Source organism: Eulemur rufifrons, chromosome 13, assembly GCF_041146395.1.
Source record: "Eulemur rufifrons isolate Redbay chromosome 13, OSU_ERuf_1, whole genome shotgun sequence".
NCBI lineage: Eukaryota > Metazoa > Chordata > Mammalia > Primates > Lemuridae > Eulemur > Eulemur rufifrons.
In genome coordinates, this window is record NC_090995.1 from 754896 (window position 1) to 899074 (window position 144179).

The 144179-nt window shown below is 39.5% G+C and overlaps 3 protein-coding genes across 5 annotated transcripts in view; all 3 read left to right on the plus strand.

Moving 5' to 3' along the window:
• The first annotated feature begins 2178 nt into the window (after positions 1 to 2178).
• On the plus strand, positions 2179 to 24233 carry BDH2 (3-hydroxybutyrate dehydrogenase 2). 3 transcript variants are annotated; one of them, XM_069485458.1, is made up of 10 exons: positions 2179 to 2273; positions 5042 to 5133; positions 6024 to 6102; positions 9596 to 9692; positions 11179 to 11287; positions 16555 to 16615; positions 17642 to 17755; positions 20552 to 20610; positions 21172 to 21264; positions 23937 to 24233. In XM_069485458.1, exons 2-10 carry the CDS (start codon positions 5062 to 5064, stop codon positions 23988 to 23990), a joined length of 738 nt encoding a protein of 245 aa, XP_069341559.1. In that variant the 5' UTR covers positions 2179 to 2273; positions 5042 to 5061; the 3' UTR covers positions 23991 to 24233. The 3 variants fall into 3 exon arrangements, with proteins under 3 accessions (XP_069341559.1, XP_069341562.1, XP_069341561.1); XM_069485460.1 differs by lacking the exon at positions 2179 to 2273 and adding an exon at positions 3832 to 3978; XM_069485461.1 differs by lacking the exon at positions 5042 to 5133 and having other exon boundaries at positions 2181 to 2273.
• A 4017-nt stretch (positions 24234 to 28250) lies between these two features.
• SLC9B2 (solute carrier family 9 member B2) lies at positions 28251 to 82061 on the plus strand. The gene is made up of 12 exons (XM_069485462.1): positions 28251 to 28372; positions 43020 to 43151; positions 44541 to 44721; positions 53295 to 53465; positions 57944 to 58086; positions 58986 to 59113; positions 60866 to 61041; positions 64160 to 64266; positions 66429 to 66578; positions 75167 to 75275; positions 78297 to 78433; positions 80724 to 82061. Exons 2-12 carry the CDS (start codon positions 43062 to 43064, stop codon positions 80943 to 80945), a joined length of 1614 nt encoding a protein of 537 aa, XP_069341563.1. The 5' UTR covers positions 28251 to 28372; positions 43020 to 43061; the 3' UTR covers positions 80946 to 82061.
• A 4633-nt stretch (positions 82062 to 86694) lies between these two features.
• Positions 86695 to 144179, plus strand: part of SLC9B1 (solute carrier family 9 member B1) — a 72435-nt gene continuing 14950 nt past the window's right edge. The window contains exons 1-6 of the mRNA XM_069485463.1: positions 86695 to 86738; positions 105952 to 106021; positions 109532 to 109676; positions 128878 to 129048; positions 131074 to 131216; positions 132669 to 132796. Of these exons, the coding sequence (XP_069341564.1) occupies positions 105953 to 106021; positions 109532 to 109676; positions 128878 to 129048; positions 131074 to 131216; positions 132669 to 132796 (656 nt within the window). The 5' untranslated portion in view covers positions 86695 to 86738; position 105952. The remainder of the gene's footprint in view (positions 86739 to 105951; positions 106022 to 109531; positions 109677 to 128877; positions 129049 to 131073; positions 131217 to 132668; positions 132797 to 144179) is intronic.

A 144179-nucleotide genomic window follows, 5' to 3' on the forward strand; every position in this document is an offset into this window, starting at 1 on the left:
TGTCAGGAATCACTTAGCTCCAAGTAACAAAAAACCTGAAAAACAGTGGCCTAAACAAGTTTACTTCCCTACATAAGAAGCCCAGAGGAGTTAGTCCAGGGCCGTGGCCTTGCAGCTGTCTCCCAGGAAACACTTCCTTCTCTTGCTCTGCTCTGTCCTTACAGTGTACTTCTGACCTCAGACCAGGTCACAAAGTGGTGGCTCTGTCCCAAAGTGTCATGTTGTCAAGGGAAAAAAAGCCAAACTCTGTAGAATAATTTTAAAGAGATTTATTCTGAGCCAAATTTGAGGACCATGACCCGGAGCCACGCCCAAGAGGCCTTGAGCAGGTGGACTCGCTGTGGCTGGCTCACGGTTTGGTTTTATACATCTCAGGGAGACAGGGGTTACAGGTAAAGTCATCAATCAATACGTGGGAGGCATACACTGGTTTGGCCCGAAAAGATGGGCCATCTGGAAGCGGCCGGGGGGGGGGGGGGGCGGGGGGGGGGTCTTACAGGTTATAGGTGGGTTTAAAGATTCTTTGGCTGGTAATTGGTTAAAGAGGTGAAGCTTTGTCTAAATGCTTGGAATGTTTTAACATAGTTGCTGTTTATCAGAGATAAGCTACCACCAGACATACATTTGTTGTGTAAATTGAGGACCTGCAGGTTTGTCTTTCAAACCCTTAGGCCTGTTAATGGGTTACAAAGGATGTCCCCAAGTAGGGAGGGGGCATGATAAGGCCCGTGTGACCTCCTTCCTCCTGGCAGGCAATTTAGTTTTAGGATATTCCTGTGGCCATGAGGGGTCCATTTAGTCAGCCGGTGGGGGGGGGGGGAAGGGGGGTGAGCCTTAAAATTTTATTTTAGTTCACAATGTCATATCCGCATTCAGAGCAAAAAGAAAGCAAGGAAAAAAAGCCAAAAGCCTTTCAGAGAGAGCTCACCTTTTTATTTAAGAAGGAAGCCCTCCCTCCTCAGAAAATTCAACCTGTTTCATTGGCCAGATCTGTGCTACTTGGGGGCACCCCAGAGCAAAGGAGGCTAGGAATTTGAGAGTTGTTTTCTAGCCTTGATAATGAAAAGGGGAAGGGGAAAGTGAGTAAATCAATTTATATAGTACCTGTACAAATAACCTACACAGTACTCTGCTCAATTACATTAAGCAAAGTACATGTAAAGCCAGGCTCCCAGCGAACAAATTTCAATGACCTCTCTACAATCCTCTCCCTTAACTAACTACATGACTTTTGAATTGTTTCCCCAAAATGATAGATTTTCTGCAAGACAAAGAAGCTGAGATTCCGAGGGCCTCAGGGCAGACTCCCTGAGGTCAAGATTCACCATCCCTCACGCAATGCACGTAGCCTCGCCTTTAAAAGCCCATAATCTCCACTTAGTCGAGAGGCAGAGAGACAGGTTTGAGACAGCTTCTCCCATTCTCCCGGCAAGACATCTGTCCTATTAAAGATTCCTTTCTTCCTTGACAGTCCTCATCTCAATAATTAAATCTTTGTGTGACAAGCAACTAGACCTAGACTGAAACCCTCTTGTGGTTGCAACAAGAGTTACTAGCCTAGCCTAGAGGGCTCACAAGATCTAGCTCTTTCTTTTTGGCCTTATAGCTCTGTGCCATTCAGCCAAACATGGTTTTTTGCTATTACCCAACATGTTCTTCCCCTTCCAGCCTCCACACTTTTCATTCGAACTCCCCGGTCCTACCCTTAGCATAGTCAGGCTGCCTGCGCTTTGTTACTAAACCTGCATCGGTGTTAGAACAGGCTAAGCATAACTAAACAGCATCAAAACTTCACTTTAAACACAAGTGAATTTTTATTTCCCTTCCTCAAAACAATCTAGGTCAAACACCAGGAAGTCTCCAGAATCCAGTGTGCTAGGTTACTTCTACCTTGTTGCTCTGCTATCTTCCACATGCAGTTTCCAGCTCATAAAATCATGACTGCCCCAGAACACCACATAGTAGGCACAAACAAACGACAGAGACTTGGGCTGAAGGACAGGATTTCCGCATCCTAAATTAAGCTGTATTAATGAAAGCGCTTTTCCACTTTCACCTTCTTGTTGGAGTTAACAGTTCTGCCCCAGCTCCACTAGATGGCAGCACGTACACCCATAAAGTGTACAGACGGTGCGACTTGGAGAGAAGCTGAGCCTTAAGCTCGGAAGGAGCCTGAACTACAAATCCCAGCTTGCACCATTAAGCGCCTGATTTCTGCACAAAGGTCTGAAGTTTGGAGGATCCTGAGGACGCCTTGCACTCCCTGCTTTAAAGTAAGATATCTTAATCGTTTTTAAATGAAACTTTGGACTGGAGAGAGGGGGAGGCTTAATTTTTAGATGTTGCTTTGTTATGAACTTTGCCTATATCAGGATTAACCTTAGTAGTTAGATCAGGATAAACTTGGGTTTTTAACGAGTTTGAAACTCTGGCATATTTATAAGTTTTTCACCAAAGAAAAGAGGATTTTTACAGTATCTAAGTAAACATTTTTCTTCTTGTCTCATGAAAACATTTGGAGTTCCCGAACATGCTCTGTTTGTGTCTCTGCTAATTAAAAATTAACGTGCTGATTACAGTATTTAGACTAGGAACGCCATGGATTTATTGAGTTGCCTCGTTTTACCATTTCAAGTCGCTTGCACCCATTTTTCCAAAAAAAAAAAAAAAATTCGTTTTAGTTTGAGAATGCAGTTTATCTGATGTTAAGGCTTTCGCCCTAAAATCTGGTCCCAGAAAGACAGAGCCCAGCTAAGTTCAGAGTGAGCACAAAGGTTGCTTTGTGCTTCAGGAAGTGCTTCTTTGGGGGTCAAAGATTCCTCGCTAAACCGTTGCCACCTGCCTCTACAGTTCCACACGTCCAACATCACATGACAGTGTTGTAAAATAACAGCTTTTTCATACCGCGTGTTCAGGATTGGGGGAGGGTAAAGATGATTGGAGTCTTTTTCTAAAGTATATATTGAATTTCTCTCAACTCTTTTTATGTTTAAAGTGAAATTTTATCTCTTGTAAGAAGGGGGAAAAAAACCCACTCCAATTTCATTGCCTCAGAGTAGGTCAGGCGCCGTAAAAGCCCGGCTTGTCCACCGCCGGACAGATGCGAACATCTTGGGAGCATCTGTGAGTTGTGGGCTGGTCCCCGGAGCCAGTCTCAGGGCGCGGTGGCGTTAGTCTGGTCCTCCGAGACACAGATTCCCAGGGAGGGTGAAAAGGCGCGGATTTTCTTAGGGGAAACGGTGTGTGAGAGAGAACGGGGCGGGAGCTAGGTACGGTTGTGAGAGCCCTAAGACCTCGCGGCACCCCCGCTGGCGAGGGAGGACGAGCAGGAAGTCGGAGTGCGCGGAACCGTCCGAGACCGCGGCGCCCCCGGGCGAGCTCCTCTGGGCGGCCCGCGCTCGGCAGCGACGCAGCCTCCGAGTCTCCCGCCGCGGGCCGGCCTCGGCGAGCATGCGCACTCCAGTGCTGGCGCGAAGCGGCGTCGGGGGCTCCGAGTCTCCTGCCGCGGGCCGGCCTCGGCGAGCATGCGCACTCCAGTGCTGGCGCAGAGCGGCGCCGGGGGATCCGAGTCTCCCGCCGCGGGCCGGCCTCGGCGAGCATGCGCACTCCAGTGCTGGCGCGGGGCAGCGCTGGAGAAGGTGGCCTCGGGGCAGACTCCACGGCGGCAGCTACATTTGATCCTGTCACGCCCTTTGCATGGCTTCAGTCCCGGTTGTCTAGAGGAGTAACTAGCCCTTCGATATGTGGACCTTGGACCAAAGTGTGCAGCCTTAAAAAAAAAAAAAAAGGAAGAAGAGGAAAGAAAAAAAGAAAGACAAGCCGGGCGGGGGAGTCGGGGCGCAGCGGCTCACACCTGTCATTCCAGCGCTTTGGGAGGCGGGAGGCGCCCTTGAACCCGAGTTCGAGGTTGCATTGAGCTATGAGGACGCCACTGCACTCCAGCCTGGGCGACAGCGCGAGACCCTGTCTCATTGAAATGTAGGTCAGACTTTCTGGGGGGGGCTTCTTCCTTTTTGAATAGAAAGGTGACCGTCTCTGAAAGGCTTTTGGCTTTTCGGTTTTGCTCCTCCCTTTTTGTGTAGAATACAGATGTGACGCCTTGGGACAGAGCAGCCACCTTGTGAGCTGGTATAAGGTCAGAGGCACACATCAAGGACGGAGCTGAACAAGAAAAGGAACCTGTGTCCTTGAAGACCGCCTCATTTGGTGTCATTTTACTCTGCCCCAGCCCCAGCCGCATCACTAGCCATTCCTCTCCCCCTGTGATCTACAATTCAGGCACTGACCAATTATCTTATGCACATCAAATTTCCCCCGTGTCAAGAGTTTCTCGATCTCCCCCTTTTGGAAATTACTGATTATGTTTTGTTAAAGTGTTACTACGGCATGTTTAAACTTTAAAAGAGGATCAGCAGCATTGTTCACATAGCAAAAGAGTGAGGAAGTCTGAGTTTAGTTCTGGCTCTGCCATTGACTGGCTTTACGACCTTGGGCAGGTCCAAGAAGTTTCCTCAACTGTAAAACGAGGGTATTGGACATGATTTGATTTCCATCCCTTTTGTTCAATGAATCGCTGAAGCCATCTGTGAAATCTTTTCAAGGGACAAGAAGAACCATAAGGGATTGATAGTGCAAACCTCAACAAAAGTTGCCAGAAGGTTAATCAAGACGCAGCCCAGAGTAGTGAGGACACAGGCAATGCCATAGCAACGTGGGGGGTGGGCAGTGGGGAGGACGGTGGTGGCAGTGAGCACTGTCGCAGCGTCAGAGGCTACCCTCTCTGGGTACCGAAGGAAGCAAAAGGCGAGCTGAAGTCCAATGCCTGTCGTGCCAGTCCTCACTTTAGTGCGTTATGCTTAGTGTTTTTGATATTCAGTGCTAGGTATCTAGAGCACTCTTTCTTGGAGAATGATGGGACTACTTGCACAGAGGTGCTGTCTTCAAGTTCTTAAAGGAGCACATTGAACTGTTCTTTCTAAATGTTACTGGGTGCACAGCACCATGTGCTACAGTGCAACCCATTGAAGTCACATGTCTTTAGATTAAACTGCAGGTTCCACTATGGGTCGACTTGATGGGAAAGTCATTATCCTGACTGCTGCTGCTCAGGGGATTGGGCGAGCAGCTGCCTTAGTAAGTTACTATCTTTGTTGTTTGCTTATTAACTTTTGAGGTATTGAATTATGTGGGTTTATGCCATAGTTATTTAATTCTAGTCTACTTGTTTTCTTTTTTTACTTTTTTGCTTCTGTTGTGTTAAGTTATGAAATAAACAAATAAATCGCTACTCCTGACCCCAGATAGATGAAGGGATGAATACCTCACACGTTTATTATGTGACATCAATAATAACCTTTGACTCTGAGAAACTTATTTTTCTGCCTCAGTTTCTCTGCATCATTACAAATTTACTGCAGGGGCCTTACAGGGTGCATAGTGTTCTGAAATCATGTCAGTTGAGATACAGGATGCCAGAGTTTTGAGTCGGTCAGATTACCTTTGTCTCCTGGTTTATATCAACTTTTCCCACATTATGCCTCCCACCTGAGCTCATGATGCAGCTTAAGTATAATAGAACGGTACAGCTTGACATTTACGAAAGCACTAGTATGCTCTTAGGAGGAAAAGTATTGAAATAACCCATTTTTCTCTTACTATTTGGAGTTTAGTCACCTGCTTAGAGATGCATATCATCTTTCATCATAGAATAGCAGTATTTTGAGAGGTGTAAAAAACAGAATTATGGCTTTTAAAAAATACAATTTTGGTTGATATTATTTAAAGGGACAAAATCAGATGACAAGCACAATGTATGTCATGTTGTTCTAATTAATGACAAAAAGAAATAAAAATAGTAACAATGGGACAGGAATGACACTAAATAGTTTGAAATTCCACCTATTTTATAGGGACAAAAATACAATGGAAATAAGATAAAGGAGAAAAGGGCTAAATGACTTTCTGTTCATGAGAGCAGTTTAATCAAGTAAACAAAAGATTTATCTGTACTTTGTGTCTACCAGGCTTTTGCAAGAGAAGGTGCCAAAGTCATAGCCACAGATATCAATGAGTCCAAACTCCAGGAACTGGAAAAGTACCCGGGTAAGCAACTTAGCAACTTGAACTTGGGATTCAGAACCTGCAAGGTATTATAAAGCAATGATACTCACGTGTTGGAAGAAATGTCCTTAGCTACTTAGCTCACATGTTGGAAGAAACATCCTTAGCTACTTAGCTCCGTTGGCCTTCTCTTTATATTCTAAATCTCTGATATCAAATCTATATTCTGTGAACCTACACACAAAAATATAATGAATTTATTTATTTATTTTGGGCTAGAGTGCCATGGCATCAGCCTAGCTGACAGCAACCTCAAACTCCTAGGCTCAAGCAATCCTCCTGCCTCAGCCTCCCAAGTAGCTGGGACTACAGGCATGCGCCACCATGCCCGGCTAATTTTTTCTGTGTGTATTTTTAGTTGTCCATATAATTTCTTTTTATTTTTAGTAGAGACGGGGTCTTGCTCTTGCTCAAGCTGGTCTAAAACTCCTGAGCTCAAACGATCCACCTGCCTCAGCCTCCCAGAGTGCTAGGATACAGGCGTGAGCCACCACGCCTGGCCTAATGAATTGTATAAAAAAATTTGAAGGCCGGGCGCGGTGGCTCACGCCTGTAATCCTAGCACTCTGGGAGGCCGAGGTGGGCGGATCGTTTGAGCTCAGGAGTTCGAGACCAGCCTGAGCAAGAGCGAGACCCCATCTCTACTAAAAATAGAAAGAAATTATATGGACAGCTAAAAATATATATAGAAAAAAAATTAGCCGGGCATGGTGGTGCATGCCTGTAGTCCCAGCTACTCGGGAGGCTGAGACAGGAGGATCCCTTGAGCTCAGGAGTTTGAGGTTGCTGTGAGCTAGGCTGACGCCACGGCACTCACTCTAGCCTGGGCAACAGAGTGAGACTCTGTCTCAAAAAAAAAAAAAAAAAAAAAAAAATTTGAAGATGTATACTTAAATTTTTTATTTAGCCAACATGTTGAGGGATTCAGTTCCTAGTTACAAAGTTACATGTGAAAATTTAACAATTGTTTTGTTAACTTTTGGTAACAACTTTTCACTTCTGTTCCTTCCTCCTCTAGTCCAATAGTAATATGATGTGAGCCACATGTGTAATTTTAAGTGTTCTAGTAGCCACATTAAACAAGTGAAAAGAAACAAGGTAAAATTAATTTTAATAATATATTTTGTTTAATCTATCTAAAATATCATTTCAACATGTACTCAATATAAATAATTATTAAGAGAATATCTTGGCCAGGCACAGTGGCTCACGCCTGTAATCCTAGCACTCTGGGAGGCCGAGGCAGGTGGATTGCTCGAGGTCAGGAGTTCGAGACCAGCCTGAGCAAGATTGAGACCCTGTCTCTACTAAAAATAGAAAGAAATTATCTGGCCAACTAAAATATATATAGAAAAAATTAGCCGGGCATGGTGGCATGTGCCTGTAGTCCCAGCTACTTGGGAGGCTGAGGCAGGAGGATCGTTTGAGCCCAGGAGTTTGAGGTTGCTGTGAGCTAGGCTGACGCCACAGCACTCTAGCCCGGGTGACAGAGTGAGACTCTGTCTCAAAAAGAAAAAGAAAAAGAGAGAGAATATCTTATATTCTCTTTTATACTAATCTTTTTATGTAAACTGTTAGAACTTTATTACAAGCTTCCATCATTAATTTTCTCTTCTTTTCAGCTACATTGAGTTATAATTGACAAATAAAAATTGCATATATTCAAGGTATACAACATAATGTTTTGATATACATTGTGAAATGGTTTTCACAGTCAAGCTAATTAACACATCCATCACTTCATATAGTTACCTTTGTGTGTGTGTGTATGGTGAGAATACTTAACAGCTACTCTCTTAGCAAACTGCAAGTATATAATACATTATTATTAACTCCAGTCAATATGCTGTAGTTAATATTAATAATTTAGTAACTAGTACAGCTGTACATATAGGGTCTTCCGAACTTACTCATCTTATAACTGCAAGATTGTACCTTTGACCAATATCTCAACATTTTCATACTAAATCTTTAAAATCCATGTGTATTAATGCTTACAGCACATTTCAGTTCAGACTAGCTGTATTTCAAGTGTTTGATAGCCACAGGTGTTTAGTAGCTACACACTGGAGACAGCTCAGCCCTAAAATCACACATATTGATGAGAAACCCTGAATTACCCAAATTATGTAGGTGTGCACCGCCACTTTCTGCACCACCCTGACCCTAACTTCAGCATCAAAGGACTTCAGTTACAGTTACCCTGACAGAAATCAGAACAGAGAACCCATTTGAAAGATCACTGTTCCAGCCAAATGGAGCAGGTTACATAATCAAGCACAACTTAGTCCCTTGAATTAGTTAACTGAATTAGAATATGTTAAATTCTAATCCCAGCAAGTCAAAGTAAAGCTGCTGTACTGGGAAAGCTCAAAGGTAAAAAGGTATTTCTGGGCCGGGCGCGGTGGCTCACGCCTGTAATCCCAGCACTCTGGGAGGCCAAGGTGGGCGGATCGTTTGAGCTCAGGAGTTCGAGACCAGCCTGAGCAAGAGCGAGACCCCATCTCTACTAAAAATAGAAAGAAATTATATGGACAGCTAAAAATATATATAGAAAAAATTAGCCGGGCATGGTGGTGCATGCCTGTAGTCCCAGCTACTCGGGAAGCTGAGACAGGAGGATCCCTTGAGCTCAGGAGTTTGAGGTTGCTGTGAGCTAGGCTGACGCCACGGCACTCACTCTAGCCTGGGCAACAGAGTGAGACTCTGTCTCAAAAAATAAAAAAAAGAAAAAAAGGTGTTTCTGAAACAAAATTTCAGTCTTCCCTTTCTGTGTTTATTAATCTTCCCTTTCAATATCCAAAAAGTCAATAAACCATATATTTTTTTAAAATGCTGCTTTTACTAGAGAATGTTCAGGTTTTTTAGTAACTAGTACAGTGTGAATCTCTCAACTTGTGTCTAGCCTGCATGTGTTCCATCCCTTGTTCTGACCCCCTCGTTTCTTCTTGCGATTTAACTTTAATCCAGAAATACGTGCTGATACCTTTGACTAACAGAGTCATTTCTAATAAATAATGGAAATGGCATAAAGGTGAAGCTCCCACAGCCCTTGCCCTCCCCCGCCCCTCAGACAGAATTCAGATGACTGTACAGGTACCCGCAACTCCATCTCTGGGCAAAAGCGTAGGCCAAGATGGGCCCACTTTCAGTTGGCACTGCCGGCTTGCTGAGAAATATCTGTAGACAGTCACACTTCACTGTAAAGTCATTACTCGGAAAGGCCCCTTATTCCTCAGCTGACAAAATGGAGAGGAAGAGGGATGGTGTGTTATCGGGGGATCAGGATGGGACTTTAAGTTTATAATGAGATTCTGCAGATTCTTAAGGCCCTAGTAATTAGGTCAACAGTCCTATGAAGCCTACCTGGATAGATGCTGCAGTCTTCACGTTTCAGACTTTAGAACAGCCAATCTTCAAAGCCAAACGTTTTTTATGCTTATAGGTAAATAGTGTCTTCCGTTTTATTTTTCAGGTATTCAGATTCGGGTCCTCGATGTCACAAAGAAGAAACAAATTGATGAGTTTGCCAATGAAGTTGAGAGACTTGATGTTCTCTTTAATGTTGCTGGGTAATTTGTAACTTTTCTATTTTACTTTCCTCGTAGAAAGTTTTCTATGACTTTTATTACAAGAATTTTGATAGAGGCCGGGCGTGGTGGCTCATGCCTGTAATCTTAGCATTCTGGGAGGCCGAGGTAGGTGGATCGTTTGAGCTCAGGAGTTCGAGACCAGCTTGAGCAAGAGTGAGATCCCGTCTCTACTAAAAATAGAAAGAAATTATATAGACAGCTAAAAATATATATATATAGAAAAATTAGCCGGGCATGATGGTGCATGCCTGTAGTCCCAGCTACTCGGGAGGCTGAGGCAGGAGGATCGCTTGAGCCCAGGAGTTTGAGGTTGCTGTGAGCTAGACTGATGCCTGAGCAACAGAGTGAGACTCTGTCTCAAAGAAAAAAAAAAAGAATTGAAAAAAAAAAGAATTTTGATAATATGGTAAAATTATTCACTGTGAACCATGATATATTCCTTGGGAAGTATGGCTAGAATCAGACAGCATTTTTATCACACATGAGATTCAGCAGGTAAGACAGCTATAGAGGTTGGAATGATCTGGGGCAGTTGAGGTCTACTCAAGACAACTGGTCCTGATACAAAGCTGTATCATGTGTCACAATGTACAGAAATTAAATTAAAGCAATAATTTCTGATGATCTATTTTATAAATAATCTGCCCATCCTCATATAAGAATACACCCAAAGACATTTAAAAAATAGTTAGCAAAGTTAGTTTTTGAGCAACTATTAAATTTTCAGCAGTGTAGGGGATGTAGAAATATAGTATGTGGTGCCTGCTGTCAGGAAACTGGCATTTTGGTTGAACTGGAAGAACTGTGGGACATGGGAATCACAGGCAACAATATTTTATAATTAATTATATAATTCATTTAGTCCAGAGGACCAAATCAATAGGGTTCCAGTGTTTAGGAAGCTTCCTTCAGGAAGTGTGACTTAAAAGAATGAAGGTCATTTCAAGGGTTTGTTTTGTGGAGCCTTAACATCTCTTATGTAGCATACTAACATCTTCAGGTGTGTCAGAACTACATAGTAGCAATTTTTCTTCACTGCACTGGGATGTTGACACTTGTTTTCCCTGCAGTTTTGATTTCCCTTCAGAATGCTAATGCCGTTGCCACCCCAGGGCACTGTTGCTCTTGAAATAGGAGTCAAATAAGGCAGCTGTCCTGTCCTCATTTATTTGCATGTTTTTAAGGGCATTGAGGTTTCCACCGCAGTTGATCGAGAGCTCATTATGTTTGATGACCCCAAATTCTTGCCTTCTTGTCAAAGAAGGATGTTATTTTCAGATGACATGTTCTACCTTAAGTTGTTGGGATTCTTACTAACCTAATGTACTAAGTAATACTATGTTTGAATTGTTTCAAGTCTTGATAAGCCAGACAATGGATTAAATCAATAAATGACAATAGAAATGATGAGCAAATGGAAATTTGTAATGGCAATTTTCCCCCCACTGTTTAATGGCATCTCCAGTTTTGTGCATCATGGAACTGTCCTGGACTGTGAGGAGAAAGACTGGGACTTCTCGATGAATCTCAACGTCCGCAGCATGTACCTGATGATCAAGGCATTCCTTCCTAAGGTAGGGCGGCCGCCGCAGCTGGGATGAGCACTACATTAGGTCTCCCTCCATACTGGGCACCCAGAAAGGGTCCCCACGGGTGCTAACATGATCACTAACATGCATGGAACATTTATATCAAGGCATTTAACATAAATTAATTCACTTAACCTTCCAGTTCATCCATTCAAGGAATACACACGCACACACACACACGTATAATTTTTTTTTTTTTTTTTTGAGACAGAGTCTCACTCTGTCGCCCAGGCTGGATTGCAGTGGCATTATCATAGCTCACTGAAGCCTCAACCTCCTGGGCCCTTGGGATCCTCCCGCCTCAGCCTCCCGAGTAGCTGGGACTACAGGTACCTGCCACCATGCCCGGCTAATTTTTCTTATTTTTTGTAGACATGGAGTTCACTGTGTCACTGAGGCTGGGCTGGAACTCCTGGGCTCAAGTGATCCTCCTGCCTTGACCTCCCAAAGTTCTGGGATTACTGGCGTGAGCCACCATGCCCAGCATTCAGGGAATATTAATTAAGCACTTTCTAGGTGCCAGGCTCCATTTGAGGCAAAGAAGACACATTAGTGAACTAAACAAAGTCCCTTTGATGAAGGAGGTCCCCTTATTGGGAATGAGAGAGGATAATAAGTAAATAGACACATAATACATGGGCTGGTTATAAGTACTATGAAGAAAAAGAAACTAGGGTATCAGTGAGGCCCTCCGGGGCCTTGCTGGATAAGGTGAAATTTTCATAGCGATTCCAACGAAGTGAGGGAGCTGATCATTCTGGGGACAGGGTTCCAGGCAAAGGGACCAGTGAGGAAGCATGTGGGACTGGAATGATCCTATGAGGTAGGTACTGTTTTATCACCCACCGTGCAGAAGATGGAACTGAGGGGTTAAGTAACTTGCCCAAGGCCACACAAGTAGCAAGTGGTGAGAATCGATTCGAAGCCTGGAAGTTCAGCCCCTGCGTGGGCTCACACTCCCTGCGTGGGCAGACCCCGTTGCTTTTCTTTGCCCTGAAGCTTCTCCATTTGCTCCTGTTTTTAGCTGAGCCACGGAGGTCCTGGACAGGTGAGAGACGGTGTGTGCTAAAGAGAGCATTCCTTCTGGGCCTGCTTCTCTTGAATTCTCAAACCTTCACACAACTCATCAGTTGCTTTTGATTTTAGTTTACAAACAAGCATTAAGTGCCTTTTGGTATAAAGCACTATACAAGCCGCTGTGGGAGGTATAAATATGAGAAACGTACTTGAGGAATGTCAATGACTTTGAGCTTATAGGCCAGTAGTGGCAGACAGCCCAGGCTCAGACGTTTGAAGGGGCTGACTGAGCACAGAACGAGCCCAGCTCAGAGTTGTAACCTGCACCTTCGTGAAATGCAGAAGAGCCATTTTCCCTCCCTTCCCAGCCGGGTTAGAGCCTGCCGGTGCTGAGCGCTGTCCAGCCCAGGGCAGGAGGAAATGGCACAGCAGGGCTCGTACTTTGCTGAATACTCAACCTAATGTCAAGAAGGATCGAGATGAACATTAAGAGGAAAATTAGAGACATTGACTTAGTAATGAAGGAATTTTTTTTTTTCAGATCTACCTGTTTAGTGCCCAGAAGGGATCTTTGGGTGGTTCCACAAAATGTTGAACTAGCAAATTTTTAAAAATCACACATTGCCTTTTTTTGCCTATTTGGAGTTTATGAGAGTCTGTATTATTTGGAACTTGAATATATTTTTTGGAAACAGCTCTTTAGCATAGGGTGTGGTGGTGGAGCAGAGGCCATGGTATAGGGGGAGCTTGGGTCACCGTGGGTGAGACTGTTGCACACGTCCCAGTGTCATTTACAAAACCAGTGTGGTTTATGTCTGAAGCACTTTACAAATACTAGTTAAGGAAGTAGGGGTGGGGTACAGTGGAGTGAAATTTAAACTTATAAGCAAATATTACCTTTTAAAATATATAAATAAAAACTTACAAATTAGTGAGTTTGCCCATGATTTAAAACATCTTAACAATGATCTATTTTGAACATGCATCTGTAAAAAAAAAAATCCCAAGAGATACTAATGACTGGGATGTGGAATCAGAAGGTTTCAGTCCCACTTGTTTAAAGTTACCTGACCGAGTTGACTCCTGCTCCCAGACACAGTCACCAGACGTCCTTAGGCACAATCTGAGCTCTGTCCCTAATTGGCCATGTGACCCGGGAGTTGGCACTTGCACCCTCAGTGTCTATTTCTTCTATCTAAAAATGAGGGTGACAGAATACACAATCACTTCCAGCCCTGATGTCTAAGGTCCTCTGTGTCATTAGCTATGACGCACATATACCAGGTTAGAACTTTCCAGGGGAAGCCAGGATTTGGAGTCCAGACAGATCTGAAAGGTCAGGTGGTCAGAACATACGAACACTTGTAGGAAATTTTTGTTCATGGATAGATACAACGGAAAAGCATTCCAAGACTACAAGATCAGCGAAAAGATGGAGAAAAAGTTGAAAATACTGTAAGAAGTTAATGTAGAATCCGAGGTCCACTACAAGGGAAAATTCCTTAGGGCAAAGAATTGGGGATGTCTTTGTTGTTTGGGTTTGTTTATTTGTTTGCTTGCTTTGCCCCCCCCCACCCCCCTTGCTGTATCTTAAAAGAGTCCCCAACGCACAGAGGTGCTCAGCAAACATTTGAATGAATGAATGAATTAAGGTTGTCAATCCAGATGGAAGTCAAGCATTGAACCATCGGAGACCCAACTTGCCAGCGTCTGCCAATGTCAGCAGCTGAGCTCTGGCCCGTGGGGACTGGAAGGCTGGGTCAGAGTAAGATTAACTGGATACAGCTGGAAGGACTCTTAGGGGGTCTCTCTAGCCCCCTGGGAGATCAGTCCTATACGACATCGCTATGTACCAGGCACTTCACTTTACTTGCCAGAGAGTGCTGCGGTGTGGGCAGGCAGGAAGAGCGTCACGCCGTGACGGCAGGGCCGGAGCTGGGGCTGGGAAGGCAGCGTGGAAGGAGACAGGGACTGTGGGCTGCAGAGGCCACAGAGGGACCTGGGTGAATGGCCAGTGTAGGGGCAGAGCCAGCGTCTCCTGGGTGGCTGTATTCAAAGGTTTGGGCTCAGGAATTACTGCATTTCAGAAGACTGGAGACTGAATGTACTTGGTAGCCCATCCTTATGTGTTCAATTGCGATATGTATATTTCATATGTATGAAAAATGGGTTACGCATTTGCTAAATTGGATAAGACAGAACAATTGTAAGACTTGGTTTTCAACACCATTATACTTTACCAACCTTCCTGATGTTTTTTATGAGGACCCCATTTCAGTATGGTCCCCTTTATTATGTAGAAAAACACAGTTGAGTTACATTTTTTTTTCTCCTGCTTTTTCTTTCTTGACATGGTTGGGTCATGTCAACCTCTCCTTGTATCCACTCAGTGCATTCAGCACAATGCCTTGGGGTTAGACTCTCTTCTTAGCTACAGTTGGTAGCTAAATATGAAGACAGAACGTGAGAAGAATACCGGAAGGAAATCTATCACCTTGGCCACCCCAGCCCTGGGTCCATCGATCCTCCACCTTCCCCTGTCCTACACCTCTTTTTCTGAAAGCTGCTGAAGAAACTCACCCCAACAGAACTTTTTTTTTTTTTCTCTCTAATCCTTGACACTGGCTGTTGAGACTCCTTCCCTGTAGAAACCCTTTCTTATGCTTGATTTTCTGAACACATAACACATACACATCCTGGCTTTCCTTCTCCTGGTTTCTGGTTTCTGGTCCTGCATTTCCCCCACCGGTTGTTTTAGCCCCTCGCTGCTCCCTCACACTCCGGCATCTCCTAGCTTGCTCTTTGTGGTCCTCTGCCCAGGCAGTGAGAATTTACTGCCCAATAGCCAGGAATTCTCTCAGCTTCTGTTTCTTCCTCCAGAACATTCACGGTGCCTGTGCCCTGGCATGTATTTATATTATCTTGAAAACATACTTACACGTTATAATTGACAAAGGGCGAGTTCATCTGAAGACTTTGTAATTCACAGTAGCTTTTTCATTATGTATTTCTTTAGATCTGGGGCAGGGCCTAGCGATCTGCATTTTCAACTAGCACCTCAGGAGATCCTGGTCCCTCGAAACTCACTGACTGCCTGCGGTGTATGCTGTCTAGGAGGACAGAACAGCCCAAAGACCCTCCTCTTAATAAAGTCACCTGTCAGTGGGGAATTCTGCAGGAGGTGTTCTTAGGGAACAGTGCTGTAAATGGGCGAGGCTGGCCCGCGGTGCGGGAACCGTCTCCCGGGTCCTGTCCGTCCTGCCTCCACCGTCTCCCCCCCCCGACACCCACGGACACCCCTGCTTTCATCGTGCCTTCTCCGAACCCGGCACCGGCTTCCCCTGGTCTCTGCATGGCACCAGAGTAATCTTGGTAATCCCCAAATCTGAGCATGTCATTCCTCTGCTTTAAACCCTTCAACGTCACTGCATTGCCTTCAGGGTAACACCTGAGCTCCTAAATGTAGCCTCTCTTGACCCCTGCAGCCTCCTTCCTCCTCGCCTGCCTTCCAGCCCGACCCATCCCCCCCCTCGGTTCCTGATGGAGCTTTTATGCATGTGGGACCCTCTCCTTGAAACACCCTTTATTTTTCTGACTAGGACTCTAGTTTTCAAAAGTCAGCCCACATACTTCCCTCTCAGGAGGTCCCCTCTGCGTGTCCCCCAACCTGAATTGGCCTCTTCTTGCCCCACCCTCCAGTTAGATCCTGGGGGGTGGGGCGCTGTTAGCGCTGGGTGCTGGTTGTCCCAGCCGCTGCATTCAGGCTGGCTGCTGCCTAAAGGTGGGGACTGTGGTGTTTATCTTTGGATCTCCTGGACCCAGCACGGGACCTGGCCATAGTAGGTATTCGCTAAATGCGTGTTGGATGGAGGAATAGTTTCCCAGCATCAGGAACACACAGTAACGGTTAACATTCTTTCACGTTTCATTTAGCTCACTCAGAGTTCATTCTTGGTCTTGCCAATGTCCTTGTGTCACAAGAAGGTGGCAATCCTCCTGGGAAATCTAACGCATGTATGCGCACACATGCCATCAGTTCCCAGCCATGGTTGGTGAGGGCTGTGGCTTCACTGCTAAGACTGCTTAACTGGGCATAATATTAGTAACTAATAAGACGGTTAAATTGGTTCTGCAAACCATAAGTAAATGCACATCTTTCAAAGAGGTAGCATTTTTAGCCTGCAAAGTGGATTTTTTTTTTTTTTTTTTTTTTTGCATTTGTTTTGTTTTGGCAGATGCTTGCTCAGAAATCTGGCAATATTATCAACATGTCCTCTGTGGCGTCCAGCATCAAAGGTAGGTCTGTCTCTCTTTGAGGACCGTGATGCTTATACGCACGTGCCAGTAACAGCTCTGGGTTTTGGGAACAAGCAGAGCAGAGATCATTAAAGCCACACATAATTTCAAACCTGCTTTTTAAAAAATTAGTATTAAGTCCCTTAGCCATTAGACCTTTCACTTTAAATGTGAGCCTTTGATAAAATTAAATAAAAATTTGGGGTTTTTTTGTTTTTTTTTTTTGGCCATCTGTAATGCCTTCTAGTGGATATGAAAATGACCATTGAACTAGAGAAGTAAACATGTGTCATGTAATTAGTTAAAAATAATGTATTATGCACCCACCATGTGCCCCTACCCCCAAAAGAATTCACAGTCCAAAAGAGGGGAGCAAGGCAGGCAAACGTCTTCTTCCGCAGCGTGATGGTGTCGTAACTTAGGTTTATACAAAGAGCTGTCACCACAGGGAAAGTACCTCTGCCTGTGGGTTTCTGGAACACTTCACTGAGACACTTGATCTGGTCCATGAGTGAGAAATACAGCTGAAAAACCAGGATAGCAGTGCAAAGTGTAGATAATGTCACAGTCTGGCACGGATGGATTTGTGAGTTTGAAATGAAATAGCTACTGCTGAGGTAACAGTTCTCATTGCAACGATATACACGTTAAGCATGCATAAGAGAGGAGTGTAGGAAGTGCCTGGGCCTCTTGTTTTATTGTTTTGTTTTGTTCTTAATTCTTACTTTATTTTAGCATCTGCCTAGGGATTATACCAACTGAGGATGAAAAATTGAGACTACCGGTGTAAACTAAATGCAAGCATTTCAACACCCAGCTCTCAATGAAGTTGTGCCTATATTGATACTATTTTCCTAGATCCCGAAACTGGCCCTACTAAAGGAGAAAACCTATCAATTTGTTTAAAAGGGGAGGAAACTGGGAGGAAGCCTGAAATGGCTACTGGGGAAACTTGCTTGTGTTCACTTTCTAACGGACGCTATGGTTTTGATTCCTTCAATTGTCGAACCGTGCCCTCACCCTCAGGCGTCGTGAACAGATGCGTGTACAGCACAACCAAGGCAGCTGTGATTGGCCTCACAAAGTCCGTGGCTGCAGATTTCATCCAGCAGGGCATCCGGTGCAACTGTGTGTGCCCAGGTGAGTTAGGCAGTGTCGGGCTGTGAACTTGTCCCTTCTGACGTCAGGTTTGCCACTGGGAAAGATCTCTACCTAAGCTTGTTTACCACATTTTATTGCATTTCTGCCACTGGGAAATGTTCAAAAGAAAAAGGATCTGGGCTTATTAAGATTTAACAGTCCAGCTGTAAGTTGGGAAGGAAATCCTGAGTCCTTGGGCATGAGCCACAGATGCAAAGGTTTGCTACTCGTGTATGTGGGACAATTCGGAATCAAGTAGCTAAGAGACATGATTGGCCCGGGCGCGGTGTTTTGGAAGCAGACCAGGGATGACCTCGTTAGGGGGAAGAGGGAGAGTAGACCATGCCCACAGGACAGCGGGGAGAAAGCAAGGGGAGCTTCCCAGAACACAGGAGTTACTAGAGTCATGTAAACCACCTGGGGTGGCCCATAAATACAAAGGAGGCATGGACCTTCCTTTATGCTTTAAAAAGAGGGTCAGCAAACTATGGCCTGTGGGCCAAATGTGGGCCACCATCTGTTTTGTAAATAAAGTTTTATTGAGACACAGTCACACTCAATTTGCTATGCATTGTCTTGGGCCATTTTCATGCTGCCCTGGCAGAGTTGAATAGTTACAGCAGATCAAATGGCTCTCAAAGCCAAAACTATTTGCCATCTGGCTCCTTACCAAAAAAGTGTGCTGATTCCTCATAGAAAGGAAAGAAGAAAAGCAGAACTTTCCTTTTCTTAATAACTGTAGGAGTGTCTATTAAATAGATGTGCCCTTTTACCTGGTTCCATCAATGTAAAATGAATATAGGGTGCCTGGTAAGGATTACTAATGTCCTCTGAAAAGAAATTAGATAGTGCATGTCCAGGATCAAGGTTTCCCTCAGTAGTTCACAACTGCTGTTGTGGGTTGTGGAGGAGAAGTATTTCAGAATTACCTGTGGGACCTTTCCAAACATGAAGGACGTGCCAGAGTGTAGGGAAAGAGTTGGTGGAAAGAATTGCGTCGTTTAGAAAGTCCCGCAGGAGATGGGACTGAATCTCAGGTTGAAAACCACTGACTTAAAGGGGGAAAACTCAATATCCTGCAACCTACAGAATTTCAGTGATTGAGATGTTCTATTTTTCTCGGACTAGAAATATTAAACATAGGTAACACTAAGAAAAAGAAGAATACAGGAGAGAGAGTTTCACTGGGTTTTCATGTATACCCTGGTGATACTTGAGTGTAGCTCTTCTTGGTGCCATTTACCTAGTGGAATAAATGGCAAAATGATTTGGAAAATGTGGTGGTTTCAGCAGCTGAGCTTATCAGAAGATTGGAAAATATGTTAGCAAACTCTACGGGACAAGGAACTAGCTATGACTCACCGAGCCAGTCACCAAGGAAAACTTGCGGAGGAATGAGTGAGTCTGGGACGCTGTTGCCGACTGTATAGTCAGGCATCTCCAACCAGACTTCTCTAGACTGTGGCCCGGGATGTCAGCCTGTGCTGTGGACACAGCAGGGCCCAGGGACAGTGGAGCTCATCGAAAGCACGGGCTTGCTCTACAGTTTTCATTTAATGGACATCAGTACCAGCCATGTGTAATATGTGTTGTTCATTTGCCTCACTGGGAGAAACTGTTAAAACTGAGGAGAGTGTACGTGAAAGCTTAAAGTGCACATTGTTGGTAATATTTTGGACCTTAAGGAGGCTGTTGATGAAGGAAGTGAGGAAAATATCACTAGAAACTGGATGAAAAGGAATCTTTGTTATGTAGTTTCGGGGAGTTTATCAACACTGTTGCCTGCAGTAATGGGAAGACAGAGAATGTTCCTGATGAGTTTGTGATCTAGCCAAGGCAATTTGCACCTGGCTGATAGAAAAACGTGAGAAGAGAGAGATAACCTAAAGAAAGGGCTCCAAAATGGGGTCAGGATGTCTGATTTTGAAGATTCATAGCCTCTCCAAAAAAATGACTGATGCTAAAATTAGGAAATTTCTGAGTAAAGATCAAATCTATAACACACTCAGGAGCATGGTCTAAAGATGAAACTGAGGGTATGGCTGTGTTAATAAAATCATTCAGTCTGAGAAAAGGACCTCGAAAGAGAATGTACAGGTTATATAACTCAACAAAAATTTCTGGGGAACTTGCTCTAGAGGAATGAGAAATAAATGGGATTTTAAAATTTTTTAACCTTATTTTTCTTTTTTAAAGTAACCTAACTTAAAAAAATTTTTTTATTAGAAACTTGAAACAGTGGTTAAAAATAGGAATTTGAAATCGATGAAAACAGGCAAGAGGTGATGAGGAAAATTTAGAGGCACAGAAATTACAGAGGACTATGGCAGCTATGGAGTTGTCCCCAAAGGTCCCCACAGTGAACTTGACAGCAGAGAATGGTTTTGACACCTTGGAGGCGGACTGGACCCTTGTACTGGGAAAGTGCTTGCATGATTTTATCTCTACCTCAGGGCTGCGAGGATTAGCTGAGATAATACATGTAAAAGTGCTGAAAATCCATAAAGCATCAGATGCTTTATGATATGCAATGCAATGTGACTAAAATGTATGTCCTTGAGAATGCTGGGTGATTCGAACAATCCTAGTCTGTGGGCTTAAAAATCACAACAATGTTATTCAAGAAGTTATAAGCCTATCCAATAAGAGGTCAGGCAGAGGTGAAATTATCATTTAAGTCAAGGAGAAGGATTTCACTGATTGTTGTTATAAAGAAAGGACATTTGAAGTTTAATTATCCATTTCTTTTTCAGTCTAAGTAAGTAGCTAAGCTGAATGTGTCCCCCTTCGATTTAGGAACGGTTGACACCCCATCTCTGCAAGAAAGAATACAAGCCAGAGGAAATCCTGAAGAGGTATATATAGCTTCTTAAATGTGTTTAAACTTTTTGGTTAAAAAATGCCCTCTTCCTTACTATGGTAGACAAATTCATAGAGACAGAAAGTAGGATGGTGGTTGCCGGGGGTTAGCGGGGAGGGGGACGTAGGGAGTTCTTGCTTAGTGGGTGTAGAGTTTCAGTTTTGCAAAGTGAAAAGAATTCTGAAATGGGTGGTGGTGATGGTGGCACAACAATATAACGTACTTAAACACTCTTGAACTGTGCACTTAAAATGGTTATTATGGTCAATTTTATGTTATGTGTATTTTACCACAACTTTTCAAAATGAAAAAAAAAAAATGCCCTCATCTTGAATTAATCAACTTTCCGATCTGTCGCAATGTCTGTGGGTTTTAGTATAACACGAATAGTGTGAGTATCTTGAGTCAAACTATTTTGAGTCACCATAACCCCGTTTGATGGTCTGTCAAGGCAACAAGCCGGTGGTTCCTCTTGCTTTGGACCCCTTGACGGAGACACAGGTGAGCACGCACGGCAGCTCACATCATTCATGTTTGCTGTGGTCTCTGATCACAGGCGCTGAAGGATTTCATGAAGAGACAAAAGACGGGAAGATTTGCAACTGCAGAAGAAGTAGCCATGCTCTGTGTGTATCTGGCTTCTGATGAAGTAAGCACTGTTCTTCCCAAGGAGTTCATTATCCTCAATCACGTTTGGCTACTATTTGCTCATCCGAATAATTTCGTTTTAGAGAGTTTATGGCATATACGTGCTACGATGCCGCATTTATAAACTAGGGATAAGTTCTGATTCAGTTTGCTCATGGAAAGGCCACTTTGATCCGAGCCATGGACTCTTCCTCATTCAGCTTCACGTGTCACAAATCTTGTAGCAGACAACATGGAGAACTGAAAAAATTAAAGTTCTCAATTTTCCAAGAGACAGTTACTTTAAAAATTACCACTAGGAAACCCTGATTAAATGTAAGTCAAACAAATGCACCTCCGGGATTATGAGAGCTTCAGGTGAGATGGGGAGGGGTTAGGCAGATTTAATTGTGTCCAGGGAACACAGAATTGGCATGTGGTGTCTTTCGTTTTCCCAGTGACTTGTTTGGGAGAATTCCACCGGCTCCTTTTTTTCTATTAATTCTTGTTTGTCATCACGTATGGAAATTCCCAGCTCCGTCTCTTCCACTTTGCATTGTTTAGTAACCAGTTTCTTCCTTAACGGCTATTGTACGTTTTAAGTGGCATACAGCTGAAAGCAGAAACTGTTTGTAAGGTACAGAGCACAAGAACACGGTCCTCTGTGTTAGGTCTTGAGTTCTACATAAACAGGGAACTGTAATGTATGACAAGAGAGAAGGAAAGGGAAGTAGGTGAGAGTGAGAAGGTATCATACTCATCAGTTATCTCCTCTTTTTGGCAACTTTGTACACACCCGGTGACTATGACAAATACATTAACAAGAGTTGTTAATAGCTGGGGATATTACTAGATAATTATTAATGGAGAAGCACATTAGCCTTTATGGTTTCTCTGAATCCATATCTTCAGAAGAGCTCATTCGATTTTGGGGTACTGCTAATAAGCTAGATTACCCTTGTTTCGCCAGAGCTTAGGTTACCAAATATTTGGAAATGATCTGGCTTGAAATGTGCAACAAAAGGACCTTTGGATTTTCAGAGGAAACAAGGAGTCCGTCTGTGTCACAGCTTGTTTTTTAGAAGAACTTGGGGGAATTGGGATTATTTCTTTGGTAAAGTGACAAATAACCCCCTAGTTTATCTACCGTATATTATCAGCTTTTATATACTGAACTTTTAAAGTTTCTGTACTCATATTATGATGTCTTTCCTTCCTGCCTCTTCAATGGTTTTAGGTTTTAGATGAATTTAGAACTAAGGGCCGGGCGCGGTGGCTCACACCTGTAATCCTACCACTCTGGGAGGCCGAGGCGGGAGGATCGCTCGAGGTCAGGAGTTCAAGACCAGCTCTGAGCAAGAGCGAGACCTCGTCTCTACTAAAAATAGAAAGAAATTATCTGGCCAACTAAAAATATATATAGAAAAAATTAGCCAGGCATGGTGGCGCATGCCTGTAGTCCCAGCTACTCGGGAGGCTGAGGCAGTAGGATCGCTTAAGCCCAGGAGTTTGAGGTTGCTGTGAGCGAGGCTGACGCCATGGCACTCACTCTGGCCCGGGCAACAGAGTGAGACTGTCTCAAAAAAAAAAAAAGAACTAAGAACACAAATTTGAGTCTTTATAATCCTAGTTAAAATATTTTTAAACTTCTACCAAAAGGATCAGCTGTAATTCTTTGACAAATAACAAATCTGTGGGAATAAAATAGTACTTATTTTCTTAAATCCTTTAGTAATTTTATACACATTTGGATGTCTGAAACAGTATAGAATATTTTTTCATAGCTTAATAGATTATAATTATTATTCATGTAAATTTTAAAAACAGATTTAGTATGCTTCAGCTCCTAGAATTACCCATGTATATTGATCAACTAAATATAAGATATCTTTTTAAAAAATAATCTGTTTGGTCATTAACACGACCACTTTATGATGACACACTCATGTTCAAAGTTTAATAGTGGCATAAAACTCAACTAGTTTTGAATAGTTTTTTTTTTGAGACAGAGTCTCACTCTGTTGCCCAGGCTAGAGTGAGTGCCGTGGCGTCAGCTTAGCTCACAGCAACCTCAAACTCCTGGGCTCAAGCGATCCTCCTGTCTCAGCCTCCCGAGTAGCTGGGACTACAGGCATGCGCCACCATGCCCGGCTAATTTTTTCTATATATATTTTTAGCTGTCCATATAATTTCTTTCTATTTTTAGTAGAGGTGGGGTCTCGCTCTTGCTCAGGCTGGTCTCGAACTCCTGAGCTCAAACGATCCGCCCACCTCGGCCTCCCAGAGTGCTAGGATTACAGGCGTGAGCCACCGCGCCCGGCCTTTGAATAGTTTTGAGTTTCAAACCGAAAATGTGCTATTTTAGCCTATACTTTTATCCTAATTTGGGGAATGGCTGTACATCACTGCTCCTGAATTTTGTGATTCTGAGACCAAACCTGACGGATGCTGCTTAGAATGTGACACATGCTCAGGCACCAGCCAGAGGCCATTTAGTTCTGAGTCACAAGCACACTCAGCAGTTCTAAATCATCCAAACTTCAATTTGGATTTTTCTAAATTGAGTTTTTAAGTGAGGTTTCCTGTGAGCACAAGAGAAAATTGTTTAGTTATCCTAGTTACAGGAAAATTTAGAAAACACAGCCCGTGTCAAACCTGGTTAATTGCTCTGTCTCCTTGTGTGTATCACGGCAGTCTGCCTACGTGACCGGAAACCCTGTCATCATTGATGGAGGCTGGAGCTTGTGATTTCAGCAACTCCTCGGTGGGAAGGAAGGCGGGCCTTTCCTCTCCACGGTGAACCTGGTTATGAAGCAAACTCACCAACCATCTCTTTCTTATTAATGACATGTTAATGAAAACAAGCCCTTTTTGATGCTGTCACTGTTCTTAAGAGTCTGATTCTTTAAATATATTTACCTCTTTGTAATCTGTTCTGAAATCATTGTAAGTAAATGAAATAAAAAATATTGAACTCATTGCAAGAGTATAGTTTTGAAAATAAACCTCAATTTGTAAGCATCTGTCTTAGTGAGTTTGGGCTGCTGTAACAAATGACCATAGACTGGCTGGCTTAAACATCAAACGTTTTTTTTGTCACAGTCTGGAGGCTGGGAAGCATAAGATCAAGGGGCCGGCAGATACAGTATTTGGTGAGGGCCCACCCACTTCCTGGTTTGCAGATGGTCGGCTTGCTATGTCCTCGCAAAGCAAGAGCAGAGAGAGAGAAAGCAAGCTCTCGTGTATCTTTTTATAAGGGCACTAAACCCATTCATGAGGGCTCCTAATTCCCAAAGGTCCTACCTCCTAACACCATCACATTGGGTGTTAGGGTTTCGACATGTGAATTTGGTGGGGTGGGGTTGGAATATACAAACATTCAGTCCATGGCAGCACATAAAATTAAAATGTGAATATGAAGAAAAAAAGAATTTTTTAAGGAAAAAGAGTCATTTCTATTTTATTATTATTATTTTATTTTTTTTTTTTTGAGACAGAGTCTCGCTCAGTTGCCCAGGCTAGAGTGAGTGCCGTGGCATCAGCCTAGCTCACAGCAACCTCAAACTCCTGGGCTTAAGCAATCCTGCCTCAGCCTCCCGAGTAGCTGCCACCATGCCCGCCTAATTTTTCTATATATATTTTTAGCTGTCCATATAATTTCTTTCTGTTTTTAGTAGAGACGGGGTCTCGCTCTTGCTCAGGCTGGTCTCAAACTCCTGAGCTCAAATGATCCGCCAACTCGGCCTCCCAGAGTGCTAGGATTACAGGCGTGAGCCACCGCGCCCAGCCTATTCTGTTTTTTAATCAAATATTTTTGTACAATTCTGCAGTGTTCTGTATGTGGATCCTAATTTTAAAATTTTATACCATCAAAAATGAAAACCAAAGGTAGGAAGGAGTTTGGCTTCATTAACTTAGTGTAAAAGGAGTTTAGATTCAAAACTATTATTGATCTGTTATGTAAAATAAAAATAATCCAGTGGGTTATACTTACTGGATGTCATCCCTTATTAATTAAATACTAGTTTCTTAGTCTAACTAAACAATCTTTATTAAAATAAGCAATGATATTTGACATGGGCCTAAGAAATAGGTAACTAACTGACAGCATTGTCAATGTGAGGGATTTTTTTAGATTAAGTACAGATTTCTTCACGCAATTCCAGGATAAGAGATAAGAGTACATGAAATTTGGAAATAGTCTCTGGATAAATAAATATAAATGAATTATATAACAGGAAACTAATGAAATTAAGGAAAAAAATTTCAAGAAAAAGGGTAAGTAAATTTATGGATGCTAATTAGAATTAGCATTGGCTGCAATAACTTACATTGGTAAGGAGAAGTTTTTTAAATTTTTAAGGGTTTTATGTTTGTTTTTTTTTTGTTGCAACCTCAAAAGACCAAATGGTATGATGTACATGGAGAAATTCAATAAATAAGTTAGGCATGGTGGCTCACGTCTATAATCCTAGCACTTTGGGAGGCTGAGGCGGGAGGATCACTTGAGGCCAGGAGTTGGAGACCAGTCTGAGCAACATAGCGAGACCTATTCTTATAAAAAATAGAAAAATTAGATGGGCGTGGTGGCTCGCACCTGTAGTCCCAGCTACTCAGGAGGCTGAGGCAGGAAGATCGCGTCAGCCTAGGAATTTGAGGTTGCAATGAGCTATGATGATGTCACTGCACTCTACCCCAGGCAATAGAGTGAGCACTTGGCTCAAAAAAAAAAAAAAAGAAAGAAAGAAACTCAATAAACAAGCAGTTATTCTTAGCCTTTTTTTCCTAGAACCTTAACATTAACAAGGACAATTTTGAAATGGACAATGAAGTGTGAACTAAAATAAAGTTTTAAGGCTCACCCCCTCCCCCCACTGGCTGACTAAATGGACCCCCTCGTGGCCACAGGAATATCCTAAAACTAAATTGCCTGCCAGGAGGAAGGAGGTCACACATGCCTTATCATGCCCCTCCCTTCTTGGGGACATCCTTTGTAACCCATTAACAGGCCTAAGGGTATGCAAGACAAACCTGCAAGTCCTCAATTTATGACACAAGTATATGTCCGGTGGCTCATCTCTGAAAAACAGCAACTATGTTAAAACATTCCAAGCCTTTAGACAAAGCTTCATGTCTTTGACCAATTACGAGTCAAAGAATTTTCAAACCCACCTATAACCTGTAAGCCCGGCTTCAGAGATGGCCTGCCTTTTGGGGCCAAAGCAATGTATGCCTCCCACGTATTGATTGATGACTTTACCTGTAACCCCTGTCTCCCTGAGATGTATAAAACCAGACTGTAACCCAGCCACAGCGAGTCCACCTGCTCAAGGCCTCTTGGGCGTGGCTCCAGGTCATGGTCCTCAAATTTGGCTCAGAGTAATCTTTAAAATTATTTTACAGAGTTCGGCTTTTTTTCTGTTGACAGAAGGATAATGTTTCATATCTGAGGAAGAATATCACGCAGTTGATTCTGAAGGTGAGTTAAAATTCACAGCAAAGGATACTTTGACTAGCATTCTGGAAGATTCCATTGATTATAAAATTTGCTCTGGCGTTCTGGACCAGGTTTTCCACTACTGGATCATGGATAGCTTCATTTGTGATATAGACCAAGTCACCCAACTTATCTTGGATTTTAATTTTCTGGTTTATGAAATTAGGGAGTTGGGCTGAATGACGGGTTTCTTAACACTGAAGCTTGAAAGTCTATTATGACATACTTTATGCTGTGAGCAGATATACGTGTATTTGTACAGCTATGAACAAATGAATTTCAAATAAACACACAGTGAATTCTACAAAATGGATTCTAACAATAGCAAATGCTCTGAGTCTTCTCAGAGCCAACCATAGACTGTAAAACTTTATAAACATAAGCAATAAAAGCAAAGTAGAACCTAAACCAAAAAAAAAAAAAAAAAAAAAAAATCAATGTTCTCCAAAGTCATGTTAATCAAATCAGGTGATGCATCATGAAGATCATATGGCTGAAAGAAAAGGAAAAAGATATTTCATTCCTGTGGTAAGAGGAAGCTGGATGTCCCCAGAAATTTTTGCAAGCTTTAGGAGAGGAAAAGTTTGGTTCGGGAAAATAAACAGTTTAGATGCTCTGCAGCAGAGTGTTGGCTGGAACCTAGGTTCAGCACAGGGGGGCCTGAGAGACGAGCATGAGCGGTTTCTGTCTGGCGGAGAAGCCTATTTGAGGCCAATACTTCCTGCCTGAAGAGCGGTGATTAAATGTGGCACTTGGTTAAAGGAGTGAAAACCAGGTAAGGCGCCCGCCCGCACACACAGAGGGGGACACAGGAAAGGAAGGCGCAGAAATGGAAGTGAAAATTAAAGCAGTCAAACTGTTGATGGAAGGTGTGGGATCGAAGGCAACACAGCAAGGGAGCCACGTGTTACAGAAACGGCCAAAGGGGGATGAACGAGTCTCATTGCGCCGGTCACCCTGCGCCGGTCACCCGGGGAAAGAAGGCCGCCCTCCCGCCGCACTTGCGACGCGGTGGGCGCGCACAGTCCGGGGCTGCTCTGGGGACCCGCACGGCGGGGCCGCGCGCCGCCCCCCGAGGAGCCTGCGCGGCTTCCCGCGCCCCGGCTCGTGGCGACGGCGACAGGCCCGGCGCGGGCCCGCGCTCGCCGGGGAAACGCGCTCGTCCTGGCGCCTGGGGTCCACGGAGCCGCTCGGAGAGAACAAGCACCGGGAATGCCGCACGGCGCCGCTCCGAGGTCCCGGGGACTGTGCCCGTGGTGGGCCCGGCGCCACCGGCCGCGGGAAGCCCTGCGCCACCCACCCCCGCACCCCGCGTCCCGCCGCCGCCGCCCGACCCGAAAGCCGCGGGGAGCGCACGGGCCGCCACGGCGCGCGGGGACCGGCCCGGGCCCGCTCCGGCGCCTCCCGCGGCTCCCGCGGCGCCTGCGGGGCCGGACCTCCCGCGGCGGGGCCGCCGGGCGGGTGTGCGCGCAAGGCGGGGCCGCGACACCCGGCGCCGCCGCTCCCGCCGGTTATCTGTGACCGCCGCAGCCTTCGTGCTCCGCCTGCCTTTCCGCCCGTGTCCCGATCGCCGCGACCGAGCGCAGCCGACCCCGCCGGGACCGCCCGCCGCGAGGCCCGGGAGACGCCGAGGGTAAATAAAGCAGCGCCCGCGGCGGGAATCTTGGAGGCCGGGGGGGCCGGAGACGCAGAGCGGGGACCCAGCCCTTTCTGTTTGTGCAGAGTGTGTGTGTGTGTGTGCGTGTGTGCGTGTGTGTGTGTGCGTGTGTGCGTGTGTGTGTGCGTGTGTGTATGCTGTCGTCAGATGCTGGGCTGAATAATGCCTGCTTGCTTGTGCTTCAGTTCTCAAGCCAGCCCCAGGGGTTTGCTTTTGTGGGCTCTGGGAGCAGGAGAGGCCCTGAGACTCTTCAGACCCTGCTGACCCGAGAATATGCCACCTGCGGAGAGCGCACGGCGAGGCTGTGGCCCTTTTACTCACCAGGATCAGCTTATCTCAGCCTCGCTATCTCACTCTAGACTCGGGTGTGATTTGCTGCCGATCAGCAGCAGGAAGCCGCTCTTTCCTCTACCCTCCTGGCAAGAAATCAGCCTGTTTCCACTGGGAGGCTGAAACCTCTTCCCCGGCCCCCATATAAGGGGCCTCCCCTCCACAGTTGGTGCCGCTGCACGTGAAATTCTCATTTACTTTCTCTCAAAGTCAAGAATGAAACATTTCCATTAAGCAAATGCCCGTGTGTCTTCTTTGTGCCAAGCTGCCATGGGGACAGGAGATACGAATATGAATTAAATACAGTTTCTATCATACAGGAGTTCAGGATCCAGTGGGCCAGAGTTACACCTAAACAAGTGCAATAATTAGGTAGTGTGATTCATGCTGTACTAATACTGTGAGCACAGTGACTGAACCGCGTAGTCTATTTTCTAAGATAATTGAAGGTCTTTGGAATTGTAATCCTGTTGACTACACGTTGCCTTTTTTTTTTTTTTTTTTTTGGACTTCTGTAGAAGGTATTACAGAATAAGTTGAAAACAGTCAGTGATCTGGGTCTTAGTCCTGGGCTGAATGTGGAAGTTGGCACTCACATCTATTCCTGCCTGTTTCTAGTGTGTCTTCTTGTACAGCAGAAATTGGAAAGCTATAAACATTTTCCAGACTCCCTTCCAGCTAGAGTTTTGGATGTAAAATTAGGGTCTGGCAAGTAGGTGACTTCCCTGAGGCTTCAGAGGCAGGGTGAGGCAGAGGCTGTCCTCCTGGCTTTTTGGCTGTTTTGCGCGGGAGATGCCGTTGTCTAGTCTCCAGAACCGTGTGTGCTGGGTGGTGCTCAGCAGCAGGGACAGCCAGCCCCAGCGCTGCTGTGTTGAGTTACCAGCCCTGTGGCTGTCGGGAGGCAGTTGAAGGAGGTGGTGAACATATTCTGCGTTCGCTGCCTAAACAGTTTCTAGGTCCCAGCTACAGTGACCTATGGTATTCTTGAACTCCATAGGTCCTGCCTGTGGAGCTTCCTGATTGTGGCAAAAATCGTACATTCCTTGATGGTTCAGTGGCTAGTGTTCTAGAAGTCATTCCTGGGGGCTCAGCCTCCGCCCTCTACTTCTAGCCCTTGAACAATCTCGTGGGCACTTAATTCCCTGTATAAAATCTCTTTCTGCTTAAAATACCTGGAATGGTTTCTGTTTCTGCATTGACTCTGATTAATGTGCTTTTAAGTGGCCTCTAAGAGTTACCTAAACCTAATGTCTTCAGTTGCTTTAGTTGGGAAATGAAACCATGAGATTAGATCCGGAGATCTATGGGAATTTGAATGCCTTTAATCGGGGGAGGCTCTCTCCACTTGCCACAGGTCCCACATTGCCCATTGCCTGCCTGGCCCCTGAAGGCATTTATTACCTGGAGACTAGATCTGGAAAGTCTCTTGCTTTACAAGGATAATGTGAAACATTTCTTCATTTAGAAATATTTACAAAATATTTTCTGTAACATGAGATTGTCAACCTATGATTTATTAGTCCCAGTGATGATCTGTATGCTGCTTTCTCTTAGGTACAATACAAACTTCAGTGATAGAACATATTTTTCCTCTGGGGGAAGGGGTTTATACCTTTGTCACACAAAGCCTGAACACACAGTATGTGAGAAAATGGAGCTGTCTGTATATGCACTTGTATAATGAGGGCGTGTTCCCGGTATTTTATAGGCGTGTGTCAAACATGTTGAGGCTAGGTGCAATGGCTCACACCTGTAATCCTGGCACTCTGGGAGGCTGAGGCGGGAGGATCGCTTGAGCTCACGAGTTCAAGACCAGCCTAAGCAAGAGTGAGACCCGTCTCTACCAAAAATAGAAAAAATTAGCCGGATAGAAAAAAAAAAAAAATTAGCCGGGCATGGTGGCCTGTAGTCCCAGCTACTTGGAAGTCTGAGACAGGAGAATCACTTGAGCTCAGGAGTTGGAGGTTGCTGTGAGCTAAGCTGATGCCACGGCGCTCTAGCCTGGGCAACAGAATGAGACTCTGTCTCAAAAAAAAAAAAAACTTAAGAAAGCTACAATTATGATAAATTCTAGAATTTTTAACAGCCTTATAAAAATTATTAAGTATGTTTTATCAGCCTTATAAGTATGTTTTAACAGCCTTATAAAATTATTAAGTATGTTTTATCAACATAATAAAATTACCTTTTTAAAGAAATTAATTTTTAATTTGCTTTTCTGTACCTTATATGACAGACTGAAGAGTTTGAATTTCCTAGTGTCCCTGACCTCTGCTCTGCAATGTGGCACATGCATGGTGCCTTTCTCAAAGAGTGTCTTATAAAAGGAAAGTAAAGGAGTAGGGGTGCTATGTTGGGACGCCATGGTGCACTTGGCACTGTCTTAAGATTTGGGGGACACAGGCATTGTTGCCATTCTGCAGATGAAGAAACTTGTCCCAAATGTCCCAACTAGGAGGCAACGGCTCAAGGATTTACACTGGTTTTCATCTCTGTTTTCCTCCCATTGTGCCACTTCTTGCATGTTATGCTTTAGTTAATACAAATGTGCGTAGAATTCCCTGTATGGACCTTCCTTTTCACACCTTATTCTTGGCTTATGTGGGGGTTTTGGTTTTGCATGGAATGGTCTTCTCTAGTTTCTTTACAAGTATAATTCATGTTTCAGATGTTGATCACAGCATCATCTGACCCCAGCCACACAGGGCAATGTGTCCGCCACTCCTGTTTAACTCTGCGCCTACACTTCTCACATCATAATTAAATTAAGACAATACTAGCTGCTGTAACAGACAAAGTCCAAAACCTCAGTAAGTAAACACTGCACAAGCTTATTTCTTATTCATGTAGAGTCCAATGAGGTATTCGGTTGGTGGCCTTCTACTTAGTGATTCAGGAACCCAAACTCCTTTTGTATTATGGCTTTGCCATCCCCTAAGACTCTGAAGTCCTTAGTTTCCAGGCAATAGACAGAAAAAGAGAGCATATATGGGGGATTACATGAGGGGTTTCTCATGGACAAGGACCAGAAATGACATTCATTGTTTATGCCCACATCCCATTGGCCAGACCTCAGTCGCGTGCCACACTGACCTACGAGGAGGACTGGGGAGTGTCACCCACGGGCCTGGGAAGCAGAGGACACTAGTTTGGCGAACATATACTTTCTCTGTCCCTCCCTTGAAAGACAGAGACTGCATCTTAGTCATCTTTGTATCTCTTGTCCCTTAGACACCGCAGAAACCCAGCATGAGTTCAGTACATTTCACTGATTGCTAAGGGATGGGGTTGCTATTTCATGTATCTAAAATTGAAACCTGCCATAATTTATTATAATTGCTTAGGAATTTTCTAGCATTCTCTGACTAGATTGCAAGCTCTGAGCATAGGAACTATGTAAGACTGTTCACTTCTGAATCTCCAGCACAAGGACTAGAACATAGCAAGAACTTAGTAGGTGTTTATTAAATGAATGAATGAATCCGCAGAGAAAAGAGGGAGAGAGTTTGTCTGTGTGGAGTTAGGTAATACTAACTGAGAAGGTTCGATTTTGAGTGACTACTATTATTAATAATAGAGTTTCACCAAGTGGAAAAAGCGAAAAATGAAACCCCAGGCAGCGTTGATAGTGGTGCTTTGTTATTGTCGTTGTTTTGTTTGTTTCATGAGTAGAAATTTAGAAAACAATCAAATGTTTATGAGTCCGAGTTCAATTATTACAATCGAACTTTGGGGGATAGAGGAGGAGAAATATGTAATCTTTTAATTTATATAATTTCTGTTGACTAAAAGAATGGCAACGAAAACCTCAGCACTAATATTTAGCTTCTAAAATGTTATTTTCTGGACATTTTTGAGAAATTCCAACACAGCAGCACTGTTCTGATTGTTCGTTCTCTGTGAAGATTGTGCACCGTGTCGAGAAGCTAGAGAGAGAGAAGGCAAAGCTTCCTCATCAGAGCTGCTTCTGCATCAAAATCACCTGTTACATTGGTTAGGATGCTTTTGGCTGCAAAGAACAGGATATTCAGCCAAAAGTCCCTTCAAAAATACAAATTTACTTTCTCCTACAACAAGATGTCTGCAGGTAAGTGAGTCGAGGGTTTGTTCGATAGTTCAGTGATAGCAGGGCTGTAGGTTGCTTTCTGTGATTAGCTGATTTGAACTTTTCTTCATAGGTGAATGACAGCTGCTAGGATTGTTCTGAGAAGTGCAGTCCACAAGCGCAAGTCCTCTCCCCACCACACATACATGGGCATTTGAAGACAGACGAGGGGAGGTTTTTCCTCCTGCCTCTCTGTCTTTTTATTAGGAAGGAAAATCTTACCCAGTGGCCCCCAGTAGCCTTGCTGACAAATTCCACTGGCAAGAATTGAAGCACGCTCATCCCCAAACCAACAGGTGGCAAAGAGGCATGGTGTGACAGAGAATGGTTTAGACCAATCATAATTTATCCCTAGGGCTGGGGAAGGGACCCACTGGCAGACCTGAACAAATGGCATTTAGGTAGGCAGTAAGTCATGTCTGCCACACACGGGGGCAATTCCATCTCTGGAGATCCTGATTTTAGTAGGCCTAGAAAAAATATTGTAAACTTTCAATAAGTACATTTGCCCTCAGTGGGCAGAGAGACTAGAAAGGAGCGAAGCAAGTACTGGGTCCCTTCTCAGGGATGATTTCCTTTTATTCATACCTCATCATATAGTGTTTTACTTCATGGTGAGTCAACGAAATCACTAGATCAGTTAACCAAATAAAATAGCAGCTGTTTGGTAACTTGGCCCATGCAGTTGACACGGCTAACACTCTCAGATAAGGTAGTTCTCATTCAGGGAAATAGTCTTGGTCATTTCAGGAATTTAATTCTGACAAAAAGTTGTAAGCCCTGCTCTGCAGCCTGATGGGAATTCCTCACTGCTGCGTGGGGCTCCTTTTAGGAGATGAGCATTTGATCAGAATTGATAAGCAGACTCCAGAAACTAGAATGTTCTATATGTTCAGTATTTTCGGCATGAGACTGAAAGCTTATACTTTCAACACATGAAAGGTTGAACAGCAAAGGCAGGAGATTGTCATTATCACCTTGTAGAATAGTTAATGAACAATCACGGTGATGCTTTTTCAAAGGCACGAATACAGCATGTAGAGCACTCCAGCGACGTGTTGGTTCATTTGTGCCGCTACCACAAAATACCACAAACTGAATAATTTGTAAGTCATAGAAATGTATTTCTCACCATTCTGGAGGTCGGAAAGTCCAAGATCAAGGTGCCAGCAGATGTGATGTCTGCTCTTTGCTTGCAGAATGGCACCTTGCTTCAGCCTCCCATGGAGGAAGGGTTGAAGGCTGTGTCCTCACATGGACCGGAAAGAGCGAGAGAGCCTAGGCTGCTCCTTTCAACTTCTTTTATAAGGGCCCTAATCCCCTGCATGAAGGTGGAGCACTGGTGACTTAATTTTGCCATTTGAAACAGGCCACATTCTTTTTCTCATAAGGGTTGTGTATCAGTTTAAATAATGCACTACCTTGATTGAGAAGTAGAGAAAAATCTATCGTTTCTGTGTGTAGGCCCGAACTAACGCCTTCTCTTAGGGGTGGGGAACCTGTGGCCTTCATCACTTCCCAAAAGGCCTTACCTCTTGAGACCCTCACCTTGAGGGTTAAGTTCTAACATAGGCATTTTGGAGGGACACAAGCATTCAAACCATAGCAAGCAGTATGCGTAAATTCTTAGTAAGATTACCCCGTTAAATGTCAGTCTGTCCGTATTACAGACGACAAATAACAAGCATTAACAGTCTTTATCCACGCAATGATCTTTTAGCTGTAATTGACAGGAAAGCAATAAGCATGTTTTACTTGACCAAGACGCTGTGGACATGTGCAAATTGACAGTTCTTTCGTTTCCTCTGGAATATTACAGAAAGCATTTAAAAACATTTAGATCAGTAAGATCACCTGAAAAAGAGAAGGCTGATTTAACGAGTATCTACCTGTGTGTGAAAGCATATTTACAGAAGTGTTTCCGGGAACGGGGTTGAATTGACCAGGGCTCTTGCAGTTCCACCGTCATCTGTTCCGTCTGTAGGATTTAAGGATAAGGTTTCATTTGATGAACGATATTTGGCTTTCAAATATCTGAAAACTACTACTGTAGATGATTCTAGGCAGTTCTCCATCTTTTTCAAAAACCGCAAAAACAAAAAATGACCTCAAATTGTGGCAGGTAGAATTAAGTTACCTCAAATCAAATCACTACAATGTACCTATGAAAAATATTACCAAGGAAACCTAGATCATTTCATTTCCCTAAAGCTTTAAGAACTGCATAGATTATTTTTAAATGTATTTAAAATTGCATAAGAAAATCTTTTTTTTTTTTGAGACAGAGTCTCGCTCTGTTGCCCGGGCTAGAGTGCCGTGGTGTCAGCCTAGCTCACAGCATCCTCAAACTCCTGGGCTCAAGCGATCCTTCTGTCTCAGCCTCCCGAGGAGCTGGGACTACAGGCATGTGCCACCATGCCTGGCTAATTTTTTTCTATATACATTTTTAGCTGTCCAGATAATTTCTTTGTATTTTTAGTAGAGACGAGGTCTCGCTCTTGCTCAGGCTGGTTTCGAACTCCTGACCTCGAGCGTTCCTCCTGCCTCGGCCTCCCAGAGTGCTAGGATTACAGGCATGAGCCACTATGCGCGGCCAGAAAAAAAATCTTATGAAATCTTAACAATATAGAAAATAAAAATGAGAGTCCAACCACTGCAATTCCATTTCCCTTCCCAAAGGCAACTACTGGTAACAAACTTTCTGTTCTGTTTACTTACATACAGAAAACCACTCATATTCTTGATCTGTTAAGTATAGTTTTCTCTCAAGTGTGGAGGAAAGATTAAGGAAATTTTTTTTCAAGTTCACAGCTCTATAATTTTGGTGGTATATGTCCCTAATACTGGAAAATAAAGTTCAAATTAAGCCAACATAGTTTCTAAGTATGTGAATCAGTCTCGTAGGAAATTCTAAACGTTGGGTATGCTGAAGAGGAGCGTGAATGGTCTACAGCCTTTGCATATGTTTTTAGAAAACACCCGGCCTGCTGGCCTATGAGTGGGCATTGCCAGCAGTCATAACAGCCAAGTCCCTTAGCTTAGGTCAAACCTCACTCTTCTACCGAAATCTGTGTTTGAGCTATACGTCTTTGATTAAATTCATGTTATTTACTGAATTCATGAGATCTACAAAATTTTGCCATTTGAAACAGGCCACTTTTTTCTTCTAATAAGGGTTGTGTATCAGTTTAAATAATACATTATCTTGGACACTGTTCCAGCTGCCGCCTAGACTCCGAGCTCCATCCCAGCCCCAGCGAAGACGTCCCAGCCAAGGCCCCCAGCCACGGCCCTGCAGAAAATCTTTGCCCGGGAAATGCTGGACCGCGGGGGCTTCCCCACCGCGGAGGTGGCTCTGCGCACAGCCAAGGGCCGACTTCCGGCAGCCGTGCCCAGTGGCACTGTCCCCAGGTGGCACTGTCCCCAGGTATCCGTGAAGCTCTGGCACTACGAGATGGAGACAAATCCCGCTACCTGGGGGAGGCGTCCTGCAGGCCGGGGACACCGCAGCAAGACTCCAGGCCCCGCTCTGCTGGCGAAGAAACTGAGCGTCGTGGATCAAGAAAAAGTTGACAGATTTAGGATTGGGCTGGATGGAACCGAGAGTAAGTCCAAGGTTGGGGCCAGCGCCATCGCGGGCGTGTCCTTGGCCGTGGGTAGGGCAGGAGCGGCTGAGAAGGGGATCGCACTGTACCCACACGTCGCGGGTCTCGCGGGGACCCTGACCTCGCGTTCCCGGCGCCCGTGGGTGCAGCTGCCCAGCGGGGTCTCGCCCTGACCTCGCGTTCCCGGCGCCCGTGGGTGCAGCTGCCCGGCGGGGTCTCGCCCTGACCTCGCGTTCCCGGCGCCCGTGGGTGCAGCTGCCCAGCGGGGTCTCGCCCTGACCTCGCGTTCCCGGCGCCCGTGGGTGCAGCTGCCCAGCGGGGTCTCGCCCTGACCTCGCTTCCCGGTGCCCGTGGGTGCAGCTGCCCGGCCGGGTCTCGCCCTGACCTCGGTTCCCGGCGCCCGTGGGTGCAGCTGCCCGGCCGGGTCTCACCCTGACCTCGCTTCCCGGCGCCCGTGGGTGCAGCTGCCCGGCCGGGTCTCGCCCTGATCTCGGTTCCCGGCGCCCGTGGGTGCAGCTGCCCAGCCGGGTCTCGCCCTGACCTCGCGTTCCCGGCGCCCGTGGGTGCAGCTGCCCAGCGGGGTCTCGCCCTGACCTCGCGTTCCCGGCGCCCGTGGGTGCAGCTGCCCGGCCGGGTCTCGCCCTGACCTCGCGTTCCCGGCGCCCGTGGGTGCAGCTGCCCGGCCGGGTCTCGCCCTGACCTCGCGTTCTCGGCGCCTGTGGGTGCAGCTGCCCGGCCGGGTCTCGCCCTGACCTCGCGTTCCCGGCGCCCGTGGGTGCAGCTGCCCAGCCGGGTCTCACCCTGACCTCGCGTTCCCGGCGCCCGTGGGTGCAGCTGCCCAGCCGGGTCTCGCCCTGACCTCGCGTTCCCGGCGCCCGTGGGTGCAGCTGCCCGGCCGGGTCTCGCCCTGACCTCGCGTTCCCGGCGCCCGTGGGTGCAGCTGCCCAGCCGGGTCTCGTCCTGACCTCGCTTCCCGGTGCCCGTGGGTGCAGCTGCCCGGCCGGGTCTCGCCCTGACCTCGCGTTCCCGGCGCCCGTGGGTGCAGCTGCCCGGCCGGGTCTCGCCCTGACCTCGCTTCCCGGTGCCCGTGGGTGCAGCTGCCCAGCCGGGTCTCGCCCTGACCTCGCGTTCCCGGCGCCCGTGGGTGCAGCTGCCCGGCCGGGTCTCGCCCTGACCGAGCCGCGCCGGCGGGGGTGCTCAAGCAGCCCCGGGAAATGCGCCTTCCAGACCCAGCTCCAAAGAGGCCGAAATTCAGCCTCTCCTGCTGTGGTCCAGCCCCTCCCCCTCCCCCACAGTCCAAACCTCCCCTTGAGCCTCCGAGTGCTCCTGCCCTTGCCCTGTACCCGGTCCCTTTGCATTCCAATCCCAGGCCCGACAACTGCAACCTCAGTCGCCCCTGCACCGCACCCCCAAATCAGATTGAGAACTTCTTCACCGCAGGCATCTCAGCATCTCTTTGTACCTTCCTGAGTCCTTACTAAACTAATGCCTTCTTAAAATAAATAGTTAAGGCATTATCTTGATTGAGAAGCAGAAAAAAATCTATCGTTTCTGTGTAAAGGCACGAACTAAAGCCTTCCTGTAGGGCTGGGGACCTATGGCCTTAAGGCCAAGTGTGGCCTTCTGGGTCCTTAAGTGCAGCCTTTTGACTGAATCCAAATTTTACAAAACAACTCCTTTTATTAAAAGGGGTGCAGTAGAGAAAGATGAAGCTTTTCTTGCCTCCTTTGGTGCTTAAAAAAGAACAATCTTGAAATCAGAAAGCTGCCGGTTCCACCAATGTTATGCAACCTAAATGGATTAATGATTTTTTTTCTTATAATAAACTCCATAACATTTGCAACAATAGAGAGAGTAAAGCTAAAGGTGATGTAAGGTAGAAAATAAAAATACTCATATTTGCTTTTGTAATGTGTTTTCAAACTTACAGTTGAATATAAGCATATTTGAATGGGATTTTGAACAAAGTATTGTAGCAGAAACTGTGAAAAATATGTAGTGATTTGGTAGAAATGACATGAAATCAAAGACATAAATTAAAGAACTATCTTATTTCACAAATTTTTATACAGTTTTACTATGAAGCTTGGCCGATATTGGTTGTATTAGAAGAGCTATTAATATTTAGCTTCTCTAGGCTTTACTTTTTTCATTTGAATATTAAAGAGATAGGACTAGGTAAATTCTAAAGGCCTTCCCAAATTTTATTCCATTAATCTATGATTCCTAGTTACTTAGAAATCAGCTCGTTTCTCTGTATTTCCCCCACTTTTCAATTTTTCCATCCCAGACACCCCACATCTCAGATAAATTCTTAATAGCTGTCTTGAACCTTCCCCGGTATCAAAGAAGTAGTTTAGTGTTTGGATTTTAAAAGACTGCCATGAATACAATGAAAAAATAATTAATGTACATTACCTACAATATTTCATTTTACTAGCACTGTTGAAAAAACAAAACATTTCACTAAATTAATTTTCTGGATAACTGACCCCATTTTATTGAATACAAAATTTCTGTTTAGTTTAACATCCTCTGTAAAGAAAATTTCTAAATTGTACTATGTATTTTAATGCCTTTTAAAACAGGAAATATAGTCATAATTTTTTCTTTCAGTTTTCTTGAAGATGCAGAATCACCTTTCTAAACATCTGTTATTATCCAGGAGGTGCTTCAGGGCCAATTCAGTTACGAAGGTTCTTAGGGAGGACTCGTTTGGTGGCAAGTGACAGAAACTCAACTCAAACCAGCTTATAAAAGGAATTTATTGGCTTGCCTAACTCAAAAGTAGCTGCTTCCAGATGTACCAACAATGTGGTTATTAATTTGGAGTTTTCTCTCTCCCTTTTCATATTGAAACTCTGCTTTGCTCTGTGGTCCCTTAATTCTTTGGAAGCCTTTTCCTGGGTATCAGAATGATTTTCAACAGCAAGTCTAGGTTTAGTCACCCCGACAGAAAGAGAGCTCTTTCCTAATGGTTCCAGTAAGCACCCCAAGCTGACTCTCATTGGCCAGGTCCGGGCGGCATGCTCCTGCCGGACACCACTGATGTCACCGGAGGAGGTCCCTCACTGACCAGGGCTGCCGTCTTCTCTGGAGCACAGGTGGAGATGGTGGTTGAGCAGGTGAGGCTCACAGTCTCACACGATCGCATGGTTGGAGAATAGGGGAGGCGTGGATTCCACAAAAGAAAATCAGTGTGTGCTGTTAGCAAAAAGGGGGAGTAAAGGTGCTTGGCAGGCCAAGACTACAAATATTATATCCCCTGTGGAAATATATTATCTCACATTTCGTGGTCTGGGGTTACTATCTTTTTGATCTCTTTCACTGTGAGCTATCACTCCTGGTGCTCTCACTTTGCCTCTATTATAGCAATCTCTTCCTGCATTTTAATTTATAACATCTTATCTTCTGAGAGTTTGGAAACCAAATGAGCAAAGTCATTAGAATTGTTTTCAAAATGAGAGTTAATGGGCTCTGAGTGAGGCGTATAAACCAAGGATTTCATGACATTTCTTATGGCCTTTAAAGGTCATGTTTGCATAGTTCCTGATTTCTTCATTCTGATTTCTTTCTTTATTATTTTCTGATAACTGCCTTCTTAATAGAGGACATACTATTGGAATTTGAAGGCCCAATTGCTATGAATAATAAATGCCATAAACACAGGTGCTTTAAGTAAAGCTAGTATTTTTGTGATTTTCCTAAATTTAAGTGAGTTTGTGAAATGAGACAGGTGGTCTAGATGATCTTTTGGAAATAGAAACACTGCAGAGCATAAACAAAGCTGAGTCGTTTTAAGTTTTTTTTTACGGGACTTATTAAAGGACTGGTATTTCATTTTACCTTTTCTTTCTGCGGTACCTCTCTGACCTCAAATAAATACTTCGGCATCCGTGCTGGAGATTATGGGAGAATGAGGAAGTTTTTTAGGAACACAAAACTATATAAATTTCCACAGATAGCATATATTGTGCCACGTGCCGAGTTTTGGTTGTTTATGTTTAAAAGGACCATAGTAACATTAATAAAATAAGTTCTCAAAGGGTTCATTGATACCAATAGTTTATGTCTACTAGAAATAACCATTTATACTTGGTTACCGTTTAAAAATGTTCTTTCTAAGTGGCAGAATTAGCTGATTTTGAGAATTTGATAAAGAAGTGATTCTAGTGGCTGCCCAAGAATTTCTGTGTAACTCTCCTAATAAGAAAGATAAAGAAGTGACAATGCTACCTGCCACATCCACCTACCCAAGAAGTGGGCCTTGAAAGAGGGAGCTTGAAGATGAAGTAAAATCAATGAGATTAAGTAGTCAATTCTTCAAGATTACAGAGACCTTGTCCTGCTTCATAAGAAAAGCAAGAAGATGCGTAGAGATTTGCAGTAATCAGGAAGAAGGAATACGACTGGCTAACAGTAACCAGCGCTACTGGGTGCTGACCACGCGCACAGTGAGAACGATTCTTGTCGCCATTTCGCAGGGAAGGAATTTGTCACGTGGCGGTGCTGGATTTCGGAACCAGGTTTGTCCGAGTCCGGCGCCAGCAGAGCTCGTCACCGTGATCCCAGGGGTCGTTCTCTTGAGAAGGTGCAGACCCAGTGCCACGTGTGGGACGTGACCTCCCGCTGCTCTGGCCTCCTCGCCTTGACGCGGGCTCTCCGAGCCCAGCATTGTCCTGTCAAAATGACTTTCTTTCTCATTAGCAGTCTAAATTTTGGAGTAAGATTTTTAAATTTAAAAATTATATATACACATACATCATTAAATAAACATATTTATTATAAATCGTATATAATAAAAACTAAACTGAAGGGGTTTTTTTGTTTTGTTATTTTTAGAGACAGGGTCTTGCTATGTCACCCAGGTTGGAGTGCAGTGGCATGATCATGGCTCACTGTAACCTTGAAGTTCTGGGCTCAAATGACCCTCCCACTTCAGCCTCCCGAGTAGTTGGGAGGTGCAGGCCACCACACCTGGGTAATTTTTTTATGTTTTTGTAGAGATGGGGTCCCGCTATGTTGCCCAGGCTGACCTTCATTGAACTCTTGGCCTCAAGTGATTCTCTTGCCTCGGGCTCCTGAAGTGCTGGGATTACAGGCGTGAGCCACTGTGCCCAGTCTAAACTGAAGGTTTTTAAAGATGCCATTCTGGTTGTCATTGTGTTTTGTAAGGAAGGAAAATGGTGGTGGTGGTGGTGGAGGTGGTAGTAATGGTGGAAAGATTTTGATGTTCTTTGCAATTTTACATGCAAACTTTTTACCACTTTGTTGAACTGTGAAAATGATTGCCTGAAGCAGGGGTCCTATGTATTAAACAATTCATCCTTGTGTTTATGGCCTAGTATAGTGCCTGGCACATATTTGGCACTCACGAATGTGTTGTATTAAATTTTCCCTTTCTCTCACGTAATTTTTTCTTTGGTTCTACCACAGTTTGTAGTTTGTGCCTCTAATCATAATGCTCATTGCACTTGTTGTATTAGGAATAAGTTTACTTACTAGTAAAAAGAAAAAGTTGACTAATAAGGGTTTAAACAGTTTCCTCCAAGCTTGGCAGTCCAAGACTAATGGGGCAACTGGAGGATGCCGTCAAGGAATCAGCTTCTCCTGTCTCACTTACCCGCTATGCCAAGCACAGGACTTTTGTTCTCATGGGTGAAAGATGGCTGCTGGCCCTCCAGACATGGTATCTACATACTAGGAAAGAGAAATGGAAATCTTAGCGGGCAAAGAAGAGAAAGTCTGATCCTCTAAAGGCCTCCTCAGGGACTCCCACTTACGTCTCATGCATAGAACTGTGACATATGGCCACCTCTAGCTGCAAAAGTGACTAGGATTTAGAGTACTGTATTTGGCTTGCAGCCTCCATGGCATGGAAAGCCACCGGAGAAGAGATTGAAGTAGGTTTATTGAGCTAACCTATCCGCCTTATAGGCGTTTTAGTCACTGGGTATAATTTTACCTTTCTTGGTATACTGTAAACCTATGGAAGACAAAGAATGTGCTTTGGTAATCTTTGATTCGCCCACAATGACGAGCAAGCGACCACCATAGCCCTGATCGTAGTTTCTAAGACATTGTGGCTACTCAGTCAATGGTGTTGTATTTTTAAACTTTACTTTAGAAATGAGAACCAGGCAGGAATTAGTGACTCTGGTTTCTTTGAAAATTATGGAATCCAGAGATTTCCCTTTAGTGACTCATCCGTCATACCAACGTTGGAAAATTACCTGGAACCTTCCTGCTTCTTCAAGTTGGCCCATTAAAGAGCACAGTGTAATGGTGATATTGCTTGGCATACTTTCAAGTATAACTCAAAAAACAGGACGGGACAGAAATCATAAAAATGTGATTGGTCAACAAGGGCTTTTTTTTAAGAGAGGTAAAAACGTAGATAAGAATGAGGATAATATATTGGAATCAAACAAAGGATCAGCAATTGAAGGTTAAGAATAGTCTAATTGAGAATATTTTAGCCATTTAGAGTTCTAAGGGAAGAAATAATATAGTCCCAAATCTTTGAAATCGAAAGATTTTCAAATTGTTGCTATATATCTATACTGTTTCTCCTTCAAAACAGATCTTGTTCCTCTTCCCTCTGTCATCTTCTTAATTATACATCATGAGGGATGAAGACAAAGCAATTGAATGTGAAGATTCAGAACCATCCACAGGGATGAGTCGCACAGCCTCTGTGCATCAAGAAACGCAGGTAAATCAATAGTCAAATGTGCATTAAATAACATCCCAGTCATTTCTTTAAGGAAGCGACTGTATTTTCAAGCTATGATAGAATTGTGTCTTCATTCTCTACCTCTCAATTAACAATTCTCCCCATTCTTAATCCCCAAACTCATACAGTCCAGGGAAGGTGTGACTACCAGTTTTCCAGCTGATGACGTTACCAGCTGGCCCTATCTGAGACTGGAAGAATTGAAATGCTTTGTGTTCCTGGCCTAATCCCTAGAATGGTTATGCTTTCTTCCTTCTCTCTGTATTGCTTAAATTCAGGCAGATGAATGAATGTGAATTGGTTTTCACCACAGTTAGTTATCTTTTCCTGAACCACTTTGGTATATGGGCCAACTATTGTCCTGAATTATATGTTAAATATGCTGATTTTTAAACTCAGCATTACAAAACATAATGAAATTTTATGTCACACAAGCATTTATAATACAGGTTGAATGTACCTTATCCGAAATACTTGGGATCAAAAATGTTTCAGATTTTTTTGGATTTTGGAATATTTGCATGTACATAATGAGATATCTTAGGAATGGGACCCAAATTAAAACATGAAATTCATTTATGTTTCATATACACCTTATACACATAGCCTGAAGGTAATTTTATACAATATTTTTAATAATTCTGTACATGCAACAAAGTTGCATTTTGATTCTGACCAGTCACATGGGGTCTGGTGTGGAATGTTCCACTTGTGGCATCATGTTGGTGCTCAAAAAGTTTCAGATCTTAGAACATTTTGTTTTGTTTTGTTTTGTTTTGTTTTTGAGACAGAGTCTCACTCTGTTGCCCGGGCTAGAGTGCCGTGGCATCAGCCTCACTCACAGCAACCTCAAACTCTTGGCTCAAGCGATCCTCCTGCCTCAGCCTCCTGAGTAGCTAGGCCTACAGGCATGCGCCACCATGCCCGGCTAATTTTTTTATATATATATTTTTAGTTGTCCAGCTAGTTTCTTTCTTTTTTTTTTTTTAGTAGAGACGGGGTCTCGCTCTTGCTCAGGCTGGTCTCAAACTCCTGAGCTCAAACGATCCGCCTTCCTTGGCCTCCCAGAGTGCTAGGATTACGGGTGTGAGCCACCGCGCCCGACTCTTGGAACATTTTGGATTGCAGATTTTCAGATTAGGGATGCTTAATCTGTACTAAAAATAGTGACTGTGCTAAATACTCCTAACATAGTTCTTGTTCCAAGTACTAGCTGAATAGCTAATAATAAATTTATATATTTTCCTTATAAAGTACTATGCTTGATGTTAGTAATGGAAATTTGAATTGTAATGTGATGACTCAGTAACTATTAAAAGTGTTGCAAATATACAATTTTAAGGATTTTAAAAAGTGCTTTACATACAGGAGGAGACAATTATGAACCTCAAAGGTACAGATGGAAATGAACCAACAGAGGGAAGTAACCTATTGAACAGCAGTGAAAAAAAGCTACAAGAAACACCCACTGAATCAAATCACTTACAAAGACTGAGACAGACATTGGCTTGCCCTCCTCATGGTTTACTGGACAGAGTAATAACAAACGGTATGTAAATGGTAGGGATGGATTCAGAAAGAGAGGGTAAAAGATGACGTTGTTTTAATGAGAGATGTCTAATTAATATGGTGTAAAGGACAAAAAGAAGTTTACTTCTATCACACGTAAAAACTACTCGGTGCCCAATTCCCAACGGTAGCTGGCTCTGCTCTCCACGTTCACGGGCCCAGGCCGACAGGGCTCTGCCATCTTCAGCCCAGCCTCCAGAATCACTGCGGTCTCCACCGTTTAAGCCAGTGGGAAGGGGAAAAGGACAGAGATCAAGGGCTTTTTCCTGTATTATATCTGATCAATTTCACAGGATTACTTTAGAGCTATAGAAATCACTACATAATGTTGGTCGTTGTTCCTGTGAATTCATGCAACTACTATTTGAGCAAACACAACACCATTTACACTTCCAAATAAAACTTGTCATTTTATAAGTAAGGTGGTTGGTTTGCAATTCAGCTAATTTAATCTAATTTTAATTTTGAGACAAGGTCTCCTCTGCTGCCCAGACTGGAGTGCAGTGGAGTGATCATAGCTCACTACAACCTCCAACTCCTGGGCTCCAGTGATCCTCCTGTAGCAGCTGGGACTCCGGGCGCACATGACCACCCCCAGCTTGAACTTCTAGCCTCAGACGAGCCCCCTGCCTTGGCCTGCCAAAGTGCTGGGATTACAGGTGTGAGCCACTGTGCCCAGTCTAGTTTTTTCTTTAAGAAGATATTATTCCTTTTTATAAGAGAGATTTAAAATTTTTGTTTTATTTTATTTTTACATTGGCAGATAAAACAGTATATATTTCCCATGTACAACATGATGTTACAAAGTATATATACATTGTGAAATGACTAATTCTAGCTAATTAACACATGCATTACCTCACATAGTTATCATTTTTGTGGTGAGAACACCTTATATCCACTCTTTTAGCATTTTTCAAGGACATGGTTCTACTGTTCCATAGCAGACTAGGGTTGACTAGAGTTAGCAACCATATATTTTACACCACAAAGTAGCTAGAGGAGAGGACTTGAAGTGTAACCAATACACAGAAATGATAAATACTCGAGGTGATGGATACCCCAGATACCCCAACTTGATCATTATACTTTCAGTGCATGTAAAAAATACTCACATATGTAAAATGTATAAATATGTAAAATATTTTATACCCATAAAAGAAAAAAGAATACAACATATTATTAACTATAGTCACCATGTTGTACAACAGATTTTTGGAAATTATTCCTCCTGTCTAACTGAAATTTTGTATCCTTTGACCAGCAACCCAAATTTGGGTTATATATTTGAGTGATGTATATATATACACACACATATATATATATCTATCTTCAAATATAAGGTCTACAGAGAGTAGCAACATGTCAAGGCATTGACCATTATGCCCCTGATATTCCTTAAATGCCTGGAATTTAGCCACAATTTTTTACTTTCTTTTTTTTTTTTTTTTTTTTTGTTCTGAGACAGGGTCTAGCTCTGTTGCCTGGGCTAGAGTGCAGTGGCATCATCATAGCTCACCACAGCCTCAAACTTCTGGGTGAAGGTTATCTTCCTGTCTCATCCTCCCAAGTAGCTGGGACTACAGATATGCACCACCATACCTGGCTAATTTTTGAAAATTTTTTGTAGAGACGGGATCTAACTGTTGCCCAGGCTTGTCTCTAACTCCTGGGCTCAAGTGATCCTCCTGTCTCAACCTCCCAAAGTGCTGGGATTATAGGAGTGAGCCTCCATGCCCAGCCCATGAGCACTTATTAATTAATTAATTAATTTTAATTTCTAATTGACACAAAATTCTACATATTTGGGGGTAGAATGTGATGTTTCAATGCATGTATACATTGTGTAATGATCAAATCAAATGAATTAGCATATCTATCACCTCAAACATTAATCATTTCTTTGTGATAAGAACATAGAAAATCATCTCTTCTACTTACTTTGAGGTGCAAAATACCATACTGTTGACTATAGTCAGCCTACCGTGCAATAGGATACCAAACATATTCTTGCACTTTAATTATAACTTTGTAGCCTTTGACCATCCTTTCTCCGTAACCCCATCCCCTCTGATCCCCAGTCTCTGGTAACCATTGTTCTATTCACCATTTCTGTGAGATCAACTTTTTTAGATTCCACATGAGTGAAAACATACAGTGTTTGCCTTTCCGTGCCTGGCTTATTACACTTAGCATAATAATGTCCTCCAGGTTCATCCATGTTGTTGCAAATAACAGGATTTTATTCTGTTTTATGGCCGACTAGCATTCCATATGCATACATACCACATTTTCTTTATCTGTTAATTCACTGGTGGACACTTAGGTTGAGTCCATATCTTGGCTGTTGTGACTAGTGCTGCCATGAACATGGCAGTGAGATCTGATTTAATTTCCTTTTGATATATACTCAGTATTAGGATTGCTCAATCATACAATAGTTCTATTTTCAATTTTTCGAGGAAGCTCCATACTATTTTGCATCATGGCTATGCTAATTTATATTACCACCAACAGCATGTAAGGGTTCCCTTTTCTGTACATATCCACCAACCCTTGTTATCTTTTGTCTTTTTGGTAATAGCCATTCTAACAGGTGTGAGGTGATATTTCATTATGGTTTTAATTTGCATTTTCCTGATGAAAAATGTTGAACATTATTTTCATATTTTTTTTTGCCATTTGTATATTCTCTTTGGAGAAATGTCTGTTCAGTCCTTTGCCCATTTATTTATTTTTTTTTGTTGTTGAGACAGAGTCTCACTCTGTTGCCCAGGCTAGAGTGAGTGCCGTGGCGTCAGCCTAGCTCACAGCAACCTCAGACTCCTGGGCTCAAGCGATCCTCCTGCCTCAGCCTCCCGAGTAGCTGGGACTACAGGCATGCGCCACTATGCCCGGCTAATTTTTTTATATAGATTTTTAGTTGTCCATATAATGTCTTTCTATTTTTAGTGGAGACGGGGTCTCGCTCTTGCTCAGGCTGGTCTCGAACTCCTGACCTTGAGCGATCTACCCGCCTCGGCCTCCCAGAGTGCTAGGATTACTTTGCCCATTTATTTTTAATTTTTTTTCTTGTTCAAGGATAGATTGCTATCTTTACCCGTGTTTTTTTTTTCTTTTTTCAGCATATTGTGGGGGTACAAAAGTTTAGGTTACGTATATTGCCCTTGCCCCCCCACCCCGAGTCAGAGCTTCAAGCGTGTCCATCCCCTAGTCAGTATGCGTCGCACTCATTATGTGTGTATACACCCATCCCCTCCCCCACCCACATCTGCCCGACACCCGATCAATGTTATTCCTACATGTGCTCTTAGGTGACGATCAGTGAAACCAATTTGATGGTGAGTACATGTGGTGCTTATTTTTCCATTCTTGGGATACTTCACTTAGTAGAATGGGTTCCAACTCTTTCCAGGAAAATACAAGAGGTGCTATGTCACCATTGTTTCTTATAGCTGAGTAGTACTCCATGGTATACATATATCACATTTTATTAATCCACTCATGTATTGATGGGCACTTGGGTTGTTTCCACATCTTTGCAATTGTGAATTGGTGCTGCTGTTAAACATTCAGGTACAGATATCTTTGTTATAGAATGTCTTTTGTTCTTTTGGGTAGATGCCCAGTAATGGGATTGCTGGATCAAATGGTAGGTCTACTTGTATCTGTTTAAGGTATCTCCATATTGCTTTCCATAGAGGTTGCACTAGTTTGCAGTCCCATTTGCCCATGTTTGAATCAGGTTATTTGTTGTCTTGGTATTGAGTTGTTTGAGTTTCTTATATGTATTTTGGATATTATCTCCTTGTAAGGTGTATGGTTTGCATATATTTTCTCCTGTTCCATACATGATCTCTTCACTCTGTTGATTGTTTCCTTTGCTGTGCAGAAGCTTTTTAGTTTGATGTAATCCCATTTGTCTACTTTTGCTTTTGTTGCCTGTAGTTTTGGGGTCATATTCAAAAAGTGATTGCCCAGACCAGTGTCACACGGTTTTTTTCCAGTGCTTTCTTCCAACAGTGTCATAGTTTTGGGTCTTACTATAAAGTCAGATTTAAAGACAATTTCAAAAATTTTGTCAAGGAATGATAGCATCATTGAAGTAAATACATGGACCCCCGCAGATGTTATGTTTACTGAAAAATAAGACTCAATTTTTTATAGTAACATGTCATTTGTGAGCTCTGGAAGACATTTTCACCACTTTCAGATGGGACAATGAAAGCCAAGCATAGATTGTTATGCTTTAGACTCTAGATAGTTTTTAATGAAATCAAGTAAAGTTCTGAACTAGCGTGGAGGAAAATCTCAAATTTATTTAGAATACATAGAGAAAATCAAGTTCCAAAATATACACTAGATGATAAGGCAACGGAAAACTTAATACCTTTTCTGTCTTTTTTATTATTTTTTAAAACTTTTATCATTCAAAATATAGCATATTTGTAATTAAAATATTTACAATAAAAGATACAGATTAATATAAGGGTAATAATGAATGATGTGATTTTGAGGCTCAATTTTAAAAAATCTATAATCATTGTTCATAAAGCTGCCTGAAAAATGGGGTTCGTGGTAGATAAACACCCCATCAATTACTTTCCTGTACTTCTGTTCCTGAGGTTTGTAAGACTACTTTTGTCCTATATTCCTTCCTGTGCTCATGTAAGTGTTCTTCTCAAAAAGTAAATCTTACATGTGAAAATATGATTTTCCAAAATCATAAATGAGAAGTAAATTATTAACTGATTTAAAATGTGATTCAGAGAAACTTTATCACTATACATTTGCTCTGTATTTAATTGTATTTCAAGTATGTGAAAAAAAGGAGAGTTAAGAGATTTTTTTTAAAAAGTGATCTTGAAATGAGAAAATGAAAACTCTTAATTCTACCTTGTTGAATTTAATATAAAGCTGGGTTTGTGCTATGATAAAGTAGAATTTCATAACTGGCAAATCCTACTTTCCCATTCTACCTCCAATATTGCATGGAAATTTCACCCCTTATAGCCAAGTGAAAAATACTGAAGGCCCCTTAGTTATTTCATGGCAATAGTATCATAAGCCTAGAAAATCTGAAACAATTCTATGAGGGTTTAGAAGAAGGGACATCGGACTCAGTCTCTAGCAACGGTAGACAAAACTTTATGAACAATCCTGTCACTTAAAGCAAGGAAAACATCCAAAAAAGTTTAAAAATTTGTAAGTGGACCTTTGATCTGTCAAAAAAGCAGGAAATCATTAGACACCAAAAACAAAGTGGGAGAGGTGAGCAAGCACGGAAGCTGGCTCTCACCCTGGAGGTTTCTGCCAAAGCCCAGTGAACTTGAGACTGACTCGGAGAGCCCCAGGCGCGAGGCTAAGCTGGAGCCTGCCCCGGTGGGAGAGCGATCACAGGAGAAGCCATTCGCTTTTACTCACCCCGTGGGATGATAAATTGAGGTGACCCTGTCCTGCAGATGGGACCTCGACTAAACCCGTTTCTCTCAACTGTAGTGGCTGGCTGGGGCAGGAGAGGAATCTCCACTAAAAATGTATAATTTCATCCCGATTTGTGCTCCAATTTCACAGAAAAAAAATCAGAAAAATGTATGTAACATTTTCAGATGGTCCCAGATTGCAAGCTTGGTAGGAGCAAATTCAAATCCTATCTAGGAAAACCAGCATTCCGTCTAAGCCTCCAACAAACCCACAGATACAGGTCCAAGGAAGAGCTCACTATCGCAGCAAACAAACTAAAACTCACAGCATGCACAAGGAAACAGAAAACAGAGATTTCAAGAATGTATGTCATCAGAAAACAGAATGTAAAATATGTTTGATACATATAAAGAAGTTAAAGAGGAGATAGCAAATATGAGTATGAAACAAGTAATATTTTAAAAATGGACAGATCTGAATACGAATCACCTTGAAGTTCTAGAAATGAAAGATATAGTAGAGTAATTGAAATTAAAAACTCAACGGATAGATTAAGCAACAGATCAAGTGAAAAGAGAATGGGTGACTGGCAGATAGATCTGAACAGATCATCTAGAATGAGTGCAGCTTACACAGGGGTGAAAACTGAGAAAACTGGGGTTAGCAACATGGGAACTGAGTGTGACTGCCTAATCACAGTGGGGAAAATGGGGAAAAGGAAATATTTGAAGAAATAAAGACTAAGAATGTTCCAGAACTGATTAAGAAAAGAAACCTCATAAATCCTAAGCAAAACAGAAGGAAGCCACACGTAAACACATCATACTGAAACTGCAGAAAACCAAAGAAAAACATCTTTAAAACGGTCAAAAAGAATTCCTTAAAAAAGCTGAAATTAGACTTCTCAACAGCAACAATGAAAGCCAGAAAAACCAAGGAATAATATTTTCAAGGAACAGAGAGAAAATAACTCTCAACCTAGAATTTGAGGTAAACCTGAGGTATACATAGAAAAACTATCTTTTAAGAATGAGAGTAGGCCAGGCGCGGTGGCTCACGCCTGTAATCCCAGCACTCTGGGAGGCTGAGGTGGGAAGATCACTCAAGGTCAGGAGTTTGAGACCAGCTTGAGCAAGAGCGAGACCCCGAACTCTACTAAAAAAATAGAAAGAAATGATCTGGACAGCTAAAAATATATATAGAAAAAAACTAGCCGGGCATGGTGGCGCATGCCTGTAGTCCCAGTTACTCGGGAGGCTGAGGCAGGAGGATCGCTTGAGCTCAGGAGTTTGAGGTTGCTGTGAGCGAGGCTGACGCCACGGCACTCACTCTAGCCTGGGCAGCAGAGTGAGACTCTGTCTCAAAAAAAAAAAAAAAAGAAAAAATGAGAATAAAGTTAATTCCAGACAATAAAACAAAGAATTTCCTACCAACAGATCCCTGTGAGAAATACAGCAGGCTCTGATACAGCGTGTTTCTACACCGCGAACTAGCTCGTCTGCAATGCTAAGTAGGGGAACTGTGTCAGTATAAAGTCGAATTTGCATTGTTGTGTATCATTTTTCCTGGCACATTAATATTCTGTAGCATTAAGCAATAGCAAGTGAAGGCAAAGCGGATTGAACCCCCCCCAACCCCCCAGAAAGGATCAGGTATGTGCTTTCTTACAATTGAAGGTAACGCCTCCCTCACATGAGAATCGTTTAAAAGCTGGAACCCCAGTGTAAGTGCAGTTAGTAGCTGGTTTAGGGGCTTCAGGGACTCTTAAACATTCCACAGCGTGAAGCAATCTGACGAGATTACACACGTGGAGTAGCAGCTAAGAGGATAGATTTAAAAACTGCCAACGCTTTCCCCTTTGTTTAAAAACTTTTTTTTTTTTTTTTAATTAATGGAGAGGGCTGCAGTGTGGACCAGATTCCTGTGGCGCTGCTCTCTGTGTAAAGCACATGCCCTGGGGAATCCACGTCTCGAAGTGGGAACCGTGGTCTCAGGGTTCAGCTTGCAAAGGACCGACTGCTTGCAGAGGACATAGACGTCAGTGGGGAGTTAACTGTGCTAGTACTTCTATTAGTGTTGCTTTTGTTAACAAGTATTGCTTTGGTCACAAGTTTTGAATTTTTATTTTATTTTATTTTTTTTTTTGAGACAGAGTCTCACTGTGTTGCCCGGGCTAGAGTGCTGTGGCATCAGCCTCGCTCACAGCAACCTCAGACTCCTGGGCTCCAGCGATCCTCCTGCCTCAGCCTCCCGAGTAGCTGGGACTACAGGCATGTGCCACCATGCCCGGCTCATTTTTTCTATATATTTTATTTTTAGCTGTCCATATAATTTCTTTCTATTTTTTAGTAGAGACGGGGTCTCGCTCTTGCTCAGGCTGGTCTCGAACTCCTGAGCTCAAACGATCCGCCCGCCTCGGCCTTCCAGAGTGCTAGGATTACAGGCGTGAGCCACCGCGCCTGGCCAAGTTTTGAATTTTGAGTGGTCTGCCCCAACTGTTTTTCTCATGAGACTTTCTATTTTTAGTGTACGGGTTTTCAAACAGGGGAACGTATTTCGTATTCCAATAGAAATGCTTCTACTAAAGATGATAGCTATAAGATGCCATAATGAATGATGATCAAAAAAAAAGGTTTATACATAGGTAATTCTAAATATCGACTGTAAGAAGAAACAATCATGTTGAATTCAAGGCAGAAGAACTAAAATACTGGAATGTGATTATAGTTCAAGTAGTCTCACGTTCCTGTGAAGAGGGTAAAGACAGCGATCATTTCTCTTTATAATGTTAAATCCTGATCCTTTTGTGGTAAAATTATAAAGAAAAATAAGAGAATGGTAAAAAAAAAAAGTTCAAGATAATGTTTCCTTCCGACAGCATGAAGGGAACTGGGGAATGGATAGGGAGGAACGCATGGGCAGATTTAGAAGCACTGGTAAAAATCTAATTTTTAAGACGGTTGGTGATTGTGCAGTTGCTCATATTACTGACGATCTTTACAAATTAAACATGATTATAAATATTTGCATATGCGTTCAATATTTGTTTTAAAACGTTATTTTTAGATTATGTCAGCACCTGCACATGATAACTTGTTGATGGTAACTAGTTTTCCTGGTTTATTTCAGTCACCATCCTTGTTCTTCTGTGGGCTGTAGTTTGGTCAATGACTGGCAGCGAATGTCTTCCTGGAGGAAACCTATTTGGAATTATAATCCTATTCTATTGTGCCGTCTTTGGAGGTAAACTTTTGAGGCTTATTAAGTTACCTACGCTGCCTCCACTGCCTCCTCTTCTTGGTAAGTGCCAAACACTTCATGTTTTCTTCCAAGTAGATCATATTTTTAAAATAGTCGCTTGGAAAATAAAGGAAAAACTGTTTCTATATTTGCAGTGTTGGAGCACAAAGCTGGTTGTTCAATTTTGAGTTTCGTGAGCCAGTTGTTAAACATGGCAATTAAAACAATAAATTTACAATTCAATAACTTACATAAAAAACAAGAGCAATTTAATACTCAAAACTTATCACTTCCTAATTCTTTTTCTACATTTCTCCTTGTCTATGCTTTTGAGATTGTGGAAACGCGGTGGAATGGGGTGCCACTGCCCTCTCTCCCCAGCTGCACATTCAGTGACATCATGTTGGTAGCTTAAAATTAGCCATGATAGAAGAATCTATAACAAAAAATCAGCAAATGCTACAAATCAGGGCTTGTTATATTGTCAGTTGCTCACATCATTGACAAAGAGTGAAATTCTGACATATATTGTTATTGTTTCATTTTCATCTTATTAGTATAAGCAAAAATAGCAACTAACATTCATGGTGACACTACACTTGCTCATCAGTGATGCGAGTGACTTCTTTGCTGAATCACATAGTGACCAAGTGTTTATTTGTAGTCTGATTTTGTCAAATCTTTTTTTTTTTTTTTTTTTTTTTTGAGACAGAGTCTCTCTCTGTTGCCCAGGTTAGAGTGAGTGCCATGGCGTCAGCCTAGCTCACAGCAATCTCAAACTCCTGAGCTCAAGCGATCCTCCTGTCTCAGCCTCCCGAGTAGCTGGGACTACAGGCATGTGCCACTATGCCCGGCTAATTTTTTTCTATATATATTTTTAGCTGTCCATATAATTTCTTTCTATTTTTAGTAGAGATGGGGTCTCGCTCTTGCTCAGGCTGGTCTCGAACTCCTGAGCTCAAACGATCCGCCCACCTCGGCCTCCCAGAGTGCTAGGATTACAGGCGTGAGCCACCGCGCCCGGCCTGATTTTGTCAAATCTTGGCTGAGCTACAACCATAAATGGTTGTGGACACAGAAGTTTGGCAAACAGGCAATGAAAGCATTCTGTGAGCATCAATTGACTATATAGAATTTACAGTGAAGATCGTTATGTATTTGTAAACTGGGTGCTGCCCATTCTTTATGTCAGGAAAATTTATAATAAACATATGTGCATATATAAAATGCATGGAGTTTTTTTTTTTTTTTGAGAGCCACTCTAAAGCATTTACCAGCACACTATTGGGTATATTTAAAGTATAATATCACAGTTGTTAAAAGACTTGCCCAAAAATATTCTTCCAGAGGCAATAAGAACTGCCCAAACAAGACACAGAAGCAAATTAGTCTTAAAACGAGGCATCATATCCATAATGTTTCTTTAAAGAATTTCATATTACAAAACTTAAACTCGACACAAGGCATTTTGTGTCCCTTTCTAACATATTTATTAATCACTCGGTTTTGTTAAAAAACCATCTACTTTTTACACGTGTATGTATATTTGCATACATTTCCTGGACAAACTTTTTTTCCTGTTAGCTGTATTTGTGAGAACAGTCAGGATTGGTTAACCTAGACCAAAATTATTTGCTTTTGAATTTATGGTCGGCATTTAAAGCTAAATGTAAAAAAAAAGTAGAATTATTTACATCTTCCTATGCACTATTTCACAATAGATTTTTAATTTTAGGTAAAACTAAAGATATTCTATTTAATTCATACTATTTCTCATGTGTGCTTTTTGTTCTCTAAAGTTATTAATTGAATTATTGTTAAAATGAATTATTTCTAAATATACCAATATGCTATGATAAAAGGTTGACAAACCACTTCTTTTTATCAGTAGCATACTAATTGGAACACACCCATGTTTATTCATTTACATGTTGTCTATAGCTGCTTCACACTATAGCAGCAGAGTTGAGAAGTTGTAACAGAACATAAATATTCGTTGCTGCTAAATCAAAATCAAGCGGTCGCATCACATCAACCCAGACCATTGGCAAAGGAAACAGTGTCCCAGGGAAATTCTTTCCATGTTCATATCAGGAATGAAAAATGCTCCCTCATCCCCGCCAAAACTATACAAAAATCCTCTTAAAATAGGTTGAGTTCTTGTTAGATTATTGTTCCTTTTGATTTCAGGTTGTTATATGCTGTAATCAATTTAGATCTGGTTTAGATCTACATTTTAAATTTCAGGGAAGAGCTATTGCCATATTAACAGAATGTAAACATTAGTGCAGCATGTTTTTGGCTGGTAACTCATCAATGTCTATAAAAACTATATACACCTGTACCGTGGGCTTAACGTTCCCACTGCTGGGAATTAGTCACATGGATATACTTATATAGACCTACAAATATATAAGCTGCATATGGGCAAGGACCATGTTGGTCTAACTCACCTCTGTATTACCCCGATCTTGATGGGGCTGGCATGTAATAGGCACTTAATAAATATTGGATGTATGAAATGTGCTCATTTCAGTACTGTTTATAGTGAAAAATCTGAAAAGTTCCTTAGAATCTATTAATGAATAGGTTAATGGTCCAAAAATTATGGTGAGCTACTATTGCAGCTATTAAAAGAGAATAAAGTAAACATTTGTGTGTTTCTGTGGGAAAATTATGGTGAGAGACCATTGCAGCTATTAAAGAGGATAAAGTAGGCCAGGTGCAGTGGCTCACACCTGTAATCCTAGCACTTGGGAGGCCAAGGCAGGTGGATCGTTTGAGCTCAGGAGTTCGAGACCAGCCTGAGCAAGAGCAAGACCCCGTCTCTACTAAAAAATAGAAAGAAATTATCTGGCCAACTAAAAATATATAGAAAAAATTAGCCGGGCATGGTGGCACATGCCTGTAGTCCCAGCTACTCGGGAGGCTGAGGCAGGAGGATCGCTTGAGCCCAGGAGTTTGAGGTTGCTGTGAGCCAGGCTGACGCCATGGCACTCACTCTAGCCCGGGCAACAGAGTGAGACTCTGTCTCAAAAAAAAAAAAAAAAAAGAGGATAAAGTAAATATCTATGTGCTTCTATGGGATATATTATTAAGGGGAATAAAGCGAGTTGCACAGTATGGTATAAGTATGCTCCTATGTGTGTCCAGCACAAGAGAGCATGTGCACACGTCCACACAGGGGCATGCTTGACTAGGGATAGAAACTTTCTGGAAGGACATGGGGTGGGAAGCTGCGGTTGGGCACAGCCTGTACCTCTGTCAGCGATGTTTTGATTTTACCACGTGCATATATTACTCTTACCATTATTTCTTCTAAAAACAGGCACGCTCACACTACTGCCCAATATGCATTCTAGAAAGACCATCACTGCAGAATTCAGAGCTTAGAGACTTTATCTGGACTAAACGGCAGTGAGGAGAGGGGCCTGGAAGTGACGCTTTCGTGCCTAATGGGCCCGGAGCAAGTCACAGAAAGCTTTGCTTGCAGTTTGTCTCTGTTCTCAGATCTCGCATCACAAAACACGCTGACTTTAGTGTATTTAGTCATTTGAAGGGTGGTGCTTACGGGGACGTGAGGAGAAGAGGGTCCGGCTGGAACAGCCTGGAAGGCAGAAGCCTCAGTCTCCGACAGAAATCTTCCCCTTCGCACGGGCGTGCGGTGCCAACAAAGGCAGATTCCTTCACAAACTACTCCATTTCCTCAGCTACTCCTTAACTACTTGCAATTTCTAGAATGCGTGACTTTGTCTTGTACCTCTGAATAAACTGTCTCTTCCAGAAACTTCTCAACTCCACCCGCCACCCCCTGGCCCCTTCTTGCTGTCCCTTCCTGTCTGGGTTCACACAACTCCCCTGCTGCTTTCACAACACTGGGACCGTCGGTTTGTTCTGGTCCCCGGGGGCTGAAAGCTTGTCGGGGTGCGGTGCGTGGTCCGTTACTGTGTCCCCGGGACCTGCCGCGGTGGCCACATCCTGAAGCCATTCCGTGGGTGCTGAATGGCTGATGGAAATAAGAGTCACCAGCTGACACGACAAGGAAATGCCTGTCTCACCATAACTCACTGCTAGAGCCTTTGCTAAATAGGGTACGTGCTTCTCATTAAATATCCAGTTTGAAGGTAACATAGAACCCACGTAAGTTTTACTGATATTTGAGGTAATCTGACATAGCAAATAATTTCAAGATCTGTTTGCTGTCTGCGTACAAAGGGATGACTGAACTGGCATTGTCTTAAAATATTTTATATTTAGAATTCGACCACACACTCTATCCAAAGGCCGCATCTTGTTTCTCCCTTTTAGGCTCGGCTATTTTGGGAATATTAATTATTCTAATCCGTCCTTTTATCTGCCCATTTAAGTCTTTTCTTAGATCCTCTAATTTATCATATTATTTTAATTTTTTTGAATTAGAAGTTCAACTTCATTCCATCCAAGGAGGTTTATCTGATAGTCCCTTTCACATCTAAAGTGCTGAAAACTACTTTCTGTATTTGAAAACTAACTGGACTTGTTTGATTTCTCCACTCGAGGCATGCTGCTCGCTGGGTTCCTCATCAGAAATACTCCAGTCATCAGTGATAACGTTCAGATCAAGCACAAGTGGTCTTCCTCTTTGAGAAGCATAGCCCTGGCTATCATACTGGTTCGTGCTGGCCTGGGTCTGGATTCAAAGGTATGAAGTGTAAGTTTCTAATTCTTGAACGGGAATTTTGTTCCTCCAATACTCCAAGCATTTAGAATCGCTGAGATTTGGGAAATGGATTTGGATACTTTGCATGACGTTCTCAGGAAGAGAACAGAAATTATTTCATGAAGGATTGTTTTGCAAATAGGACCTTGTGCTTCACAAGAACCCAAAAGATGTTCCTGTCCTTTTTCCTGGAGAAAGGTGGTGTCTGCCTGTCGGGACGGCACCAAGAATAAAGGCTCCCCCTTTTCTCTGGCAGAGATATAGGCTGTGGTTGTGAATAACGGTCGTGAAGAAGAAAACAACAAACTTTGGGTGTGCAAAGCCCTGTGCAAGTGTTTAGGTGCTAACTCTGCTGGCTTAGGAAACTGCCTCGTATTTAGGAGTCTCAAATATGATTTTTTTTAAATGCTTTTTTTCATGTATGTTTTTTAATGCAGCAATGAATGTTCTTAAGGGATGAGACTCTTCACCCTGGCCCCATTCTGGGACCACAAACTATACATAAAGTGAATACGGAGAGGGTTAAATCGGCTAGTGCGGGGATCATGAGCACAGACTCCGGAAGCAGCCTGCCTGGGCCCAGTCCTGGCCACACCACTCACAGTTTGATGATCTTGGGCAAATGAAGCTAACCTGTCGCCTCTTCAGATGGGGACATCTAAAAATGGGGACAATAATGTTACCTATCTCATAAGGTTGCTATAAGGACTGAATAAGCTATCTCCAAAATACTTAGAATGCTGAAATGTTTGTTAAATAAAACTCATCACCTGGACAACCCATGCAGACCCAAGCATGGTCTGAACACTAAAGGGAAAGCATTGAAGGTCTTCTCTGCATGTCTTTGGAGAACTGTACTGTTATGTCCATTTCTGTTTCAGGCCCTGAAGAAGCTGAAGGGTGTTTGTGTCAGGCTGTCCATGGGTCCCTGTGTCGTGGAGGCGTGCACGTCTGCTCTCCTTGCCCACTTCCTGCTGGGTTTGCCATGGCAGTGGGGATTTATACTGGGGTAATGACTGTTTCTTTATCAGATAAAAATATGCAGAGACATTTAGCACTTTCATGGATTATGAAATCACAAGACGATGCACAGTAGAATTTTCTTAAGGACTCCAGAAAATGCAACGTAGATATTCCAGCATAGTCTGAGTATTCTAACTTCCAAATATAGTCTGTGTCTTTGTAGGTACTAACCATAAAAGTTAGGCCGGGCGTGGTGGCTCACGCCTGTAATCCTAGCACTCTGGGAGGCCGAGGCGGGAGGATCGCTCGAGGTCAGGAGTTCGACACCAGCCTGAGCAAGAGCGAGACCCCCTCTCTACTAAAAATAGAAAGAAATTATCTGGACAACTAAAAATATATAGAAAATATTAGCCGGGCATGGTGGCGCATGCCTGTAGTCCCAGCTACTCGGGAGGCTGAGGCAGGAGGATTGCTGGAGCCCAGGAGTTTGAGGTTGCTGTGAGCTAGGCTAACGCCACAGCACTCACTCTAGCCTGGGCAACAAAGCGACACTCTGTCTCAAATAAATAAATAAATAAAAAAGTTAGCATCTACTATTCAAAGTATTGAAGAAGTCATGGTCTTTTGCCTACACCTGACCCCATGCCTGATCTCACCTCAAAGTCTGCACAGGGAATAGCAAACACAGCAGCACTAGCAACAGCTGCCACTGTGTCCCTGCTGTCACCAGAGTATTATGACTCCATGGTTCCGCTGTCTCTTCCTTCCACTGTCAGTTTTTTACCTCCAATGGTTAGGAGCCATGAGAAGTAAATAAATAAGAAAAGACTTAGTAAGAATTGAGTGCTAATAAGTGGGCAAGGAGATTGAAATTTTTACTTCTCAGGTAGGGCGTGCCTGCAGTCCCAGCTACTCGGGAGGCTGAGGTGGGAGGATCGCTTAGGCCAGGAGTCCAAGGCTCTAGTGAGCCGTGATCTTGCCTGTGAATAGCCACTATTAATACATTCCAGCTGGGCAACATAACGAGACCTCGTCTCTGAAAAAAAAAAAAGAAAGAAAGAAAACAGAAGAAAGGAAAAGAAAAGAAAAAAAAGAAAAGAAGTTCTTACTTCTCATAGTTAAGACTCTGGAGCTCTACTGCCTGGAATCAAATCCCAGCTCTGTGATTTTCCAGTATGCAATCACTGACAGGTTATTTAATCTCTCTGTGCCTCAGTTTCCTCATTTGCCAAATGAAGGTAGATGTGTTACGTCTATCTCATAGGGTTGTCGTGAGGATTAAGTTAGTTAATATATGTAAAGTGCTCAAAACGGTAAGCACTATAAAATGTTTTGGACTGTTACGACTGCTGTCATTATCAGTCTCACTGTCACTGTCCCTGTGGTCTCCTCCTAATCTGCTGTCTTGCTGTGTGTCCCAAGCCCTGAATGAAGGCCCAGCATCCTAGGTTCCAATCCAGAAAGTCCACGGCAGTGTTCTAGAAACCTCATAACATAAACATTTTGTTTAAAACAAAGGCAGTGTCTGGGCTCAGCCCGTGAGGTCGTCTATACCACTCGTAAATGTAGATCCTTAGGCCACCTAAGTAGTTCCCAAGCAGGTCGTCCATACCACACTTTGAAAACCAGTGCTCTGCCAGAACTTTTGTGTGTACATGCTTCTGGTTTGGTGCTTCCCTGCTATTCGAAAGACTGTAGTTGTCCAAAGTGTAACCTTTACAATAAGGGAGCTTATTATGATTAAAAAACAGTAATGAGTGAGAGACTCCCGTGAGTGTTTACAGTGCTGCCTGCTTAGCTTTGTTTTAGGTGCTGTTTCTCCGGCTGTTGTGGTGCCCTCGATGCTCCTTCTGCAGGGAGGAGGCTATGGTGTGGACAAGGGCGTCCCGACCTTGCTTATGGCTGCTGGCAGCTTTGATGACATTCTGGCCATCACAGGCTTCAACACATGTTTGGGCATAGCCTTTTCCACAGGTAAACTCATCAGCTCACCGCATGCTGTTCCCTTGTGCCCTCCAGACACAGGCTAAAATGTTGCAAGCATGGCATGTTTGCTTGATAATTAAGGCAAATGAAAAACAGGGAAAACACCACCGAGGGGTCTGTACCTATGGAGGAACCAGAAGCTACCTCTCTTTGCCACCTTCCTCCCCCTGGGTGTGTTAATAGAGGACTCAGGTAGCACGTGGGAAGTGAGTAAGGGACATGGAAAAAGGCAGTAAAGGTTTAGAGCAGGAGGAGAACTGCTTCTGCTTGGGTTGATCTGGGAAAGGTCGGTGCTAGAAACGTCACACGAAGGATAAGAAGGTTTTTCAATGAGCACAAACGGCAGAGAGCAGTCCAAGTGGAAGGAACAGCATGCTTTAAAAACAGGAAAAGTTTCTGTTCTCTCATCTTTAATATTTTATGTGTAATAACAGCAATGATTTTAGTGGGTGTCATTCATACTCAGTGTGTCAAATGGATACATTTTGTTTCAAGTAGTAATAAAAAAGGAACTTAAGGCATTTTTTTCCTCCCAGTATTATTCAACACCTCTATTAAACTGGTAAGAACAGATTACACCGTTTGATCTTAGCCAAAAGACCAGAAGTGATTCAACACTTTTGTTATCCTTTGGCACAGCACAAGTGTAAGTTCATTCGTTAATCTGAAATCCAAAATTGGGAATAAAATTTGCAACTCCGTAGCACTGACAAAGTGTAATTGTAGCCTAAATGTAGCTTCAGATTCTTTGGTGGGAACACACCTTCTTGGAAAGTCAGGTGTTCTCATTCTCTCCAGCCCCTGTAGTTCTAGTCTCATTTTACGATTAGATGTGATTTATTCTGATTACCTAGAACCCCGACATTTCCCATTGCTCCAGAGTCTGCCTTCTGTCCAGTCCCTGGTAAATTTCTCTTCTCAAAACACTGTTGTCACAATGCCACTATCTTGCTCAGGAACCGGTGAGGATTCTGTTACCTATTATTTCAAACCTATGCTCTTGTCTTTATTTTAACTCTGCGATCCCTATCCAGACTGAACATTCTTACCACTTTCTGGTATACACCTCCAAAATGATGGTTCTCAGCCTTAGCTGCACACCAGAATTACCTGGGGGGGTTAAAAAATACTCTTATGTGGGTCCTACCTTAGACCAATTGAATCAGAACCTGTGGGAATGGAACCCATCCATTGCAGCCTGGATGAGGAACCACAGCGTTAGAGCAACAGAGTTTGCATTCGAATCATGGTGGGAAAGGAGGAGGAACACAGGCAGTTGGAGTTTTCATAATCTGGGGGGTGGGGAGGACGTGGATAGCTTGAAGGACCCTCTGTGATGTTCCCTCCGCCAGCTAATGGGGGTCCTGGATCTAAGCCCTGCCAGAGTGACTGAATCAGAATTTTTAGGGTGGGACTCAAGAAGTTTTTTTCTTGTCTTTTCTTCCTTTTCTTTCCCCTTTCCTTTTTCCTCCTCTCCCTTCCCCTCCTCTCCCTTCTCTTCCTTCTCTTTTTTCTTCTCTTTTTTTTGAGACAGAGTCTTACTCTGTTGCCTGAGCTACAGTGCCGTGGCATCAGCCTAGCTCACAGCAACCTCAAACTCCTGGGCTCAAGCGATCCTCCTCTCTCAGCCTCCCGAGTAGCTGGGACTACAGAGGCATGCCAGGATGCCCGCTGATTTTTTCTATTTCTGGTAGAGATGGGGGTGGGTCTCGCTCTTGCTCAGTCTGGTCTGCTGACCTCAAGCAATTCTCCTGCCTGAGCCTCCCAGAGTGCTAGGATTAGAGGTGTGAGCCACTGTACCCTGCCCAAGAAGTTTTTTTCTTTAAAACAACCCTTCTGCCAGAGACTAAAGCTAATCAGCTATTTTCTGCAAATTTAGAGTAAATTACTTACTGTAATAGCTTGTGTGTAATGCTGCTGGCACAGCCAGATGCTTTTGACAGTCATACCATTACCCAGCAAAGAGCTAGCCTAGCTAAATTAAATTACTTCAGAGGGATTTTTTTTTAAATAAGAGAGATGGATCTCATTGCTATAATAACAAGAAACCAAAAAAACTAGTTAGTACATTTTTTTGTTAGAACAGTCTGTGAAGAAGTGCTTTATTTGTGTAGCAATTTTAATACAATTTTCTACACAGTGTGCTAACAAAAAAAATTTTTTTTAAGTTTCCTAAATCCTGTGGGTTATGGGGGGAAATGTAGGCTCTACTTACCTCTGTATTGCAACAAATAAAGACTCTTCTAAGTGCAATTTCAAAAATAATTTGTTTTCAGATTTACCTTTGGAATAATCAATTTCAGAAGGACTAAGTCCTTTGCCTTTATTGTAGTAAGAAGATTCTTGATTTTAATTGCCAAACTCTTAAGTTGTTTTATTCTGTACATACCAGAGCTACTAAAATCAATGTACATTTGTTATTAAAAAAATCAAGCTCTTACTCAGGAGTTTGAGACCAGCCTGAACAAGAGCGAGACCCCGTCCCTACTAAAAATAGAAAGAAATTATATGGACAGCTAAAAATATATATAGAAAAAATTAGCCGGGCATGGTGGCGCATGCCTGTAGTCCCAGCTACTCGGGAGGCTGAGAGAGGAGGATCGCTTGAGCCCAGGAGTCTGAGGTTGCTGTGAACTAGGCTGACGCCACGGCACTCTAGCCCAGACAACAGAGTGAGACTCTATCTCAAAAAAAAAAAAAAAATCAAGCTCTTAAATGGTAATTTGAAAACTTAACGAAATGTTATCTACTCCCCTGGCCTGTACATAGAATGCAGTAGAACAGCTTAGATATGAATCATGGATTTTGTCTTTCGTGGTTTCTTAAGGTCCCTCAAGTAGATTTTTATTGAAGTAAACATTCAAAGTATGCCTTATACCTATTTAAAAATTTGTCTCCAATAATATGTATACTTTTCTTATAAAATAGGCCCACTTTATTAGACACTTTAAGTTACGTATATTTAAGAATGTGGAAAGCAGAAACTGTCTTTAAAGTTTTCCTTCTGTGTGATTAGATGCTTTATGTTGGTGACTGTGGGATACAGCTTGTGTGTTTATCAGATTTAAAGCTCTGTCTGAAGTTTTTCTTTTTGTGCATTTTTCAGGCTCCACAGTTTTTAATGTCCTCAGAGGAGTTTTGGAGGTGGTAATTGGTGTGGCAACTGGATCTCTTCTTGGATTTTTTATTCAGTACTTTCCAAGCAGTGACCAGGTAAAAGAAAGAATCTGCAGGAAAATCGTGCTCTAAAATATCATTAGAAAAACATTCTAGAACACTTTCCTTACAGCCGGATTTGAAGGATGTGTTTGAGAAAATGGTTCCCCATTTTAAAATTGCTTTCTGCTATACCAGTGCTATTCATGAGATTCATGAAGATGGCTAAACATGGAAGATCTCAATGCAGTCCTCGAATTTTTCTGTTTTATATCCTGGGCTGGGCATAGTGGCTCACGCCTGTAATCCCAGCACTCTGGGAGGCCGAGGCGGGAGGATCGCTCAAGGTCAGGAGTTCGAGACCACCCTGAGCAAGAGTGAGACCCCCGTCTCTACTAAAAATAGAAAAAATTAGCCGGGCATGGTGGCGCATGCCTGTAGTCCCAGCTACTCAGGAGGCTGAGGCAGGAGGATCACTTGAGCCCAGGAGTTTGAGGTTGCTGTGAGCTAGGCTGACGCCACAACACTCTAGCCTGGGCAACAGAGCGAGACTCTGTCTCAAAAAAAATAACAAAAAAAATATTCTGTACATTTCAAATTTCACTGCAAAACAAATAACATCAATTCCAAATTAATAGGATATGCAAGTTTTTGAAAACCATAATACTCAACTAAACCAAAATGTATAATGGCTATTTTGGTCCCTCTTTTTAATATTAAAATACCTTAGACTCCTGTGGTGAACGTCTATAGTCCCAGCTACTCAGGAGGCTAAGGCAGGAGTATCTCTTGAGTCCAGGAGTTAGAGTCCATCCTGGACAACATAGCAAGACCCTATCTCTAAAAAATAAATGAATGAACAAATGAATGTATGTGAGTCATCTGCTAGCGCCACTCTGGTACAGCAGCCGCTAGCTACATGCAGTTATGGCAGACACAGAGCATGTCCTTAGACAGCGCGGATACAGCACCTCTCTGTCATCACTAAATGTTCTGTTGGGAAGCACTGCTCCAGTCCCGTCCACACAGTAGTCTACACAGAGAGTACTATTAATGTGACCATTTTACTGATGAGGAAACTGAGGCTCAGGCAGGAGAAGCGACTTGAACAAGGTCACATAGCTAGAAAGCAGTATAACTGGGAATGAACTCAGGTAATCCACCTCCAGAGCTTGCGTGCCTCCAAGTCAGGCACTTTTAAAGACCCACTTTCTAAAATGACCAAGAGGTTTAAAGTGCTAAACAGGGAAATGCAAAGGGAGAAAAGTACACAGTTCTTAGACTTTAAAACAACAACAACAATAAAAAACTACTCTCAGTCTATAACCTCTTAAAGCTTCTTGGTATTCACAGATTTAGAAAGAAAAACCAAGGAGGCCGGCCGGGCGCGGTGGCTCACACCTGTAATCCTAGTACTGTGGGAGGCTGAAGCGGGAGGATCGCTTGAGCTCGGGAGTTCGAGACCAGCCTGAGCAAGAGCGAGACCTCATCTCTACTAAAAATAGAAAGAAATGATTTGGACAGCTAAAAATACATAGAAAAAATTAGCCAGGCATGGTGGCGCATTCCTATAGTCCCAGCTACTAGGGAGGCTGAGGCAGGAGGATTGCTTGAGCCCAGGAGTTTGAGGTTGCTGTGAGCGAGGCTGATGCCTCGGCACTCTAGCCTGGGCAACAGAGCGAGACTCTCTCTCAACAAAAAAAAAAATAAGAAAAAGAAAAAAGAAAGAAAGAAAAACCAAGGGAGCATTAAATTAAAAAGAGTAAACTGAGAGCCTGAAAATAATAGAGATATGGTATCTATAATATCATAATACTATAATGTAAATGCTTCTAGGCATGAGGAAACAAAGCTTGGAGAGGTTAAGTAATGTGGCCACTGCACACGCCAGTGGTGTAAAAAACCTATAATTTTAACCTTTGTCTGTCTGGCTACAAAGCCCATGCTCTTTTTCTGCTACTTTCTTAAGTCCTGTGGAATTCTTCATCGATAACTGCAGAGGAAGCGAATCGGTGTTCCTGGAAGAGGAACCTACATTTGTACATGTACTAACTCTGCTTTTGTTAAGGAAAGGAAAGGAAGTGTTGTATCATGCATTTATTTTGTCTATTTACGCAGATATTTTTATTTTCCTCTAAATTCTGGATATAGGAAAATTAATCATTAAAAATCAATTATTTGAAATAGTTGAGCTAATCATTTTTTTTTTCCTTCTAAAGGACAAACTTGTGTATAAAAGAGCATCCCTTGTGTTGGGGTTCTCCGTGCTGGCTGTGTTCAGCAGTGTGAACTTGGGTTTCCCGGGATCGGGAGGACTGTGCACTCTGGTCATGGCTTTCCTGGCGGGCCTGGGATGGGCCGGCAAAAAGGTGAATTTCATTTTAAATTCTTCTGCTCATGACTCTTTTCTCATCAGATTAATTTTTCTTTCCAGATACTTTCTTAACATCAAATTAATGCAATTTTTAATTATAAAAGCTATTTTCTGTACATATACAAATGTGCACCCAATGTACATCTTTTTTCCCCTTACATATCAATCTATAACTTGATGTCTTTACTTAAAATAGACCATGGTCTTACTACCATGATGCCTTCTTTATTCTTTGTCCTGGCTGCAGAGTATTGCATTGTATAGCTGTACCATACTTTGACCAGTCTCCTACTAACAGATATTTAGCTTGTTTCTAGTTTTCTGCCAAGACAAACAGTGTTTCAATAAAACATATTTACATATACCATATTTCTTAAACTCAATCAATTCTAAAAATCACCATTATTTTACATGCTACCGAGAAAAAAAGAAAATCCTGCCAATTAAACTATGACACAACATCCTAATTTCAGAAATGTTAAAATGTGAGAAGATGTATTTTAAAATCAACAAAATACAGAGTATTTTTGAGTTTTCCTATAGGATAAATTTCTAGAAATAGGATTGCTCTGTGAAAGATTATGTACCTTTATATTCTTGACAGCATTAATTTGCCTTTTTGAAGCTGTAGCAATTTACATTTCTACTAATAGTATGTGCGAGTATCTGTTTTTCTAATCCAACTGTTTTAAGTCTTCAGATATTTTGATAATCAGATAGATGAAGAATGTATCTTATTATTGAACTGATTTGCATTTCTTTATGGGCAAAGCTAGTCATCTTTTTATATGATTACTAGCCAATTTATTCAGAAGCCCATTTTCATAAGGTTGTTTTGATTTTTCTTACTGATTTTTAAGATCATTGAGAGTATTCATTTTCTTAATATATATTAGAGAAATTCTCCGGTTGTAACTTATTTATTTTAATTTCCAGATGCATTTTTATAGACTTGACAGGATCATATGCAATTCTGCTTAATGAAGAAATTAAGATGGTGACCTAAACTAAATGCAGCTATATCATTCTGGAATAATCTTATAACAACTGAAGAGTATTCAAAATAATTACACTTAAATAATTAAAATAATTAAGTAATTGACATAATACCATATGGAAAATACATGAAGGTTATAAGTCTTGAGATTAGATATATAATCATGCTCAGGTGAATTTCTGTGGGGATTAGCCAGAGACAGAATTTCACTGTGGGTAAACGGCATTCAAATAGGAGGCCATCACTCTATCAGGGTGTGATTCTAAAGTGAGGACGAGTGTGACTATGAAGCATTTCATTTTACAGTGAGGCTAGATTGGTAGAGGCTGCCTGGAGCTCTGTGTCCAGAAGGGAATGAGGTCCAGGAAAATGCCGGATGGATGGTCTCGCGGGGTAAAGGGAAGAATCTCTTTTCAACCCTGCTCTAGACACCAGGTGGACACCTGGGTTCGCTGCCTGGTCAGGAGGCTTGGCTGTGAGGCTTATTTCATTTTTAGCAGCACCTATATTAAATTCTACTTTCTGACTTTAAGTTACTTAACATCCAACAAGAGCAAAGCTAAAAGAGAAATTTCCTCCTCCCTTCTCTCTCATAAGCATTTGCTCTTATCAGAACATTTGTTTTTTATGGCTTCACTTTCTTTGGGGGCTGAGGCAAGGTCATTGCACATCACTGGTCATCTTCTGTGTCATCCCAGCTCAGGACAGAGAGGCACGCTGGCCCCTTAATTCTCTGTGAGGACTCAACGTCTGTCTGTCCACCTTCCTGGCCCGGGCTGCTGGCGAAGGTGTCCTGCTGTTTGAAGTACTCTGGTCTGCTCCTTTGCCCCGGCACAAAGATGGCAGTTTTCGCTTAGTGAAGGGATGCTAGCGCATTTGCATTCACGCACCTTGTACAGCATCTCAAAAGTTCGCCGGGCGTTAGCATTTTATAAACTGCCCCTTAACTTCTTAATGGTAACCTTTTTTCAGCATTAAAAAAATTAACATAATCCTAGCACTCTGGGAGGCTGAGGGGGGGTGGGGATTGCTGGAGGTCAGGAGTTCGAGACCAGCCTGAGCAAGAGCGAGACTCCGTCTCTACTAAAAAATAGAAAGAAATGATTTGGACAGCTAAAAATATATATAGAAAAAATTAGCCGGGCATGGTGGTGCATGCCTGTAGTCCCAGCTACTCGGGAGGCTGAGGCAGGAGGATCGCTTGAGCCCAGGAGTTTGAGGTTGCTGTGAGCTAGGCTGACGCCAGGGCACTCTGGCCCGGGCAACAGAGCGAGACTCTGTCTCAAAAAAAAAAAAAAAGATAGACTTTTAAAAGAAAAATTATAAAAAAATTAACAAAGAGAATTTTTTAAAAATAACGTTTATGTTTGAGTATGAAAGTGGTATATGGTCATTGTTGAAATTTAGAATTTTTTTAAGACAGAAAGAAAAAGTAAAAAATTATCTGTACTTCTACCACCTAAAGCCAATAGCTCTGTAATGATTTAAATATGTTGGTTTATTTCATTTACTCTACAGGAAAGTTCTCAAATACACTTGTATTAAGTTTTTTCAAATTAAATTTAACAGGTAAATGCTTCCTGTTGTCACCTCTCAAAAAATCTTTAAAAATTAAAACCAATTCATTATATTATACTATCATGGGTAAAAAGAGGGAAGGGAACACATAGATTTTTATTGCTATTCTGTATGGCCCTGTGTTAGGCACTAAGTGGATATTCCATTTATTTTCACACACAAAGAAGCCTTTGAAAAAGTATTACAATTTCCAATTCATAGAAACTGTAAGTCAGAAAGACTTAAATAACATGTCCAAGGCCACGAAATTGGAAAGTCACACTGAGATTCAAGCTCAGGTTTGTCTGACTCCATTGCAACTTGTACTACCCCAAATACAACTGCAGCATTATCGTGCATGGCGTTTTTATATTTTGACATCTATTCGAGTAACACATGCCATGTGTATTTAAAACATCATAATTCTAAACTTCGCAATTTAAAATTGTCTCTGAATTCACAGATGATAGGATAAAAAAGAATAAACAACGAGAAGGAGCCATCTCATGTGGCATGGAGCATAAAAGAGTAGTTTTAGCGACAGGGAAATCAAGAGGAGACCGATGCCTACAGCCAGTGGGCGTTTGACTATGAGCACAGAAAGAAAAAGGAGGGAAAGGGAAACTTTGATCACGTCCAATTACATGATTCTTCAGGAAAACTATAATGTGAGTGATATAGAAGAGATTGTTATAAACCAAACCATCGCTCTGTTTGATTTCCTGCAGCCCAGCTGATTACATAGAAGGTCAATGTCATCTCACAACCCAGAAATAGAACTATTAACACCTTTTTTGTATTTACCGCCAATAACTCTCCTATGTATTAATATATCTCTTTGTCTACACACAGACACAGACACAAACACACACACATGGATGCATCATAGTTTGTTTTTTTTAAGCATTTCCTCATAACTGTATATTTAGGTTATTTCCAGTCTCCGCTATTTTACATTATGCTAAAATCCCATTTTTGATGATTTCCTTAGGGCAGATTCCTACCAGTAAACTTTGGGAGTCAAATAATATGAACATTTTGAGGTTCTTGACACATACTACAGAACTGCTTTCTAGAGTTGTGTCCATTTACTTTTCCGCCAGTACTGTATGAGGCACCTATCTTGTTATAACTTCTTCAGCTTAGAGTAGTTTTCTCAAACTTTAGCAGAATTACCTGGAAGGCTTGTGAAATTAGAGTTCTGGGCCCCACCCCAAATTTCCGATTTTTGTTACAGACTATATGGGGGGCCTGAGAATTTGCAAATCTAACACATTTCCAGGGGAGGCTGCTGCTGCCGAATCCAGGGCATTTTGAACCACTGGCTTAAAATATTATTGGTTTCAGTCTTTAGCCATATTGATAGGTAAAAAGTGGTATCTTGTTTCTTTTATGCTTCTCTGACTAACTGTGAAATTGAACAGTTTTTCGTGTATTTAGCTACTTGATATTTTTTCTTTGACAGATCTTTTGTTCAGTATCTTCTGAAGCATAGTGTGATCATTGATCTGTAAGATACATCTATATAAATGACATTAGCCCTTTGGGCATTTTTATATTGTTCATTCTCAACATTCAGACATCTTATATTTTCATAAGTCAGATCTGTCAATCTGTTATTAGGAGCTTTCCTCTTAAAGTTATCTTTCTCAGTGAAATTAGTATATATGTTATCTTATTTATTCACAACAATAACCTTGAAAGGTAGAGATTAGGCCCATTTTACAGATGAGGACAGCAAGTCTTATAGCTATTAAATAGATTGCATAAAGTCTAAAAGCTTTGACCTAAGGTCAAAAGAAGTAAGTCGCAGAGCCAGGATGAGACTGTACTGAGTACACCAAAATGGTTCCCTGAAGAAAGGAAAGAAAACTCTTGTTCATCGAATCTATCAGTGACAGGCACTCTTCACATCTTTTCTGATTTAGTGCTCAGGAAAGTTCCTATTTCTGGAAGCATCAAACCAGTGAGTGCAATTTGGATTCTCTTCTTCTCTTTTTCTATAGCATTAGGTCTAAGAACTTAGACTACTCAGGCTAATCTCAGTTCTACGACTTACGAGGTGTATGACCATGTACAAGTTATCTAACTTCAGATTTCAATTTCCTTTTCCCTAAAATGAGGAGGGATAATAGCAACAAGTTCACAGAGTGGAGGATTGAGTGAAATAATATCTATATGCAGCACTTAGCAAAGTGCTCGATCACAGAATACATTCAGTAAATAATAATCCTCATTATTTTCATGACTCCCTCCCGAGCAGCATGATATAGAATAAAAAGCGCATAACACTTAAAATATGGAGATTGGGAGCCCAATCCAAGTTTTACCACTTTTTAGTTGTACAATCCAAATAAAGTCATTTGCCTTCTCTAATACTCAGTTTTCTCAACTATAAAATGAAGACAATAGTAATATCTAAAAAACTGTCATACCATTATGTGGGAAAATGGAAATAACACACTTGTAAACTCCACAGTGCTATAGCAATATTGTTGAGTTGTTACACTTTGAAAAGCTAAGTATTTTATAAAATTCTGTTTCTATAGTTTTCTGACATTATTGTATACTTTGTACTTGGTTTTCCTTATAATTATTAGTCTTGCCATTTTTTTATTCAAATGTACTCACCTTTTTAAAGCTTATTCTATTTTTTCATCTATTTTCAAATCCAGTATTTCTTCTAATGACCTTTACAGTTATGGAATTTTTTTCTTGAGATACAGTATTTTGGATTTTCTGAATTTTGACCTGTTCTCTCCAAGAAGAGAAGTGCCAAGTTAAGTAGGTGTTTAACTCATGATGAAAGTTCCATTTGTCTTCACTTTCTCCTTCTGTCCATCCTTGAGAGTGATTTATATTTTTGAAGAGTCTTACTAACTGCATACAGATGTGTAAGGTGGCCTTAATTTCCAATGGAAAACACAGTCTTCACCACCCTGGGCTCATCTTCTTTTATCCATAGCCTATTCAATGACTTCATTTTCTTTGTAAACAAATTCATTTTAGTTTTGACACTATGAAAAAGCCACATGATGATACACTCCCATTTTTCAGTTTTATAATACATAAGCCTATGTCTGGTGGTCTAAAGTGTTATAATCAAAGAAAAATCGTGGCCTTTCTCTACAGTTTAGAAATAAAAATAATTTGATATAGAAAACTCTTTAGCCCTTCCACTTTCATTGGTGTTCTGAGTATATGAAATATATTTGAGGACTTTCTTGTAAACAATTAATCATGGCAACAAATGCCTGAGCAACCTAAACTCAATAGAGTTGATTCTTGTTCTTTATTGCTATGGATATCAACTAAAGTCTGAGCTTTAGGTATAATAGACTCTAAAAACTAAGTTAAAAAGTAAAATATAAAGATATGTGGAAGGCTGGTAAATGGACCCTAGTTTTGGCAGAACTAATCACCGTCATTAAATGATAAAGGATCTTAGATGTCATCTAACATGAACTTCTCATTTTACCCAGGAGAAAGATGAGTTGCTGAGAGCCAAGTGGCTTGCAGTTAGTGGGTGGCAGGTTTGAGCCTAAGTCATCATCTGATTCCTTATGATGTGAAAAGATAACTTTTTGCATGCCGTAGCCATAGAACCATTAAATAAACCAACCAGTGCCCTCAACTGTGCACTGTCTTTCAACACTTATAAGCTAAACAGAATCTTCACTCTAATAAACATACTAGAAAAAATAAAAATAAATAGAGAAACAATGTAATCTTCCTTTGCTAAACTGCTGAATATGATATGTCCTCATAGGTTCTGGGAAACTGCGACTTTAAGCAAAAAGATATGTAATGAAACCAATTTTGCCATAAGCTAATTGATATGTACAAGAGTTAAGTTTCTATGGCATATTTTTGGTCACAGAAACATCACCAAACTTCTAAATAAAGACCCAAACACTTCTAAGATTAAACATTGAAACAAGTGCAAGCTATACATACATTTAAAGGTGATAAATTAAAAACAAGTAAGATAATTATTTACCCAATTATTCCAGGTGGAGGGAGAAAACCCTACACAGACATTTGGAGAACGTGCAAACCCCACACAGACAGTTGCCCCGGCTGGGAATCAATTTGTTTCCCCTTCATCTAGGTTATAAGAAAACAGCATTGAAAGAAGCGACATTGTTTGAGGACCTGCTGTATGTATATGTATGGAATTGCAGATCCTTAAAGATATTTAATTATAAGCATAAAAATGTCACCCAAAAATATAGATTCTTTTTAGTTAATTAAAAAAAAGTCTGTTCAGTGTAAATTCTTCGACACTGTAACAGGTACTACTAAATTGCCCTTCCCAAAAAAGCATTATCAATTTGCTTTCCTACCAATTAGTAAGTTTCCTTACATTCTCATGCATACTTTTTATTATTACAATTCTTCAATTTTTTTTCCAATGTGCTGTTTCCCCCCTCAAAAAAAAAACGTATATCATTTTAATTTGTTTCATTGATTACTTTTAGCATCTTAAGGTTTTTGGCTATTTGCGTTTCTTCTGTGAATTACTTGTGCATATGTATTGTCCATTTTTTCTCTTAGGGTCTATGTCTTTTTCTTATTGATTGGCTAATACTCCTTATTCTGTTATACATGGTATGTATATTTTCTTCTAGTTTGTCACTTTTGGGGGCTTTGTTTAAGATTTCTTTTGCCACAGAACATTTTGATTTTACTATAGTAAATTGTGCCAGTCTTTTCCTAGAATCTTTTGCACTATGTGTTATAAAGTTAGTACTTATATCAATTACGATCCTGTCAGGAAAGGGATATTATATAATAATTGGAATAGGGAAAGTTTATTATTAGCCATACCAGGGATCAGAGGAACAAGGTATTGTAAGAGTAAGATGCGAAGAGACAGCCTAGAGCATATGGGAATGACAGCTATAAATCCAAGGCTACAATAGATCATCCTTTCCACCTACCCCCCTCCCCCGCCCCAATCTTGCCTGCAGGGCTGAGATCCAGTCCTTGTTAGAGCCTTGGTTCCCGGAGGGTAGAGAAGTCACAGTGGTGCCGTGCTGGCAGGATTTGGTGAAAATCCACACTCCACATTTGTGGGAAATCCATCTGCTAGGGTGCGTGGGGAGGTATCTTGCCCAAGGGAGTCTGCTGGGAAAGTGCCCCAGGGGTATGTTCGGGGAAGCTGACGGCCACCAGGTACTGCTGTGAGCCATGAACTGCAGGAGCCCCTACTGGGGAAAGCCACCTGGGATGCAGGAAGCTAGTGCTGAAGAAAACAATGAGTGCTGCGGGACCCCGCTGGGAGGAGCCACAAAAAAACAGGGAAAAAAAAACACCTGCTTGCAATTTCTCTTCAGCGCAGTCTGCTAACAAGGTTTAACACGGTGCTATCTGGCTGGGGAGAAATGTCAAAAAGGCCCAGCTCCATTGTCTGTAGAGTAACAATGAAAGAGCAATTGGAGTCAAGGGGCAATAAACTGATAACTGGCACGATGCTTTATTAGCCTGGATTTATTTTTGTGCATAACTTAATAGCATGTACAAAAGATGAAATAAAAGTTTTGTAAAGACAAAATAAAATTGGAACAACTACGTAGCAACAATGAGGTGCATATCCAGATATATGTGACTATATTGTGAACTCTCTCAATCATATTGCTGAATGAAAGTTAACATAAACTTCTATTAAACACTACTATAACAATATGTACACACACACATGCACATATACAGTGTCTTTAGAAGTAGTACTCCTAAGATTGTAAGAATCTTTATAATTAACATCCATTTGTAAACCAATATTTAGTATGCTAAATTAGCACCTCATATATCTTAACTGTATTAGACATGTGTTCATGAAATTTTTTGCTCTGTTTGAGCTAACCTCTTAGTTATAGAAGCCACAGAAATAAAGCCTTATCCCAGGTCAAATGATTCAAATTTCAAATTAGTAAAATTCTTGGTATTTGTAACTTCACATAGTAAAAATCTGTGCATGTGTGTGTGTGTGTGTGTGTGTATTTGTGTTTTGTTTGTTTTTCTTTTAGGTGGAGGTTGAAAAGATAATTGCAGTTGCCTGGGATGTTTTTCAGCCCCTTCTTTTTGGACTGATTGGAGCAGAGGTATCTATTGCATCTCTCAGACCAGAAACTGTTGGTAAGAATTTCAAAGTGGTACTTTTGCTAAAATTCACTGTTTTTTTTTTGTTGTTGTTGTTAAACTACTTACCAATAAAATCCACTTTTTATATTCAACTGAAATATTTTCAGTAGGTATGTGTACAGTGGTTCCCACTGTCACAATTATATAGAAAATTAATTATGATCTAAGTATTTTAGAGTCATTGGTTGGAATATAATGCTTGTTAATCTAAAACAGTGAATTTTCCATCTTTAATATTGTTCCTTGCATATAAAAGCAACACTGCTGACCACTATCCAGAAAATTTAGGGCTTAAAATTTTTTTCCAAGTATAAGAACATTCATCTAGCCTTGTTCTGGTCGAAGGCCAGGATTTTAAAGATAACTGTTGATAGCTAGTTCTGTAATATGAAACAATGGAATAGAAATGCTTGGCTGTTCATTTTGTTATTCATTCATACATTCAAAAGCCAGTGAACTTTTTAAAGAGGTAACTACATTCCTCTTTCCCTCTTCAACTCCTGTTTCCTTCCTGCGTACATTTTAGTCCACCTCTGCCTCATCACATAACCGATTATACTCTCACCAGGGTTGTATTACTAAATCCAGTCTTTGTTTACTTGATCTCTCAGCAGCATATAAGGCAATTGAATTCTTTAAAACACTCTTTTACATTGAGTTCTGAAACTTCATATTTTCCAGTGCCTTTTTTTGTTTCAAAATATTATGGTGGTACAAATGTTTTTGGATACATGGATCACTTTTGTAATGCCTGAGTTAGGGTTCTAAGTGTGCCCATTACCCAGATAGTGTTCACTGTACCCATTAGGTAGGTGTTTACATATTCACTCCTCTCCCCTCCCCTCTGCTTGATTTCTGCTGAGTTTTACTTCCCTCTGTGCATGTGTGTGAGTACATGTAGTGTAGTTTTCCAATTTAATAGTAAGTACATGTAGTGTTTGTTTTACTGTTCTTGAGATACTTCACTTAGGATAGGTCTCCAGTTCCATCCAAATTGTTACAAAAGGCATTAATCCATCGTTTTTTATGGCTGAGTAGTCTTCCATGGAGTACGTATACCACATTTTGTTAGTCCTCTCATGAATTGATGGACCCTTGGGTTGATTCCACATCTTTGCAATTGTGAATTGTGTTGCAATGAACATTCAAGTGCAGTTGTCTTTTTGATAAAATGACTTCTTTTCCTTTGGGTAAATACTCAGTAGTGGGATTGCTGGATCGAATGGTAGGTCTACTTTTAGTCCTTCGAGGAATCTCCATACTGTTTTCCATAGAGGTAGTACTAATTTGCAGTCCCACCAACAGTGTATAAGCATTCCCTTCTCTCTGCATCCATGCCAGCATCTGTTGTTTTTGGACTTTAATAAAAGCCAACTGCGGTAAGGTGATATCTCATTGTGGTTTTAATTTGCATTTCCCTGAGGATTAATGCCTTTTGAGTTTCTTTATACCATATGTCGCTTAAACACTGCTTTTCATTGAAGTTCTTTCCAAGGTCTCTGTGCTTCTCACTGTGTATCACTTCTATGACTTTATCTACACCAGTGATGCTAATTATAAACTATCTAATTCCAAAATCTTTATCTCTAAATCAATATACCCAATTGCTGATTGGACGTCACCACTTGTGCAGGGGTCCCCAACCTCTGGTGAACTGTATAATTATTTCATTATATATTACACTGTAATAATAGTAGAAATAAAGTGCACAATAAATGCAAATGAGACCACCTCACCCTTCCCCACCCCACCCCACCCCCAGTCTGTGGAAAAATTGTCTTCCATGAAAATGGTCCTTGGTGCCAAAAACATTGGGGACCACTGTCAGAACTTCAAACTCTGTATGTCTAAAATAATCATCCTTTCTTCAAACCTTTAATTGTTTCCTTCTGGGAATGGTATCAACTCTTTTGTATCTTGTGCTCCACGCAACAGATGCTTTTGAATACCTACCCACCTGGGAGAAACGCCCTTCAGCAGAGCCACAGAACTTCGACATAAGGAACCACATTGCAGATTCACAACAGACCCTCCCGCAATGTCTATCTGGTGTTTTACAAACACTTTGTATTTGAAAAGTTATTTATTCCTTGTGAACTTCAGTTTTTCAACTGTAAAATGAGAATAACCGTCCCACAGGTTGTAAGGATTAAGTAAAACAATGCACTTAAAGCTTCGTACCTGGCACAGAGTAAACACTCAATAAATGTTACTCAGGAGTCAGCTTAGCTGTGCCAACGTTAGGTCTAGTACACCAGTCACAATCCTTTATTTTTCATACCAGGGTGAACTTGTCTTTATCACCAAAGGTTTCTCAAGGACTGAATGAAGTCGCTATATGTGTCATCCAGGGATACCGTGTGGTTGGTGCACATCACTATGGTGAGACGGTTGTGCTGCGGTGCCTGTTCTGATTGGTCGGTGCCCAGCCAGCTAGGTCTGATTGGCTGATTCCCTCCACATTGGCTGATAAATATTTTGCATATCACCTCTATGCTCTGTAAAGAATTCTCAACTACTTTGATGAAAATATTATTTTTCCCTCTTTCATGCCCTCAGTTTGTCTATACTCCACTCACCATCTAGAGTATGAATTCGTTGTTTATGTCTTCCTCTGACTTCGAGGCCCACTGAAGCAAAGTCTATGCATTATACATTTTTGTGTACCCCGTACCTAGTTTAAAGCTTGTTATATATCGTATCTTTTAATAAATTCTTATTAAGTAAACACATGAAATCACAAGAGACATATAAGATTCAAATCTCCTATATAAGAATTCAAATGTTTAATTGATTTCTGGTTTTAAGCTAGGGGAAACACTTTATTTTAAACAAATGGTGTGATTAATCCTTCATATTGATTGTTTTGATAAATTATGCCTCATCATTTTTATATTTTAAAATGTTTAATGCTTTTAAAATTATTTCTGTTGATAGGATTTTGAATTAGTAACCATGAGATGCAGTTTCTCCCCTGGTATTTCCTTATTTCTAAAAATTGAGTATTTCTTACAGGTCTTTGTGTTGCCACCCTGGGCATTGCAGTCTTGATACGAGTTTTGACTACATTTTTGATGGTGTGTTTTGCTGGCTTTAACATGAAGGAAAAGATATTTATTTCCTTTGCGTGGCTTCCGAAGGCCACAGTTCAGGTACGACGGACAGGAGGATGTAGCATTTTAACTGCTATTTCTATATGACACCTTGGAAAATTGAATAAGAGTGCTTATGTAAATTTGGTAAAAATAAATAATTGAAGTTGGATTTATGAAGAGTTTATCCTAATCTATTCCTTAAAATTATATTTTTGGTATATTGATTGCTTAAATGTCATGGCTTATTTGACTTTCTTTAGCTTATCAGGACACAACTAAAAATTCAATAAATCTTCCAAGAAGAGAACAAAACAGAAATAGTATGCCCCAGCTTAATGTTTGGAAATATTTTAATGTCAATAAGGTTTATGATCAATTATGCTTGACCAGAGCCTTCATATGTAATGGGGAAAAGATTTATTGAAAAAAACCCAGAAAATGCTTTATTGACTTTCTAGACTATGAGTTAGTATTAATTATCCAAAATTAGCTGAGCCTTCTGACAAACATCTCAATCACTTGACCCAGACTGTGTCACTCGAATGAACAAATGATAAAGAAAGCACTTCTAGATAGGTACTTGAAATTGTTTGTTGTTTTTTTTTGTTTGTTTGTTTGTTTTTGAGACAGAGTCTCACTCTGTTGCCCAGGCTAGAGTGCTGTGGCATCAGCCTCGCTCACAAGAACCTGAAACTCCTGGGCTCAAGTGATCCTCCTGCCTCAGCCTCCCGAGTAGCTGGGACTACAGGCATGTGGCACCATGCCTGGCTAATTTTTCTATATATATATATTTTTTAGCTGTCCATATAATTTCTTTCTATTTTTAGTAGAGACGGGGTCTCGCTCTTGCTCAGACTGGTCTCGAACTCCTGAGCTCAAACAATCCTCCTGCCTCGGCCTCCCAGAGTGCTAGGATTACAGGCGTGAGCCACTGCACCTGGCCAGTACTTGAAATTGTTGACTATACATTTGGTAGAATACCTATAATTGCTAATTAGATTAGAATTGTATAGATTATTATTTGTTGCAAATGTAACCCTGATTATATTGTTTATTTTCAGGCTAACTACATCAAACAAGATTTAACTGTTCTGTCCCTGATTATTTTGTAATTATTTAAATACATAAATTTCTATTTTCATGGAATGAAAATCCAGTGTTCTTAATTTAGGACGCTTTAGGGATGCATATGCTCTGTATTTATATTCCAGATTTGGGGTGGGTATGGGCATGGGCAGTATTCCAGAGAAGTGTAGAGGTTTTTTTCAGTTTTTTTTTTTTTTTTTCACATCACACTTTTAAAGATGTCTGAGACATAATGGCTAAGGGTACTGTGAATAATTTCTCCTTCAGTGTCTCCAACTTCCACACTTCTGGTGACTTTAGTAGGTAAATATCAAAATAATGATTCTAATGGGTTAGTTATGAAAGATTTGTTTCTAAATGTTAAAATTTGAAAGATTACACTTTCCTACCATCAAAGCAAATTTTAGAACAAATTATCTAGGATGTGTTGGATAATGTATACCAGTGGAAGCAAATATTGTATAGAATTTTCTTTTTTCTTCTTTTGGCACTTTTAAGAAAGAAGACTTTCTCATATTTTTTTCTATGTTAGTGTTTTCCAATCCCTGTGGTCCATGAATATATTTTTTTTTTTTTATTTCACCTTATTGTTATGGGGGATACAGAATTGCAGGTTACATAGGTTGCCCATGTACCGCCTGTCCCCCCAAGTCAGAGCTCCAGGCGTGTCCGTTCCCCAGGTAGTGCGCGTTGCACCCATCAGGTAGGTATATGTCCCTCCCCCCCCCCACCCCCATGAGGTAACCAAATACCTAATAAGATTAACTTCCAGCGTTCAAGGTGCTCACCACTTTCGTGTTTGATGGTGTTTGATAATTAGTTTAGCCTCTAAGCAATACATAGTAATTTAAAACTTCACCATCTTCAGTAAGTATCACTGTATTTTTTATCTTGTCATTTCTTAAATGAGATGTCTAGTAACTTTCATCTTTTCTCAGGAAAAACTTAGTTTCTATAACTTCATGTTATGTTTAATTAATATTGTGGGTCTGGATTTGACTTGTGTTTTGAAAGGTGTTTGCGTGATATTTATATACTCTTACCTTATGCAAATAGGTACATATGAGTCATCAGGCTGTCCCCATGCAAGGGCAGGGAGAATTTTTAGATAGTCAAAAACCAACTGTAGTACATTTTGAAAGAAAATTCATATAACCAAAAGAATAGGCAATTTGTTTTTGCAAGTGATTAAAAAAAGGTCACTTTTTTAATAAGTATTTGTTTTGATCATGTTTCAAACTTCACCCCTAAACTTTTATAGGCAGCAATAGGATCTGTGGCTTTGGACACAGCAAGATCACATGGAGAGGAACAGTTAGAAGAATATGGAATGGATGTGTTGACAGTGGCATTTTTGGCCATCCTCATCACAGCACCAATTGGAAGTCTACTTATTGGCTTACTGGGCCCCAGGCTTCTCCAGAAAGCTGAACATCAAAATAAAGATGAAGAAGTTCAAGGAGAGACTTCTGCACAAGTTTAGAGATGAAAGGAGAGAATGCTGAACATAATGATTAGAAAGCTGCTACTTTTTATCAAGATGGATATTGAAGTATGTAATGTTTGAGCTTAAAATGTGATAGAACCAAAAGTGTGACTATTTCTTTAAACAGCATTTTTAGCCCTTGCACTTTCCATATGAGTGGCAATGTTTGACATCTCCAGTCCAATTTCTCTACCTTTTCCCCCCAAATATCCCTTCATCACATATCTTAATTTATATAAGGTCAGATTTACTTTAATGTACTACCACAGTTTAAAATTAGCATGGGAAAGACCAACTCATTATCTTCAGCTAGGCAACAGCTTGCTTGAATGTACTTTAAACTGTCACAGTTTCAGGATTTGTGGTCACCTAGGCTCTAATTCCTTGAATTGTTTTTGGCTTCTCTTACTTTTGACTTTGTTTTCACACACCTCAGTGCAGTCCCTCATCAATTTCTACCCTCCCTTTCCCTGTCAATGTGCCTCTTCTCCCTTTCAGCCTCTTATTACCTTTTTGTGAATTATTGTAACTGACTGGTCCCTCCAAAATTTTAAAGTATATGGAGTATCTTCATTGGTTCACCCTCTTGCCTCATCTAGATGTGGGAAGATTTTATCCTATCTCCTAGCTGACAACCAAGAGTCCTCCATTTCACTGGCCCATCTGAGTCTGCTTCCCTGTACAGAGTGACCCGATCCAGTCCTTTCTGATTCATTTCTTGAGACCCACATCTTCAGGCTCTTCCCATTCTCTAGGTGAGAGATAGCTAATTTTCAAATCTATACCAGCCTCATGAATATTATATTAGGGCAATATAATCTGCTATAATAAAGAAATAAAATATATAGTGCTTAAAAGAAAATAGAATTTTATTTCCCTCTAATGAGACTGGCGGGTTAGTTGATGCTGACAGGATTATTTTGCTCATGAGGTCTGCTCAGAAACCCATGTCTTTCTATCACGAAGCTCTGCTGTGCCCCAGCTTAGGACACTGGTTAAAGATGGATCTCAGCCGGGCGCAGTGGCTCACGCCGGTAATCCTAGCACTCTGGGTGGCTGAGGCAGGAGGATCATTTGAAGTCAGGAGTTCGAGACCAGCCTGAGCAAGAGTGAGACCCCCTCTCTACTAAAAATAGAAAAAAATTAGCCGGCAACTAAAAATGAAAACTTATGAAATAAATACTTACGAACTTATACAAAATCCAGTTAGTATAACTAAATCAGAATGCGGTTAGAAATATTCAGTGTCCAAAGGAGGATTAGAAGTGGAAATCCACAAAGTATAGAAATGATGGAAGGGCACACTAAGCCGCTGCCAAAAGCCAGTTCCATTTTGGAGGGCAGGCGGCAAGTTCTTCCCCACCGCTCAGGAGGCAGCTACCATCTGAATCTCTCTGACTGTCCAGTACTGGCCTTTTGACATCCTCCACTGGATATCTGAAATTTGTGCCTATTACTGGAAACTCTTTGTAGGAATTTACTCATTGCTAGACTGTGTTGCTATTGCAGAGAGGAGATGGTGAGGTCAGAGTGGAAAAGGCTGACCACCCAGTAGGGTTCACCAGGTGAAGCCTCAGGTTTGTCACCACACTGAAAGCCATAACTCCTGACCTACCTAGGTTACTTAGCCAGTGACTAGAGTCTGGTTCTATGACACTGAGCCAATTTTTTTTTTAATTGAGACAGGGTCTTGGTCTGTCACCCAGGCTGGAGTGCAGTGATGTGATCATAGCTCACTGTAACCTCAAAGCCCTGGGCTCAAGCAATCCTCCTGTCTCAGCCTTCTAAGTAGTTGGGACTACAAATATGCACCACCACACCCAGCTAATTTTAACTTAGAGTTAACTTGATAGAGTAGTGACCAACCAAACCTACCCCACTCCAACCACAGATAGAAACTCTAACTTTTGGGTCCTCTAAGCATACTTCTCTCAGAGCACACATAACACTTTTTTCAGTATGTTTACATGTTTGTCTCTTATTAAACCAGCTCCTTAGGTGTAGGAGCCTTGTCTTGGTCATCTTTGAATCCTCAGCATTTTGCACAGGGCATGGAACACAGTAGGCCTTTAATAAATGTTTACTGACTGAATCAGAGAGGGGATCTTCCAGTATCAGAAAACTACCTCTTAGTCTGTCTTGGCATGGGCTGCTATAACAAAATACCATAGACTAGGTAGCTTACACAAAAGAAACATTTCTGCTGGAGGCTGGAAGTTCACGATCAGAATGAATGCCAGCATGGTCTGGCCCCAGTGAGATCTCCAATGGCCACTTTCTCACCGTGTCATCACATGATGGAGAGAGAGCGAGCAAGCTCTCTCATGTCTTTTCTTATAAAGGCATTCTAATTACACCACGAGGCCCTACCTCATGACCTCATCTAAACCTAATTGCCTTCTCAAATCCCCATAGCCAAATACCATCACACTGGGGATTAGGGCTTCGGCATATGAATTTTTTGAAGGACATAATTCAGTCCATGACAGAAGTGTCATATTTTCTATGGACTGTGCTAAACAAAACCCTAAATTCTTGTTCTTCGATGTTCTTTTTTTCTAGGGTCTGTGCTACCCATCTCTCTTCTGAGAAGTATTTTTTCCAGACAGACTGATTAGGTTTAAGCTCTTTAAGTTATCGTCACATTCCACTATTTTTCTCTCTGGTATTAACTCCAAATAACCTTCATTGAACTTGATGTCCTCAAAATTTCCTCAGCTATAAATTTGCAAATGATCTTATCTGCTGCATTCTTTAAAAATAGCACTGATTATTTTTTTCTGATTAAAGAATAGTACAATTTAATTGCAGAAAATTTAGAACACAGAAAAGTACAAGGAAGAAAACTGAAACTAATATAAACACCCATATTATTTTGATTCTTTTAAATTTTCCTTCTGTAGTTACGGGAGTTGTCTTATTTTCAGAAACATATATTATCTACTGAATTAGTTGGGTGAAAGGCAACATAAATATGTCATATTTGACTTTTGTGAAGATATATAGAATGAAGAATTTTTGGTGTATATAATGAATACTAAGCCTTCAAAAAATCATTTATTCATCTGGTAATATTCAAATATTCATTTTGCAATTAATAAAACAGACAAATCTTTGCCTTCATGGAGCTTTTTTAAAATCCATTCAATTCCCTCACTCAAAATACACTTATTATATGCCTACTCTGTGCCAGGCATTGAGCTAGGTACTGGGGAATACAGTGATGAACAAGATATTCAGGGGCTTGGTTTTTAATGTAACTTGAATTCTAGTGGATATCGACACTATGGGAAATAAAAATATGGACGAGACATGATACTTTCCTTTAAGAACCTTAGAAGGAATAAGATATGTACAGATAGCTATAATCCGAATGAATAATTTAAAAGTGTTCTCAGTGGGGAAGTTAAGGAAAACCTCTTAGAGGAGGTGATACTTCAACTGGACCTCTAAAAGTAGAGAGGATTTGAATGGATGGGATAATATTAGGGAGTAAGGTGAAGGCGGGAACTACTAAGTAGAAGGCTGGCATAATAGCAAAGTTTGAAAACAGTAAACCCTGAAGCATAGAAAAGTGATTGGTACTTCAGATTGACAAAGAGAATTAATGAGAGAGAAGACTAGAACAGAAAATGGGCACTGAAATCATACTAAATAGATCATTCATTGGACAAATTTTTATTTTTATTGAAGTGGTTTTAGAAGTACGAAACCATTTACGTAGAAGATATTTTTACAACTTTTTATCATATCAAATTTAGTGGAAAAAATGTTGTCATGAGTGAGGTTCTCCTTGTTCCTCAAAAGGTTTTTGCTTTCTGTGGCATTGTTGCAAATAGAATAAATTTAATTATTTTTAAATTACTATTAATATTTACAAGAAAAGGCATCAGTTGTTTAAATGTGTTTTTAAATAAATATTGTTAAATTTTCATTATATTGTCTAAATAAATGATGGACATTATTTTTTAAATGTTTCAGAATATTATATTTTTATATGAATCATTTGTGTAGTTCTCTGTAATAGATGGGAATTGGTTCATGCCATTTGGGGAACAAGTAATAGCACATTTTATAGTTGACTGACTCAAATTAAATCTAGCCTGGGCCCTCTAACCTGGTGAGAATTCCGAAAGTCCGTTGGTTGCTGAGTCCCCCAGCCCCCGTCTTCCCTAGACGGACCCTAAAGCGCTTAACTCGGCTGTCCATGGCTTCTGCAGCACAGTAGTGCCCTGGAAGCCAACGGACGCCGAGCAAAGGTCCTCCTTCCCAGCTCTACCATTCCTCCCTCCTCCCGGTGAGTATCCTGGGGGATCTACCTGCTTTGCCCTTCCATGCTATGAGTGCAAAGCGTTTCCTTAACCCTGTGGTCACAAAGACCCTGTCTAGTTTTCCAAAACGAGGAAGAAAATAACTTGATTCTTGCTGAGAGATGTCGACACCACGCTGAAGGTGGGAGGGTGTTACCATAAAAAGATAATTTCCTATTTGGTCACCCAAGAACAAGTTGTAATTTGAATTAGATCTTTAATGATGAATAATAAAAGGAGGAAGTTATTTCCTAGTGTAGGAAATAACTTTAGAAAAAAACACTGAGGCAAAAAGGAATACAGTGTTGAGGAGTAAACGTCTGAGTGTCAGGAGAGGACGGTTTGTCTTTCTAAAACGTTTGGACTCCCTCCATAGAGTCGTTTTCCGTCTCTGTTAGGAAGCTTGGAGATCAAAGGAACCTACTAGAACACCCTCCGGGCCGAAACGCCGGAGCTCTGGACCCACCGTCAACCCCAGCAGCTCTGCACTTACTCGTTTCATATAAAAGTTTCCACGTAAGATTTCATAAGAAAAAAAGAACCCACAAAGGTTTTGTACCGATAACAGTATACTGAGTGTTTACTTTGTACCAAGCCCCGTGTCAGACCCTTGCCGTGTCCCTTTTACGCTCACACCACCGCCACCTCCGCCGTCACCACATACACACTCGACAAGCTGAGGGACATTATGTATCTGCCCAGGTCCCATAACTACAGAGTGGCAGTGCTAAACTTTAAGCCCGACTCCAGAGACCACGCTCTTTTACCGCCGCACCGTATTTAAGCTGACTTTAGGGGAAACATGATCTGAGTTTTGACAAGTTACCTCTGGCACATGCGGTCCCTGGCACTGCTTCTTGGCTAAATGCCCAGTGACGACACCTGTGTCCCTGGACTTTCACAACGCGGTAGGTCACTATCCAGAAGATAGGTCGAAAGGAAAGGCTTGAATAGATCGACAGAAAACACACCAGGCTGTCGCCCGAGTCCCAAAACCCCAGCCAGGCCGGCGCCAGCGGCCGTGACGGCACGTGAGCGCGAGGCCGTCTCTGGCCCCGCCCCGCCCCGCCCCGCCCCGCCCCGCCCCGCCCCGCCGCGGCCCCGCCCCGCCGCGGCCCCGCCCCCGCCCCGCCGCGGCCCCGGCCCCGCCCCGCCGCGGCCCCGCCCCGCCGCGGCCCCGCCCCGCCGCGGCCCCGCCCCCGCCCCGCCGCGGCCCCGGCCCCGCCGCGGCCCCGGCCCCGCCCCGCCGCGGCCCCGCCCCGCCGCGGCCCCGCCCCGCCGCGGCCCCGCCCCGCCGCGGCCCCGCCCCGCCGCGGCCCCGCCCCGCCGCGGCCCCGCCCCGCCGCGGCCCCGCCCCGCCCCGCCGCGGCCCCGCCCCCGCCCCGCCGCGGCCCCGCCCACCTGCGGCGCGCGACTGGCGCAACGGTCGCTGCGCCCTTGGGCTGTTCCCGGCCGGCGAGGGTTGCGAGAGGAATTGTAGGTACGGCCCGTTTTTCTTGACTCTCCCTTCCCAGGCCCTTGGGAAGTCCGTCGTCTCCCGCAGGCATTTCCCGTTCGGTCCCCAGCAGCGCCTTTCCTCCCCCTCATTCAAGGAAGACACACCGGCTCCCTGCCCAGACGCTGGGGACACCGCCACCGACATCTCTGCTTTTCCTGGCTGGTTCCTTTACTCCCTCATCCCACTTCGCGTTTCTTTCTTCTCTCCCCTCCTCCTCTGTTGTTCTCGTATCTCACAGACACTCGCAAGTGGGGGGGGGGGTCAGTTAAGATTGGCTGCAAAATTAATTTGATTGAGCGCAGGCAGTTACCCAAGCGTGGGTCTCTGCGGAGCACGCAAAGGCGTGTTAGGACTGCTTGCTGGGGCTGAGAAGGCTCTTCCCTCCCCACGGCTCCCACTCCCGTCCTTCCCCGTCGGCTCCATCACGGTGGGCGAACGCTGCAGGCCAAGGCTCTGGAAGGATTGAGAGCAGCTGTCGCCTACGTGCCACCGTCGGGCACACCGCGTTCGCGAGTCTCTGACGAGCTCCGTGGGGCCGTAGCGAGTCCCTGACTGCCCCCTGCCGGTGTCGGGAAGATGAGATTGGGCGGCGGGAAGGGGAGATTGGCCCAATTAGCACCGAGGGTGGCCACACCCCGCTCCCTGATTTTCCACTGAAGTAAACAGAATTGTTATTTGTGCGACAGAAGTGAGAAAAATTAACGTATTATTATCACACATAGGGAATTCATGCTCGAAACATTTGTCACTGTGTGCCTATGTGAAGGGCATTCATATTTATTGCCTTCTGTGAGTACCAGAATTTATACTGCTGTTTTTCAATGGGCTCATATCCCAAGCTCCTGCCCATTACCAAACAAAAGGAAAAGAGGCAAGTGCAGTAATAGTAATACATAAAGTACCATTTTTATAGCACTTCTCATTTTGCACATCCTTTTCATACTCATCCTGTTTATACACTTGTGTGAGACAGTTGGTTAACAAAACTCCATTTTGGGGAGGGGGAACTAAACACTGAGATTGAGCAGTACCTGGAACATAGTATAATACACAGTCAGTAAATATTTGTTGAGGGAGTGAACGCATGAGCTTCCGAAGGAGCCGTGCCTTGTATTTCCTGGACCCAGAGCTAAGTCTAGCAGTAGGAAGCCCACAAATGTGAGTTAAATAGAGAAGTTGAGGGACTTGCTTAGGGGTAGGTATTCATCAAATGTTTTTAGAGAATCTCCTACCTTACCAGGCGTTGTTTTAGGCATTGTGAATACATGGTAAGAAAGACTAGCAAGAACCCTGTTCTCATGAAGTTTAAATTCTAGTGAGGGAAGATGGAAAATAAGCAGGTAAATGATATATGAACAAGGAATTTTGGATAATGGTAAGTGCAGTGAAGAAGTAAAATAGTGTGAAGTGAGAGACTGGGATAGGGGTTACTGTAGATTGGTTAGGGAAGGCCTCTCTAAAAAGCTAGCATTTGTGCTGAGACCTCAGTGAAATAAAAAAGCCAACCATGGAAATCTTTGGGATCAGAGCATTATGGATAAAGACAACTCCAATTGCAAAAGCCCTAAGGTAGGAAAGAAAGGCTGCTATAGCTGGAACGTAGAGAAAGTGTAAGATGAGCCTGGAGATAATAGGGGCCAAATCACACAGGGCTTGGAATAGGCCATGGAAATCTACTATGAAATAAATTTGGAATTTATTTAAAGTCTGATAAGAATCCAGTAGTGAGTTTTGGGAAGGGAGAAATATCTGATTTATATTGTAAAAAGGTTTGTTCTGCCCGTTATGTGGTGAATGAATCATAGGAGATGGAGAACAAGATTAGTAGCAGAAGACAATTACAAAAATCCAAGAAGAAATGACAGATGTTTGAGATAAAGTGGCAGAGAAGTGAATGTATGGGAGATATATTTTGGAGGCAGAGCCTACAGGTTTTGTGATGTTTTGAACATAGGGGTGAGAAAAAGGAGAATCCTAACTCCCAGGCTTTTGTCTTGAGCTTGAGTGGATGGTTGTGCCACTTACTAAATGGAAAAGACTAGGGAAGAAAAATGAGGAAGAGGGAGTTTCATTTTGCTTATCTTAATTTTTACATGCTTATTAGAAATCTAAGGTAAGTTGAGTCTTAAGCTCTGTACAGAGGGCAAGGGACCAGAGAGACAAAGTTAGTAATCACCAACATGTGGAAAAAACTACGTAGGGCAAGTGTGCTCATAGAGAACATTCCAATGATTAGTGGTAAAGCAGAAGAAAAGAAGCAAGCAAAGGGGATGGAGGAATAGCCAGTGAAGCAGGAAGAAAATCCAAAGAGTGTGGTGATGTAAAAGCCAAAACCACAGAACCTGGCCAGTGGTATTGAATCCTGCTTAGAGATCAAGTAAAATAAAGAGATCTGTGCACTGGATTTTGGCAACGTATAGTATTGTGCCTTGACAAACAAAATGAAGAGAAAATGTGGTGTGAAAAATGGACATACTACTATAGACATCTCAAAATATTTTACTGTGAAGGAGAGCTGAAAAATGGAGGAAATAGATGGAGGAATATGTAGAGTCAATGAAGGGTTCTTAAAGATGACAATACTTATGCATATTTTTAAACTAATGGGAATGATCCAATGGGGGTATAGGGAGAAATGATGGCATAAGAAAGAGTATGTGTATTTTAGGAGTGAAGCCTTTGAGAAAACAAGACGGGATGGCATCCAGGGAATATGTAGAGGTGTAGGCCTTGGGTAGGAACTGAGACATAACATTTCTAGTAATAAGAAGAAAGTCAGTGAGTATGGGTAGAGATGCAAATAGATGGGTAGAATCAGTGGTCAGAAGGTAAAAGAATTTCTGCCTGATACTGATTCTCTTTTTCTCAATGAATTATAAGGTATGAGGCAAGTTGAATAAGGGGTGAGGAGGAATGTTTGGGTAGGAGGTTTAAGGGGAGAAGAGAGGGTATAAAATAGTCATGTTGGAGGATGGAAAGCAATCAGAGTAGAGAAGCATAGTAACACAACTGGGCAAAGTTGAGTGGCCATTTGAGACTTGTTTCCTTGTGAGTGTGTGGCCGAGATAAGATGAAAGAAAAAGATGATAGGAGCTAAGAATATCAAGGAACTGAAAGACCAGAGTGTTGGTAGGTAGACCACCTGCGTATCAGTGGTTAAGTTAGTAGCTAAACTAGTCTTTGAACCTAGTTATCCTGACTTTCCAGCTCCTTGGGTTACCATTTTACTGAAAAATGGTTGCGAGCATTACTCTTTTGTGCCATCTACCCTTCCAGTCAACATAAAAAAAATTGTGACCTGATTCAAATTCTAGACTTTCATAGGCTGGTACTTCTGTCTTGTCCTTTTCATATGTTAATATGTACTTATTACATTTTTGGCTTGTTTTTCTTCGTGATTTTTAACCATTATCAATATGTGTTTATTAAAGTATTCAAGTCTATCTCTTAGATGGTAAAGGGAAGATGAAGGATGAAATTTGGAAATGCTGTAGCTTTATAGAGCCAAGATGACCAGTAATAGGGAAACTTGATCTGTATTGACTCTAATAACAATAATATTTAATAATAACAGATAGTATTTTGGATAGCCCTTTACGTTTTATTTTCTCATCTCATTTCATTTTTGTAACTGCCTTTTTCAGATGAGGAAATTGAGGCTCAGAGAGATTAAGGGTCTTGACCAAGGACACATACCTAGTAAGTGGCAGAATTATTAATCACAGTATTCTGACTCTAAGTCCCATATTTTCCACTATCGTAGTTTGCCTCTTTGGTTTTTACACTCCATCATATTCAAAGTGAATGTCAAAGAAAAGCTCTGCTAGATTGAAAGTAGTGGCTGATTGGTGTCCTATTACAATGCCAAAAATATTTTGTATGTGTTTAAAATCCAACAGTTAATGAGATTAAATATTTTTCTACCTTCTATTATGTTAGATAATTTCAAAGAACCAAGAAATGATTATGAAATTGGTTCTGGTTTAATTTTTAGGGAACTAGATGGTAACACAAGTCACTAAACAGCATTTCTTAGACCTCTTTTACATCCTAGCTGTGCTTCTACAATACCCTGTATTACTAAATTCTATATAGAGAGAACACAGTATCCCTTATATAGTGGGCTCTCAATGAATATTAGTTAAACAAGCAATTACAACGGGGTGAATGCTATGATAAGAGGTGGATTCCATATTAAGGATACAAATTGAAGGGAGTTTCAGAAAAAGCTTTTGGAAGAAATGACTTCTAAAACTGATAAGAGTTATCTAGGTGAAAAGCAGGGATATTAGTGTTGGAAGACAGCATACAAAATAGATAAAGCTTTGGAACTGTGAGGCATGGCAAGGTTGAGGAACTAAAATGCAGTATATCTAAAGTTTAGAGTGTCAAGTGAAGAATGAGAAGGTAGGTAGGGTCAAGATTAGAGCTCTGTAAGCTGAGCTTAAGAAGTTTTGATGTTTTCTATGAGAACTTTGAAGAATATTAAGCATGGAGTTGCCATAATGAAGCTTACATTTAAGAGGATTATTCTGTAATGTGGAAATTACATTGAGGAGGAACAAGAGTGGAGATGGGGAGAACAGTTCAGAAGGCCATTTCTGTATTTCGGGGAAAAATGCTTATGACCTGGACTGGAGTAGTGGCAATTTGTCTGGAAAGAAGTGGACAAAATTTTTAAACTCTTAGTAGCTTGTATTAACATGATTTAGTAATTCACTGGATATTGGCAGGAAAGGAAAAGAGGAAAGAAAGAATGACTTCTCAGTTTCTAATTTGAGTAACTAGGTAGGCTTCATTCTCTGAGATGGGAAATTCTTTTGAGAAGGAATAGATTTGGTGGGGAAAGATTTTGAGTTCAGTTGTGCATGTACTGAACTTAAGATGCTTGTAAGACAAGTAGATATATTCAATAGGTAGTTAGATGCACTTTATAGAATCTCAAAAGAGCTTCTGTGGGCCAAACTCATCAGCATATTAGTCATAATTGGAGCCACAATAGAATAGATTGCTTAAGAAATGTGTATAGAGTGAGAAGAGAATAAGACATAGGGAAGAATTCTGAGGAACCCCAACATTTAAGGGATATGTAGAGGAAAGAAACCAGTACAGAAGACCAAGAAAGAATACCAGAGAGGTATAGGGATGATAGAGCAAGTAACAAAATGATGTGAGAATTCCAAAGGGGAAGACTGCATCCAGTTTTGTGGCAAACATTACAGGAAGCTTTTATTTGGAATGACTCTTAACCAATGGATATCATTTACAAAGAAGAGATGCAGTGGTAAGATATTCCAACCAAATAAAAACATGGGAGAACAATTAACAGTTTAATTTGACTGAAATGTAGGGTTAAGAGAAAGAACCAAAGAAAAAGCTGACAAGATAGTTTGATGCTATGTGTGGCAAACCTTGGATTCTGGGAAAGTTGTTTGTAACTTTGTTCTGTAGTAGAGAAGAACCATTGTGTCTGATGCAAAGGGAAAAACAAGAATATAAAACATGCTCTGAATACCTTACCATACCTTATGCTATGGTTTGACTTTTATTTACCCTCTAAAATTCATGTTGAAATTTAATCTCCAATGCCACAGTATTGAGGTGGGGCCTTTAGGAGGTGATTAGGCCATGAGGGCTCTGTCCTCATTAATGGATTATAAAATCCCTTACAAGAGAGCTGGAGAGAACCAGCTAGGCACTTTTTGCGTTTCCACCCCTTCTACCATGTGAGGGCATGGCGATCGTCTCCTCCAGAAGATGCAGTGTTCAAGGCACCATTTTGGAAGCAGAGACCTCACCAGACACTGAACCTGCCATGACCTTAATCTTGGGTTTCCCAGCCTCTAGAACCATGAGAAAATCAATTTCTGTTATTTATTAATTACCCAGTGTCAGGTATTTTGTTATAGCCACAAGAATAGACTAAGACAGAAATTGGTACTGAGAAGTAGGTTGTTGCTATAACAAATACCTTGTGTCGTAAAAGCAGCTTTAGGACTGGTAATGGGTAGAGCTGGAACAGTTTTGAAGTGGATGCTAGAAAAAACCTAGATTGCCATGAACAGAGTATTAAGGGCAATTTTGATGAGGAGTCAGAAGAAGAGGTGGACTACAGAGAGCCTCAGTCTTCTTAGAGATTGTCTAAGTGACTGTGATCAGAATGCTGGTAGAAACGTGGACAGTAAAGGCCATTCTGATGAGGTCTTAGATGGGAATGAGGAATGTCATATTGGAAACTGGCTAAAAGGCCATCCTTTTTATAAAGTGGCAAAGAACCTGGCTGAATTTCACCGGAGTCTCAATGTTTTATGGAAGGCAGGACTTGCTAGCAATGGACCAGGATATGTAGCGGAAGAAATAGCTAAGCAGTGTTGAGGGTGCTGTGTGGCTTCTCTTCACTGATCTTAGTAAAATGCAAAAACAGAAATGAATTCAAGATGGAATTCATAATCAAAAAGGGAGCAGAACTTACAGAGTTTGTCAATTTCCAGCCTGGCCAGGTTGTAAAGACTAAAAAGGTATATTCAGGAGAGAATACCAAGAATGTGGCCAAGTGAATGTTTGATAAAGAGATTAGTGTGGGTAGAAGGAACCCAAATGCTATTCATCATGACAGTGGAAGAATGATCCTGAAGGAATTTCGGAGACTTTTGAGGCTGCCGTTCTTACCACAGGCCCAGAATGCCAGGGTCTTGAGGGCAGAATGGTGGTAAGGGAATGGCCGAGAGTTGCCCGTGGAACCTCAGGGCTCACTTCCCAAGGCCGCCTCAAGTTTCTGCTCCACACATTTTGCACGGCACTTCTTAGCCACATCCGCTGTTGCTCAAGCAGGCCCAGGTGCGGCTCCAGAGAACACAAGCAGTAAACACCTGTGGCTTCCATGTGGTGCCAACTCTGTCAGCATGCTGAGTGAATGAGCTATGGAGGCATGGCTGCCTCCACCTAGATTTCAAAACAGGTAGCAGAGAGCCGCAGGGCCCAGGCGGAAAACTGTCAGAGGTGCAAGGTCTCCAGAGAGACTTGGGGGCCTCGTCCCCATTGTGTCCAGAAGGTGGGACATGGAGTCAAAGATTATTCTCAAGCCTCAAGATTTGATGGTGTTTGTCTTGTTGGGTTTTGAACTTACTTGGGACCTATTGCCCCTTTCCTCTTTTCTGTTTCTCTCTTTTAGAAAGGGAATGTCTACCCTCTCTCTGTCCCACTGTTGTATTTTGGAAGCACATTACTTGTTTTATTTTACAGGCTCTCAGCCTCAGGATGAATCATACTTTGAATCTCACCTATATCTGATTTAGGTGAGACTCTGGACTCTAGACTTTCAAGTTGAGGTCAAAACAAGTTAAGACTTTGGGGGCTTCTGGGATGGAATGGATATATTTTATATGTCAGAAGGACATGAATTTTGGGTGGGCCAGGGCCAGAATGCTATGGTTTGTATGTTTGTGTCCCCTCCCAAATTCCGAGTTGAAACTTAATCCCTAGTGGATAGAATTAAGAGGTGGGGCCTTTAGGCAGAGCCCTCGTGAATGAATTAAAGTCCTTATAAAAGGGCCGGAGGGAACCAGCTAGGCACTTTTTGCCTTTCCATCATGTGAGAACACAACATTCATCCCCTCCGGAGGATTCAGCATTCAAGGCACCATTTCAGAAGTAGAGATTAGGCCCTTACCAGACACCAAACCTATCAGCACCTTGATCTTGGGCTTCCCAGGCTCCAGAAGTGTGAAAAAGCAAATCTCTGTTATTTTTAAGTTACCCAGTGTCAGGTATTTTGTTATAGCAGCACAAATGGGCTAAGATACTGCCATGGTTTGAGCGTCCCCTCCAAAACTCATGTTGAAATTTAATTGCCATTGTAACAGTATTAAGAGGTGGGACCTTTAAGAGGTTATTAGGCCTGAGGACCCTGCCCTCGTGGGCGGTATTAATACCACCATAAAAGGGCAAGTTCATTTGAGGTCACAGCCTTCCTCACCTCCAGAGAACCTAGCAGGAAGGCCGTCCCCAGATGCTGGTGCCTTGATGTTGAACTCCAGCCTCCAGGACTGTGAGAAAGAAATTTTTGATTATTATAAATTGCCCAGTCTGTGATATTCTGTTGCAGCAGCACAAAATGACCTAAGGCAGACACCTTATCATTTTATTGTGGAAACACGATCTAGGCACCTGAAAAGAATTTTTAAAAAATCAAGATAATACCTGATTAACGAAAACAAACCCTAAATACTATAGGAATTTTAATAGTGGCAGTTAATTTGAATTGTAGTAGTAGTATTTTAGCCCAGTTTTGTATTGTTCTGATTAAATAATAATGCCAGCTAGTTGTTACCTTAAAAAGAAACTGATCTAGTTTGAATGCTTTTTATAAAGAGTATTCTCTTTGTGGATGTGGCTCTCAAATTCATTTGTTCAGAAAGACTTAAACTGTAGTTATTTTTATCTGTTGATCTTTCATCTAACCTCAAGAAGAGTTCTTTGAAAGGCAGCAATAGTTCCAAAAATTCTAAAGCAGTACATACTCACAAACACAGATGTCGATGCACATGTTTTACCTAACATTAATTGAATGAACATATGTTAAAGGCCTATGATGTCAGCAATGCGTAGTGTATAAGGGCATGGACTACATATTGAAACACACTGGAATTCAAATCCCATTTCTGACACTCTCAAGGGAAAAAAGTTATAGTCTCGTTTAGCACAAGTTATACTGAACTCTATGTGAATTATGATTTTTGATGGAAATTTGTTTTTATTTATCCTAGTATTAATACTACTGCCAAATTTAATTGGCATTTCTTAACTCTATAAAGGGGAGAGGTGAAGAACTATTTTAAAGTATTTAGCTAAGTGAATTATCCACATTAAGAAGAGTAAGAGTTGGCCATAATTTTTGCTGAATGATCTGTGATGTAGTCACTAGATGTCACTATTATACAACATTGCTCCAAAAGAATAGACCCATAGTATTGTACGTGAACACAACAGGGAAAGATAAGAAGTTGTTTATATTAAGTGATATACATATATGCATTCATGATATTTATTTAAGAAATCAAGCTCCCAAGAAGCATGTATTGGTATTCTTTTACCCTGTTTCTTAGTGGGTCCATTGGAGAATAGAATCATAAACTTAAAACTGTTAAAGTCTTTAGATCATCTAAGATCCTTCCTCCCTACCCTATTTTATAGGTTTGAAATTGTGCAAGAGAGATGTAGTGACAAGAAATTTATTCAACATTATGTAGCAAATGAAAAGCAGAGAGCTTAGATTGCCCAGTTTGTTTTACAATACCACACTGTGTCCATTATTAACATATATAATCAAACAGACATTCTAATAAAACAAGGTGAAAATGGAACTTCTAAATTCATCAAAATTTTTTACTACTTTAAAAGCAAAGCCTAGTGATATGATGATATAACGTTACATACTTCTAATAGAAATGTTGAATACTGTAGCTCTTGCTATAAGTTATACAAACATCTCAACTCCCATGATAGCAAGGTATGTATATATGTATGGATGTATTTATACTCTGCCTCATTCCAAAAAGAGTTTTAAGAAGCTGGTTGAAATAAATATAGCATAAAAAATTTTAAAACACATGATCATAAATGTAAGATACTGGAATATAAACCAGTATGAAGTCTTACTCTTGTTAGTATACAAAAAGCATGCCATGATTTCCAGTGAACTTACCCAGTAAATTCATATTTGGTTGTCCTCAGATTTCCCTGTGTTTTCCCCATCTGTGAACACAAAATAAGAAAAGTAGATATACTATGCCCATTAAAAGATGATGAGAGATTGTAATTGACCCAAGATCATACAACTATTATATTTCTGATTTCAGAGCCCTCATTCTCTCCATTATGCCAGCTATCCAAACATATAATGAGAGGCCTCCTAATAGGACGCAGTCACTGTAACCCTTAGACACCTGGACTACCACAGTTACCTCTGAATTATACAGGTAGGCTTTGGCTTACGTCAAATTTTTTTCAAACAATTGCACAGAACTGTTAGATGTTTTTCTGTCAAGAGATTGAATCCTAAGAAAAAGCAGCTATGGAAAGATAAAATTCATGAGTTTATTTTATCTACATGAGTTTATTTTATCTACATTTTAAATTACAAAATTTATAGAATGTTGAGGAAATAGCCGTTTTAAAAATTGCTCAGATAAGAGAGAAACAGACATTCAGGGAAAGAGATAAGTCCAAAGAAAGATACAGATAAGGAGACATCTAGAACAAAGAGAGGGGACAGGCACAGTATTAAAAAAGAGGGAAAGGGGCCATGGGACAAGAACTAAGGCCCATACATTCTACCTAGCCTGCTTCTGATCCCTGCATTACTCAGGTATCTGGTTTTTCTGCAACTTCCTCCACCTAAAGTAGTTGTGCCAAAGTTCTCTACTGGCCAGGGTCCTAGTCTTTCAAAATTCTGACTCTTTAGGTTTTTGTTCTATAAAAGCAGAACTTTTTTCTAAGTTGTCTGTTCATTCCTCGTCTGCCTTTGCAGAATAATCATTAAGGATCTAACTTATTTTATAATTTGCTTCCTTTTTCTTAATGTACTTGAAATATGTATTCTCAGTTTTAGAATCTCTTACTCTTCTACGAAAAATGCTTTTCTTGTTAACCATGTAGAAATGATTTTGTTGTTATTTTGAGAGTCTGGCATTTTTAAATTCTCAGTTCACTCACTGTATACTCCACAAATAATAATTGAGTGCCTACCATGTGCCAGGCACTGTGTAGATGAAGAGTAAAATCAGAATGATCTTCCTCTCCTGGAGCCCATAGGCTTCTAGGTTCTATACAAGATGGAATAGTTTCACGACAACCTGTCTTTTCTGCTGCTTACAACCAAAAACTCTGAATGAAATGCAAACAGCAACTACCGGAGGACTCTGAAAAATGAACAAAAGTAGCTGGATTGTGAAGAGGAGTCAAGCTACAGGGGTGAATTTCTCGTTGTCTTACAGCTTTAACCTAGAGACAAGCTCCAGTCATTCAGCTAAGCAAGGGCAGCACAGGAGACCAGAACTACAATAGAAAACATATTTTTCTGGCCTGAAGATCTGGGAAATAGACCCTGTAGTCCAAAGATAATGGGAAGAATCCTTGTTTGTGGTGGTTATTGGTTTTTTCTCTTATGGCTCTTCCCTGAGGGCAGGCCCTATTTATGGCATTATGGGCAGCTAAAACTCAGAGGAAAATCCCATCTTCTCACCAGAAGAAACCGGAAAGGAGATCCTGAGAGGTAGAAAGAGTATGTGTTTGGGGTGGGGAGAAGATTCAGGAGAAGAGAGCTGGATAAGGGAATTCCTTAATTCTGTGTATGAACCCAACCAAATGGCTTGGGTCACCTCGAGGTGTGTATGCATGAGATAGTCCCGAAGCAGCACAGCAAAGGCTTTAAAAACAACCGAGATTGGAACTGATGCTCATAGAAAATAAGAACAAACTTGTGATCTACCCCTAAACAAGCTGGCTGCCTACTAAAACAAACAAAAAAATTTAAATATTAAATATTCTTCAGAAAATTTTAACAGGACCCAGAGTCTACGCAACAATGTGTCCAGCATATACTTCAAAAGCACTCAGCAAATAAAGAACCAGGAAATTATTGTTTTAGGAGAAACAATAATTATGAGAAAATCAATAGATATGAATTCAAGATAACACAGATGCTGGAATTATCAAAGACTTTAAAGCAGCCATTATAACTATGTTCCATGTGGCAAAGATCAGCATAGTTGTAATGAATGAAAACATAGTCATTCACAATAGAGAAACAGAAATTGTAAAAGAGAAACAAGTGAAAAATTTGAACTAGAAAATATAGTATCTGAAGTAAAAAATTCCCTAGATGGGTTCAGTGAAGAATGGAAATGAATGAGGAAAGAATTGGTGAACTTGATAATAGATAAATAGATATGTATCTAAAGAACAGAGTGAAAAAAGTATTGAAAAATAAAACGAACAGAGCCTCAAGGGCCTGGAGGACACTTTAATGGAGTCTACAGCCTATTGAGGCAGAAATATTAAACAATCATTCTAATGAATATGTTATTACAAGCTGAAGAAAATGATCAATGTTCTATATGATGCATGAACCTGACTTAGTCTAGAGGCAGAGGTGGTGTCATAAGAGTTCTCTGAAGACATGATCCTTGATCTAAGGGATTATAAAGGAGTTAATCAAGTGGAGGGAGGAGAGGTAGTAGAGAGTGTTTCAATTAGGGGGAAAAGCAAGTGGTAAGTCCTTGCAGATGGAACATTGTAATTTCAAGGAACTGAAAGAATGTGAGAGTGGCTCATAGTGGGAAAAAAAAAAGGTGGGCAATGGTATGAAATTGGGCTAGAAAGGGAGCCAGGGACCATATTGTACAAAATCCCATAGGTCATGTTAAATAAAATTTTGTCTATATCTTAAAGCCAGTAAGGAGTATTGGGGAACCCAACCATTGAACTAGTGGAGGATTGAGGGACTTCACAATTCCCAACTTTTAGCAATTGATTAAAGAATGAGCCTAAAAAAGTAATAGGAATTGAATAAGAAGAAAGATGACGGAAATGAGAGTGTGATTTAACAAGAGCCAAAAGAAGAATGTTTCATCATGCCATGTATTCACATGGAATCTTGTTTTGATGTTAGCTAGAATTATTTTGTGGAGTGAAAGGAGTAGAACCTCAACTAGAGAATATTAAGGAATGAGTGGTTAATGGGGAAAAGGAGACTGCGAGAACCAACAACTCTCCAAAAAGTTTATCAGTGAAAGGAAAGAGACAGAGCAATAATGAATGGGGATGTGGGTTTCTGGGAAATTTTGTTAAAATGAGCTCATTTAAAAGTCATTGGGAATAATCTGGTTGAAAGGAAATTGGAAATGAAGGATAATTGATCAGGCAGAGAAGGATCATTGGTAGTTTAAAATTCTTGAAAATTCAGGAATGATCCAAAACTAAGGCTCTCTGATTGCCTTAGATAGGTAGAGGACACTTCCTTTAATGTAAGAAGAAGAAAGGAGAGATGGATAGGTTTATAGATGGAAGTTGAAGGTAAGGTTATTTACTGAAAATGAAGGGGAATATGTAGAAGATCAGTGGTTTGAGAAGAGTGGAAAGGGTTTGGAATACTAGTTGGGGAAAGTAAGTTGACAGAAAACGTATACTAGAATTAGTATGTTTTAAAGGCCCGCTTGGCTGTTATGTATTTATAGTGATGCCAGGTTACTCTAGCATAGCTTTCTGTAGCAGTTTTCAGTTCTCAATTAAGTGAATAGAGAAGTGGGATAATAGGGTTGGTGCAGGATTGAGGTTTTTCTAGAAAAGTGCAACAACAAAGCAATAATAAACATATTTCAAGAGAATTTAGGATATTGATAACAATATATTGGGGATGATGGATCACATATGTTGAATATAAAAAGAAGAAGTAAAGAAGGAAAAGGGCTAAGGATTGAGCTAAAGGGGTCGCTGTACTGCACATCCTGATGAAATTGAAGGAAAACTGGAGGCAATTAAATAAATATAATTGGATAAGAAAACTAAAAAATGATGAAGTATTCACAATGGTAGATCTTGAATTAGTGATTATTGATAATAAAGCATTTCAGAGAAGGGTTCAGCATGGCCTTTCCTTTACAGGAAAGGAAATAAAGAACTGAGGAATCAAGGTAGCAGATGACTTATCCAAGTGTATAAGATACTCACAAAGATTACAGATTTTGGGATCAGGTGTTAATGTTTTGGTGAATAATGGAAAGGTACCAAAATGAGGTCAGTAAATGACAGTGAGAAGAGGGAGAACATGATATTAAATTATAAAAGTTTCAAAGGAGCAAGGATTTTGTTTTGTTTTGTTTTTACATAAGAGGGTTTAGAATAGCAGTGGGGTGTCAGAAAGAATGCTAGCAAATAAATAGCTACTATGTAAGGGGACTATAGGGAAAGTAATGTCCTTAAAGAAAGGGCTTCATTTCAGGTAGGGCACAGTATTGAGAGCATGCTTTGAAAAGGGGTTGAGAATATAAGAGAGTTTGATAATTGTCTAATAAAAGTTCCGGAGTTCTCAGTGAAGTTCTTGGGAGGTACGGACCAAGTAGAGGGCTGGTCAGAGGCAATGGAATAGCATTATTGGCATGATAGCCAGTGGTCTTAACAGCTTTGTAATTGATATCCAATGAGCTATTTCTAAATAATTTCATCTTTCTATGACTGTTTTTTCTATTTTCAAGTTTTTCTTAAGGCTCTTTTTTTTATTTCCTAAGGATCTTGTTTGTAATAGTTCCTTTTCAAAACTGGAAAAGCTAAAAAATTAGATAGTTTTTTGACACATTTTTTCACTCTTCTCAGTAGACCATTGAATCTTTTATAGCTAAGTTATCATAGCCATTTTCTAAATATAGGCATCTAAACTTTTATGAGAGCTTTAGTCTGTGTCTGGCATGGTGCCTGACACATTGTAAGCACTTTAGTTCTAAGAGCATGGGCCCTGGAGTTTGACTGCCTCCTTTTGACCCCAACGCCTTTATTTATAGCTATGTAACCTTGGAGAAGCTAATTCAACTCATCCAGGATAGGAAGGCATGGACAGAGTGAACCAAAGTGAAATGATAAGGTATCCCTGGAATGGGAGAAACAAGTTAGGTGACCTTTATTTATTGAGGACATCATCTTAGGCAAAATCCCTAGAGGACTATGCCCAAGGAACCAGGACAAATTGAAGTAAAACTGAATATTACAAAGCTTTCTCAACTGAGCTCAGTCTCTGATTTCCTTAAGGTGATTAGCACTACTGCTACTCCAAATATTTCTCTCTGGAGGAAGACTGTACAGATTTTTTAATATACAATATCAAGTTTTCAGTAACAATTGTTAACCCTGCTAACTATTAGGCAATGCTATATGATCCTAAGTCAAGATAGAAAATTGAAACAGACTCAAAGATGACCCAGAATAACTATGATTGTAAGAACTAAAACTATAAAAATTCTTCAAATAAAAATATAAGAGGAAAGTTTAATGGATTTGGCGATGATTTCTTGTATATGATATCAAAAGCACAGGAAACAAAAGAAAAAATAGATAAACTGGATTGCATTAAAATTAAAAACTTTTGTGTAACAAAGGACACTATCAGCAGAATGACATGGCAACCCACAGAATGAGAGAAAATATTTGCAAATCATATCAGATAAGAGATTAATATCTATAGTACACAAAGAAGTTCTACAACTCAACAACATAAAAACAAACAACCCAATTAAAAAATGGGCAAAGGGCTTGAATAGACATTTCTCCAAAAAAGATATATACAAATAATCAATAAGCATATGAAAAGATGCTCAACATCACTAATCATTAGGGAAGTTCATATTGAAACTACCACGGCATACCATTTTATACACATTAGGATGACTATTATCAAAACCAGAAAATAACAAGGGTATGCATGCATGTAGAGAAATTAGAACCCTTCAGCATTGCTGGCATGAATGTAAAATGATATTGCTGCTGTGAAAAACAGTCTGATGATTCCTCAAAAAATTAAACATAAAATTATCTTGATCCACCAATTCCATGTCTAGGTATATACCCCAAAAAATTCAAAGCAGGGACTCAGATATTGGTACACCTATGTTCATAGTAACATTACTCCCAATAGGCAAAAAGTAAAAACAACCCAATGCCCATTGGCAAATGAATGGATGAATAAAATGTGATATATACATGAAATGGATATTATTCAGCCTTGTAAAAGTAAGAAAATTCTGAAACATGCTATAATATGGATAAACTTTGAAAGCATTATGCTAAGTGGAATAGGCCAGACTAAAAAGGACAAATATATGATTTATATAAGGTATCTAGAATAGTCAAATACATAGAGACAGAAAGTAGAATGGTAGTTACCAGGGGCTTGGGGGAGGAGAGATTGGGGAGTTATTGTTTAATGTATACAGAGTTTTTCTTTGAGGTGATAAAAAGTTCTGGAGATGGATAGTGGTGATGATTAACAGTGTGAAATGTACTTAATACCACTGAACTGTACACTTTAAAGCGGTTACAATGATAAATTTGATGTATATTTTATCACAAGAATTTTTTTTAAAATAACTATGATTAATATCAACCAAAGTAAAAAAAGATAAATGTTATCTTCAAGGAAGTCATGGCAAGAATGACAGCTAAATTTTCAACAGAAACTATGGAAGCCAGAATACAGTGGAACATCTTTAAAGTGCTTAAAATAAATTCTAGCCTAAAGTTCCGTGTCCAAGGAGAATCACTTTCAAAAGTGACAGTGAGATAAAGACATTTTCAGCCAAAGAAATAATGAAAGAATTTATCACCAACAGATCTATATTAAAAGAAATGCTTAATTCTTTGTGGTGGGGAGCTAAGGAAAAAAAAATGCTGCAAACAGATAATACCAAGGTTATCAAGAATGTAGAGCAACAGTAAAGACAGGTTATATTTTTTTTTCTTCCTTCCTTTCGTTGTTTCTTCTTTCTTTCTTTCTTCTTTGTTTCTTCTTTCTTTCTTTCCTTTCTCTTTCTCTTTCTTTTTTTCTTTCTTTCTTTCTCTCTCTCTCTTTTTTCTTTCTCTCTCTCTTTCTTTCTTTCCCCTCCTCCCTCCCTTTCTTTCTTTCTTTCTTTCCTTTCTTTTTTTTTGCAGACCCCTCCCCTAAAGACAGGTTATAGCCAGAACAATAAAGAAAGAAAAACAGAGGAAGTACATAAAATTTAAAAGGAAAAAATAAAACTTATATTTGCCAACCACATATTCATATACTCAGAAAATCCAAGAGAACCTACAGACTGTTAGAAATAAGTGGATTTATCAAGGCCTGATACAAAGTGAAATGAGCAAATCTTGTATTTCTGTATTCCATCAAAAACAATAAATTTTTTAAATGATACTATTTTTATTAGCATCCAAAAAACATCAAATACCTAAAAATAAGCTTAATAAAAAATGTGCAGTTCTTTACAGTGAAAACTACAAAACATTATTAAGACTAATCAAAGCAAATCTAAATAAATGGAGGGATATAGAATGTTCAAGGATTAAAAGATTCAATATTGTTAAGATGTCAGTTCTCCCCAAATTGATCTAAAGATTCAGTGCAATTTCAGTGAAAATTCCAGCAGCATGTTTGTTTGTGTGTGTGTGTGTACACGTGTGTATGTGGTATGTCTAAATTGACAACTTGGTTCTAAAATTTATGTGGAAATTAAAAGGGCCAAAGAGTCAATCCACCTATGAAGAAAAACAAAACTGAGAATTTATAACACCATATATCAATACCTATTATACAAGCACCAGTGTAATGTTGACATGAGATAGACAATGGGCCAGGGGAACAGAATTGAATTTAAAAATAAATTCACATATATGTGGTCACCTGATTTATACTGAAGGTAGCGTTACAATGCAATAGGTAAAGGATGATCTTTTTAATAAATGGTGCTGGGTCAATTAGATATCAATATGGGAAAAATGAATTTTGATTTCTTCCTCATACTCCATACAAAAAAATCAATCTCAAATGGATCATGGACCATAGACCTATTGTTTTTCCTTTAACATAGGAAAGGAAAAATAATAATGCATCTAGAAGAATATATACTAGAATACATTTATGGCCTCAGGGTTGGCAAAGATTTCTGAAACAATAAAACCTTTAACTATAAAGGAAGAAAAGGATAAACTGGACTAAATTAAAATATATTTTTAAGAATACATCATCACAGTGAAAAGGAAAGCCACAGAGAGATAATATTGGCTAATTATATACCCAATAAAAGATTAATATCCAGAATACAGAAAAAACTTTTTAACAAATCCATATGAAAGTAGTCTCCAATACAACAAAAAATGGGCAAGAGATTTGAACATTTAACTGAGGATGTTCAAATGGTCAATAAATATATGAAAAAATATTTATTAATCATCAAGAGAATGCAATTTAAATCCACAATGGATTATCACCAGAATAGCTAAGAAGAAAAAGACAGACAATACCAAGGTTAACAAGGACTTGAATAATATTAAAGAGTATTTGGTACAAATTGCAACTCTGCCAGATGCTAGTTGTATAGCTTTGGGAATACTTAACTTTCCTGTGTCTCAGTTTCAACACCTATAAAATGGGGATAATAATGGTAAGTACCTCATAGAGTTTTTATGATAATTGAATGAAATGATTCATGTTAAGTGCTTTGAACGAAATGATAAAGGAGACACAAGTTATCAAAATCTGCTTTAATAAAGTTATCAATTCAGTTATGATCCCTTATAGGATTTTATTTATACAGTAATATTTTACTTCATTGCAGTGAGACAATAGATGTGAAGCACCTAGAAATTTTTTATTAAAAATTTTCACTATTGAAATTGCTTGTCTTTTTAAAAAGTATAGATTTTTGAAACACTGTGAGGTATGGTAATTTAGATTACCTGCAAATTAAAACTTGAAATCTTTAGTTTTATTTTCAACAGTAACTCAAGAATTGAGACAAAGATAATTTAAGACAAAGGCACTCTACCTAAATTCAGAGCAAGCAAAGATCACAGAGAAGGGAGAAATAACAGATATTTTAAAACAGAAGTTCCCAGACATAATTCTTCTGTTAATGTGGTTCTAGCTCATTCTTAGTCAAAATAACATCTTATAGATGTTTAACTGTTGGACCCATAGACCTTTCAAATGGACCACATAACAAGATAGTTATGTGTCAGTAACTTATAGATGCAGGAATTAATGTAGTTGATCATATTTCATTTTAAATTTTTGTAGAATCCCTTATGCAGGAGTATGAAGATAGAGTAAATCAACTGGAGAAATTATCTCAAACATACTAGTTCAGTGCCTGAAATAAAGAATTGAATTTTCTGAAATATGCTTCTAAGATACATCCCAGTATTATGAACTATTAAGAAGTGTTAAATTTCTGTATGATTATGGTTTTTTAAAACTTGTGCACATAGCTTTCATTAATAACCTTAAAAATGAATATTTGGAGCTGTTTTCACCATAAAGATATCTGACTTGACTCTGATAAAACTTTATAACAAATGAATCATTAAAAATTAATCCCCCAACCATGTTTGATTTCATATGGATTTATAGTCCTGTTTTTTTCTTTCCAATTATTTTTCTTTTAAATCTTAGCATGCACACCACAGAATCAAAAAATGAACATTTGGAGGATAAAAACTCCCAAACATCTACAATTCCTCAGGTAAAACCTTAAAACTATATTGTAATATATGATATAAAATGAATCTGATCTTAAAATTTATTTCTAAAATTTATCTATTAGTTCCTTTTATATGTCTGGTTAAAAAATGAAAAGTGGTAATTTTGAAATAGCTAGTTTTAATGGGTCCTAGGAAATGAGCAGAAAGAATGGACCAAATGAAAAGAGGAGACTACAAAGTATTTTAGAAATGAAGAGTGCAGATTTTAGGAATAAGAAGAAATGTGGCTTATGATTTATTGGCACATCCAGGAAAAACTCAGTAATTTAAACTAAGGTAAAGATGAGTCTCAATTAATTATAATATTATGCTGTATATTTTGAAGAGATGCAAGTTTTTTATAAGTGTATAGAGTCATTAGACCCTTTGTTGATCTAGTTTTACTAAATAATAATTGCTTATAATTAGAATTATAATTTGCTTATTTATTAAAGTAGAGATTTCTACAGTTCTTAAGGGCCAAAAAAGTCCTTTCTAAAAATATTTTAAATATTCACCATTGATTCTAATTACTTTATCTGTGAAGAAGTCATCCTAGTCTATGTTAATTTATTATAATTCTGAAATAATAAAGCAAAATAATGTAGTTTTACTCTATATGACCTTTCACCCACCTTAATAAAAATTCACTATTGTGTCTTTAGCCCTTTTATATGGTGACAGAAATTTCTAGAAAAAGCCTCTCCGGGCCGGGCGCGGTGGCTCACGCCTGTAATCCTAGCACTCTGGGAGGCCGAGGCGGGTGGATCGCTCAAGGTCAGGAGTTCGAGACCAGCCTGAGCGAGACCCCGTCTCTACTAAAAATAGAAAGACATTATATGGACAACTAAAAATCTATATAAAAAAATTAGCCGGGCATAGTGGCGCGTGCCTGTAGTCCCAGCTACTCGGGAGGCTGAGGCAGGAGGATCGCTTGAGCCCAGGAGTTTGAGGTTGCTGTGAGCTAGGCTGACGCCACGGCACTCACTCTAGCCTGGGCAACAAAGTGAGACTCTGTCTCAACAACAAAAAAAAAAAAAAAAGAAAAAGCCTCTCCGCCGGAACTCCAACCGGTTAATCATGATCAGATCTGAAGAACTTTGACTTTAAAGAGCTACAGAATTCATTTTAGCCATCAGCTGCTATGGTGTCTTTGTCTCCCTAGTCGTTAAATGTTAACTCTCCCCTTCCTCTATCTGTCTATGCACTCCAGCCTTTGTTACCATTTCCTGTGACAATATGATGTTCTCTCTCCCACTGCACAATATGATCAATATTATCAATCTACTCAAAGCGCTATGCCCATGGCAACCATAAGGCAAATTTGGAAATCTCTATTCCCGGGTTAAATCTACTCTGGTATGTTGTTGTTGATGTTATTATTTATATTGGTTTTTTTTAAATGAGGAAAAGTTCTTACTGTTCTTATAAATGTCAGAGGACATATATAAGTAGATGTGAACTAAAAATAAAATCCTAAGGCCCCCACTAACTGAACCGATCCCTCTCGGCCAAGGGAACCCCAGAAAAAAGCCTAAAATGAGTTCCCAGCCATGACAGGAGAGGAGACATAAAGCACAATTACACATGTGTGTTTTCTCTTCATCAATATTCGTAAGTCCTCTGGCTTGTGAAGTATGTATGTTTAGTCACCTTGCTCAGTGTAAAATCCCATCTCCTTTTGTCACTCCTTTGAAACACGTGTTCCTGGCTCACGGATGGAGTGGTATTTCCCAGCCTGTCAGAGTGGCCATTGCAGGTTGAGACCTCTTCAGGAGAAATAAAGCGCTCAATTTTTAAACGTTTAAAGTTATTTTTAAATATGTTTTTAAGATTTTTAATTTTTAATTATTATGGGTACATAATAGTTATATATCTTTATAGGGTACCTGTGATGTTTTGATATAGGCATACATGTGAATTAATCAAATCAGGGTAATTGGGTACCCATCTCCTCAGGCACTTACCACTCTTTGTGTTAGGAACATACCAATTCTACTCTTTTAGTTATTTAAAACTATACCCTAACGTATTGTTGATTATAGTCATTTTGTTGCACTATCAAATATTGTTCATTGTTCATTCTATCTGTCTATATTTTATCCACTTTATCCGTCAGTCCCTGCTACCCTTCCCGGCCTCTGGTAACCTTCATTCTACTCCCTGTCTCCATGAGATCAATTGTTTTTAGTATTTAGCTCCCACATATGAGTGAGAACATAAGAGATTTGTCTTTCTGTGCTGGACTTATTTCACTTAACATACTGTTCTCCAGTTCCATCCATCTTATCGCAAATGGCAAGATTTTGTTCTTTTTATGGCTATATAATATTCCATTGTGTATATGTAACACAATTTCTTTTCCATTCATCCATTGATGGACACTTAGGTTGATTCCAAATCTTGGCTATTGTGAATATGCTGCAATAAACGTGGAGTGCAGATAGCTTTTCAATATACTAAATTCCCTTCTTTTGGATAGGCACCTAGGAGTGGGATTGCTGGATCATATGGTAGTCCTATTTTTAGTTTTTTTGAGGAACCTCTACTGTTCTCCATAGTGACTGTACTAATTTACATTCCTACCAAAAGTATATGAGGGCTCCCTTTTATGTTTTATTTTTTGTTTTTTGTTTCTTTTTGAGTCAGAGTCTCGCTCTGTTGCCCAGGCTAGAGTGCCGTGGTGTCAGCCTAGCCCAGAGCAACCTCAAACTCCTGGGTTCAAGAGATCCTCCTGCCTCAGCCTCCCGAGTAGCTGGGACTACAGGCATGCGCCACCATGCCCGGCTATTTTTTTCTATATATACATTTTTTAGCTGTCCAAATCATTTCTTTCTATTTTTAGTAGAGACTGGGTCTCGTTCTTGCTCAGGCTGGTATGTTTTGTTTTTTACATTGGGAGAAGCTTATTAATACTCTCACAAACCAAAGATTCCTTTTTTCCAAATCAGCAGTCTCATAATTAGACTAACTACCATTAAAAAGCACAGAAGATTGAGGTATACCCTTGAGCTGTATAACTGTGTCATCTGTAAATATTAGTGGGAGCATGCCTGCATTTCTGAATGTGTGACTTATGTTTTCTGATATTTCTTTCAGTTATATAATTTTTCAAATGAGATGAGTCCAAATAAAATTATCTTTCACCTCCTTTCCAATTTAGTTTTATTTTCATTTGATAAAAGTTTTGGTGAATAACCTTTGGGAGGTAGACAGAGGACGGACACTTTTAATGATTATGCCTACACTACAGGCTCACTTATTCATAAATGGTAAATGGAAAGGGTAGGGACTCAAGTCTATTGAAAGACTAAATCAAGTTGCCTTGCAAAATGCACTACTACGACAACCCCTAATACCTGTTGATGTAGAGCATGAATCTTCTTTTGTATGTGTGATTCCCCATGTTGACAGTAATAATATGTATGTAATTATGAGATTTGGTGGGTTAGTACATTTATAAAACTGTATGGAAAGTATAGTTCCTAAAAGACTTCCTTGTTTTACCTCAGATCCGCATCACTCCTGATAGAAGCGCACAGGAAGAAACTGCAGAAACTGTCCTGTCAGAAACAAAAGAAACAAAACCACAGATGGAAAAGAGTAAACACATTTCTTGTCCTCCACAAGGAATATTGAATTTAATTATTACAAATGGTATGTGAACTAAGAAATGCAAATGCAGAGAAAATGAGAAATATATTTGATGAATATTAAAATATGCGACAAGAAAGCCACTGCTCAATCTGTGTACTGCAGATCAGACAGAGGGTCAACTCTGCTACATGCAATATGTGAACAAAGAGGAAATAGGTCCTTGAATCTTTCAAAGACAAAAACAAGGCCGGGCGCGGTGGCTCACGCCTGTAATCCTAGCACTCTGGGAGGCCAAGGCGGGTGGATCGCTCGAGGTCAGGAGTTCGAGACCAGCCTGAGCAAGAGCGAGACCCCGTCTCTACTAAAAATAGAAAGAAATTATATGGACAACTAAAATATATATATACAAAAAATTAGCCGGGCATGGTGGCGCATGCCTGTAGTCCCAGCTACTCGGGAGGCTGAGGCAGTAGGATCACTTAAGCCCAGGAGTTTGAGGTTGCTGTGAGCTAGGCTGACGCCACGGCACTCACTCTAGCCCGGGCAACAGAGCGAGACTCTGTCTCAAAAAAAAATAAAAAAATAAAAAAAATAAAATAAAATAACAAAGACAAAAACAATATATTGCCTAAGAGGAGGTCTATATTTTAATATTTTTCATGCCTTTTTATGCTAAATTTTTGAGATTAGAAACAGCATTGATTAAAGATTTTTATTTAAAACCTACTTTTGACATTTAATTTCAAGTTAGCTACAAAGAACATTATAATCCTGGCAATGTTATAGCTTTTATTAAAATTAGGCCCCAAGTTTTAAAACAGCTGCAACTTTGTAAAGAGTTATATAAAACTTGCTTTCCCAATGAAATTTTAAAGCATCTCCTTGTCATCAAATATTTATAAAGGTTCTCTTGGGATTTTTTTCCTAAATATTCTATATGATTAACCTTAAGAGATTTCGACCTCCAAAGTGTACAGCCTATAGAGAATAAAAATTAGATTAAAATATGATAGAATAAATAATTTAAGTGTTAAAGTTTTACTTTCTTATTTGCTGCTTGCTAACTTTAAACTTTAGAAGCAAATTTTATTCATTGATTTTTCATCAGTAAAGGTTGCTTTTAATTAACATCAGTATTTTGAAGGCCCTGAATCAAGCTTTTCTCTGAATTTGAATGGTCCTCATCTACCAGTGTAAGTGATTGGACTCCATTGTAAATATACATATGTTCCTATGACCCTGTCTATTTAGTAAGCAGTTTCTATCGAGTAGTTGTTAGGAAGAGGGCCAGAGCCTGGGAAAGATAGGGAAATGTCTTGGTCACCAAAGGTTATCCACTGAGTTTGGACTGCAGTTTGCTCAGGAACAAATTGAGGAGTTTTAAACCATCAGTATTGTAAGTATTGTAACTTTAAACTTAGATCTGTAACTCATTCCCTCCCCACTTTTTCTTTCATTTTTGATTTAGCAGTTTTAGAGACATTTATAGGAAAAGGAAATTTTCCATGTTTCTATTTTGGGCATGTATATTCTTGCACTCTCTTTTTCGAAATCTCTTTCTATCTATCTCTCTCTTTTTGTCAACACATATACACCCTACATTCATACTATCTCCTTTATACCCAGTCTCTGGGTGTGCTTAGAACATGTCACCGTTAAGAATCTTCACTGTGTTCTGTCATGGAATAAGTAATATACAACCCTGTATAAGTAAAATTAGACAAGCAAAGAAACCCTTAAAACAGCATATACTCTGCATTATAAAAGGAAGTAGAACTGCATTTCTCTATAAATAATAGTTAATTCACCAACACCACAGTATACATAAGTTAAATTTAAATAAGCAATCTAAACTCTCAATCACACATAGAAATCAATCTTCTCATATTTAATCACACTGTTTATATACCTTATTTGGGAGATGGCTTACATACTCCCAAAGGAATGGATAATCTAGGCTTGTAGATTTAGAATTTTGGCTATTGTTCCTTTTTTGTTTCTTTTTAATTTTCAATAAAAGTACTAATATATTTTCATGAAGTTGTTTTTCCTTTAAATAAACACATTAACTTCCATGTGAGTTGTATTTAACTCATGCTAGTTTTGGGCCCGGGGCCTTGTGAAGTATATGTAACTCAAACGTCTCTTTACCTTTGGACCTATGTGAACTATTTTTCAAGTTGCATATAACTCATGCACAGAAAACAATAAAAATACAAATTTTTCATCAAATTAGAAAGGATAATTTTGTTTTTGAAGTTTTTATTCTATTTTCATAATAAAACACCGTGGCCCCACAGAAAAAAATTTTTTCTAGTGTGGCATTCAGTGTGTTAAAGAAAAGCTTTGTTATACACCCAACTATGATTTTCAAGTAATCTTGGGAACAGAATTTCTCCATTAAAATCTTATCAGTTTTCTGAAGTCGGTAGTCGTGGAAGTTTAGGGTTCAAAAATATCCCAGAGACTTCCAATTTCCAGTTCCACATGTAAAGAGCTTAGAAGTCATCACTCTGACCTAACAACAAATGAAAAGTACAACAAACTGAAAAATTAATAACTCTCCTTAGATCCATCAGAGAAGTGAGTCATAGGGCAAACAAAAACAGGAGAGACAGACAGATGGGTTCAGAAAATCATAACTTACAGGAGCAAAAACCAGTGGCAGAGTAGGGAAGCCTAAAATGTAATTAATAAATTGGCTGAATCTCTGTGTGGATAAGTCTGAGAGTTTAAAACTCAAGGAGGGGCCCCGTCATGGGATGGGAGAGACCCACACTTTTATAAGTTTTATCTCCTGCAGCCAACCTGCAGGGGGAGAGGGAAAATACCAGGGAAGGGAAAAAGTAACCATTGTGAAATACACCCAGCATTCTGTTCTTCTTAATAAGGGCCTCCCTCAAGAGAAAATATTTTACCAGAGCCTGACCAACCTAGGAGAAGGGAAATACCCAACTCCAACCAGTCCTCTCTAGCCTTCCACATAGTTGAAGGGAAATACCCAACTCCAGCCAGCTCTGACCATCCTTTACCAACTGAAAAATACTTGTGAAGTTCACAGCTCAGGGACACAGGCTCACTAAAAGACTGAGACCTACTCATAGGACTACAGAACGTTCCCTCTCCCCACCTTACTACCACATTACTAAAGTCATATTTATTACAGGTCTTTTTACCCAGTACGTCACATTTACATTTCAACTAAAATTTTTAAGGTGTATTAAAAGGCAAAAACAAACAAACAAAAAAAAAAAAAAAAAAAACCCCACAGTTTGAAGAGATAGAGCAAGTATCAGTACCAAACCAAGATATACCAGGGATGTTGGAATTATCAAGCTGTGAATTTAAAACAATCATGATTAATATTCTAAGGTTCCTAATGGAAAAAAGTAGACAATATATAAGAACAGATAGATACTGTAAACAGAGATGGAAATTGTCAGAAAGAATAAGAAAGAGATGCTAGAGATTAAAAACACAACAGAGGCCGGGCGCGGTGGCTCACGCCTGTAATCCTAGCACTCTGGGAGGCCGAGGTGGGCGGATCGTTTGAGCTCAGGAGTTCGAGACCAGCCTGAGCAAGAGTGAGACCCCATCTCTACTAAAAATAGAAAGAAATTATATGGACAGCTAAAAATATATATAGAAAAAAATTAGCCGGGCATGGTGGTGCATGCCTGTAGTCCCAGCTACTCGGGAGGCTGAGACAGGAGGATCGCTTGAGCTCAGGAGTTTGAGGTTGCTGTGAGCTAGGCTAACTTCACGGCACTCACTCTAGCCTGGGCAACAGAGTGAGACTCTGTCTCAAAAAAAAAAAAAAAAAAAACACAACAGGCCAGGTGTTGTGGCTCACACCTATAATCCTAGCATTCTGGGAGGCCAAGGCAGGAGGATTGTTTGGCTCAGGAGTTTGAGACCAGCCTGAGCAAGAGTGAGACCCCATTTCTATAATACTAAAAATAGAAAAATTAGCCAGGCGTCATAGTGGCTTATGCCTGTATCCGCAGCTACTGAGGAGGCTGAGGCAAGAGGATCACTTGAGCCCAGGAGTTTGATGTTGCTGTGAGCTATCATGACACCACTGCACTCTACCCCGAGCCACAGAGCAAGACTCTGTCTCAAAAAAAAGAAAAAAAAAAAAAAAAGACACACAGCACAAATGAAGAATGCCTTTGTTGGGCTCATTAGTAGACTGAACATAGCTGAGAAAGAATCTCTGAGTTTGAGAACATGTCAATAGAAACTTCTAAAACTGAAAAACAAAGAGAAAAATTACTTAACAAAAATGAAACAGAATATCCATGAACTGTGGGACAACTACAAAAGGTGTAACAAACATTAAATGGGAATACCAGAAGAGAAAAAGAAAGACAGAAAGGAACAGAAGACATATTTAAAGCCACAATGGCTCAGAATTTCCCCCAGATTAAAGTCAGATGCCAAATCACAGATCCAGAAAGCTCAGAGAATACCAAACACAATAGTTGTCCAAAAAACTACATCTGGGCATATCATATTCAAACTTCAGAAAAATCAAAGATGAAAAAATCTTGATAGAACCCAAAGGAAAAACCTTACTTACAGAGGATCAAAGATAAGAATTACATCCGACTTCTTCTCAGAAACCAGGTAAACAAGAATAGGGTGGAGCGAAATATTTAAAATGTTGAGAGAAAAAAACCACCAATCTATAATTCTGTATCCTGTGAAACTATCCTTCAAAAGTGAAGGAGAAATAAAGATTTCCTCATATAAAAAAAAAAGTGGGGAATTTGTTGCCAGTAGACTTGCCTTGCAAGAAATATTAAAAGTTCTTAATTTACTTAATAGATAACAGTTTTTTCAAATTAATAATAGCAACAATGTATTTGATGACTATAGTTTATGTATATGGAAAAGGAATGATAGCAAGATACAAGAAATGGGAGGAAAGAATTAGGGATATTTTGATTTTATAAGGTACTTGCTCTACATGTAAAGTGATAATAGTGTTGTTTGAAAGTGGACTTGGATTAGTTGTATGTTCCAAACTCTCAGGCGACCATTAAAAAACATAATTGAGGCCGGGCGCGGTGGCTCACGCCTGTAATCCTAGCACTCTGGGAGGCCGAGGTGGGCGGATCGTTTGAGCTCAGAAGTTCGAGACCAGCCTGAGCAAGAGCGAGACCCCATCTCTACTAAAAATAGAAAGAAATTATATGGACAGCTAAAAATATATATAGAAAAAATTAGCCGGGCATGGTGGCGCATGCCTGTAGTCCCAGCTACTCGGGAGGCTGAGACAGGAGGATCACTTAAGCTTAGGAGTTTGAGGTTGCTGTGAGCTAGGCTGACGCCACGGCACTCACTCTAGCCTGGGCAACAGAGTGAGACTCTGTCTCAAAAAAAAAAAAAAAAAAAAACATAATTGACATGCTGAGAGAAAATAGAATTGTATAAAATGCTCAATTAAAGCCACAAAAGGCAGAAAAAGAGTGGAAGACAAAAACAGGAATAAAGAAGGTCAATGAATAGCAAACAGGAACAAACATGGTAGATCTTAATCCAACTAAATCAGTAACCATTTTAAATGTCGGCCGGGCGCGGTGGCTCACGCCTGTAATCCTAGCACTCTGGGAGGCCGAGGTGGGCGGATCGTTTGAGCTCAGGAGTTCGAGACCAGCCTGAGCAAGAGCGAGACCCCATCTCTACTAAAAATAGAAAGAAATTATATGGACAGCTAAAAAAAATATATAGAGAGAAAAAATGAGCCGGGTGGTGCATGCCTGTAGTCCCAGCTACTCGGGAGGCTGAGACAGGAGGATCTCCTGAGCTCAGGAGTTTGAGGTTGCTGTGAGCTAGGCTGACGCCACGGCACTCACTATAGCCTGGGCAACAGAGTGAGACTCTGTCTCAAAAAAAAAATAAAAATAAAAATAAATGTCAATGGTCTAAATACACTAGATAAAATACAGACAGTGTCAGAGTGGATCAAAAAATAAGACCCAACTATATGTTATTTACAAGACACATATTGATTAAGTGAAGCATTGGAGAAAGATATGCCATTCAAACACTAATAAAAGGAATAATGAATTAGCTATATTCATTTCAGAAAGCAGACTTCTGAGCAATGAAAAGCTAGCAGGGATAAAGAGGAGCATTACATAATAATAAAAGGGTTAATTCTCCAAAAAGACAAGATCATCCTTAATATGTACATGCCTAACAAAAGAGCATCAAAATACATGAGTCAAGCCAGGTATGGTGGCATGACTGTAGTCCCAGCTACTTGGGAATCTAAGGCAGGAGGATAGCTTGAGCCTAGCAGTTTGAGGCCAGCCTGGGCAATATTGTGAGACCCCGCTCTTAAAAAAAATATCTGAGTAAAAAACTGATAAAACTGTAAGGAAAAATAGGTGAATCCACTTTTCTAATTGGAGACTTCAAAAGCTCTCGATCAGGAATGGACAGATCCAGAGGCAGAAATTCAATAAAAAGGTAGGTGAATTCAATCAACTGGATGTAATTGACATCTATAGACTACTTCATCCAACAACAGCAAAATACAAATTCTGCTCAAGCTCACATGGAACATTCACCAAGATAGACCATATTCTGAGCTACAAAACACACTTTAATGAATTTAGAAGAATAAAAATCATACAGTATAGACTTTTAGACAACCACGAATTTAAACTAGAAATCAATAACCAAAACGGAGCTGAAAAAATTCCAAAATACTTGAAGATTCAACAACACACTTCTAAATAACACTGAATCAAAGAAGAAATCTCAAGAAAAATTTGAAAATACTTTGAACTAAATGAATATAAACATACAACTTATCAAAATTTATGAAATGCAGCAAAAACAGTGCCTGGGAGAAATTTATAGCATTTAATAATTTTTCTTATTAGAAAAATAGAAAGATCTAAAATCAATAAGTTAAGCTTCAACCATAGTAAGCCAGAAAGGGAGAGCAAAGGAATTCAAAATAAGCAGAAGAAAAAGAATGATAAACTTTAGAGCAGAAATAAATGAAATTAAAAACAAGAAATCTCACCTGAGGTCCATGTTCTTAAAAATATATATATACAGTAAATCAATATAGAAATTCAATGAAACCAAAAGATGGTTCTTTGAAAAGGTCAATAAACTTGCTAAAACTTTAGCCAGGCTAAGAAAAAAAAGAGAGACGACACAAATTATTTACATCAGAAATAAAAGAGGGGCATCACTACAGATCCCATCAGCATTAGAAGGATAATAAACAACTCTCTGCCCATGGATTTAATAACCTAGATAAAATAGACCAATTCCTTGAAAGACACAATCTGCCAAAAGTCACACAAGACGAAATAGATAATCTGAACAGGCCTATATCTATTAAAGAAATTTAGTCAATATTTAAGAACCTTCCAAAACAGAAAGTACCAGGCCCAGATGGCTTCGTTGGTGAATTCTACCAAATACTTCAGGATGAAATTATAACAGTTCCTCTACAATCTATTCTAGAAGATAGAAGTAGAGGGAATATTTCCCAACTTATTCTAGAAGGCCAGCATCAGTAATATCAAAACCTGAGAAAAATATTACAAGACCAATATCTACAGAACAATATCTCTCATGAACATAGATGCAAAAGTTAACAAAATGTGAGCAAATAAACAGTGTATAAAAAAGGATTATACACCATGACCAAGTGGGATTTATCCCTGGTATTCAAGGATAGTTCATCATTCAAAAATTAAGTAATGTAATCATCATATCAACAGGCTAAAGAAAAAAGTTCACATGATCATATTAGCAGATGCAGAAAAGGCATTTGAAAAAATTCAACACCCATACATAATAAAAAAAAAACTTGTTGGAAAGCTAAGAATAGAGTGTAAACTTCCTCAACTTGATAAAGAACTACTACTAAAAAACTACAGCTAACTGTACTTACTGGTGAGAAACTAGAAGCTTTTCCTTTAAGATCAGGAACAAGACAAGAATGCCTCCTCTTACCACTCCTTTTCAACATTGTACTGATGCAATAAAACAAGGAGATTAAATAAAAGATGTACAGGTTAGGAAGGAAGAAATAAAGCTGTCCTTGTTTACAGATGACATGATTTTATAGGTAGAAAATCTGATCAAATAAAGTAAAAAACTGGAACAACTAATATGTGATCATAGTAAGGTTTCAGGATACAAGGGTAATACACAAAAGTCAATTGCTTTCCTATATACCACAATGAACAAATGGAATTTGAAATTAAAAACACAATACCATCGGCCGGGCGCGGTGGCTCACGCCTGTAATCCTAGCACTCTGGGAGGCCGAGGTGGGTGGATCGTTTGAGCTCAGGAGTTCGAGACCAGCCTGAGCAAGAGCAAGACCCCATCTCTACTAAAAATAGAAAGAAATTATATGGACAGCTAAAAAAATATATATATATAGAAAAAATTAGCTGGGCATGGTGGTGCATGCCTGTAGTCCCAGCTACTTGGGAGGCTGAGGCAGGAGGATCACTTGAGCCCAGGAGTTTGAGGTTGCTGTGAGCTAGGCTGACGCCAGGGCACTCTAGCCCGGGCAACAGAGTGAGACTCTGTCTCAAAAAAAAAAAAAAAAAAGATAATGTAGAAGAGCCTTGTAACAGCATGACTTTCTTTACTCCTCTTCTCATTTCTTTCTGGCAATCTGGGCTGCCTGTGGGATTCTTTCCCCGTGGCTTGAAGAATTTCTTTTCGTGTTTCTTGTAGTGTGGGTCTCCTAGAAATTAATTCCCTCAGCTTTTATTTGTCTGAAAATGTCTCAATTTGGCTTTTATTTTTGAAGGATATTTTTGTTGGATATAGATTTCAAGTTCACAGGTTTTTTTTTTTGTTCTTTTAAGCCTTTTAAAGATTACCTTTCCTTGTCTTCTGGCTTCCGTTATTTCTAAAAAGAAGTCAGCTATAATTCTTATTGTTGTTCCCCTGAATGTAATATATTTGTATTTTCTGGATGGCTTTAAGATTTTTCTTATCTTTGTTTTCCACAGTTTGATTGTAATATGCCTAGATATACTCTTCCTTATATTTATCCTGCTTGGGGTCTACTAGCCATCTTGGATCTCTGTGTTGTCTTTCTTCAATTTTGGAAAATGTGCAGTCATTCTCTCTTCAAATACTTATTCTGCCCCATTCTCTCTAATCTTTCCTTCTGGGACTCCAATTAAATATATGTCACACCATTTCATATTGTCTAATACGGTTCTTTTTCTTTTTAAATTAATAGATTTTATTTTTAGAAAGTTTTTTTAAGTTTATATAAAAATTGAGTGGAAAGTATAGAGAGTTCCCATACAACCCTTTGACGCCCCTCCCCACACATAGTTTTCCTATTATTAACATCTTGCATTATTATATTTGTTACAATTGATGAACTAATATATACATTATTAAAGTCCACAAATTGCATCACGGTTCACTCTTTGTGTTCTACATGCTGTGGGTTTTGACAAATTATAATCACATGTATCCTTCATTATAGTATCATAGAGAATAGTCACACTGCCCTAAAAAATCCCCCATGCTCCACCTATTCATCCCTTCCTTCCCCCTGGAATCCCTGGCAACCACTGATTTTTTTTTTTTTTTTTTTTTTTACTGTCTTCACAGTTTCACAAACTTTCAAAAATCCTCTTTTTTTCCTGGGGACTTTCCTCCCAGAGACCTCCATCTTTTTGCTTCTACCTAGTGTGGTTGCTTTCTATGTCTGTGGAGGGCTGGCATCTTGGGCTCTCTTTCGGTGGTCTCCTGGTTTGGATCCACTGTTTCCAAGATCAGAATGCTCAATCTAGTTTCCCGCTGGTTTTCTTAGCACACGTTCTCAGGTACCTGCCTTAAAAAGAATACACAAGATCTAAACTTCCAGAGACCTCACATATATGAAAATGTTTTTATTCTGCCCTCATACCTGATTAATTGGCTTAGAGCTCTATATGTAAAATATTTGTTCTCAGAATCTTGGTAGGTTCATCCATTATCTTCTAGTATATATGGTTACTACTGAGAAACAGTATGCAAATCTGTTCATGATTTTTGCGGAAGTTTTTTTTTAATGTCTGAAAGATTTTAGGATCCTCTCTATATCCTTGATACAACATTTCACAGTGATAAATATGGGTATGGGCCTATTTCATGCTTTGTGTGGGCACTTAGTTGACCCTTTCAATTTGAACACTGAGAAATTTTGATATTATTTCTTTGACAATTCTTCTGCTATGCTTCTTCCCCTTTATTCTCTCTTCTGGTCAAATATTGGACATCCTGGATTGGTTTTCTCTCACATTTTTTCACCTCTTTATTTTTATATTGCTCTGTTCTGAGACACTTCCTTTACTTCATTTTTAAATCTTTTATTTTCTCAGTTTTTCATTTCAGGAATCATACTTTATCTCTAATTTCTCCTTTCCTATGATATTCTATTCTTATTTTATGTATGTTCTCAATTCTCCAAGAATATCATTTGCTTAACTGTATTCTGGTCCCTGAATTCCATTTCTTCCGGGGCAACTTTTCATTTTGTTTTACTGGACCTGTTTTTCATGCTGCTGACTCTTGTTGTGTGCTGGTGATACGTGGTCGTCTGACACTTAAGAAGGAAGGTCTCAGTACCTTGTGTAGATAGACTCTCCTGTTCTGAGGATAGAACTATTTACTTGTCAGTTCCCTTCTCTGAGAAAGTCCTTTGCCTTGGACAGGATAAGAAAAAGCTTTGCTGACTGATGGGCTCTGTTCTGTAGAGAACAAATACAGATCTAGCTGTGAGACCGTAGGCTTCCAACACACCAGAATGAGATGTGTCCACTTTAGAACTCCAGCGAAACTCCTCCTGGAAACTTGAGGTCACCCCATAAAATTCATTCAATTTAAAGTATAAATTCTAGAAATTTATAGGCACACAAATGGAGAGAGGAATGGAATTGCTGAGTGGTGGTTTTGTATCATTTACAATCTCTTGATTAATTTCCCTCTTTTTGGCCTCTTTTGTCACTACTGCCTTTAGCTGTATACTGTCTCTGAGCACAGAGATTCTTCCCATTTCCATTGTCAGATCGGCTTCTTTTGTAGCTACCTCACATATTCAAGGCTGTACCTTTTCCAGCCTGTCCCATCCTTCAGCCTGTTTCTATCTGCTTTCACCTTCCATAATGGTGTGATAACCACTCTCTGGTCTCCCCCTGTTCTCCTCATGATGATATATTTATTTCTTTTAGTATTCATATAATTTTGTTTCAGTTAAGTCATGTGTGCCACCCTGAACTAGCTCAATTTTGTTCTTATTTCCTCCCCTTACTTTACCTCATCTTTTCCACTTAATCAGAGCTCTCATTCATTTAGTTTATCTGTTCTCAGCTTGGTGTTGGACAAGATAGCACATAGATTAATATGAAAGGAGGTGCTTGTTTATTCAAGTAAATATGACTATAGGAAAAGAATATGGGGCAGAGGAAAACTTTATAACCTTGCCAGAAGAAGGATGTTAGGAAGAATAGAAACCAAGGAATCTTCATAGGGTCCTCACAGTAATTTTCTGCCTAATTCAGCCTCCTCTTGACCTATATCCAGGTATAGAATAGGATAACTACACCCCTTGGACCAAATCGAGCCCACCACCTGTTTTGTAAAGTTCTGTTGCGCTACAATGGCAAAGTTGGGTAGTTGTAACACACTGTATGGTTCACAATGCCAAGAAATATTTACGGTCTTGCCCTTGACTGAAAAAAATCTGTTGGCTTCTCTCCTAGATCATTCCTGTATCAAGCTCCCTATTTATTTCATTTCTCAGGAGTTAGGCTGCAGTTTCATGAGTAACCTTAGGGCCCACATTTTTTCTATCACCCCAAATATAACCTGGGTGGACACCATCAGATCAGAGAACCTATGGATCTTAAATCAATTAAATTCTATCATATTCCACTTCCTCCCCCAAGAACATAGTAACTAAACTTGTTCAATATACTCTCATTTTTAAAATAGCAAATGCTGCTTGTGATAGAACATTTTTCAAGCATTTTCTCTCTATGAATAAAAGAACAACATTGCATATTTTTAAAAAATGAAATATTTCTGTTTTCCTTGATGGAATGAAGTTTTGGGTGGATCCAGTGAAAAACAATACTACTCTGGAAGTAGAAAAATCTTTCTTTTAACAGAATAGAACATTAAGGAGCAATTTTTTTTTTAATTTCAGCATATTACGGGGGTACAAATATTTAGGTTACATATACTGCCTTTGTCCTGCCTGAGTCAGAGCTTCAAGCGTGTCCATCCTCCAGACGGTGCACACTGCACCCATTAGGTGTGAATATGTCCATCCCCTCCTCCCCCACCACTGCCCGACACCTGATGAATGTTACTACTATGCGTGCACTTAAGATCAATTAATACCAATTTGATGGCGAGTACATGTGGTGCTTGTTTTTCCATTCTTGTGATACTTCCCTTAGTAGAATGGGTTCCAGCTCTATCCAGGATAATACAAGAGGTGCTAGATAACCATTGTTTTTTATGGCTGAGTAGTACTCCATGGTATACATATACCACATTTTATTAATCGACTCATGTATTGATGGGCACTTGGGTTGTTTCCACATCTTTGCCATTGTGAATTGTGCTGCTATAAACATTCGAGCGCAGTTATTTTATACAGAATGGCTTTTGTTCTTTTGGGTAGATGCCCAATAATGGGATTGCTGGATCAAATAGTAGGTCTACTTGTATCTGTTTAAGGTATCTCCATATTGCTTTCCACAGAGGTTGCACTAGTTTGCAGTCCCACCAGGCGTGTAAGAGTGTTCCTATCTCTCCACATCCACACCAACATTGATTGCTTTGGGACTTTTTGATAAAGGCCTTTGACCTTCTGCCATGTTGTGATGCAGTACCAAAGCCCTTACCAGAAACCGAGTAGATGCCAGCATCATGCTTCTTCAGCTTCCCAGCCTGCAGAACTATGAGCTAAATAAATCTCTTTATTAATTACCCAGTCTCAGGTATTCTGTTACAACAACACAAAACAGACTAAAATAACTATTTTTTGATGCCACTGTGAATGGAATTGTTTTCTTAAATACATTTTTGTATTGTTTATTGCTAGTATATATATATGGCTAACTTTTGTATATTGATCATACACTCTGCAACCTTACTAGGCCCCTCTGTTAGCTCTGGTAAGTTTGGGAGAAGGGTGTGTGCATGTGTGCATGTGGTGTGTGTTGGTATGTGTGTATTCCTTACAATTTTCTACATACAAGGCTATTAATAAAAAGAGTTGTACTTCCTTTTCTGCTTTTTAAAATTTGCCTTTTTGCACAGATGAAGGCCTCTTGTGTGCAATGTTGAATAGAAGTGGCAAAAACAGACATCTTTGCAGTTTTTCTAATCTAGAGGGTAACACGTTCAGTTTTTTACCATTAAGTATGTTTGCTATAGGCTTTTGGTAGATGTCCTTTATCATTTGAGGAAAGTCTTTTCTAATTATGGGTTGGTGAGAGATTTTTTTTGTATATGGGTGTTGGATTCTGTCAAATGCTTTTCTGCAGCTATTGAGATGATCATATGTTTCTGTCCTTTATTCTATTAATATAGCTTATTACATTGTTTGATTTGGGGATGTCAAATCAATCTTACATTTCTGGGATAAACCTCATTGGATTATGGTGTATAACCTTTTTATATGTTGCTCAATTCGATTTACTAATATTTGGTTAAGAATTTTTAGTCTAGGTTTACAAGGGATATTGGTATGTAGTTTTATTTTCTTCTAATGTCTTTGTCTGGTTTTGATATTATTAATAGTTTCCCTCCTCCTCTATTTGCTGAAAAAAATTTATGTAACATTGGTATTATTTTCTCCTTAAAAGTTTGGTAGCACTCACCAGTGAAGTATGTTTTTCTGGTATGGGAAGATTTTTGATTGCTGATGTAATTTTTTATTACTTGGTATTATTTGGATTTTTCCCTTTCTTCTTGAGTCAGTTTGGTAACTTGTGTCTTTCTGGGAATTTTTCTATTTTATCTAAGTTGTCTAATTTTTTGCCTTAAGGTTGTAATATTCCTTAGCATCCTTTTAAGGGTAGAGTCTACAGTGATGTTTTCTCTTTCATTTCTGATGTTGACAATTTGTGTTTTCTCTCTTTTTTCTTGGTCAATCCAGCTTAAGATTTATTCATTTTCTTGACCTTCTCAAATATGAAATTTTGGGTTTAACTGATTTATCTAATGTTTTCCACTTTTGTATTTAATTGTTTTCCACTCCAGTCTTTTTTATTTCTTACATCCTCCTTACTTTTGGTTTGGTTTACTCATCTTTTTCTAGCTTCTTAAGGTGGAAGTTTTGATTGTCAATTTTGGATTTTTTGCTTTCTAATATGTTTTTACAGCTATACATTTCCCTTCACACACTGTTTTAATTTGCATCCCATTAATAATAGTATGTTGTATTTTCATTTTTATTCACTTTAAGATATGTTACAATTACCCTTGCGTTTTCTTTTTTGACCCATGAAAACCATTTGCATGATATATCGTTTTACATTCAACCTGTTTGTTTTATCTAAAGTGTGTTTCTTGTAAATATCATATAGTTAGATCTTGCCTTCTTTTTTTTTATCCAGTATGACAATCTTTGACTTTTGATTTTAGTCCATTCACACTTAACATAATTATTGGTATTGATTGGACTTACATGATCTACAATTTTGTTATTTGTTTTTATATATATGTCATGTCTTTTTGTTTTTCTGTTACTACTTTACTGCTTCTTTTGTGTTAATCAAATATTTTTAGTGCACTATTTCAATTTTCTGTTGATTTTAGCTATATTTTGAGGTTTTTGTTTTAGTGGTTTCTCTGGGGATTATAATATTCATCTTCAACTTTTCACAGTCTACTTCAGTTTAGTATTGATTTAATTCTAGCATTAATAGTAACTTTGAGCCAATATACTTCTGTATGCTATAAACACAAAAGTATTATGTTATACTTATTGCCCATAATAATCTTATGCTTTTTAAAATTGAGATAAAATGAGAGAATATGTATGTATACAGTGATTAATACTTACACATTTATTTACCATTTCAGTGTCCTTTATTCCTTCTTACTGGTTCAAGTTACCATCTGGTGTCATTTCCTTTCACCTTAAAGCACTTTCTTTAGTGTCTCTTTAGCAAGAATAAATTTTCTTTCTTTTTATTTATCTGCAAATGTCTTTATTTCAGCTTCATTTTTGAAGGATAGTTTTACTAAATATAGAATTCTTGATTGACAGTTTTTTCCCTGAACTTCTGAAATGTCACTTCACTGCCTCCTGGCCTCTATTTTTTTTCTGATGAGAATGCTGCTGTTGGTTATGTTATTCTTCCCCTGTATGTGATAATTCATCTCTTGCTACTTCCATGATTTTCCCATTAGCTCTGGTTTTCAGCAATTTGACAATGTTGTCTCTAGGTGTGGATTTCTTTGTGTTTATCCTACCTGGGATTTGTTGAACTTCTTATATCTGTAGGTTAATGTTTTTCACTAAATTTTGGAAGTTTTCAGACATTATATTTTCAAATATTTTTTTTAACTTAGTCCCTTTATTTCTGTCTTCTCCTCCTTATGCATATGTTAGTACTCTTAATGGTATCTCATAAGTTTCTGAGGATCTGTTCATTTTTCTTGTTGTTATTCAGATTGATTAACTGCATTAATCCATCTACAAGTTCACTGATACTTTCTTTCACATTCTCAAACATGGTATTGAACCTCCCAGTGATTTTTATACTTTCAATCCCAGATTTTTATTTATTTATTTATTTTGAGACAGAGTCTTGCTCTGTCACCCTGGCTAGGGTGCAGTAGTGTCATCATGGCTCACTGAAACCTCAATCAATTTCCCTGGGCTCAAGTGATTCTCCTGCCTCAGCCTCCTGAGTAGCTGGGACTACAGGTGTGCATCACCATGCCCATTTTTTAATTTTTTCTATTTTTAGTAAAGACATGGACTCTCTCTTGCTCAGGCTGGTTTCAAACTCCTGACCTCAAGCAGTCCTCCCCTGTTGGCCTCCCAGAGTGCTAGCATTACAGTGCCTGAGCGACTGTGCCCAGTCAGATTTCTATTTTTAAATATATTCTATATCCTTATTTATATTCTGTGTTAGATGGCACGTTGCTGTCATATTTTTTCTTTAATTATTTGAACATATTTGTAGTACATATTTTGAAAACCTGGTCTCTAAATGTAATATCAGGATTTTGTCAGTTTCTATTGACTACTTTTTTTTTCCAGAGTATAAGGCATATTTGCCTGTTTCCTTACATGTCTAGTAATTTTTGGTTGAAAACTAAACATTTTAACTACACATTATAGCAACTCTGGATTTGGTTTTATTTTTTGAGGTTTTTTTTTTGTTGTTGTTGTTGTTGTTATTGTTTTGGTAATTTGTCTATATTTAAACTGTGGAATCTTTCTGCCCTGTGGTTTTCAGCAGATGATATCTTTTATAAGGTTTTGTTGTTGTTATTTTAGCATATCTAAAAAGGTTTCCTTTGTGTCTGTTGTATAGCTTAGTAGTCACCCAGTGATTTGGGGGAGACATTATGTTCAAGCTGGTAAGGCTTCCACTCTCTGCCAAGTGATCTTGTGGGTGGACTGGCGAATGCATTCAAAGTTGCAACTAATACTGAAGTCTCAGTTCATTTTTACTTTTTGCCATGGTCTCTTAAGTCTTTTCTGCATTTGAATACTTTCCCAATTAGCCATAGATGTGTGGAGAATTTATTTCAACCTTTCTATGACTCTCCTCTTCTCCAGGATCTCCCATTTAAATTTTTGTCTGGTCTGCCACTTGCCCAGCTGAGACTGCAACTTCAGGCCAACAAAACTGCAAGATTTCTCTGTCCATTTCCAAACCAATCTGCCACATTTAACCAGCAAAAGCATGAGTTTTCTCCCTCCACTCCATACCAAATCTATCCCCTGCCCTTAAAAGGAAGGCTGCTGGTTTTTCCCAACTGATCCTGGGGAATGGGAGAAACCCCAGCCAGAAGGGCCTCAGACTCCCACTGATCCTACCCAAAACCCTAACACTTTTTCCAAGAATAAATGCTTCTAAATTTGATAACTACCTTTGGTGAGTTTTCATGGTCCTGACATGGTTGTTTTGGATAATATTTCCTCAGTAAAAGTGGCATATGTTCTTAGATGTCTTTGTTTGACAATATCTTCGATCTGTCCTTTACTTTTTAACTGGCTACAGAATTCAACATTAAATATTTTGTCTCTGTACTTTGAAGACTTTATTTCATTATCTTCTGCTTCTATTGTTGCTGTTGAGGATTGAGACTCTTCTCTGATGTTAATTGCTTTATGGCTAATCTATCATTCTCTCTCTGGACTCTTTAAGATCTTATTTTGTCTTTGGTAGTCTGTAGTTCCTCAGCATTTTATCTAAGAATCTTTATTTTTATTTAATCCTGATTAGAACTCATTTGGCCTCCTGTGTTTAAATCAATACAGACTTGATTATAGTTTTAAGCAGTTCTATAAATTTTAAAGCCAATTATAGTCTCAGATATTATCTCTTCACTCTTTCAATTCTGTTCCAGAACTACTATTAGGTCTATTTTATGCCTTTTCCATAATCTAAATCTCTCATTTTTCATCTAATTTTTCTTTTTATGCTACACTCCAAGTAATTTTCTCATATCTACTGGTTTGTCATGTTTCTCTGTTCAGCTGTGTCTAGCCTGCTATTTAAGGCTTTTAGTGATTTTTAAATTCAGCAATTTTTGTAGTTACCTTCTAGATGTTCTATTTAATTCTTTTACAAAATATCCAAGTAATTTTTTTAGTTCTCAATTTTTTTAATTTATATTTAGTCTCAGATAATACGTATTTTATGGTATCTATATAGTGATTTTATTAGCTGAGATTTTAGATATCTAATCCCATTCTTTGTTGTATCTATTACATTTTGCCCAAGGGGGATTACTTCTTATTTTATGTTAAGTTAAATTCACTGGGGATTTTACCTTTGAGGCTTTATGCAGTCTAGAATCAGAAGTGTCTATTAGCAGTGACTTGAATTAGCATCTACTAAGTGCCATAGGCATAGTTCCATGCAGGGAGACTTTTAATGCTAGGTTTAGGACTTTGAGATTCCCAACCCATGCAAATCATGTAAATTTGAGCCCTAAACATAAATTAGACATTTTTTATGTATATCTGTTTTATATGTGAATTCTCAAAAGAGATTGTGCCACCCAGAGACCAGATAAGACAAACTGCCTTGTCTTCTCAATTTTGTCAGTAGAATATTTTCTGGTCCATTCTTTTAGTAAGTGTTCAGCCCTTCAAATCTTCTAGTTTTGCAGGGTGGCAATAATGCAGGAAGGAGCAGGCAAGAAATTTAGTTCTAATTTTCTGTCTTCAGTGAGTCAAAAAGGGGTCATAGCTAAAAAATACACTTAGGCTGTTTAAAGAACATGAAAAGCATTAGAAATTATGATTCATGGTAAATGAAGGTAGCCATTTAATTGACCCATGGAAATTTATCGTGTAGCTATCAGTCCTTTACAGAAGCCTATGGATTCCCCTTGAGTAGGGCCTTAGGAACTAGTTGCCAGAAACAAGATGTCTACCAATTTACTCTCTCTGTCCACCTCTACTTCTTACACATAACCTAAGATACTTTACACTCATTCCCACAAAGTCCAGGTTCATTTTTTTTCCAGCTCCTACTGCCTCTAATACATTTATACCAAATATCAACTGAGTTATCCTTTCAATTCAAATATTTAGTCTGTTCCTGTTAAAAGAATTGGCACCCTGCCACTGTAATCTTCAATAAAGTTGAGAATTTTCATCATAGCCAATCATCCTCTTATTCCTGATGGAAAGACTATTTTAAAATATAAAATAAAGTTAATCTCATCATATTGCCATGACATTTTTAAAATGTCAAATATTATAAGAAATGTTTAGCACTTTAAATAATTCACATATGTTCACATGGTTTTAAAATATTTTTTTAAATAAACATACTTTGTTTAAAACATATCCCATAAATTGACAGGATCTTTGGAATACATGTTAAGCAGATATCTCTTCCATCATACTAGTAAATGATATTAGTCTGAACCATGTATGATTATAAAGAACTGGCTATTAATATATTGGATAAAATAAAATTCATTTTTTGTTTGTATACATCTATGTCTATATACATATATAGATATATGCTTTTTTATATTTCAGGAGTTATGTCCTTTATGATATGGTGTGTACTGTGGTCAGTCTCAGGCTCTGAAGTTCTCCCTGGTGGAAATATATTTGGACTGTTAATTATTTTTCATAGTGCTTTAATTGGGGGGAAACTTTTGCAACTTATTAGAATACCTTCAGTGCCTCCACTTCCACCTCTTCTTGGTAAGTATATAATTAGCTCTCCTTTTGTTATTATTGGTTATATGTAACTTTTGAACATTTTCTATTTGGACTATATGTAATTCAGAAATATTTCAATGTAATATGATCTATATTGCTTATGTATGTATTTACTGTATATATGTGTATATATGTGTGTGTATATAGCTCCTTTATAGATGTATTTATTCTCTCCCTCTGTATATATACACACACACACAGGTTTTTTTCAAAAATCTATTTTTAAAATAACTTTAATATACTTACTGTATGATTCTTGTTGCTTTATCACTTAATGGAATTTTTTACTTAATTTTAAATGAATTATAGAAAAAGAAAAATTTAGAAAAGACTGAATTTTTCTGTAGACAACCTAACTTGAATACAATAACGAGATTCAAATATTATAGTGACTAGGGTACTAAAAGGTCCTGTGGTTTCTGAGTAAGCTGTTTGGGCATCTCCACTGTGTACATCCATGTGTGCATCATCTCCCTCACCGGTGTTATACCTATTGCTTCGTCACCATTGTTCTATAACTCTCCAGCTGGACAGGGGAAAAGTAATGGAAGAATTTCTATCAGAGGTATCTCATATCTGCTAAGTATAGCAGGTCCTCAAATAATGTTCTTTCATTCAAGGTGGTTTCCTTATAATGTTGATGAGGAAAAAAAACCCAGTAGTGGTGACAGCCACTATCTGTGTGGCGTTTGCCCGTTCTCCCCATGTCTGCGTGGTCCTCCTACATCCCAAAGATGTGCACATTAGGTGAATTGGCAGGTCTAAATGTCTGAGTGTGGGTGTGGGTGTGAATGTGCCCTGTGGTAGAATGGCATCCTGCCCAGGGTGGGTTCCCACTTTGCACCCTGAACTGCCAGGATACGCTTCAGTAACCTGCAACCCTGAACTAGAATAAGCAGGTTGGAAAATGAATGAATGAATGAATACAAGTTATTGTAAAATAAAACTTTGTAAAGAATATGATAAACATACAAATACACAACAATGAACAATGAGGTAGAAAAGCACTCAGTGAGCCTGCCATTTTGTGATTGGTTTCGAACTGCATGGTGGGAGAAGGTGCTCCTGATAAGTTTCACTTTGTAAACATTTATTCCTTTATTTAAACCACCACCCCTATGACCGCTGTCATTCATTGATTCACCAAAAATTGGGTAAATAATTATCTTTCTTACTTCTATTAATCTTCTTAAATGTATGTATAGCTCATATTTATTTCAATAGGTAATAGTATCAGTGTTTGGGACTTTATTTGGAAGTCTGGTGATGTTTTTGTGCTCATAAATATGCTGTAGGAACTCCTGTTGATATCAATAAAGCGATGGAAAAATTGGTTTTGTTATACACCATTTTACTTAAAAGCTGTAGTTTCCAAGAACCTGCTGATGATGTTAAGTGAGGACTTACCGTATTCAACACATCTAAACATTCAGTATACTGTCAGTGGAGATAATCTCTAACACTCCTATCTGGGTTCCTAATATTCTTGCAGTACCTTATAAGTATTCATTGAATCTTTTCCCTCCTCTCCAAAATTTTTGCTTTTGCTGTACATTAGGCTGTTTGTTTGCAACTTTTGCATGGACTATGGCAGAGTCTTCTAACTGGTCTCTGTCTGCAATTTTATCCCTGTCTAATTCACTAAGACCCTCACATAGAAAATGCAAGCCTCATTATTTCACTTGCTGCCTAAAATCTTCCCATGGTGCCTTAATCTGCCAAAGGGAATGGGGAGCTTTCCATGATCTGGCCCCTCCACCTCATTCTCCCCACTCCCATCCTTGCCCCTTATGTTCTAGCAACACAAAATCATGTGTTGTACCCCACTGGGATATGTTTTTTCTTATGCCTAGTCTTTTATTCATGCTATCTCCTCTACTCATATGTAACCTGCCCTTCACCAAAGCAACAAGAGACATAGTGTGTTGAAAGAGTGCAAATTAAATGTTTGTTTTCCATCTTGGAAAAATGAATTGAATCAGATATCTTTATTTTCTTCCTTCTAAGGGATGTTACTGGCTGGTTTTATTGTTAGGAATGTTCCATTCATCAGTAACCACGTCCAAGTTCATACCACATGGTCTTCCATTTTAAGAAACACTGCCCTTACCATTATCCTAATACGAGCTGGGCTTGGACTCGATCCACAGGTAGATTTCCAATTATCATGTGAGTGAAGTTATTTCAAATATTTGAAACTGATGGAAAAGCAAAAGAGGCAAAAATTTTGTTACAGCTCTTCCAAGTGGAGTCTGTAAGCAAAACTAAGATAAAGAACAAGGCTTTAGGCCGGGCGCGGTGGCTCACGCCTGTAATCCTAGCACTCTGGGAGGCCGAGGTGGGCGGATCGTTTGAGCTCAGGAGTTCGAGACCAGCCTGAGCAAGAGCGAGACCCCACCTCTACTAAAAATAGAAAGAAATTGTATGGACAGCTAAAAATATATATAGAAAAAAAATTAGCCGGGCATGGTGGTGCATGCCTGTAGTCCCAGCTACTCGGGAGGCTGAGACAGGAGGATCGCTTGAGCTCAGGAGTTTGAGGTTGCTGTGAGCTAGGCTGACGCCACGGCACTCACTCTAGCCTGGGCAACAGAGTGAGACTCTGTCTCAAAAAAAAAAAAAAAACAGAACAAGGCTTTGCAGAAATATTCCTTCCTTAATTTCTATTTCTAGTCATAATATGAAAAGAACTCACTGTGCCGCCAAGTCTTCATTAGAGATCATCTTTAATTACTTGCATAGAGATAAATGTTCCTTATGCAGCACTTGTATTATTTGGGAGGCTCTTCTATGGAGAACTCTTAACTTTTTAGTTAACAAAGGATAAAGTCAGCCTATAAAGGCTTTTCTCTGTCTTCTAGGAATATTAAGAATTTCAATAATTTTTTTTCATGACTTTTTCTCCAGAGAAAAACATTCCTGATTATCTTTGCATTATTCTAAAATTTAGCCTTTTAAAATATTTCTTAAAATATTATAATCCAGGGATCATAAGTCTACTTGGGTTTTAAGAAAACGACTATTCATGAATATAATAGCTACTCAAATGTAGCAAATGTATGGGTTTAATGGAAATATCTCAAGAGCATAAATAATTATAGTCAGTGATAATTTATTATATTTTCCAGTAGAAAATTTGAATCAATGAGAAAATTGAAAAGTTCCTCCTTTTTAAATTAATTACAGAGTTTTTAAGTGATTTTTTTGACATGTTGGTGCTTTCTCTTTATAATTATTAAGTTAAACAGTTCATCTCCAAAAAATTAGCTGATGGGAAAAACATACAGGATACTATCATACTATTTATTAGAAAAACTAAGGAAGGTAGATATAGCTATTTAGTCACAAAGAAATGGATCTTTTTAAATAATGAAAATGCAACAATATTTTATAAAATGTGAAATTGTTTGTAACCCAATCTATGATGATATATAAAATGAGCTGTGTGAGAGTTTCAAGTCCAGGGGCACAACGTGGCCAAATGAGATTTAGTTTAGTAAAAGCTTCCTGCTCAAAAAAGACTATATATTTCACTATTTGCTTAAATAATTTTCTTGTCAGCCATTGTAAGTTTGTCTAAATATGACTATTTTATATTTCAGGCTTTGAAGAATTTGAAGAGAGTTTGTTTAAGATTGTCTATGGGTCCATGCCTCATAGAGGCATGTTCAGCGGCTTTTTTTTCACACTTCATTATGAAATTTCCCTGGGAATGGGGATTTCTATTAGGGTAATTTTTCTTATTTTTCCCTATTAAATTATTCAGTTAAGGATGCTTAGTTTTAAATTATTCAGAATGCTGTACAGACAAGCTCTTCATTAAAATTTTTTCACAGTGGTTAAAAAGAACCTTGGATATCAGTTGATCAAAAGCAGAGCTATGTTCCAAATCTATCATATTCTCAACAAATAGTCACAGTCTCTCAGTGTATAGTGCCAAGATAATTCACTTTATCAATTTATTCATTCTGTTCTGCATTGTAATATATTTGTATATTTTAACCTATCTAATGGCCTCCTCCTCATACCCTATATGTGGATACAATTTCATATTATAATATGTATGTAAGTATGTATATGAGAGAGATTTTATATAGATACAGTTATAGAAATATAAACTCTCCCCTTTTTAAAAACAAGCAAATAAACAAAAACTCTTCCCCTAAATCCAGTGCCCCATCCATCTTTATCTACCATCCATTTCCCTATGTCTGAATTCCTCAGAATAAGTCTGTAATCACTATCTCTAGATTCTAATTTCTTTTCATTTTTCCATTCACTAACTTTTGCCTCCACTTACCCATTCCACTGAAATTTTAGTGAAGTTCACCCACTACATACTTATTACCAAATCCAGTGGATTTTTAAAATTAATTTTTATTATAAAATATCCAAATACATTTTTCTTTTGAAAAATTAGAAATTTAGAGATGAAAGTGAAGTGCCCTTTGACCATGCCTTCAAATCCTAGTGCCCAGACTCCTATCCAAAGTGACAACTTCTATAAGTTTTGTGTTATCATTCTAGACCTTTAAAAATATCATTCTGGATTTATAAAAAATATATGTGTGAAACCATAGAAAAGAGAGTATTAATTTGTGCATTTTTATTTAATCATATCAAAGAATATTTCACTTTGCAATCTGCTCTTTTCGCTCAACAATATTCTTGAGATTTATCTATGTTGAAACATGTAGTTCATTCCTTTTAATTATATAAGATTACATTGTATGACATGACCAGACTTTATTTACAACAAATAGCATTTTATTTGTCTCATTTTGCACCAATGTGAGTTTGTCTAGAATAGTTACCTCAGTTATGTTTATTTTCAGTTTTGATGGGTACTGCCAAAATGCCTTCAACACAGCCACGCTGCTTTGCCCTATCACCAACAGGGCAGAAAGAGTACCTGTGGTTCTTTCAAATCTTTGATATTATCAAATTTTATGATTTTTTCCAATCTAGTGAATTAAAAAATGGTTTCTCTTTGTTGCTTTAATTTGCATTTCTATGATTATTTATGGGCTTGAGTAACCTTTATATATGTTGTCCTTTCTGTTTTCCTTATCTGTGACTAGCCTGTTCATATCCTTTGTCCATTTTTCTATTCAGTTATTATTCTCTTCCTTATTAATTATATCTGTTATATGTATTTGTATGTTATATGTATTGCAAATATCTTGTCCCAGCATATCACTAGATATTTTACTTTGTTTATGGTGATTTTTTTCAATCTAAAAAGTCTATTTTATTATTTCCAACAGATAGAAGGGCCAATACATAAAACCATTCACTTGACCTTAAAACTCAAAAAGGAAAATAAAAGGGAGAAGAAAGCAGAATATAGTGGTTTTGAGTATTAAAGTATTTTTTATTTTAATAATTGAATTTATCAAAATTTCTCTTTATGTTTAATGCCTTTGTATTTGTTATTCAAAAGGTCTTTTTACCCCATGGTCTCAAATATATTCTTTTATATTTTATTCTTATTACTTTTACTCTTAAGCTCAGTTTTTAAAATTTAGGTCTTAAAAACTTAGAATTTATGTGTAAAAATCTAGCTATATTCTTTTCCACATGAGTAGGTAGTTGTCTCAACACCATTTATGGAAGATTTCTTTCTTTCCCCCACTGATTTGAAATGTCAATTTTATCATGTAACAAATTCTATAGATTTTTTTCTGCAATTTGTATTTTGTTTTCTTCTAATCTATTTTGTCTATTTCTATGTCACTATTTCACAGTTGTAACTATTTTGCCTTTACAGAAACAGTGTCTTCTGTTTAAGTTGACTTGGTCTTTCATTTTAAGCTCTTATTCTTCCAAATGAACTTTACAATCAGGTGGTCACGTCCAGTGAAAAATTCTGAGAGGATTTTGATTGGTATAGCACTTAAATTAATTTGGGGGAGAGATAACATCTTTATAATGTAGAGGCTTTTAATCCACAAATGTGAAATATCTCTCTAATTATTCAGATGTTGTCTTAAGGACAATATTTTATTTATAATTTTTGGAAAGGTGTAGATTATCTTCATAGTTTTGTCTGTAGGTATTTTGTGTTTATTTATGTTCTAGATCAAAATTTTCATGTTTTCTAATTAGTTTATGCAGATGTATAAAAAAACTATTGATTTTTTAAATCACCTTTATTGAGGTATAATTTTCATACAAAATGAGCACCCACTTTTAGTGTATATTTCAATGAGTTTTGACAAATTTATATTTGTAACCACCATGGAGATGTAGAACATTTTCATTATGCCCCTAAATTCTCCTGTGTTTCACCCCACTCTATGGAATGCTGGCCTTGGGCAACCCATGATATTAATATTTTCTGTAACAATAGATTAGATTTTTCTATAGAGTTTTTTTAAATAAATGTAATTATATAGTGTGTACTCTTTTGTTCGTGGGTTCTTTTGGTCAGCAAGATGTTTTTGAGGTACATCCATATCATGACTAGAAGTTCATTCCATTTTATTGCTGAGTATTATTTCATTGCATGACGACCTTTTTTCCATTTGGGGCTATTACAAATAAAGCTGTATGAAGATTTACATTCAAGTCTTGTGTGGACATTTGTTTTCATTTCTTAGGGAAATATCTGTCGTATGGTGACAGAATGTTTAATTTTATTAAGAAAATAAAAAACAAAAAAATCGCCAGTTTTCTAAGATGTAGTATTTTATATTCTGCCCCCCCCAAAAAATATATGATATTTCAGGGTATCCACATCCTCTCCAATACTTGGTGATGTGTCTGTTTAATTTTAGCATTTTTAGTGGTTGTGTAGTGATATCATATTGTGGTTTTAATTTGCATTTCCCTGTTAACTACTGACATTAAGCATCTTTTCACATGCTAAAACTATTCGTACATCTTCTTTAATAAAGTGTCAGTTCAAATCTTTTGCCAACTTTTAAAATTGAGTTGTTCGTCTTCTTATTGAATTTTAAATTATTTTTATATTCTGGACTCAGTCTTTTGTCCAAAATATGTACTGTGATTTTTTTCTTCAAGTGTGTGACCTGTATTTCTTCCTTCCCTCCCTTCTTTCTTTCCTTCCTTCCTTCCTTTTTTTTTTCTTTCTTTCCTTCCTCCCTTCTTTCTTTCTGGCTGAAACAACTAAAATTTATTTCTCACAGTTGTGGAGGTTGGAAGGCCAAGATCAAGGTGTCGGTTAGATGCAGTTTCTCCTGAGGTCTCTCTCCTTGGCTTGCAGATGGCCACCTTCTCACTGTGTTCTCATACGGCCTTTCCTCTGTCTGCAGGCATCCTTAGTGTGTTTTTCTTTTCTTATAATGACACGAGCCCTGTTGAATTAAAGCCCTACCTTTTATGACCTCATTTAATTTTTTTAAATTAAATTTAATTTTTTTATTGATACATAATAATTGTACATATTCATGGATTACATGTTACATCTTGAAACAAGCACACAACATACAATGATCAAATCAGGGTAACTGGGACAAGATTCACCTGAAACATTCATCATTGCTTTATGTTGGGAGCATTTGAAAACTTCTAGCTATTCTGAAATACAGTAAAGTATCGTCAGCTATAGTTGCCCCATTGCACCACTGAACCTCAGAAATTCTTCCTTCTATTAAACAGAATTACCCCTTCACCAACATCTCTTCATTACCCCGTCCCATCACTCTGACCAATCTCTAGTAGCCACCATTCTATTCACTACTTCCTTGAGATCAATTTTTTTTTTTAGGTTCCATATTTGAGTGTGAAAATGAAATATTTGTCTTTCTGTGCCTGGTTTATTTCACTTAATTACTTCTGTGAAGGCTCTATCTCCAAATAGAGTCCACATTGAAGATTAGAGCTTCAACATATGGATTTGTGGGGCTGAGGACACAGTTCACTCCGTAACAATTCCCAACCCAGGAAACTTTTTCTTCCTGTCTTTTCTAACAGTTCTCCTTTTCTTTCTTCTATCTCTTAAATATATGAATAATTTAGGGCTTAGTATTAGGCCCTCTTTTTTTCTCAGTCTGACCCCAGTTCTTCTTTCACATTCTAATGATTTCAATTTTGTCTACAAGCCATTGGCTACTATTGTCTACCTTTAACCATAGAAGCAGCGAAACAAATTCTCCAAGTGGGAACATCACATCAAAGGATCATATCTCATTGAGGCAGGGGGTGCATGTAGAACTTTCTTCAAAGTGACACTCTGGTCCAGTCCTTAAGAACCAAAAATGCTCATCTAGAATTGTGTTAGTGTTTCATTTTACATCCCATTACGCAACAATAACAGTTAACATTTTTTGAGTATTTACTATGTGTCAGGCATTCTTCCACAAACTTAACAAATGTTAATTCATCTTTGTAAACCTCATGGTAATTTTATCCCAATATTATTCTAATTTTACACACTAGAAAACTTAGCTATAGGATGATTCAATAAATTGCTTAAGGTCACACAGCTTGTGACTATAGTTATCTTGTAGTCTCACGCCAGGGCTCATACCCCCAACCACGTGCTAAGACTAGGATTATGTATAACACACTTATTTATGATCCAGGTGACATTTCAAGTCAGGATAAGGACGTTTTAGTCAAAAAGTATATTATAATAAATAGAATATCACTTGTGAAAAATTAAGATATTGTTAGATTTTTTCCTTCCATTCTCTATGTCCAAAGTCATAAGATACTCTTTTATAGTATCTTCTAGAAATTTTACTTTTTTACCTTTCACATTTAAATCCACAATCTACCTTAAATTAATGTTTGTGTTTGGTGTGAGGTAGGACCAAGTTTTTTTCTTTTCTTTATTATAAATATCCAACTGACCTAACACTGTTGATTTAAAAGATCTTTCTTCCTACTTCCACTGTTCTACCATGCCACCTTTATCATAAATCAAGTTTCCATATATGTATCGGTCTGTTTCTGGGCCCTATTTTTACCCAAAGTTATATTTACCTATCTCCTGCCTTAATTATCATAGTTTTATAATGTCTTGACATCTTGTAAAACTGTCACTTTTATAATATTCTTCAAAAGTGTCTTTGCAATTAATAGTCCTTGATATTTCCATATAAATTTAGAATCAATTTGTCAATTTCCACCAAAAAATATTTTGATTGAAATTACATTGAATGTATGATTTCAATTGAATGTAAAATTATATTGAATGTATAATGATCATACTCAATTGGAGTACAGAATACATTTACAATATTGATCCATTTAATCTATGCCCATGGTCTGCCTGTCCCTGCGTTTATTTAGATTTCTCTAACTTGGCTTAATCGGGTTTTTTTTCCTGTGTAGAGGTCTTACCTATATTTAATTACATTTATTCCTAGATATTTGATAGCTTTTAATGCTATTATCAATGGTACCTTTAAGTTTTTTATTTTCTCATTATTTCTTGCTGGTATTTAGAATATGGGTTATTAATTTTCTTTATGACTTTTGTTTCCAGTGCTATCCTCACTTGTGCTATCCTCACTTAGTAATTCAAATAATTTATCTTTAAGTTGCTTTGGATTTTCTCTGTGAACAACCATGTCACTATGGATGATGACAGCTTTACTGCTTCTTTTCCAATATGCATACCATTTATTTAATTTTCTTTCCTTATGGCACCAGCTCAATATAACGATCAGAAGTGGTGATAGCAAGCATCTTTGATAGCAGTCTTGGTGACAGCAGTCTGTGGTGACAGTCTTGATCCTGTATCTGTCAGAAGTTTTTTGTAGCTGCCCTTTAGGGGATTTAAGGAAGTTCCCCTCTCTTCTTAATTTGCTAAAAGTTTTTTTTTCATGAATGGATGTAGAATTTTATCAAATAATTGTTTTGCTTCTACTGAGATGATGGTATGAATTTTCTACTTTATCTAATTGTAGTGAATTACCTTGATTAATTTTCTAATGTAAGCCAAAATTTCACTCATAAAATAAATCAAATTTGGTCATCATCCTTATAATTTTCAACTTTCCTATACCATTTTGTTTTAGATATATATCTTACTAATAACTTAGAGCAAGTTTTTTTTTTAATGTAGTCAAAGAGGCTCTGTCTTAAAACAGGTCCATCCAACCCATTCATGATAGGCCAATTTGGACTTAATCTTCCTTTATTTCATTTTTAAAATATTATATATTCTTGTGAATTTTATTTTTACTTTTCTTTCTTTTTGTTAGATTAACAGCATTTTCCTCATTCCACTTTTGTTTATTCTTTTAATATTTAGAAACTAGAAACTCATTCTCCTAGTGATTACCCATAATTTTGGAAAGTACATATCTAAATTTAAAACATATTTTCACTTTCCTCTACTCTCTCATATATTTCCCCATTAGTTGATTGATATATCTGGAATTTTAGTCCAAGAATATTTTAAAGATTTTTTTATAAATAACATTTTTCTAAATTTATCAATAAGTTTTTCTGCTCATCATTGTTTCTTATAATGATAATCATAATAATTATAATAGTAGCAAATACTTATATAGTGCTTGCCATATGCCAGGTACTTGGTGAAGTACATGATAATTATTAATTTATTTAATCCTCACAACAGCCCTGTAAAGTAGATTCTATTATATCCCCATTTTTTCATATAAACAGAGGATAAGAGATACTACATGGTTTTCTTAAGGTCAGACAACTAATAAGTGGTAAAACTGAAATCTGAATCCAAAACTCTGGCTTGGCCTATAGCTCTATTCTTAATGTCTACACTATGCTTTCTATATCCTTCGCTTTGGGGTCTCCTTTTGTACTAAATTTTCCTGATGATGAATTGATCTTCTAGTTATTTTAATACTGATCAATGTATAGTAAACTTTCTCCTTGAATATCTGAAAATAGCTTTTGTTAGGCTTTGAATTGAATTGTAGTTTCAAAATTATTTTCCCTCAATACTTTGCAGCTATCACTGTTATCTCTTTGCATTAATTTTGCCCATGAGAAATCTGTTATCAAACTAATTTTTTAAGTAAGCTATTTCTTTCAATTTGGAAGCTTGGTTTTCTGAATTTTTCTGATAGATTGTTTCTTGCTGCACAATGTATGTTCTTTGGACAAGCAACATCAGTATCACCTAGAGCATGTTGAAAATGCAGAATCTTGGGCCCCACCTCAGACCTTTTGCATCAGAACCTGCCATTTAACAAGATCCTTATGTAATTTGTTTGCACATTAAAGTTTGAAAAGAATAGTCTCAGGTCTTTCTTCTTAGTGAAATTTTTCAAACATGTAGAATAGCAAAGAGAATAATATAATGAGCACCCAAATGTTCTTAACTCAGACTGAACAGTTCCTATAGAATCTTAAAATATGTTACAGACATGATGCTATTTCATCCTATATTCTTCAGTATACATCTCTAAAATGTAGGGCATTTTTCTTTCTTCCTTTTTTTTTTTTTTTTTTTTTTGACGGAGTCTCACTCCATTGCCCAGGCTAGAGTGCTGTGGTGTCAGCCTAGCTCACAGCAACCTCAAACTCCTGGGCTCAAACGATCCTCCTGCCTCAGCCTCCCAAGTAGCTGGGACTACAAGTGTGCGCCACCATGCCCGGCTAATTTTTTCTATATATTTTTAGTTGTCCAGCTAATTTCTTTCTATTTTCAGTCTACTAAAAGGCTCGAACTCCTGAGCTCAAACGATCCACCCGCCTCAGCCTCCCAGAGTGCTAGAATTACAGGTGTGAGCCACCGTGCCCGGCCCTGTAGGGCATTTTTCTAACTAAATTAACAATAATTCCTTAATATATTTAGGTGGGTCTTTTTACAATTTGCTCTGCTTAATACTTGGAGGGATCCTTCAGTCAGAGGACTGGTATTTCTACTTTTTCCCAGCTCTTGGATATATTTTTTAGCATATTTTTCCTCCTCAGTTCTCTTTTACTAACTCCTTCTTCCATGCCTATTAAGGTTTTCTTTATACTTTTCATTTGTTCATCCTTTTGCAGTACATACTAGAAAATTCTCTCTGCTCAATCCTTCAGCTTACTAACTCACTCTTCAGCTATGTTCATATCATCTACTTATTTAAATTTTGGCAATTGATTGCCAAATTTCCAAAAACTATAGTTAAAATTTTATGGATAGATACAGTATATTTTCATAATTCTGAGGATATTTATAATTATTCTAAAGTCATGTTCTGGTTGCTCTCTTTCTGGTATGTCTCTTTCCTCAGATTTTTCCATTTAATGAACAAGGTCCCTCAATTTGAAATGTTGGCTTTCCCAAAATATTTGGTATTACTTTAATGGGTGCTTGTTTTTGTAGTCGGACTTCCTAGTAACCTGTGATTGCTATCTATACTATTGTCTTCTTGCAGAGCATAGGTTAGTTCTGCTACCAAGCAAGGCACCTAGGTGCCCTAGAAGCAAAAACTGAGATTTGGATTCTTATGCAAGTTATCGCTGAGGGAGCTCTCAGTAGAAACCTATGAGTGAAGGAAGCCAGATGGGACTGGGAGAAAAGCCAATGTTTCCCAAACTTTGCTACACATAAAATCATGTGGGGTGGGACTTTTGAAAGTCCCAGCACTCAGAGGAGTGACATCAGCAAGATGGAAGAATAGGAAGATCTAGGCACTCCTTCACTCACAGAGAAACCAACTTAGCAACAATATATGGACCATGTTCCTTTTGTAAGAACTCCAGAAACTGCTCGAGAGATTACAGCATCCCAGGCAAGCACAAGGCCAAGAAGAGACACATTGGAGCAGTTAGGAAATTCTGGTGCACTTAACCACCATACCTCATTTACCTCCCTGCGCAGCTCAGAGAGAATAGGAGAAAAACCCCAGTTCCCAGTTTCTCCTTTGGCAGGGAAAGAAGAGGGTGGAACATGTGACCCATGTTCTCCCTTTTTGAGGGACGTCTAATGGACTGGTTTCCATCTCACTAAGAGCACTGACAAGAAAGGAAGTAGTAGTACACTTTGAATGCCTGAATCCCACTGAGAACAAAGGTGAGTTCTGCAGGCTATTACGGCATCAGAGAGATTGCAGGACCATAGAGGTCCACTATGGGAACTTCTGGGTAGATAAAGTTGAATCTCTTTAGCTGAGAGATAAATGTAAGACAACGAAAATGCTTCCCCAGGAAATTTTGAGGGGCTCCCAGAATTTCTAGCTGGGCCAATTGGTGAAAATCTTCTTCTGCACAAAGACAGTCTATAAAGACTAGTAGAGGTAGCTGTTTTTCAAAATGTCCAAATTTCAAAAAAAGATAAAAAGCATACAAAGAAAAAGGGATTCATAGCTCAATCAACAAAATTGATCCAACCAACCCAAAACAAATGGAAATGTATGAATTATCCAACAGTTAATTCAAAATAATCATCATAAAGGTATTCATTGAGCTAAAAGAGCACACACAGACAACTAAACAAAAGCAGGAGAAGGATGCATGAACAAAATGACAATATCAAAAAAGAGAGATAGAAACTATAAAAAAGAACCATACAGCAACTTGGGAGCTGAAGAATACAATAGCTGAATTGAAAGATTCACTAGAGGGATCAACAGCAGACTAGAACAAATAGAAGAATTAGTGAACTTGAAGACAGGTTATTTGAAATCAGTAAGTCAGAGGAGAAAAAAATGAACAAAAGTGAGGAAAGCCTAAGGGACTTATGGGATGACATAAAAACATATTAGAAGGTACAGGATATATACATAGACCCAATGGAATGGAATAGACAGCCCAGAAATAAATCCTAACGTGTATGGATAAGTAATCTTTGACAAGGGTGCCAAAACCACACAAGGGAAACAGGATAGTCTCTTCTGTAAACAGTAGTGGGAAAACTGTATACCCACAGGCAAAGGAATGAAGATGAGAGAGAACTTTGGGACATTAAATTTGGCAATGATTTGTGGGATATGATGCCAAAGGTACAGGCAACAAAAGCAAGTATAGACAAATTAAACTACATCCAACTTAAAAACTTCTGCACAGTGAAGGAAACAGTGAACAGGCAATTCTTGGAATGGGAGAAAAGAATGCAAACCATATATGTGATAAGCAGTTAATATCTAAAATATATAAAGAATTCCTAAAACTCAGTAACAAAAAACCCTCAAATACTCTAAATAAAAAAATGGGCAAAGGACTTGAACAGACATTTCTGCAAAGAAAGATATACAAATGACCAAGATGTGCAACATCTGTAATCATTAGAGAAATACAAATCAAAACCACAATAAGATATCACCACATACCCATTAGAATGGCTGCTATCAAAAAAAAAAAAAACCAAAATAATAAGTGTTGATGAGGATGTGGGGAAACTGTAACCCTTGGTACACTTCTGCTGGGAATGTAAAATGGTGTAGACACTGTGGAAAACAGTTTGGAGATTTCTTAAAGACTAAAAGAATTACCATATGATCCAGAAATCCCACTTCAGGGTATATATATCAAAAGAATTGAAAGCAAGATCTTGAAGAGATATTTGCACACTAATGTTCATTACAGCATTATTCACAACAGCCAACAGGTAGAAGCGGCTCAAATGTGCATGAACAGTTGAATGGATAAAGAAAATATGGTATGAACATACAATGGAATATTAGCCATAAAAAAGAAGAAATCCTGCTGCATGCTACAACATGGATAAACCTCGAGGACATTATACTGCTTGAAATAGCCAGAGACAGAAAGACAAATATTGTATGATTTCAGCGATGTGAAGTATTTAAAGTAGTCAAGTTCATAGAAACAGGAAGTAGAATGGTAGTTGCCAGGGACCAGGCGGAGGTGAAAAAAAGGAGGAGCGATTGTTCCATGGATATAGAGTTTCAGTTTTGCAAGATGAAAACATTCTAGAGATCTGTTATACAAATACGTGAATATAGTTAGCACTACTAAAGTGTACACTTAATGGTTAAAAGGGTAAATTTTGTATTATGGTTTTTAACCACAATTATTTTAAAAAATTCCTCTGCACTCAGGTGACACTCCATATTAATTAAATCAGAATGTCCCAGAATGGGAGCCAGGCATCAGCATTTTCAAAGGTCCCCAAGTACATGGTAGACAACCTCTAAGATCACGGCCAGTGATATTTGCTTTCTGATATTTATACTTTTGTGTAAAATCCCCTTCTCAGGTGT

Excerpts from the sequence above, each read along its gene's own strand:
- BDH2 (XM_069485458.1), top strand. The coding sequence starts at position 5,062 with ATGGGTCGACTTGATGGGAAAGTCATTATCCTGACTGCTGCTGCTCAG. Across the intron at positions 11,288-16,554 it reads TCAAGGCATTCCTTCCTAAG|ATGCTTGCTCAGAAATCTGG; the intron begins GTAGGGCGGCCG and ends TTGTTTTGGCAG. Across the intron at positions 17,756-20,551 it reads GTGCAACTGTGTGTGCCCAG|GAACGGTTGACACCCCATCT; the intron begins GTGAGTTAGGCA and ends CCTTCGATTTAG.
- SLC9B2 (XM_069485462.1), top strand. The coding sequence starts at position 43,062 with ATGAGGGATGAAGACAAAGCAATTGAATGTGAAGATTCAGAACCATCC. Across the intron at positions 53,466-57,943 it reads TCCACTGCCTCCTCTTCTTG|GCATGCTGCTCGCTGGGTTC; the intron begins GTAAGTGCCAAA and ends TCTCCACTCGAG. Across the intron at positions 64,267-66,428 it reads ACTTTCCAAGCAGTGACCAG|GACAAACTTGTGTATAAAAG; the intron begins GTAAAAGAAAGA and ends TTCCTTCTAAAG.